The sequence below is a fragment of the Thalia democratica genome, chromosome 4 (assembly GCF_965202585.1).
Source record: "Thalia democratica chromosome 4, ktThaDemo2.hap1.1, whole genome shotgun sequence".
NCBI lineage: Eukaryota > Metazoa > Chordata > Thaliacea > Salpida > Salpidae > Thalia > Thalia democratica.
In genome coordinates, this window is record NC_139168.1 from 28,859,620 (window position 1) to 28,979,910 (window position 120,291).

At 27.1% G+C, this 120,291-nt stretch overlaps 5 protein-coding genes across 8 annotated transcripts; 3 read left to right on the forward strand and 2 right to left on the reverse strand.

Annotated features, from left to right (window-relative positions):
- Nucleotides 1-19,900: 19,900 nt before the first annotated feature.
- On the reverse strand, nt 19,901-35,097 carry LOC145834679 (uncharacterized). Its single transcript, XM_082942174.1, has 15 exons — nt 35,006-35,097; nt 33,462-33,610; nt 32,286-32,397; nt 31,854-32,048; nt 31,338-31,448; nt 30,761-30,967; nt 30,251-30,354; nt 29,878-30,043; nt 28,841-28,987; nt 27,422-27,552; nt 26,991-27,176; nt 25,984-26,146; nt 21,923-21,953; nt 21,556-21,607; nt 19,901-20,155 (listed from the first exon to the last, which is right to left on the reverse strand). Exons 1-14 carry the CDS (start codon nt 35,049-35,051, stop codon nt 21,571-21,573), a joined length of 1,785 nt encoding a protein of 594 aa, XP_082798300.1. The 5' UTR covers nt 35,052-35,097; the 3' UTR covers nt 19,901-20,155; nt 21,556-21,570.
- A 16,127-nt stretch (nt 35,098-51,224) lies between these two features.
- LOC145833209 (thymidine kinase, cytosolic-like) lies at nt 51,225-54,187 on the forward strand. The gene is made up of 4 exons (XM_082940404.1): nt 51,225-51,340; nt 52,462-52,696; nt 53,078-53,245; nt 53,521-54,187. Exons 1-4 carry the CDS (start codon nt 51,225-51,227, stop codon nt 53,629-53,631), a joined length of 630 nt encoding a protein of 209 aa, XP_082796530.1. The 3' UTR covers nt 53,632-54,187.
- A 489-nt stretch (nt 54,188-54,676) lies between these two features.
- LOC145833210 (DNA primase small subunit-like) lies at nt 54,677-64,547 on the forward strand. The gene is made up of 13 exons (XM_082940405.1): nt 54,677-54,830; nt 55,622-55,770; nt 56,815-56,921; nt 59,043-59,116; nt 59,602-59,678; nt 59,906-60,021; nt 60,512-60,654; nt 60,929-60,996; nt 61,923-62,061; nt 63,152-63,221; nt 63,377-63,435; nt 64,051-64,170; nt 64,411-64,547. Exons 1-13 carry the CDS (start codon nt 54,677-54,679, stop codon nt 64,428-64,430), a joined length of 1,296 nt encoding a protein of 431 aa, XP_082796531.1. The 3' UTR covers nt 64,431-64,547.
- Nucleotides 64,548-76,717: 12,170 nt separating this feature from the next.
- LOC145833787 (organic cation transporter protein-like) lies at nt 76,718-90,804 on the forward strand. Of its 2 annotated transcripts, none has more exons than XM_082940968.1 (12): nt 76,718-76,846; nt 77,864-78,060; nt 78,393-78,526; nt 79,607-79,813; nt 80,750-80,904; nt 85,524-85,692; nt 86,517-86,675; nt 87,446-87,547; nt 88,664-88,878; nt 89,201-89,309; nt 89,859-89,989; nt 90,326-90,804. In XM_082940968.1, exons 2-12 carry the CDS (start codon nt 77,881-77,883, stop codon nt 90,511-90,513), a joined length of 1,749 nt encoding a protein of 582 aa, XP_082797094.1. In that variant the 5' UTR covers nt 76,718-76,846; nt 77,864-77,880; the 3' UTR covers nt 90,514-90,804. The 2 variants fall into 2 exon arrangements, with proteins under 2 accessions (XP_082797094.1, XP_082797095.1); XM_082940969.1 differs by lacking the exon at nt 76,718-76,846 and adding an exon at nt 77,683-77,791.
- Nucleotides 90,805-94,669: 3,865 nt separating this feature from the next.
- On the reverse strand, nt 94,670-119,639 carry LOC145834007 (integrin alpha-6-like). Of its 3 annotated transcripts, XM_082941307.1 has the most exons (25): nt 119,377-119,639; nt 118,368-118,574; nt 117,328-117,432; nt 116,712-116,756; nt 115,001-115,117; nt 113,925-114,030; nt 113,383-113,522; nt 112,812-112,835; nt 112,115-112,135; nt 110,199-110,406; nt 109,813-109,964; nt 109,028-109,205; nt 107,833-107,967; nt 105,949-106,106; nt 105,115-105,198; nt 103,505-103,711; nt 103,022-103,171; nt 101,609-101,835; nt 100,152-100,251; nt 99,216-99,380; nt 98,115-98,260; nt 97,648-97,761; nt 96,809-96,934; nt 96,276-96,427; nt 94,670-95,946 (listed from the first exon to the last, which is right to left on the reverse strand). In XM_082941307.1, exons 1-25 carry the CDS (start codon nt 119,525-119,527, stop codon nt 95,859-95,861), a joined length of 3,306 nt encoding a protein of 1,101 aa, XP_082797433.1. In that variant the 5' UTR covers nt 119,528-119,639; the 3' UTR covers nt 94,670-95,858. The 3 variants fall into 3 exon arrangements, with proteins under 3 accessions (XP_082797433.1, XP_082797434.1, XP_082797436.1); XM_082941308.1 differs by lacking the exon at nt 112,115-112,135; XM_082941310.1 differs by lacking the exons at nt 112,115-112,135; nt 112,812-112,835.
- Between the last annotated feature and the right edge of the window lie 652 nt (nt 119,640-120,291).

The following is a 120,291-nucleotide window of genomic DNA, read 5'->3' on the forward strand; positions in this document are numbered from 1 at the left end:
CCGGCTCGTAGTGGTGTTTCTCCTCTTCGCATTTTTTCCTCTTCCTAAATTGCCTTCGTTTTTCCACGAGGCACTCTTCTTCCGAAAGATCGTTCACGTCTTCCAAGTCGCATTCTTTCGGTTCCTCTTCTTCTCGAACGCTTCCTCCTTCTAAGATTCTGTAAGCCTCTGACCTCTTGTAATCTTTGACGTAGTCGTTCAAATTTTCTTTGGTGAAGTTTTCTTCAAAGTTTTTACTGGAGTTTTCCGGCATTGTTCTTTCGCACTCACTTTAATATAACCAATTTTTTGCATTCTTTTAGACGCAAAAAATATATTTTTAAAAGTCAGCTGCTATCAACTATAGCGGTAAAAAAGACTAATTAATTTAGATATAAAACAATTTAGGGCATAAGAAACAAAATTTTTCCGCAAATCCTTGAAAAATTGTATTTTGTCAGTGTAGCTTTAAAAAAATCAAGAAATACCTATCCGATGATTCTTGGTCACTCAAGCAAGATGAACTTTCTCCCGCGCTTGAATCTTGGTCGCAGTCTGAAGCAATTTCTTCTTCTTCGCAGTTATCAAGGCTGAATATATTTTTTTCATTTCTTTTTTAATAGTTAATAATATATCTTTATAAACTTTGATTAAAATCAGTTAAAACGGTGATTTTTTTTTCTTTAATTAGAAATTTATTAGTACATAGTTTAATAAAATGATTAGTTAGTTAATTTCAACTAAATAATTATTTTCATTTTTACTTTATGAAATATTTTAGGGTGCAAGAAAAATAATTTTACAATAAACAAAACCTATCCGATGAGTCTTGGTCACTCAAGCAAGGTGAATTTTCTAAAGTTGTTCTTTCGCTATCCCTACAAAAATAAATAAGTTTTTGCTTTGGTGTAAGTTTTACGAGAAAAACAACTTTAAAAATTTTGCTTGAGTCAGCTGTTTAGTAAAAAGAAACTTTTTAGTTTGGATTAAAAAAATAAAGTACGTTTAAAATATTCAAACACTTTTGAATAAGTTAATATGACTCTGCTCAATTTGTAAAACTTTAAAGAGCTTCAGGTAACCGATTTAAAGATGATTATGTACAACAAAATGCTGCTGAAGAAAATAAGAGAAGAATGCAAAAAATGCTAAAAAGCTTAAGCTAGATGATAGAATAAGCATCCTCTCATTGAAACAATGTTACATCACCCTGAATGACCATAAGAAAGACTGCAACAGCAAAATGCAAGAAAGACTAATTAATCCAACAGGATCAAAAGTTGGAATTATTAGTAAAAAAATAATCGACAATACAACCAAACAAATACGAAGCAGAAATGAATTTAATCAACGGTTAAGCTCTAACGAGTTCCTAGCCTGGTTCAAAAATTTAGAAAAAGGGAAATATAAACTGCTTAAATTTATAGAATTGATGGGCTAATATCGCTTGACAAAAATACAAGTGGACCAAAGTTCACAAATCAAGAAGAATATACATGAATATGCAAACAAAAAAAGAAAAGTTCTCTATATAATTTGTATTGTCTGTTGTAATTGTTTTGATGTTTTTGTGCCAAATGTTTATTTTTGTTATTCTATAATGTCTTTTCCGTTAAAGTTTTCACACACTAAGTTTTTACAATGAAATTTTGTTTACGTAGTCTACTAACTTCTTTTTACTTATACCTAATTAACCAGCAAACTAATTAATTTTAATTAAAAACAATTAACACACCCAATTAGTTTGTTAACTTTCAATATAAATGTAGCTATATATAGTGATTTGCAAGTTTATTTGACTGAAGAGCAGTGGTAGTAATACCACTACAATACTCTAGTTTTTAAATAAACTTAGAATACAGGAAAGGATATTTGAGTTTTTAAATACCACTTTAAAGAGATACACATTGCAAATTTATAGTTTATTAGACGCCGTTTCGATTTTACATCAGTCATTATCAATAAAAAAACTATGCAAAATAACTAAAAGTTAGTGTTAAAGAGCTAAATGTATAAGAAATATTCATTATGAAACAGTTGTATATTAAAATTATAAACTACAGTAAAATTACAGGTTACATAAATATTTATACATAGTTAAAAAATGTATATATTAATAATCACAAATTCTTAATGTGTGGGTAATACCCGGTTTAGTTAATTGTTTGTTTAAAATTGGATTGTAAAGTTTAAAAATAGCTTCGCTGATCAGGGTCTCAAGTTTATTTTTACATTCTTTTAAAATACCAAAGTTGTTAACAGTTAATCTTTCATTTTTACAATTATTACAATTACTAATGCCGGCAGGTACAGCTGTTTTACCTAAAAGATGTTCTTTGACTCTTTTTATTAGTGGTCTAGATGTAAATCAAATTTTTGGATGCTCTTATCCTTAGAGCACTTATATTCGTAGACCCATTAGATTTCAATCGTGAGATGTCTTGTCTTTGTGAACTAATTACCTACTTTTCTTGAAGTAAAATAATTTTGAAGTTTTAATTATAATTGTTTAATAGTTTTTATAGTTTCTTTTTATATTCACTACTTGGTTTTCCAATGTAAGGTACTTTTAGGATGTTTTTAAAGTTTGAACTGTTTAGTTTTTCATTAGTGCACTTTTTATTGTTAATAATAGATCTTTCAATTACGTCATCAACAATTTTCTTTGGATAACGAATTTTTATGACCTTTTCTTTTAAGTTTGTGAATTCTTGTTTGTAAATCGTATCAGTTTAAGCTATAATTTTTACTCTATTTAAAAACCATTGTAAAACTCGAAACGGCGTCAAATAAACTATAAATTTGCAATGTGTATCTCTTTAAAATGGTAGCAATCACTGAACTGTTTATACGTTTAAAACAGAAAAAATGAAAAAAAACCTATTCACAGAGTCTTGGTCACTCAAGCAAGGTGAACTTTCTCCCGCGCTTGAATCTTGGTCGCACTCACTGTGAAAATAAATTTTACTTTATTGATTTGAGTTGTAAAAAAATATCTTTAAAAATTAAGCTGGAATCAGCTATAATGGTTAAAAAAACACTTTAGTAGTTTGAATTTTTTAGTCTGTTAGATTTAGTTTGGATAAAAATACCTATTAACGGAGTCGTAGTCACTCATGCATGGTGAACTTTCTACCGCGCTTGAATCTCGATCTGATATAACTTCTTCCTCTTCACACTTTTCGAGACAATCTTCGTAGTTTTCAAGACAATCCTCGTATTTTTCACGGCACTCTTCTTCGCATTCGTTTTTCTCGTTGCCGTTTTCATTTAAATCCCAATCTTCGTCTTCTGTGTCTTGGACATCTTTCGTGTCTTGAAAGTTCTCCTCAGTAGTATCTTTGTCCATGATGTACTCAATCACCCTCCTGATACAAAATTTTTTGTAAGAATTTCAAAATCAACTTAAGATGCTTGAAATCAATACTTTGATGATTTAAATATACTATTGTTACTCCCACTTCCGATATTTATACATTTTTTTATTATGTATTGCATCAACATACAAAATACTTAAACGAGATTTTACCAGTATTGAGAAAGTTACAGTTGAAAATAATGTGACTTATCACTTCAAAGAAATTTTACAAAAGCGACTCAAGACTTTTATATTTTATATAAAAATATTTATTACTTAATTAAAAATCATGCAATAAAAAACTGTACAGTTAATACGTTATTTGGTTTTTTTAGATATACAAGTAAAATTTTTACAGATTTTTTTATGACTTTTAGTTTTTTTTTCATGTTTTGTATAGAATTTTATTTTTCTGATGATTAAACTGTTTAAACATGAGACTAGTGTTTAAACTGTTTTTTCGTTTATAATGTTATAAGTAGTTTGTTCTATTGATTGAAGTTGGGTGTGCGACTCGATGACCGAGAAGTCTTTTCGTGGTTCTTAAACCAAAAATTTTTGAGCACTTTACCGTTTTTTCTACAAACGATTATTACTTAACCAAGCCACTATCAAAAAACCAAAGTATAACAAAAATTTGTACAAATTTGACTAGGGGTTGGCAAACTTTAGAGTCAGAGGGTCAGAAATAAATTGTCGCAGGCCGGACTTGGTAAGTTTCTAAGACCGCATAATTTTCAAAACAATGCTTAAAAATAAATAACAAGTAGAACTCATTTTTGACACAAAGCTATAAAAAAATATTCTGTTGAAAAGCACCACTGTTTACTGACAATCAAATTAAGAGCTCATTTGAATATATTTGTTGTAATATTTTTTATTTTGCCATAGCTGCTTAAAACCTAAAAAATATGTCGCGGACCAAAGGGTCAGAGATTTCTGTTGACCAACCTCAAGATTTGACTTTGGAGCTTGAAACAATTTAAGTTTGTTTTGTATGAACTTTTCGTGCTTAGTCCTGTTTTTTAACAGAGTAGAAATGTAAACATAATTGAATCAACAATTTATCAAAATCAATTATTTGTTTTTTAAGAATTATAGTTTGACAAAAAGTTTTAGTTTACTGTATAATAAAATTTTTCGTTCTCTTTTGAAAGACTAAAAAAAAGTTTAAAACGGTTTAGTTTTATAAAAGTTATGCCATGAAATCTATGATACAAAAAATATTTTATGGCTTTAGTTTTACAAATGTAATGTGTACAAAATTAGGATGTAAGTAACTACATAGAGCAGTTAATGATTTTGGATTTTAAACAGTCCTAGTGTTAAAAAGCGATATCAAAGGGAAAAAAGAACTAACTTTTGTACGTAAATATTATTTCCGAATTCCTTAAAACTATATTCCTTGTTTACTTTATCTTGATTGTTTTCTGTGTTTTCAAAATAACAGCTTTCTTCACTAATGTCATTTTCTTTGAAGTAAAATTCCTTTGCTGGTACTTTCAACAACGTACTATCTTTTTCTACATTGTTATATCCGTAACATACTCTGTTATCTTCAACTTTATTGTAATTTTCATCAATATCACCTTTATTTTCGTAATTGATTTTATTTGAACTATGTAACTGTGAATCTTTATTTTCAACTCTTTTGCAAGTATTATCTTCAACTTTATTGTAATTTTCATCAATATCACCTTTATTTTCGTAATTGATTTTATTTGAACTATGTAACTGTGAATCTTTATTTTTAATTGTTTTGCACTTATTATCTTCAACTTTATTATAATTTTCATCAATATCTCCTTTATTTTCGTAATTGCTTTTATTAGAATTGTGAAACTGTGGGTCTTTATTTTTAATTATTTTGCAAACATTATCTTCAACTCTATTATAATTTTCATCAATGTCCCCTTTATTTTCGTAACTACTTTTGCTTGAACTGTGATACTTTCTATTTTTATCTTTAACTCTTTTGCAAATATTATCTTCAATTTTATTATACTTTTCGTCTATATCTCCTTTATTTTCGTAATTACTTAGGTTAGAACTGTGGGACTTGGGTTTTTTATTTTCAACCTTTTTGCAAATACTTTCTTCGGCTTTGTTGTATTTTTCATCAATACCACCTTTATTTTCGTATATGATTTTGTTAGCACTGTGAAAATTAGGATGTTTAACTCTTTTGCAAATATTATCTTCAACTTCATTATATTTTTCATCAATATCTCCTTTGCTTTCGTAATTGCTTTTATTGGAACTGTGAAATTTAGACTTTTTGTTTTTAATTTTTTTGCCAATATTATCTTCGACTTTATTATATTTTTCATCAATATCCCCTTTATTTTCGTAATTGCTTTTGTTATAATTGTGAAATTTTCTATTTTTGTTTTTTACTCTTTTGCAAATATTATCTTCAACTTTATTATAATTTTCATCAATATCTCCTTTGTTTTCGTAATTGCTTTTGTTAGAACTTTGGAACTTAGATTCTTTATTTTTTCTTTTAGTGCAAATATTATCTTTAACTTTATTACAATTTTCATCAATATCTCCTTTGTTTTCGTAACTGCTTTTGTTAGAACTTTGGAACTTAGATCCTTTATTTTTTCTTTTAGTGCAAATATTATCTTTAACTTTATTATATTTCTCATCAATATCTCCTTTGTTTTCGTAGTTGCTTTTATTGGAACTATGGAAATTGGAATTTTTATCTTTTACTCTTTTGCAAATGTTATTTTTAACTTCATTATATTTTTCATCAATATCTCCTTTATTTTCGTAACTACTTTTTCTTGAACTGTGAAACTTTTTATTTTTATCTTTAACTCTTTTGCAAATATTATTTTCTACTTTGTTATACTTTTCATCAATATCACCCTTATTTTCATACACATCTCTGTCCAAAAGTTCAGAATGACATATTATGTTTTCGGAGTTGTTATTAGCTATCCCATGACTGCCAGTAGACTTTTGATTTTTGAACTTAGTTCTATCGAAATAACAACTCTCCTCAAAATCTTCGTTTTCCTTAAAAAAACTCTTTTTTATTTTTTCGATGCTACCAAAAATACCACTGCTTTTATTATTACAATTTTCTTTGAAATAGTTATTTTTAGTTGTTCCAATATTTTTTAGCTCGCTACTGTGTCTTTCAATGCTACTTTTTTGTTCAACTTTGTTAAATTTTTCGTCAATGTCCCCTTTATCTTCATAATCTTCTACGTTTAACATATTGTTTGATTCTTTGTGAGTTACTTTGTTACTTTTGAACATGCTTTGTTTCTCAAACAAATTTGCTTCTCCAGCCGAATCATCAGAACTTTTTGTGACGTCTGTTTCACCGTCAAAATTGCAATGATCCTCAAACAAGCTGTGCTCATTTTCGTCGACATACTCTCCTTCATAATCATTACCACTTTCATATGATCTCTCGCTTTGCTGATCGTTGAAGCTCGGACGTCTGAAAGTTTTCGTGACGTCATGATCATAATTATCATCAAACTGACTGCGTTCGTTTTCTTCGACGTACTCTCCTTCAAAAGAATCGTCACTTAATCTGCGCTGATCGTTGAAGCTCGGACGTAGAAAGTCTTGCTCGTTTTCCGCGCAAACTCTCTCGTCGTCAAAATCGTTTAGGTTTCCTTCGACAATGTTTTCTTTCGTGTCGTGGAACTCACCGTAAGAGTCGGAATCGTCGTAGTGCGCGTGGCAGTCGTCAGAAAGCTCATCAGAATAAAAGTTCGGATCAGAAGTAAGAGAGCTTTTGCTGCTTGAATGGTTTTTGCATTCGTGAGAATCTCTTTTTGAAATCCTGGAATCCCCGTGAACTTTTGACTCTGAATCGCAAACCTTCTGGCTGAAATCGCCACTTTTGAAGCTTTCATGGCAGTCTTGAAACTCATCTTTATATTCTGCAGAACTTTCATAGTCTTCAGTCGTACTTTCGCCTTCTTCTGAAATCTGAAGATTGTTGTTATTAAATTCATCGTTACCCTCGGTTTCATTTTTATCCAGTATCTCAATTTCATCTCTTATCTCGTTTTCATCGATTCTCTCGCATTCATCTCTTCTCTCGTATCCGTAGCATTCGTCTTCACCGTCATTAGTTCTCTCGTTTTCGTGTTCAACAACTTCTTCCTCCTCTTCACAATCTTCTTCTTCCTGGCCGGAATACTCGATCGTCTCCTGAGGATCGATGTTCAGTTTCGTGGCATTTTTGTTTGTGACGTCACGAGGGGTAACAAAAGTGCTCATGACGTCATCTTCCTTGTCGCAAGATGACGTCACGACTTCCGGTTCTTCGGTTGTGACGTCATTGTTTTCCATGAAGTCTTTGATCTCGCCGACTTCGTGCTCGTCGAAAAAGTTGTTTCTCCCCAAAAAGTTTCTCATCCTGTGTGAACGTTGTTTTCGTTTCATTAACTTTTTGTACTACAGCGGTGTATTATGGTAATCCAGATTGGAAATGTTATACAGACCCTTTAGAAGAGGTCAACTAAGCTTTAATATCTTATTATAAGCAGTCTTCCGCTTGACAAAATTTACTTTGAAGTCACTCATTTAAAAGTGCGTGCTCAATAGGTTTTAAATTTCGTACTTTAGGGATTACATCTAAAAACGTTGAAAATTCACTAATGTTATAAGGTGAATCGTATCCCATAAAACAAAACGTGCTGATCATAAAATTGTTTTTGTTGGCGGTAATAAAAGTGGTGAGAAATTTTATCGGTTATTTTGAATTTATAAATTGCTTTGTATCTACTAAATTGAGATTAGTTAATGATTTCTAGGAAATGAAGAGTTTTCTGATATTGGCTTTGTTTTTTTAAAAGTTTAGATATGAAAATTGGTACTGTAGAACAAGAAAATATTTTATTTACTTTAGAGATAAGTAAGTGTTTTCTAATTTTTTTTAAACAAACGTGTACAGTAGAAATTTTTTGTAATCAATTTACTTAAAGTTGTGATAAATAAAATAATCGAATAACCCTTTGAAAAAATCCACAACTTTGTATTTCCTATTTAAGTTTTAAGCTTTTAGTTTTGAAAACTTTTTATCCATAAACTCAATTTACCCAGTCTTAGCCTTCAAGGCCACTTTGCTTTTTATCTTATTAGCTTTATTAAATATTATAAAGTTAAAAAAAGTTTTATTCTTCGTCATTAACTCTTATTTTTAAGTTAAAGTAAAAAACTACAAGTTTGCATTTAAAAGAAAAAATTAGACTCAAAGGGGCTAACATATGAAATAAAAGTACAAAATGTTTATATTTTGAAACCTGTAAAAGAGGTCGCTTCTGCCCAGGCACTTGTCAGTTTCGTACTCCAGGTCGTTCTCTTCGTCCATGCTCAGCAGCGTCCGCATTTTCAGGTACGTGTCCACGTGACCCCTCAGTCTCATGGTTTCCGCGTGCCTTTTGAGAGTTTATACTTTGTTTAGTCTAATTTTGTATTTGGTTTAGATAGAACAATTGGATTTTTAAAAGTAAAGCTGCTATAAAAATTTTGCCGTTTTAGAGTTGTTTAATCAATAAAACAATAAGAAAACATTTTTCTTCAGGTTAATTAAGTATTTCTTCCATAAACTTGATTCGGCCAACAAGTGGCAAAAAGTGTTTAAGTTGGCAGGTAACAGCTAACAGTACATTTCTACGAAAGTTCTTGTAAATCTTTATATTAAATGTGTTATTTTTAACATCTAAATCAGATTTGCACGCAACAAAACCTTTAGTTGCAAAAATTAGAGTTGCAACATTATATGACAATTACTTTTAGACATAAACAGTTGAAATTACGATAATTAAAATGTTAAATAAACAAATTATTATTATTTATTTTGGAAAATTCAAAAAAAAATTCAAGTCACCTTTCGTTTCTCTCATTCTCTTTCGCTTCGTTAGTGAGCGGAGATTTGCAGTTTTCTCCCAGCTTCTGCAAAGGCACATTCTCCTCATCATCTTCATCTTTGGGATCGATGCAGTCGTGCGATTGGTTGGTGAAATTATCACGTTCCGCCTCGATGATTTCCCGGTCGTTCAGCTGAGCATCGTCTACCTCGCATTCCTATTTGGATGAAAACATATGAAATGTTTTTATAAATTTAATTAAAACAATGGTATTCAAAATCCACCCGCGTTCAAAATCCATCCGACCAAAATCCACCTGCGTTTCATAATCCACACGATTTTTTTTTTAAATTTCTTTATTTATTGATTTATTTTATAATTTGTTTGCAATTTTTTTGTTTATTTTTCACTATCACTGTTACCCCTAACCCTTACCCTCGATCGGTAAGCTGGGTGGATTTCGAACACGGGTAGATTTTGATCGCGGGTGGGTTATGAACGTGTCCCAAAATAATAAGTTGTTCTGTTGTTATTTTCTCGTGTTTTAGATTTCAATTTTAGAATAAACAACTTTTTTTATTTAAGAGAAGAACTTACGTTTGACATATTTTTAATATAAACTAACTGGTTTACATAGGTTGATGTTTTATTCTTAGATTCACTTAGTTATAAACAACTCTCTTAAAACTTGTACAATTTTTTTTTATCTTTTTATCAAACAAACATTAATGTCACTCGTAGCTGTAGTTTTATTTTATTTTGATTTATTATCATAGCAAGTTTTTTGAACGATATATTACAAGAGATATACTTGTATCCTTACAATTTTCACGTTTTGTTCTTGCTATAGTTATATTAAACTTTATGTGTTTTTGTTTCATTGAATAAGTTACTTACAAATTTCGATTTTTTGTCCAGTTGCTTGTAAAACTTTTTTTTTTTACTATTTTAATTCGATTTTATCATTCTAAATACATTGTCGACTTTCAAAGAAAATACATGAGACTTGTAGGTTAAAAGTTTTTGCTAAATGTTAAAGTGCTTTCGTTTTTGAATTACATATTTAGGCTTAATTTACTGGTTACTGGTTAATTTAAATATTATTTTTCTGGATTTTTCTATGCTTAAAATTTTATCTTGTGTTTTAAATTTCGCTTATTTGAATCTCTGTTTTTGAGCTTTTTACTTGTACTAAAGACCTTATACTGGACTAGCCTAAAATCAAAATCAATTTTTTTTTTAATATGATTTAATTTTAGACTATTTATAGTAGAATCTTTTTTTGTCGTATACCTAAAACCTAATCAAGAACACTTTAAGTTAGTCAATATTTTACAAAGTGTAAACAAACTTCATTTTCTTCCTGGTCTCTGAACTTCTGAAGACACAAGATGAAGGGCATCGATTCCTGGTCGTGGAAAATGTCATCCTCACCAACATTGGGCATCTTACAAACACAAAAAATTACAAACAAAAACACTAAATACGAAAACTACAAGTTCAATACAATATTTAAAAAAAAATTATGCAAATTTGCACATGCCGTCGCTATGGAAACTCCTTGCTTTTTTATTTGGAAAAATTTGGACACTGTTATACGATTTTGATGTTCATTTTTTTCTGATGATTTTAGTTTAATTAAAACGAACGAGTTTTCTGATATATTTGGTCAAATATGATGTTTCAAAGAGTTCTGTAATAAAACGGTGTTGCACCGTATTAGAGATCTTCGGATGTTTTTAAATTCACTGAAATAGAATAACTTATCTCCTTGAAGTAAAGTTGAGAACTCTAACTGTAGCACTTTGAAGCATAGTATACAATGTTTGGCAGGCTGACGACTTAGCAAAGAATTCTTTGTCGATGAGAAGCATTTTTTGTAAAATGTAAGAAAGAGTGTGATACATAATATCCAAAAGATATATTTTGATGCGTATTATTGTTTTATATCCAGTGTTTTTATTTAAACTTTTTATATGTCTTTTGCTGGAAAAGGGGTACAATGAAGATACATTGTTTGATTGAAATTCTGAAGTTTTTTCTGGTATATTAAATATAAATTGTGGGAAACTAAAATCTCGAGTTTAGAAATAGATAAGGTCTTTTTTTATTAAACATGCCATTTTTTTATTATTTAATTACAAATTTTGTTTAGCTTACTGCTATTCTTTGTTTGTATAAACTTGAAATATGTTTTAATGTTAATGTAAAGAATGTATACGTTATCTTTAAAACATATACATTCTTTTATGGAGAACTAAGGCTATTTAACATTCTATAAAGAAATAATTAAAGTAGTAACAAATTGTTAGTTTTTTATTAAAATATGTTAAAACAATTAACAACTTATTTTTCAGTAACTCTATTTTAAATACAGTTTATTAAGCATTTAAGTTTAACTAATCAAACTTAAATCTTGAACAAAAAACACTTTTATAAATTGAAACTTTTGTAATATGTTACCAAAGTATTTGAGGATAAACTTTAAAAGAATTCTTAAAATTTATTTTGTGATGTTCAATTTATACTAAATTTTAGTCAATAAGTTTTGTTTCACTAATCTTTTAGCTTAAAATGTTAGGAATATAAGTGAGTATGTAAATCAGTATAATTTATGTTTTGTTTATTCCCTAGTAGTTTCATTCACTTTTTCTTATTTGTTCATTGTAAGAAAATTTTTTCATTTATTAGTGTTTAAGTAAAACATTTTGTTTATAAACATTTTCAATGTTCTTAAAAATAAGTTTAAATATATTTAAAATACTAGTGCAGCTGTTAAATTAAAGAAAAACTACTTTTTTTGGCTTAAGTAGTTTAAGAAAATATTAGGACATATGATACAACTTAAAAAAAATCTTACAACCAGAATTAAACGAATGAATTTATTTTAAGCATAAGTTTTATGTCAATATTAAAAGGAGTAGATTTATACGATATATTATTTATAAAACTAATGATAGGTAGTTAAAAGCTTAGAAAACGAATATTATTAAACTGCTGCTATATTTTATCAGAAATTTTTTTTTAAAAAGTTTAACATTACTAGAACATGCGATTGAAATGTCAGCATTAGAATAATATTCATCTTTTTTCTAAATTAACGTATATTGCGTAGTTGGTAGTCAGTATATAATTGTATATGTTTAAACTTTACAGCGATTTTGTTTTATACACTTAATACTTTGTAATTAAGAAAATATTATTACAATTGTTTTGTATGTTCATTTCTAAAGTTTATTTTATGTATTTGCTTGTTTATACATATCAAACACTTTTTTTCATCTAAAAAACTATCTAAAAATGTAGTTAATCAACTGAAAACTAATCACATACTAAGAAAACTTACCAGTTAATAGACAGCTACTAAACAAATATAAAAGCTTTAAAGGAGCTAAAAACAAATCTTATTTAAATTTCACAACAGTTTGTAATTTCTTACATTTAATTATTTAATCATTTTAATGGATAATAACTGTTCATTATTTAGACATATTTTGATGAAAAGCAAATACTTAATTACTACTTTAATTATTTCTTTATAATATGTTAAACAGCCTTAGTTTTACCATAAAAGAATGTATATGTTTTAAAGACTAAATCTTAATAACACTTTAATTTTATTCAAACAAAGAATTGAAAAGTATCAGTCGAATTTCTCTGAATCTTAAATGAATCAATTGCGCAATCAACTTACTTGTGTTGATAGTAATAACAAGTTTGTTTCTATCTCCCTGGATTTAATTTTAGAAACTTTATTGTTGCTTCTAAAATAAGTCAAAAAGCACATAGGGTTGTTATAAAAGAAAATGCTTAACTTTATAACTATTTAAGTTTGCACAACTCAGATTTAAAAAAAAACTGATTTCAATAAATAATAAATATATGACAAAAATTTTAAATTCAATATGCCTTGGACAACTGTTAAACAATTAAGAAGTAAAAACAAAAATTTTTAAGGCCTTTAATACTAAAACAAAGTTTAAATTTGCGTGTTGTCCACAATTTTTTATAGCTTAAATTTGTTTAATATGATTTTCAGTCTTTATAAAAACACATTCAAAATGACAAAGCTCAAAGTTGAAACTTCAACATACCGTAGCATAAACGGTGACTAGACCCAAATCATAATTTTTTTGAAGGTACTTTCGAGTCCCACCATTGCGGGTCCAAGAACGAGGATGGAAACCTGTTTACTCGGGAATTGATGGAGGATTTGGAAAATGTTTACCCTCAACTGGCATTTTTAGATGGTAGGATTAGCGCTTCGTTGGTGAGCGAACGTTCGAAGTTTCTCGAAAGAAACGAGCAAACAGTAAACTGAATTTTTCGAGAAGCATATTTTCTGCTTGAAAGGAAATCAAGTTAAAAAAAGATCTGAACAAGACGCAAAACAAAACTTTCGAGTGGTGATGTTAAATTCTTACTGAAATGTTTACAAGGTAACAACCCTGTTAAATAACAAATGTCCAATATGCCTGGCAAGATTGTGGGCACCCGGTCTGTTGTAAGTGCTGCAATTATTTATTACGTCAAAACGGTAGTTGTCCGAGGTGCAGGGGTGGTTTGGATGTCGCGAATTGTGACGTAGTGAAGTTTGACGTCAATCTAAAGCAACTGCCCCATGATGGGAAACTTTTTTATTGAAAACGTCTTTTCTGTTTGTTCATTTAAAGACTTTTTGTTTTTTCATGTATGATAAAAAAGTAACTTACCGTTTAGCTCACAAATAAGACAGAGTATTTTAATGAGATCTCAAACTTTTAAATTAGGTTTTTCTTAACTAATTAGTTTACAAAGTTCAATATTTTTTTTTCTAAACTTGTTGTGTTTAAAGATATTTAAAGTTCATATTTATCTTCTCAGCATAAACCATTGTTTCACTTAATTCAGATTAAAAAAAATGTTTAAAACTTTTTCTCTAAATATAATTACACATGAAAATTTTATAACTACATTGACAAAAATGATTTGTATTTAGTCTTAAATTTTTTACATACTTAACTACATCTTTTAAATTATTTTTTTTATGAGAAAATTGTTTCATTTTTAAGCTATTGATTCAATAAAAAAATAAAATTTTATACTATCTAAAACAATTTATGGATTATTGACTTTAAAAACGAACATCTTATAACTAAAATCTACAATTTATGAACACCGTATTTTTTATATGTAGCTCATCTCCTAAAATTAGCGACAATAACTAGTAAAAGTTATATTTATTAAAGGGGCATTATTTATTTCCTCAACTTTATTATTACTTTTGAAATGAGTTTAAGAAAACCTGGCTTAAATAGAGGTAAACACTTAGGCAAAACTAAATGATAACATAATTTGAATGGATCTTTACGGTTTTAAAATTTACTTTATATAAGGTTTTTATTACTTACTTTGGTTAAAACGTCCTCAAAAATTAAAGAAAATTTGAAGCTGTTCAGCATTAACCAAATATCTAATAATATTCTTTAAGTTACTTGTATAAACAATGAGTTTTTAGCAATTTTTACAGTTTTAGCCAGTTTCTTTTATTTTAAGAAATTGTTTTAAAATTTCAACCAAGTTTTGTTCGCAAGTTTGTATCAAATTTTCTTACGAAAACTGTAGTTCTTTCAATGTTATACAATACTCATGTCTTTTTTGAAGTTTATTTTAGAAAAAAAATATCAATTAACATTATTTAAATGGTTTTTCTCACTAAAGTACTTACTTAGTCAATTTTATGTTTTTATAATTAGTAGCTCAGCTTTTTTTTAATGACGATTGTGGCCTTTTAGTTAAGTTGATTTGAAAAAAAAACAATTAGTTAAAATTAAAATATTACATTTAAAAATTTAATCAACTAAAATAATGCCAATACAATATTTGGAAATTTCAAATTATTTGCAAAACCGTTACGAAAAAGGCACTATTATTATCTAAACCAGGGTTTCCCAAAGTGGGCGATATCGCCCCCCTGGGGGCGATTTTAGAATTTTGGGGGGCGATAATTAGTAAGGGGGCGAAAGGGTGGGCGATAACTAGTAAGGGGGCGAAAAGGGGGCGATTTTAAAATTTTGGGTTGTCATAAGATTTTTACTTTTTTTCTTGCTATTTTACTATTTTTAGCTTGCTATTAATTATTTGACCCTGAGGTAAAATTTAAACAAAAAAGTTTATTTTATTTATGAAAAAAAAAGAAAAAAATCTAGTGCTTATGACTCCTAATTTCAAGTAAATACTATATTTTCATTTATATATTTCCATATTTAACAATTACATATATCATAGACGATTGGAATCCCTCTCACTATTTTATAACCTGACATATATGTTATTTGGGGTTATAAATGGTTTGTAAAAATTTATGTTATTTATTACTAACTATCACCTCATGATATTTCCAGTTGCTTTTTGAAAAGTCACTAAGTTAGACTAAGAAATAAAACTATACAGGATTGCCAATTTACCTAGAAACCTGGAAAAACCTAGAATTTGACAATTTAAGCAAAAAAAAACCTAAAAAAAATCTGGAATTTTTAACAATTTTAACATTCTAAGTAGTAAAATTTAGATTTGACACAAAAAAGCTATCATATAGATAAAAGTATGGATGCCTTCGAGGCAAATACTTTTGAAGTAAACGACTTACAGGAAACCTTCTCAGACTTACAAACTGACCTTGAACTTAAAGTAAATTCTTCTAAAGAACGATATGAAAGCTTTTGGACTCAACAAAAACTAAGGAAAAAGTATCCAATCATTTTAGAGGAATTTAGATTGTTGTTTATAGCTTTTCCTTCTAGCTATGTTGTTGAGAAAGCTTTAAGTTCAGTTATCAACATTTTGAGCAAAAGGTCTAATCTAGATATATAAAGGAGGTGACTTAAGGCTCTATTTTACTAATTAAGAATTAGATTAGAAAAACTTGCAAGCAGTCATATTCCTCATCCTTCACATTATATTAGACTTCAGTAGCAGACATTATTTTATGGAAGTTTTTTAATTTTATTTGATCTTTTGAAGTATTTCTTATTAAACCTAGTTTGTATTGTATTTAAGTAGTCTTTTTATAATAACAACTTTATTAAGCTATTTATTCTACAACAGGTTTGCATAATGCCTAATAAATATTATTTACGGTAGACTTCCTCTTGAGTTCGCACTTTTTACCCAAAAAAAAGTGCAAATTTATATTTTCTTAAATTTAACTTAGTAAAGTCTATTACTAACTAAATATTAATAAAACATAACATATATAATATTTAATAGCTTATATAGATCTATTTTTTTTAATGAAAGTTTGTTTGATGTTTTAGTGGATTTCATGTTTATTCATAACATCATTGCATATAACATATTGAAATTTGTCATTTTGTAAAAAAAAATATGGTAATAATTTTTTGAGTTTGCACTTTTTGATTTTTTTCAAAGTGCGAACTCAAGCGGAAGTCTACTATATTTATTAAATGGTTTATGTTTTAAAGATTTTAATAATTTTATTTTGACCTGGTTAATTTTGTAGTTGATATTCGTTGTTTTACATTACACTAAAAGTTTTTATAGCATAGTGATTAAAATATTTGTTTGGAAGACCTTTATTTGACAGGTTTTTGTTATTACTAGTTTAATCTGTATACAACTTATATCACTATAAAACTATTATCTGATTGTAATATTTTGACAACCATTAAAGTTTTTATTTTTAAAAAGATTTTTTTGGTTTTAAAAGAGTATAAATTTGAGGTCTCTATTTGAAATGACTTCTACTTTTTCATTTAAAAGTTTCTTAAACACAATTTTATTTTCTAACTTGATTTATTATTGTTCAAAAGTTTATTATAATATAAGGAGTTTTAAACTATTAATACAACTGTTTTTTGTTTCATCTGAATTCAATATATATTAGCAATTAGAATATACTTAGTTTATTTTAATACTTCAACACTAGCTTTTAGTTTTTCACTATTTTCCTCTGTTAAATTATTGTAGGCTAATAGCTAGAAAAAAAACTTTTTAAACATAATTAAATAAGCCATCAAAAAGACTGCTACAGTTACAAAACAAAATTTAAACCTGTTTAAAAGTTTTTTTAAATTGATTACTTTATGTTTACAGAATTAACTGTAAAACATTGGATTATTTTTTGAATTTAAATAAATAAAAAAAATTGTTAGAATTAAGGTTTAGTTCCCTAAAGATTATTCCAAGTCAAATGCTATTTCATGGTATTCTACTACAAAAAAAATAGTTTAAAAAGTTAAAAATTAAATTTTTAACTTTACAACTAACTTGCTTACAATATATCTTAGCATTAAAATTAGAAATTTACTGCATTAACTGAAGCTGTTGATGAAACCACTTTTCATGTGAGATAATCAACCAGTCGGTCAAACTTCCTTTAAATAGATCAGAAATAATGTTTTAACATTTATTTCATTATGTGTAAAATAAACTGTTAATTTTTTTATAGTTTTTTAATCTCTGGTATAGATATTTTTAAAAAGCCTATTTATAAAGTAATTTAAGTATTTTGTGCAGCTTAAATAAGTTACTTGGTATTAACTTCTAAATGTCCGAAATTTGTTATATGAGATATTATTAAAATGTCAGGTTTAAGTTAAGATTTCAGGTGGGTAACGTACGGCTTAGATCCAGTCGCAGATCCAGTCGAATTTTGATCCGCTAAGTAAATTGAAAACTACTTGTGCAAAATAAACAAAATTTATTTTTTTGATATTTAATATTTTGATATACGCTTTCATTTCGTTTTCAGTTCACAAAAATATTTCATAGATCACAATAATACTAAATCATTTTATTACAATTTTGCTCGAGTTTTTTAATTTTCTTATTTGTAATTTTTCTAAATCATGCAGCCCGCAATTACATTTTCTAACGAAAACATTCTTTTAAACACTGTTTTAGTTTGTGCCTCCCATTATGAACCTCTGTTGCCTTTGACTTTGACCGGCTATATCTTAAAACATGTACTGAATTTTTAAAATCTGTAAAAAGCATCTTGTAGCTTAGTAAAAACTACATAAAATAAGATCAAATTGTGAAAAAAGTGTTTTATCCCCCCTTTGCCCTTAAAAGCAAAGCTTATCTTCAGGTGTAGCAAAAGTTCAGTTGTTTTCAATCTTGACAGTAAAAATATATTTTTATTAAAATAATTGATTTTTTTTTTAATTTTTCACCACCTAAAAAAAATACCACGCGACGCCACTGTTTCGTACACAACTTTTTTTAGCTCAAAAGTTTGTACTTAAAAGAAAAACTACTTTGTAAAATCGTGGGGGGCGATTTTTTTTCAAGTTACCGAAAAGGGGGCGATTTAGTAAATGAGTTTGGGAAACCCTGATCTAAACCCTCTTAAACATACAAAAATACTTTATTATTGACTAACTTGTTTAAGACTTCTCAATGATGAAAGTTTGTAAGCTATATTAGCCTCTAATTGAAGTCTGATGTTTGATTTTTTAGATTCGCTTTTTTCAGCAAAGTAAAGTATACATTTTATTCTTGTAGCTAGATATAGAAATAATATAGAAATGTGTGGCAAAATTTAGTTTCTATTTATGCTTGAAAAAAAAAATCAAACGTTTTGTAAAAGTAAAGTTAAAACTTAATTAACAAATCTTAATAACTACAATGTAACCTATTTCTTTTATCTAAATAAAAACGTACTTAGTTGTATTATATATTCTAAAGCAAGGTTTTCTAAAGGTGGCCATATGACCCCCTCTGGACACATTTTACAATATTAGGGGTTCTTAAGCAGCAAAGGGTCTAACGCGGGGGTCGTAACTATTAAAAGGACCGTAATTTGAAACTTACAGTGGATATTTTATAGGTTTTAAATAAAAGCAAAAAAAGTCTTAGACGTATTTAAGGGTTGATAAATGTTATTGAAGGTGTCATTGCTATTCTAATTTCTTTAAAAGGGGTTTTATGAAAAAGTTTGAGACCACTGAGTTAAGTTTTAAATTTGATAGTTTCAAGTATAATTCAGCATAGTATTAACAACATTGTAACTTACAAAATTTGTGGTAACCTTGCTATACGTATACAGCACTAAAAACCTACCACAATTGTTAAAAAAAATATTGTAAATTCAATTTTATTGGACTTCTCACAATTGAAAAATTAACTTTAAATGGATTTAAAATAAACTTTAAAACTAGCTATAAAATATTTTATGATTTTTACATCAGTTAAAGACTATTTCATAAGACATCAGCTTAACCGAGTTTTGGTTTTCTAAAGCAACTTTTTGGAGGTAAAGTTTAAATTAATATTGTATGTATAAAATAAAAGTTTTATGTTAGTAGTGTAGAAACTTAAACATTTGTTTGATATAAGTTGCAAAAATATTAGATTAATAACTTTAAAAACAAAACAACTTGTTTTAACGAAATGATCTTTATTTTGAAACTTTAGTACATTTGAATAAAAAAATAAAATTTGATCGCAAAGACTCAAATATTAATGTATTAATGTTAGTGATTAAATTTGTTTGAACTTTATGTCAGATTTAAAATTCAATGAACTTTTTTTTGTGTATCTTGGTGATGTGTAATTTTTATAAAATGTCAGGATTTAAGTCAAACAAAAAAGTTATGAAAAAGTTAAAATGAAAACAAAAAGACATAATTGAACAAAAAAATAAAACAAAATTATTCAAGTTCAACATAATATTTTTAGCATTTTTTAAACTAAAACACGTGTAGGAAAACGTAAAGTTTTTTATATGAAAGAATTAATACTTTAACAAGTACTGTTTGAATTAAATCATTTTTTACTTGAAAGCGAAAGGCAGCTACACTGTGAACAAAATTATTTATTTCCTAATAAAAACTTCAACACAAAATTTTCTATGTGTAACGAAATATACAACCTAGCAATTTCAACCTAAATAAACTTTTCTATGACGTCACATAGAAACTATTACGTCACAACTCCATCAGTGGGCTCAGATGTCTAATTTAACCTGTAAATAAAATAAACTGTTAGGTATACAAAAAAAATTATACATTTAATTAAGTTTTAAAGTAAACTTTTATTTACAAAATGTTAACTTAAATTTAACTCTACAGTTTGTAAAGATTTTCAAACTATAAATTGAAATGACCTATTTTGTTTAGTAGCTCAAATACAAATTTAATTGATTTCTAACTAGATATTACGGAAGGATAATTAAAATTTAATTATTAAAGTCAAAGCTTAACACAAACAAGTTGCATAGAGAAAAAATTCAGAAGACATACTACAAGTATTTGAAGTGATAATCCTTACATAAACTGAGCCAAACTTTATTTTAACAGATTCAACAAACATATGGTTAATAACAATTTAAGAAAATATCAATGGTTTATATTGAAACATTTAAATAAAACTCTTTACTTATTTTCTTGTTCACCGTTAAAAAACATATTTGGATCAAACTATCAGACTACTTTTTGGATTTGATGATTTTGATAAATTGATTTATTGAATCATTTGTTTTTATTATATAATGGTAATTCTTATCTTTGTTAATAATTTTGTTAAGTATTTTTTCCACAGAATTAACTTTATATCTCAAATATAAAATCTCAATATATGATAACAATGATTTAAAGAGGTTTTTATTTGGATTTGTTTTAAATAGCTGCTCCGTTAACTATACAATTTTATTCATATAAATTATGCTGTAAAAAATAGTTTTAGTTATAAAACAAAGAAAAAACTAGTAAAATTTTAAGTAAACATCTCTATATTTAATCGAAATCAGACAAAAATCTTTACTTTAAGTTAACTTTATATAAGTCTTTATAGTTTTTAACTGACTTTGTTCTTAATTTTCGTTATCATTAGAAGTAGGTTAGACCACAAAATATTGTCAAAATTCTGCTATATCTTTCAAGAAAAATAACCTAAAAGAAGTAGCCAAAATAATGTTAATGTTTATATACAGCCCATGCATTCAAAACAACCCATTTATCAACTTTTTCATTACTTTGAATATATAGTTTTCAATTGAGTGACTGTATCTATAAACATTTGTTTATGCATCAATTTAAATAACCGACTAATTTACACGACTTTAATAAGTTAAACCTTATATAGAATTGAAACTGTATTTATCAATAAAAATTGATGTTTGGAGTAGTACTATTGTATTTGTTTTTTCACTAGTATTGACTTAAAAATAAAAATAGCTTCATAACATTTTATAACTGTGTTTATATTGAAGAAAACTAAACTTAATGTATTTTTAACGTAAAATATATTTACCTTTTTATACACAAGTTTTATTACTTGAATTTCAGCAACGCCATTCATAAAACTTGCAATAAATTTGTTTAATTATTACATGTACGTACGTTTATATTAATTATTTAAACTAACACCAAGATCTCCAGCTTATAACTTTTCAACTTCAGCCGTATCCAATTGTTTTCTGAAATAAACAATTAAAAACTTTTTACCAAATTTACTAATTATGTAAATAAAAATTAAAACAAATACTCCATTTTCTTGAATAAATTATAAAAGTTTATCAAGTAATGTTAGTTTCATTGCTTCTATACTCACAAAAGTATAACTTTAACATATTGTTAAAATATATAAATGAAACGAGATTAATATTCAGATACTAATTAACGAGATTAAACTAAATGCAATTAATCAAAGATATTGTTTGAATTTCTAATCGCAATCATAAGCATTTTAACTTTAATATATTTGATTATAAAAAACATTTTATAATACTCACCCTTTAATGTGGCTTTCATTGGCTGGTTTTTCTGAAAAAAAAAATTGTAATAAAGTAATATTATAAGTTTAAGTAAATATCTATCTTTATCATAAATGTCAATAAAAAATTAAGCTTATAATATTATTAGAAAAAAAGTTTTGAATAAAGTGTTAGTTATATTATTTAGTAATAAATAAGAGTACAATTAGAGTATCAATGGTTTATTTAAGTACATTACTAATTTTTAAAGCATAATATTATTTATTTCTTTTGTTTACTTTAATTAAAAATCATGGTTTTGTAATTCTATATGTAGACATACATATAGTTTATACAACACATTAAATTGTTTGTTACATTACTTATTTTTTTTTACTCACGGATAACTATATACCTATGTAATATTGCAAACTTGCTATTTAGCGTCCTTATTAAAAACATCAAATTAAAACAACCAACACTTAAAACAAATTTACTGGTTTCTTGTCTTTTTGTATGAACTTATTAGTGCTCAACAAAAATATAAATAAACAGAGGTATAAATATACATATAAAATGCATTAATACGTGTTAGGTGCGTATATTATGCTTTAAACTCAAACCTTCTACAAACTCAAAATTTGCCTCCATGGGCTTCCTCGCAACTTTGCTGGTTTTTTTCCTGCCAAAAATACCGCCAAGCTTCCTTGAAGTATTTCTACTCTGGTGCGGTTTCGGGGAAGGTGTGAACATGTGTTTGAAAGTGCGATATTTCGGTTTCTCAGTGGAAGATGTAATGCTATGAGATGTTGAAACTTTATAGTCGTTCAAAGCGGGACCTGTACCTTTATCAGGCGTGAAATTACAAACACTCAAACTTTTATTGCTCATTATTTTTTCTGTCATAATTTCATTTGACTTGTGGCTACTTTGGTTGGAATCAATACTCGGTTCATCTAACTTACTGTTTGTTTGGGTGGTAAGTTCTTCCACATGTTGATCTGGAGCTTGTAAACGAATCACAGGTATACTTTTAAAATTTACTAATTTATCAGGATTTTCGTTCGATACTTTTGCTTCTAACGGTTTGTTTTTTCTAACATCAGGAAAAAGAGCTTCATAGTGCCTATCAATATTGCTCAGTTTATTTACATTTGAAAGTTTCGTATCAGTTTGTTTATGAGACTTTACTTTTGATATTGAATTTGTGTCACACTTTCTTCTCATAAGATTATCATAACCCGCCTCCTCACTAGTTCCCAAATTATTCATTGGGCTCTTTTTAAAACTACTGTCATTCATAGCAGCAAATTTAATCTTAAGATCATTGACTATTTCGACTTTGTTGTTAGCAGAGGTTTTGTCACTAACTATCGAAAAAGAAGGCATAAGATTTGAAGAAGCTTTCGGAGTTTCAACCTTGCTAGTCACTTTATCAGTATGAGTTATTATAGGAGATTTAACTTGATGATTATAACAAACTTTGTCTTGGTTTTGCTCTCGGTCTTTCAGATTTAGAGTTTCATCTTTGATTATTTGTAAGGAGCGAATTAGGACTGACTCGTCAAAGTTATCAGTTTCATTTACAGTTACCAGCCCGGTTGTGTCGGAAGTGAGCGAAATGTTATCAAGACTTTTTTTGAACTTCTCAATAGACCCTTTGGATCTTGGTGAACAGTCTAAAATGCTTTCTTCATAAAAAAATTCTTTAATACTGCTGGAAGGGTTTGGATTGTTGGTTGCTGCGCTAATGTCATTTTTGTTGCCGGTAGAGTCTATATCTTCGGACAAACGACCTTTATCTTTAACCTTAACGGAAAACTTTTTTGTATTTATAAAATCAGGCTCTTCGAAATAGGTACTGTTATCCTTTTCTAATTCTAGAAAGTAACCTACCTTATTTTCAAAAGATTTAATAACGTTTTTAGTTTCAAAAAAATGAGCCCTGTTACAGTCAAGTTGTTCAACTTTTTGAGTTACGTCGACATTATTATTATTAGAAATTACTAAATTTTGCTCAGAACATTCAACTTTTTTAGCCTGTGTTTTAAGAGATTCATCACTTATAACAGTTAGGCCATTGTTCTGTACGCACTTATCATTTTCATTCTTATCAGAACTAGTTGCTTTTTCTCCACATTTTTCGAAATTGTCAGTCTCTGCACCCATTGATTTATCATCAACAATAATACGTTTTTTGTTTGTAATTCTCAAATAACCTTCATCACAACTTTCTACAAAACTTTTTTCAACTTGTTGGCAAACCTTTTTATTGTGTTTAGACATCATTTTCTTCACTTTTCGATTCACTCCACCTTTATGTCCGTCAGAACAGCTCAGCACATTTCCTTTTGAGCCTTTGACCGCATTGGAAGAAACAACTCCATCCAGTTTCGAAGGACTCTTATCAACTTCGCCACTCATTCTGCTACTTTCATCCGGCCACATTCGTCTGAACTTTTCGTTCAGGCGATCGATCATGCCCTGGGTGACCTCGCCGTCGTCGTAAGTACTCGTGTCCTCATCGTAGGAGGGGTAGCTGTTCGGGGGAGTCACCACCCTCCTCCCACTCATGTAGCACTCGAGCCGCTCCCGCATGGTTATCCTGGGCGGCGGGTAGGGAGCGTCGGGGTCCTCGGGAGACGGGTAATACCCTCTTTGGAAATTCATGTTCGAAGTGTCTTCCGTGTTTCTTCTTCCTTTGCGGGGAGAAAAAAGGAAAAAAAAGTTTGGGTTTTAATGCTATTTTTTCAGCCTTTGTTTGTTTTAAACATTTAAAAGTTTAGTTTCTAGGGTCTTATTATTATAAAAACTTCAAAAATGATAATTATATCAATTGTTTAATTTGAAACAGTCATTTATTAACTTCAGGTTAAGACAAGTTTTAAAACATCTTCACATGAAACCGGGTTAAAAAAGAACATTTTAACAAAACAAAACAGAGATGTTCTTCTTTTAAACAACTTATTGAGTCCAATATCACTACTAAAGATTTCCAATGAAGACCTAAACATTTAAACCTGTTTGCCAGCAGCAAATGATGTTTCCGTAATCGTCTTTGCAGGGACAAATTACATGACGATCCTTGTTTCTGCACATGCAATGCAAATATATTCTCAGCCAGCAGGTCAGTCTGTAACGTTGTCTGTATGTGCCTGGGTAGGGGAAACAAGATGGGACTTGATTAGTTGTGTGGATGCTGCTATCTATTATACTATGTCTGCATTAAGATTTCTCAAGAAGAGCGTTTTTATATAATAGGGGTTAATAACTAGTACGGCGGCAAAAAAGTAAATTGATGATTAACAGTAAAGCGGCAATATTTAATAAAAGAGGCCGTTGTAAAAACTATTTTTGGAAGCTCTAATCTAACTTGAGACTTTAGTTGAATTTTAAACAAAGTTATTTACATGGCTTTATTTATGTGGTAGATTAATTAATATTTCCAAAAAACTATACAATATATTTTTGCATGTAAGAATTTGTATTTCAAGATCATCACCAAATATTAGTATAAGAAGAATACATTTACATTGATATATATACCTAATTATATTTAATTTACAGTTATACATGATTGCTTTGTATTCTTATTATGACTTTATATAACAATGAGGAAATAATAAAGCAAACTATCAGGCTAACGCAAGACAATCAGTCCTAGTAGTTTCATTAGCGCCAAAACTAAAGTACTGTTCTCTTTGAAACAAACTTGATAATATCACTCTCAACAATACACTATTAATATTAGAGATAATACACATTTTAGTCTAAGTTAGTAGGTATATGAAAGGTTCTACAACTAAATTGCAAAGATGTCTTTTCAATGTACACTTAATAGTTAAGTTAATTATTTAGGTTATTAAGCAATTATAGCTTTATATTACGTATAGAATTATTAGGAGAAACTAAGTTATCTTAAATAGTTCATTACTTATTTCTTCAAAGTTTCACAATGTAAATAAAACAAATTATTCATGTAGCTTAAAGATAAAGTTTAAAAAACAAGAATTGAAGCTGTTTATGAAAATTAATTCGTATGAAGCACTAGTCATATGAAGCAGGTTATAAAGTTTAATTAACATCAAGTATTGACTAACTGCAGCATTTGTAGTAGGCGAGCGGAAGTCCGACGAGTAGAGATGTCACCACCGATATGATGACAAAGATCATCAGAGTTGACGATCCTCCCTCCGTTGGTAAATTTGGCCCGCTGATCTCCGTTACGTTTCGTCCCAACATATTGGAAGCGTGGCATGAAAACTGAAAACGTGATTGTTTTCGGTTATTTATTACCAAGAATTTCAAGAAAGTTTAAGTTTCTTGAAAATTTGAATATACATTTAAACTTAAAATTAGTATGAATTATTTTTCTTAATTTTAGATTAAACAGAAACCTATTGTTATTAACTTTTAAATAAAATTTAGAAATACCACACATTAAGACTAAAGGCATATGGGGCTAAATTATTATTTATTTTTTTCATATTTTACATTGCTAACTGAGCAACCTGTTATTTTACTATTTTTATTTAAACTAACATAAAATCAAAAATGAGTTTCACAAGCTTCTTAAATAAGGCATTAATGTTCTTAACTGCTTTCTTAACTTGAAATTTAATCTTTAAGTGACTTTTTTATATACATTAATATATTTCATTTAAAAAACTTTTGCTAATATCAAAACAAATACCATTGTACGTGTTAAAACTTTTATATAAACAACTAAACAGTTTATGTAGAAAGTTTGAGCAAACAGTGTTAGACACTCGATTTTACTCGGTAGGTTTGTTGACTTTAATTCTATGTGTTGAGGTGAATACCTTTTAATAAATTCAGAACTATTAAACAAAGTACATCAAGATAATATGAAGTAAGTTTAGATGATTTCCAGTTAAGTTAACTTGAAACAAATGTCAATAAACCGAAAATACTTAGTCACAATGATGAGAAATAGATAAATTTATATAGATAAAATCATTATTCAACTCTAAGTAGTGTAATAACAACTGTTGCGTATATATTAAAAAAATATAGTATGAAGAAAACTTCAAAAAAATTACACGGTTATAAAATTCTTAGTTTTAAGTTACAATTAACAACTAACAGTGGGTATGGTGGACATTCCGTTAGAACCAACAACAAACTGCTTGGTGAGCGAGTTTTGTCGTTGCAAGTGATCGTTGACTCGCAAGCCGTCGTTCGATCCGATCTGAATGTCGCAAGGCGGATTCGCGTGTTCCGTCGTGCAGCTGACCGACACCACAAAGTTGCCTTCGCTCGATTTGGTCAGCTGTAGCAAAAAATATTACTTTTTATGAAAATAAATCAGATAAATTTTATCTATAACTAACAAAAAACTTAATAGGAACATCAAGCTACGAAACCATCAAGTATATTATTTATTTGACAGATTTAAATCAATTCTAGTTTACTTAATTTATACAGAGTTAAGCTGATATTCTATTAATAAAACTAACTTGAGAAGATGTTTTGTTTAAAAATAAATAATAGAAGTAGAAATGTAATAAAACTCACATTGGTTTGCATTTGAGGCCTGCACGAATCTGTGAACTGAACGTCGTAGGTCGACATCTGAACTTTTCTCGAACTCGTTTTGCATTGGTACTTGCCACTGTCTTTTGCCTGACCGTATAGTACTACCAATTCTGTTGCAAATATTAGTAGGGTAACCAACTTTTTGTATTTTATGTTTACCAGTTCGACAAAGACAATTATCTCATTAAAGATTGAAATATATATATGAAAAATAAATATATATAATATATCATAGTTTAAAAATATACATTTAATAAAATATATGAAGGTTAATAATAAGCAATTTAAAGTGGTGTAAAACTTAGTGTACTTTTTAATGGTTAAGACCTATACAATGGTTGCTTCGTAGTAAAATAAAACTTAACTTAAGTAATTAGTCAATAGTAGCTTTATTAACAACTTATGATCAATAAAGTTTATTCAAGTTTTTTCAAGTCATAGAAAAAAACAAGTCCAAGACCACTTTTGATTTTTTTTATATTACATATAATATTTAACTTGTTTTACATTAAACAATTTAAAGTTCACGACTTAAATGTCTTAAAGAAGATTTTTATCCAATATTTATTTTAACAGTTTATTACTAACAAAACAACTATGAATAAGACCTGTTTACAACAACTGAGGATCTCCTATATGCAAGTATAGGAATGAAACATTGTTTTGTTAGTTTTAAACTGTTAAAATAAATATTGGTTATATTATATATTTCAAATAAAAGTTAAAAGTTTATGTAGTTCAGGGGTTGACAAAGTGCGGCCCGCGGGCCAAATGCGGCCCTCAAACTTAAAGGCTGCGGCCCGCAAGCTCCTTTTCAGCCAGAAACATACATTTTAAAAACAGTAAAAATTAAAGAATTTTTAATAAAAACTTGCAGTTAGGCTCTTAATTCAATAAATACTCTTCATTAGTGCTCTAATATTGTTCAATTAATCAGATTTTTGATCTTAAATAATAATTTTATACTGATTACTACAACATTTTTTAAATAAATGTGGCCCTCTAAGGTTTTTTTTCTAATTTAGTGCGGCCCGCCAGCAATTTTTCTTCGGAAAATTGGCCCGCGAGTTACAAATGGCTGCCAACCCCTGATGTTGTTCATGTAAAAATAATTGACCAGTTAATAAACACTAGTTTTAATAAATGCTGTTTGGGTATTATAACAAAAATAGATTATTGATAAATAATTTTACTACAGACTGAAACTTCAGACGTATACTAAATATGCAAATATTTAAAAAAAATTAAGAAAGAGTTTAAAGAATTTCATAACAAAACAATAACACTAAAAAAAGCACATTGTTTGCTTTCATACAACTATCTTTAAAACTAACTCAAAACATTTTTCAACCTAAATTTTAAAAAAAACCAACATAAACACTACATAAGTAAACATACTTTCAGTAGCCAGCCATTCGCCACCGGGCCTCTTCATCATGACGGTTAGTCGGGGGTGGGAGTTGTGAGTGCAGAATACTTCGATGCTGTCGCCAACCGTCAGCTCGTCCGTCGTGGAAGGCTTCATCACCACTTGATCGTCGTAATCTGAGTAACATTAAGCATTTTAAAGTACAAGTTTGTTGACTCGTGAACTTATTCTTAAATAATAAACTACTACATAATGTTAATGAGATTATCAGCTATAATAAACATGACATTCAAATAGAATAGATGCAAGTTGAGACGTTTATTGTTGCTCCTGAACTATCAAACTAAAAGCACACAAGTTTGCATAAGCTAGAACAATTTTTGGTTATGCTAGCTAATGTCTAGAACTGAAAATATACATTTTCATATTGTGACATAATAATATGCGGTTTCCTCTTAATTATTAATTTTTTAATGTGTCTTTTGTTTATCCACAATTTATTTTTTTTTAAAAAGTTACATTGCTAGCATTAAAATCTTCATTTGCTAGCGAAGTATCCTTTAATTAATGTAAAATTTTGTTTTAACTGACTTGAGTAATCGGAAAAAAAAAGATAGTAAAATAAAGTTTCTATATTAACAGTATGTTTCTAATATAAGTTAAAATAGTTATAACTAACTCAAAAGTTACAACTTTACCACAGAAGAACTTTACACCAAACCAGGCTGGTATCCGAGCAAGCTTTTACTTGTGTGTTTAGATATAACGCGTTTATTCTTCCTTTTTTACAGTCACCTAATTAAGCATTTATTTTTACAAATACTGACTGATTTTGAATTTAATAACCAAATCTTTATTTAGAAATAAATTAACACCTCAATTTTTCTCAAGATTTCTGAATTTTTTTAATCAACAATTTTCAAGCATTCGAACTGAGAAAAACTGAGATTCTCAAGTTTTTAAATAAAAAAACTGATTTAGCCTGACGTTTTCCAATTTTTTTTCAAAAAAACTGACTTAGCCTGACGCGCACGAACACTGCACCTTGTACGAAACTTCAACTAACACTGTACGTCGACGCGCGCCACTTTTTCAATGCCGCCCACCCTGCACACGTATGTTCCGCTGTCGCTCCTGTGGGCTTTCTTCTCGAAAACAACGGCTTGCTCGTACTCCGTCTCGGTCGCGCTGATCAGCACTTCCTCACCGTTGTCAATTTTGTACAAGTTTATCTGAAACAAAATTAGCAAAACTACTTTTTCGTTTCGCACGTCTACCTACTTTTTTTGATTAAATACGCCTATAAGTGTTTACAACATCTGAAACAACAATTTTTGAATTATCAGTTTGAACAACTTTAGTTTACATATTTAAAGAAATCAATTGAAAATGAATCACTGAACGCAGTTTTTTTTTTATAAATTTTGTACCCAACTTACATGATCAATCAATGGATATCCATCGGTTTTACATGAAACCTGCAATAATTTCCCTTCTTTTACGTTTTTTCTTGATACTGACAATTTCACGTCAGTTGTCGGGTCTGCAGGTTAGCATATTAGTTTGTTTTAGTAACACGTTAGTTGAAAAAAAAATAAATATAGTAACATTAGTTGTTTTAATTTTTGGAAGTTAAACTTTGTTTCGGACAATTCTTCGATTAAAACTTAATTTTTTGAAACAACAAAAAAAATTTAAAAAATTAAAAAAATAAATTTAAAAAATGCTAGTTGTATTTGGCTTGTATAAAAGACATGCATTTTGACTGCAGTTAAAATAACTAAACTAAAATTAGTTGTGAAATTTTAATTTTTTAAGCTATTATATATCAATATTTAACAAAGTTGAATAGTATACATTTCAAATAAGTAATTTACCTGATAAAAACAGTTTTGTGTAAATATCAAAACTTATACTTGTGTATACATTATGCATTGTTAATCACTAACGATTGACAAGAAGACTGCCGCTCTCCACGCTCTTGTACCCGTACCCCAAATCAACGCGACACTGCAGCCTCTTGAGATGGAGGCCCAGGTCGGGTGCGAGGGAAACGTCACTTGCGGTGTTCCACGACTTGTCTGCGTTCTGCACGAACTTCGCCTCATCCATGAAATCTCCTTCTATCGCTGATTCAACACCGCCTCTCGTCGTGTCTTGAAGTTGGCGGAAAGTTTAAACAGCGCTCAGAAAATGTGTTTAAAAACTGTAGTCGCACTTTACATGATATTAATGCTAATCACAATGAAAAATAAAAGATAATATTATTAAAATTTTGTGTGCACAAAAGAAAAGTTTTATTTTACATTTTTAACCATTTCTCTCCAAATTCTTAGGAATTATTGTATATTATCTAATTTTAGCAAACTCAAATTAAGTTTGTGTAAGCGTAGCTTTGATTACAAGGATTTTCAAAAAAACTAAAGAAACTGTTAGATGATAGTCAATTTTTATAACACTTCAATATAATTATTTTTGTAATTAGTCAAAACATTTTTAAAAAATAATAATTTAACAAGAACATACCATCAATTGAGAACCACGAAATAGCCATGGGTTTCGGGTAGGCGTTGGTGATGGTGCAAGTTGCTACCAATACTTCATTTGTGGCTGGCTCCATCACAACTGTGCCGTTATCTGAAGCAATATAACTTATTTGTTATAATTATAAGCTTAACTTGAATCATTTGTTATTAATCCATTTTTATAACTAGTTATGATTTAGAAAAAAAAATTGTTTATTAAAATATTTAATATATTACTTGTTAAAGTATAAACATTTATACAATACAAACTAGAAAAAGCTTTAAATTAAACAAAAAACCAGCTCTACAATTTTAAAGACTTCAGTATATAAGTTCATAAAAGAAAAAATAATTTTTTTTTTATTAAATTCATTAACAACAAAAAACATTATTAAGAGCCCTTTTAAACTAAATATAAGAAAAACTAGTTTCTTAGTTAATTTTTCTAGTTAAATTAATGTCAGACAAAAAACAATATTAAGGACTCTTTTAAATTGTTAATTTTCAAACAGCTAACCCAATTCAACAGAAGTTTCAAGGTCGAGCGGATTGTTGACGTTGTTGACCGCAACTTCAGGCTGGTGGAACGCTCTGAAGGAGCCCTGTCCGGTGTAACTGAACATTTCAGAGCCCTTACCAATTTCAAACTCGCACTTGTACAAGATCTCGTCGCTCGCAGTAATGTTTGCGAGTGTAGCTACCATTTCAACACCTTTTATAATTGAAAATATTTATTTGCTTATTTCCAGGTTTTTTAGCAGCTCTCTACAACTACAATGTAAAGTTTTACTCCTATTTTAAAAAGTGCACTAAAATTTTTGATACGTATTTCTTTAAAAAAAAAGTGGAATACAAACAAAGGTATGGACAAACTTGATTAAAAACAAAACTGCTTTCAAATCACTATGCATTTAATAAAGTAAAACTGAGAACAAATATTAACACTCACCATCTCCAGTTATAATAGTTTTGCTTTCAAATCTGCCCTTGAACTGATCAGGTGAATTTTTGTACTCCTCAGTTGCCGCATCGTTTTTCTCAAAATTAATTAATGATGTGTCCTGTTTAAAAGTATTCAGTTTACAAAAAAAATGTCCAAAAAATTGTTAATAATAATATTGTATGAATAGATGTTGAATAACATGTACAAGTGTGTATTACATTATAATATTCTAAAAGTCAACAATTTTAAATTTTAATTATAAATTACTAACAATAACTAAAAACTTACCATACATAAGAAATAATACTATCTAACATTAAGTTTGTTTGTTTTTTTTTCAAAAGTTGGAGAAACTTAATTTTTATGATAGTTTATTTTTTCTATGTACAATAAATTACAATAAAAACAAATGTTTCAACTTTGTAATCAATTAATTACTTATCAAAATATCTTAATTGAGTTCTTAATGGTTGATTATAATTCAATTTATAACTTTGGTTGTGATTTCCAAAGATTTTAATAACTAAACTGAGGTTATTAACACAGACAATAAATTTAAAAATTAGTATTTTTTGAAAATTTATAATTTACTTTAAGCCATAAGTTATGATAAAACAAGAATCTTGTAGTCCAAAAACTAACACATTTTTACAGCTCAAAAAACTAAGCAATAACATTGTATGACTTGTAGTTGTAAAAACTTTCAGTCAGTAGCTAAATTCTTATGAATAATCATTAAACATATGTTTTTCAAAATGTTTTGAAAGTACACATGGTCCAATTTAAGTACTGTTTTATTTGTTACTCTGGTTTCAGTGGGTTAGACTGACATTTTAAAGCTCATAAAACAGTTTAGTTTCAGTTCTTTTTTTTATTAGTTATAAATTTTGTCATTTCAGTAAGGAAAGTTCAGTATACCAAAGACTAGTAAAAAATTTGCACTCTCTGTTCCTAATATTACTTATTTACATATTTAGGGCTTATAAATTTAGTTATTTTTTTGTAAGAAGAAAAATTTGTAAAATTATGCATTAAAAAAACTCATACCACTAACAAAAATCTAAAAGTGAATATCCATTTTTTATCACTAAAAAACACAGGTCTTAACTTTTTTAATCTTTTTTCAAGTGAATAAAAAGAAGTGAAAACTTACTTTAAATATTTTTATTTTGAAACACTTACATTTCCATCAGTGACTTTCCATTTCGCGGTCCAACCAGCATTCAACAGGTCAGAGACTGCTGACAAGTTATTAACGCATTTCAACAAGGCAGTTTCTCCAAACTTTACAAGTTTTGGTGACTGAAACTCCAGCTTTTCAGCCTTGCAACCTGATTTGTAAATATAAGCTTGTATGTCAAATTTTTCAATTTAGATAACTTAAAATCAGAGTTTAGACAGTTTTGACTGTTAACTTTTTTTTGGCGTATTATAGTTTTAACTTAAGCAGGTGGTGTACGACTTGATGACCAAAGGGTATTTTTTATACTAATTTTTTTTAGTGTTTTGATTTTTTTTTTGTGTTCAACGTGTGGAAACATTGCCAAAACTTTTAAGTATAAAATTAAAACTACTTTTTATATAAAAGTTCTAAACAAATTATTGTACCTTAAAAAACTTAAATAAGAGTACAAATTTGTTTAAAAGTTTAAATGATTAAAACTTTTCTTATGTTTTATGAAAATATTTTGAGTGTAAAATGGCTATAAGTAATTTGATTGTTTTTTATCATAAGTTTGTTGATTACTTTAATTAGTGTTTATTAACTAAATAAATTATTATTAAAAAAAATAAATTTCTTACAAAAACTTTAACTTATATTAAGCTAAACTTATTTTTAAGTTTCCCCATATAAACAGATTTTTACAACCAAATTAACTATAATTACTAAAAGTTTTTCTACAACATTTTTTTTTCTTTTGTTTTGACAACAAGACTTAGACTTGATGAAAGTAAAAATTTTTACACTTGTAGTGGTTTTATGCTTGAAAAAACTGGAAACTAATTTAATAATGTAAATGAAATACTATATTAGGTCATCGAATTTAGATGTCAACCAAAATCATTGAAGATCAAATACAAAGTAGTCTATATAAAATAACATATTTTTAAGATTTGCTTAAATAATGAACTTTAAACAATTTTTAACCACATATTTATACTTTACTAAATATAATGATATGAAATTACATTTGGTTTAGTGTTGCTAAGTTTTCCAGTAAATGCTAGATATTAGGAATTAAGCTAAGAATTGCAGACTTTTTAAAAAATACTTAGTTTTTGAGTTTATAAATTAAATTTTAGTTAAAATAGACTGGGATTAATACAAGTTTTGATAATCTATTTTCTCAAATTACTTACACTTTTTTAATATTTTGTCCTTTTTTTGAAAATAATAATAATGGATTTTTTTCCAAAAAAAACATAACTCAACAACTACCAAAAAACAAAGATGAACTCATTAATAAAGTTAAAACTTGCCTTTTAATCCATTTCAAAAGAAAGTTTTAAAACATAGAAACACTAACAACTTGTAGGTTAACTTGTATTTATGGAAAGTATTTCCGACAAACAGCTAAAACAAAGTCATCACTTTAATAATATAATGTAATGGTAGTTATTAAATTTTTTCAAAACATATGTTTGTAGTAAACAAATCATTTAAATATTTATTAAATATATATGATTTTAATAATGAATAAATTTAAACAGAAAAATTAACTTACCATAGATGATAAGAAGTGATACCGTCAGAATTAAGAGAAACCTCATTTTGTTGTGTTCAACTTAAAACTAACTATTCTCAATTAAATAATTCTGGTAAATTATTAAGATTGTACATATAAAGTTCAATTTATTTACTTTAGTAGAACAAAAATTATAATTTTTTCTTATCTTACTATAGTGAATAAAGCAAAATAATTCATATTTTTTAACTTACATTAAATTATACATAACAATTATTTTCAAAAGTGTTTATGCTGCAAAATCTGAAATAAAAAAATATATTTTTGCTGTAAATTAAGACTCTAAATTTTTCTTAAACCTGTTTTTAGATTTTGCAATATAAAAAAAAAGTTGAAAAATAAAACATTGCAGCAAACCTAACCTATTTTACATGTAGTTAAATAAACATCAAATTAATGCATATAAATACTTTTTTCAGGAAACTTGGCCCAGTAACTGTTTATTCAGTTAGGCTTAATGAAAAAATCTAAAATATAACAGTTTTAATATATTTAATAAAATGTATTTTTTACCAATTCTTTGAAAAAGAAATAAGGTTATACCAGTTTTAGTATAAAAAAGTATGAATTCAAAAACTTTTTTTTTTAATAATGTTTTTTAAGTTGATCAAAATAAAACTTTGAGTGCAGGCTAAAATACACCTCTTATTAAAAGACAGTTTAAATTTACAGGTTGCAAAAACTTTTGTTCCTTGTTAGCAATAAATTAAATCTTATGTAAAGGAATGCTTTTAAATGTTGATAAAATAATACTTTAAGTTAAAAATTATGAATAAAAAGAGATTTTTTTTTGCATTTAATAGTAATTTTTATGTAAAATATCAAAGTTTTCATTGTCTTAAATTCAAAAATTCCAGGTTTTTCACAATAAGGACAATTTCTAGATTTTTTCAGTTTTTTTATAGACTTCTCAACGGAGGAAAGTTAGAGTGCAGTACAGATTAAGGACCTAACTTTTAGCAAAGTTACTGTATATATAGTTATTAATATTCTTAATATAGTTATTAATTATGATATGTATATATACCATAATTAATAACTATATATAATAAATATAGATATATATATATATATATATATAAGTTTATTTCAAGATGTAAAACTCAAAGGACTCGAGTTTTGTGCCTATGCACTCATCAGCTTCAAAACAAGTTTAAAATAAAGCACAAAACAAAACACAAATGAAAGTTAAAAAATTCAGCATAAATAGATTATGACTTAATTTTGAAACTATCAAAAATCATGCAAAACGGCTTGTGCAAAAATTAATTTACCAATCGACAATAAACTGGCGAAAATTCATAAAACTTCAGTGAGTAAATATATATTACGACAGATAATTGAAAGAGATAAAGATGAAATTAAGGTACAAATTGAAATTTAGATTATTTTAAGATGAAATTAAAACTTGTTAAACTTTAAAAGCGTTTTTTTTATATGTCTACAAGACGATACAAACTCGCTTCTTTTATTTAGGCATCTCTTGTCTTTTAGTGCATATACAACGGCTGTTGCTTCTTTGAGACACAGCCTACATATTGGGCTAATGCGAAAACTTTTTTATTAATAAAGCCCTTAAGGTGGGCTCAGTGTGAAATATTTAATTTATCAAGTTAAATAACTTAATTTTATACAAATATATATAATTAAAATATTTTTATACATACTATAACTTCTAGTAAATCAATTAAACAAAGCATAGATTTTGAAAATATTTTTTTGTTTTTTGACATTATAACTTCTGTATTAATCAACTTAAAATTTTAATACTATACCACATATATACAAAACCAATAGTATGTATACCATTTTGATACATAAATTTGCAGTAACTTTGCAAACAATAAGGTTTTTGTTTTCAACTAGAACTTTAATATTTTTTTTTAATTCCATACTTTGTTTTTTTTTTCTAAATTTAAAACCAGAACTTTATTTTTGCAAAGTTACTGCCCATTTATATCTATGTAATTATGTATACTTACTTTTAAAGGCCAGCATAAGTTGTTTCTTAATTTCAAATTGACCCATTTCATTACTATTACTTTCGACCAGTAGATCAAAACTGTTTAAAACTATATATTTAAATTTAGGTAATAGAACTTACAAGCAGCTAATAATTAATGATCTTCAAAAATAGATAAACAAATTTTTTTAACAGTATGCACAGTAACTTAGCAAAAATAGGTTCTGGCTTAAAACTGCACTCTACTTGATTCAAATAAAAGTTGTATACAGTCTAGAGACCAAATACCTAACAAAAAAAATTATAGACTTAATTGATATTGTTCTTAATATACAAAACTTACTGCTGATCAAACAGATTGAAAACCAAAATGTTGCAGAAAGCTGAAGCTTGCTATTTTAATTGAACTATATAAAAACAGTTATTTTACTTTAGGGCAGGGTTTCCCAAAAGTAGTTGCATGAGCAGTAAAGAGGCCACAGGGTAACCATGAAATTACAATTTGAAACTTACACTAAATATTTTGGGGTTGATAATGAAGAGGTAAAAAAAAGTTTTGGGTGTTTTTATGGTAGTTTTGAAACTTATACTAAATATTATGGAAAATTAGGGGGCCACAAGCTGTAAAAGAGGGAGCCACAAGGTCATAATTAGAAACTTACATAATATATTCTGGAGTTGGTTGATTAATAGAAAAAAAGGTTTTAGGCGTATTTTATGCTAGTTTTATGAGTATCATGTTGTTGGAGGGGGCCATAGCATTTTTAGTTTATTTTAAGCCTTTTGAAAAAAATTTGAGAAACCTGCCTTAGGGAGATACATTGTGTTCAATGTAATTTCCACACAAATCCAAATAGTATAAAATTAATAATTTAAGTCAATAAATTCTAATTTATTTTATTAATTAAATACTACTTAATACTTTTAAAAACTGATGAGATTCTACAACATGGTTACTATGGGAGGCCACTATTTTTTTAGAAATTTCTTCCAGGTTTTCTTAATTTCTTCCAGGTTTTTGAAAGTACACGTTTTTTGGCTATTTTTAGTTTATAATTAACCATAAAGTAACAAAAATGTATTAAATAGCATAACAGCATTTAAAAGATACTGTAAGTTACTTTAATGTAGTTTTTAATAAAAAAAAAAATTTTAATGACAAAAATTTTGTTTAAATATATGATAGATTTTTGGGTTAAATCGAAAGTTCATTAATTAATATAAAAAAATTTTTGAAACTCTAGGTTTTTCCTTTTTTTTAGTTATTTTTGCTTAAAATTGCAGATTTTCTCTTCCTTTTTTTTTTCAAAATTTCTCGAATTCCTTGTTTTTTTTCAGGATCCTAGGTTAAGTGGACACCTTTGGTACAGAAGCTTTTGCAAGCAAGGAGACCGTTTTTATATAAATACATTTATACACAAATGTTTTCAGGATCATTAGTTTTTTTTAATTTTCATATGTTTGCTTTTCAATAGTGTCAAAAAATTTTTGAATTTAATATGATTGCAGTGTTGCGATTTAAAATCTGAAACAATTTTATTGGGCGAAAATGGCTATAAAATTAATGTTAGCATAAATCTGTGAAAAGGAAAACAATTTTTATTAACACTACTATGCACAAGTGCATACGGTAGAAACCACTTATTTAGTGTTTTAACTATACAATGAACAACTTTTTTGGAAATACATTTGAAATTATCGTTTTCAAGATAATTATATAAAAGAAAAAGCTTCATTACTATTATATAGCTTTCTATTAGACTGGTATTATCAAATATTTCAGAATTGCTTATTGATATGCATAGGTCAAAACTACAATTAATTTTAAAAGTAATCTTCGAATGATCATCTCATATTTGCCCGGATTCATTAAATTTTTTATGCATTTTTTGTAACTTAATTTCGAAATTAGAGCCATATATATACTTAAAGTTTAAGAAAATTTATTATTAACTTCTAATTTTTATTGTTCTTCATCCAATATTGTAAACATTACATTTAAAAGAGGATAGTTTACTTATATCTTATTTGAAGTTATATCTACTAAAAATGGAAATGCAGTTGTCATTTAGATTAAATGACTAAAAATATTTTATAGTGAACACTTTATTGCCATCGATAAAGTATCGAAACGAGAATGAAACAAAACTTTTTATGTTTACACAAAATAGTTAATGTAACTTGGTCAGTAGAAGCTAAAAACAAAAATGAGAAATCAAATGTAAAATACACATTCATCAAAGCAAGAGCATATTTGTTTATAAAAATACAAATATTATCACAAAAAATATTTAAGTAAATATTGTATATGTTAAATAAAGTAAACTTATTACTAAGGCTTTTATATTAGATAAAAATTCAAATAAGAAAGCATGAACACGTAACAGAGCTTTTACACCAAAAAATCGTTCGAGCTTTTCTTCTCAGTAGTACAAGTAAGCAACAAATTCTCGCATGCACCAGAGTACCACAAGCAACATGAGCATTGTAACAAGTAATGCTGGAGCATCGTCGACTATTCCTTTCACATCCATATTGCTATTTGAACGTAATTATGTCTACCAAAGATAAAAAAAGAGTAATTTCTTATTAACTAAAAGAAAAATAAGTCATATTTGCAGAGTGTTCAAACATGCTATGTTTAGCTGTTCAATATTTATTTGGTGAAATAAAATTAATTCTAGTCAATAATTTTTTTTTTTTTAATTTATAATAGGTTTATCAAAAAATAAAAAGTTTAACAGTTTACAACCTATTTAAAATATGATCAAACTACACACATATGACATACGAGTTTAGGTTGATTTTAAGATTTTGTTAAAACTTATAGCTAACAAAATTAAAGTAACTTGTCATAAAAGGCTACAAGTAAATGTCTATGTTCAAGTATGGCTAATGCCGTCGTAATTGTGATTGTAACTATTTGCACTGAATTGATAAGATACTACATCTATTTATTTTTTAAACTTCATAAATCAATATTCAGAAAAATATTTAATACTCAATATTTTACTAGATATACTTAAATTTAAATTTTTTAATACAACTTTATATACAAAGCTAATTTATTTTATTATTTATTGACAATAAAACTATTATAAAGCAATCTTAGGTTCAACTATCATTTATCAAGTATCTTTTTAATTAGTGTTTTAGTTCTGTATAACTTATGAGTGCTAAAGTTTCGAATAGTTAGTTTTAAACAAATTATAGTTTTTGTGTTTAAATATTATATTGATTATTTTACTTTTTGCAGTTTAAAGATACTGGTTTTATGAAAACACATTAACTGTTTTAAATTTTATCTTTTAAAAACAGTTATTAAAAGTAATTAAGCTTTAACAGTTCCTACTTAAATTAAAAATTTTATTACATAATTTTTATTTCTTAAAGTTTCCTTTAAATTATATTAATAAATTTTTCAACATTTATTTGAATCTAAACCAGCAATTCTTAATCTTTTTTTCGTTTTTTAACCCTTTCTGGAAGATTATTACCAAATTTATCCTAAATGACAAAATAGTATCGAATTTTGGGAAAAATAATAATTTTTTGAACTTTAAGCTTATTAAATCTAAAAAATACTAAAACTTAAAGAGTTCATTTAACTCTAAAAAATTACAGTTGAATATTAATTTATATATAAAAATAAAAATTAAAATATTGATTTACATAGCTTTTAATAAAGAATATTTACCCCCTAAAACAAGTTAATTTACCCTAGTTTAAGAACCGCTGGTCTAAACATTAGAAAAATAATTATTCATTCATAATACCTTTAAGACCAGTACAATGTACAAATTATTTTAGCAAAATATTTTTGTATATATGTACTACTTACACAATATATAAGTATAATTGAGAATATTTCTACTTCGACAATTTTAGAACCAGCTATATTTCAAATTAAACTTGTTAACTGTTTAGTTTTGCTTTAGTCACTTGAATTTCTTACAAAACATACAATTTGTTATTGTTAGTACTTGTTAAAAATTGTTTCAATATTATAAACGTTCAATAGTAATAATTAAAAAATAAATAAATTGTTCAAAAAATTGAATTAATGTTTTTCTTCTTTATATTAAACTAATTAATAGTTAAAGAATTCTTTTATTTTGACTATAACCGACATCTTACAATTATAATAATTGTATTTAAACATTTTATTTAATTGTTGAACAAACAATATTTAGCAAAAAAAAATTTAAGCATTTCATAAGTATAAATTTATTCTTAAAAAAAATAATTAAAAATAACAAATAGAAATTCTATTTGAATAAGATTTATTTAAGCACTGACGAGGTATTTGACCGAAACTTAGTTTGTAAAATAAATTTTTGAAAGAAAAAATTCTTTACTTTTCCTCCAGTAGTTGAGATCTCTCTATTTGTTTTCTTAAAACCAAAACATATAATATTTCATAAGTATATAAGACAGCTAAAGTATTTCGTAATAATAATTTAGGTTTAATATATTACATTTTTAAACCTTAATTAGGCTTTATAGAAACTTAAAACTTTTAATTTGTTTTGGTTTATCGTCAAATATATTATAGCTATATATATATATTTAATAAGCAATTCATAGATTTAAAGTGTTTATCATCGATTCTTATCATTTTTTTATTGACGCTGAAATGAGTAAAATAAGTTTAAATACAAATATAAAATAATTATTAATCTAATGTACTTTTTACCTAAGATATCATATTTCTTAAATCGCTTTGTAAACTAATCGCTTCGATATAAATTGAATGCTACTTTTGTAATTTATTAACAAAATATAGTCATACTTATTTTTTTTTATCAACTTAATTTAGTTCTAGAAATCCTAATTTACAAATCAAAGTTAAGTTAGTACAATCATCTACAACTTAGATAAAATAGCAGTTTTACGAACACTAACAAGATTTTTGCGGCGACAGAGTGCTTTTTTTTTTCTTACCAGAAACTAATTAGATAGAAATAATCAAAACATACATGTCTGAAATCCCAAATTTTAAGTCAAAAACCTTCAACTTTTTGCTTTAAGCAGAAGTTCAAATAGTCGTGAAGTGGAATTGAGTATTGGTTTCATAAAAAAAAAAGAAAAGTTTGGATGTCTTCACCACAACTGATTAAACTAATACCAGTTTAATCAGTAAAAGTATTTTGACCGAGAGATAATATTAAACTCGTGCTTGTGGTAATGTAAATATTAGACGCAAATATGTTGTAGTTTTTCTTTTTTATTTGTAAATAACTTAGCTCAATACTTCTTCTTTTTAATCAGAATTGAAATAATTTTTTAAATAAAAAAGCTTTTAAAACTGTTCGAAAACAGTTTAAATTGAAATATGTTTCGTTATGTTTTTTTTTGTGTGTTTTATTTTTTACAAACAGCAATTAAAAAGAAACATCTTGAACATTGTTCATACTTTGATGATTTTTAGAAGGCATAATAAATTTCTGTTTACTACTAATTTTTCTTTGCACCAATTATTATTTAATTTATGTTTATAAAATGGTCTCTAATTCAATGACTTACTATAAGACTTGTTTTTAATTTTTTTTAATTGAAGCAATTTGTACAATGTTAAAGTAGTACTAGAGGTTATAAAAAAGAGGTTATAAAAACAGTAATTTTGTTTTATTCTATAATTAAGTAAGGATTTCTTTTGACAGTTTTAAGATAATATAAAACATTAGTTTGCACGAACTTTTTTCAATCGTTACAAAATATTTATCTCTATCTAATTTAAGCCACTTAAAGTTCATTCGTAGGAAATAATATAAAGCAATATGTAAGTTATTCAGTTTGTGGAACACAATAAAAAAATTAAAACTCAAAAATTTAGTTAAAAGACCTGGTGTATAGAAGGAATTTTCACTCATCAGGCTACATACCACAAAACGATATCATATCTACATCATTATATAAAAACTTTATCAAATTCTATTGTAAATCAGTATGTCTTTTTGACATAAAATTGTTTAAATTTATATACGGTATTTGTTTATTGAATGACAAAAGAAAGCGCTCAAAAAATAAGTTTCTAGGTCCTAATGCACGAAAAAAATTCAGTTGTCGAGTCGCACACCACTTGAATGTTTTTTAACGGCTTGACTAGGACAGTTTATAAACAGCATAGTTATTTTAACACTTTGTTTTCCTATACACATAACTGAACTTTACTTTACAACTATAAAAAAAACTATTGGATAAGTATTAAATTGGTGGCCAAAAGAACAGAATGCGGATACTATCCTAAAAGTTGACTTTCTTGGAACATACAGGCAGTGTTTCTATGACTGAAGCTTTGTATTGTTGCGATTGCAATTTATTTTCTTTATCACACTCAGACTGCCATTTACCTATTTTTAACATGTTAAGTGCAAAAAATAAAAGTTTCAGAGCTGTAATATTTTAGATAATTTAATTTATAAGCAGGGCTCTGCTTTGAAAACAAACTAAATAGTGGCACTTAACAAAAACTGGAAAGATTATTGTATGTTTACTTGCTTTCTACTGAAATGATCAGATGGGAAAATTTTAGAACGAGTTAAGTTAAAATAACTTGTCGACTCGTTATGACGATTTATAGACTTAGCTTTTATCTAAAGTATATTTGAAATATATTTCGATTAAAAAAATCACATAAAAAAAAACAATATTTGTAGTATATATTCAATATTTGAATGTTTTATTCTGTACGTTCTTTTACACTTCTGACTTTAAAAACAAAAAGAGCCAAAATCAAAACAGCGCGAATTTGGTGCCAAGTTGAGGCGGGATGTTAATTTTTCAAAACAACAAAAGTTTTCCACATGAATTGTTTCATTTGAATTGGCAACATTTTTGAATTTGAAAATCACTTCCTACAGCCACAACTGGAGTGTGCAACTTGGGTTTGTAAAGAAAATCTGTCAAGTACTTAATTAAATTGTTTTAATGTAGTTACATAGTTAAATTAGTGCACATAGTTAGCTCTAATTAATTTACCTAGAATATATACTCTTACTGTTATGAGTATAATAATTAAAATTAATTAAAAATCTTCCAGGATTAAGTTTTTAAAGTTACACTTAATTATAGTGTAATATAATTGAAATGATTTTTTGTAAATGAAACATTTTTGTTTTTCTTAAATTTAAGTGATTTTTACAAGTTGATCTTGTTTTGTACAGTAAATGTGAATTATCAGACGGTTTTAATCGCTTAACAAAACTTAAAGTAACTTTCAAGATTTAAAATCCCTGTCAAGGAAGCAGTAGTCTTGAGGAGCAACAACTACCAGCCCACAGTGCAGGAAGCCATTTAAACCGCCGTGTTTTTTGTAAGCAAATTAGAATGAATTAACATTAGTTCGTCAATCAGAGTTGGTGAGCTTAATAGAACCCAAAACCTCAATAGGTTTCTAATGGAAGGCGAAACTAAACTAAAAACAAATCTTAAAAACAAATCTTATCAAATTTTCACAGTAAGTCCATTACTAATATTCAAATTGATTTAATGCAAGAGTTATTTTTTATTTTGAAACATGTAAATTTTTCGAAATAAAACACCTATCTTTTTTGTTTATATTGTCTAAAAGTTGATATTTTTATATTTATAAAAACCCAACATTAAAAGTTTTTTTAAATTTTAAAGGGAAAGTTTCCCAAAAGTTTAAGGTCTCTAGCTCAGAAATGAAGGAGGAGATAGATTTTTAATGAATTTTTAAACTTCTGAGAAAGTTGACCCTTAAAAATTTGTGGTTCATATGTTTGTATTGGAAACTTTAAACAAAAATGTCTATATCTCAAAAACTGATAAAAATTAATATATTTTGTAAAAACTGACTTGTAGTTTATACTTTAAACTTTCATATAAAAGTCAATGTTAATTTTTGTAAAAGTTGACACCTCTATGCCTTTAATAATTCAGGTAGTAAAGAAAGGGATATAAAGCTTTTTTAAGGAATTAATTTTTACAATTTTAACTATGCTTTTAGTTCCTTTATTCCATATTTTAAAGTTCAAAGAAGATTTCTGGATAAAATTTTTTAAATTTTAAGAATTTTATAGGTTTTTAAAGAAAGCAATAAAAGACAATTTTCTTTAGTTTTAATTAATTTCTTTAGATTTTGAACATTTTTTTCTAACTTATTATCTAATCTTTATAACATTTAAAAGAATTTGTTGAAAATAATTAAAAAAATACCAAACTAAAAATATATTTTGTTACAAAAACAAACAAAAAGTTGACTTTTATTCTGTTATTAGTCACAATGAGTTTTATTTAAAATTATAAAACCTTTATTCAAAAGATTTTTTTAAAATATTGCAAGAAACACCTTCAGAAAATTTGAGTTGTTTATCTTCAAAGCAGAAGAGAAAGTAGCTCTTTAATGATTTGTATTTGTTCACTGTTTCATCTTATAAGAAACCTATTGTGGTATCGAATCTTAACTGTTTTTATTATCAAAAAATGATTTCCATTTAAGAAAGCTGTAAAAATCAACTTGTAGCTTAGTAAACCTACACAAAATAAGATTTACTTTAAAAAAGTTAAAGTTTTAGAAAAGGGCATAGGGGGGAGAGTCTAACATTTTTTTTTACTAAAAATAACATTAAATTTTATATGAAAGCTTGAAGTACAAACTACAAGCCAGTTTTTAAAGAATTAATAAATCATATTCAACGTTTAAGATATTGTAATTTTTTTAAAAGGTTTCCGATACAAACATATAAACTGCAAATTTTTCTGTGTCAATTTTCTCAGAAATTAAAAAAATTGAGCTAGAGACCTTAAACTTTCAGGAAAAGTTCCTATTATAGTTTAAAAGACTTTGAATATTGGAATTTTAAAAATATTAAAATAAAAATTAAAAAAAAAAAAACAAAAAAAAAAGGTGGTTTTAATAAATAAAAGGAAAAAAAATATTTATTAAAACTACAAAAATTCCTGCATTCAATCCTTTTAAAATTTAATAATACACTTTCTGTGAAAATTTGAAGGTTGCTTAAAAAATGAAGGAGGAGATAGATTTTTAGTGAACTGGACTTTTTTTGCATTTTTATTTTGCGCCTTCCATTAGGAACCTATTGAGGTCACCGACTTTGATCTCTCATATCTCAAAAACTAATTTGAATTTTAGAAATGGTAAAAAGCAACTTGAAGCTTGTAAAAACTATAAAATAAGATCAACTTGTAAAAAACATGGCTTACCCCTCCCCTCTATGCCCTTATTCCTTTATGCAGGAGTCATCAAAAAATTTAGAAACGTGAAAGTTCATAATTTAAACAAAAAACCTGGAACTTAAGCAAAAATCACTAAAAAGTATAAAGTTTTAAACAATTTTTACATGTAAGTAGTAAAATTTTGACTTGGCACAAAAAATATACCAGAAAGATAAAAATTTTTGTCATCATCAACATTTTTTTTATTAAAATCACATTAAAGTAGGTTCACAGTATCTTTTCAATGTAGTTATACTATTTAACACGGTTTTTTAACTTAAAATTGATTTTAAACTAAAAATAGACACAAAAAACATGTACATTCAAAAACTTGGAAGAAATGGAGAAAACCTGGAGAAAAATTACAAAAAAAGTGGCAACCCTGCCCATGACCTAAGTGCCATTAACTAGTGCATTATGTTGTGATCATTAAAAAAAAAGAATTGTTTTCAACTATTACAATATTTTAATTTTGTAATTACATTCTCATTTGGTTGTATAAAATCATATTTTATATCCATTTATAAAGTGATTTTCACAATGTTATCATAATTTCAAGCTTTTTAAAGTACAAGACCATAGCATATATTTGAAGTTGTGTACATATTTTTTTTGTTCTGAGCATGATAGTTATAAAATATAGCAGTTTTTAACATGTTTTGAAGCCCCTTCAACTTGTTATTTTACTTTTTCTACAAAACTAAGAAAAAGCAACAAAATGGGTTTTTCAGAACTTATTGGATTTTATTCTCCTTTGAAAATGAAGTTTTATATAATTAAAAAATAGTGAACTAATTAATTAAAAGTAAAGAACACTAGGGTGTGATTAATAAGAATTTTAGAATATGTGTTTCTTTAAAAATGAGCAGGATTTTTTTTTTGTAACCATTAATAATAAAAATAGTGTTTTATGAGTAATTTGATTATCAACAAAATCTAAAGAATTTTATTAATTATTAAGCACAATTATCTTTAAAACTATTAAATATCTAAAAACAAATAATTATTAATTACTTCTAATGAACCAATTGTAAGTAGTCTAATTAAAATTAATTAAACCATTACTTTAAGTCTAGTTTACAAAGTTTTAAATTCAATTTGATCCTAATTTAGTAATAAATTGTTCTTTATAGTTGTTCTAATTAATAATTAATATCTACAAATTTTTTCACTTATCAAAATTGTGAAGCAATTTTTTATTTAAGCTGTATGATGTCAAGACACATATATTTCTTGATTAAATAAAGTATTATGCTGGTATTTTAGACATTTGATATTGATAACTAGTTTATTACTGTAAATTTTTTTTTAGTTTAATTAATTAATTAAAAATAAATAAAAATTATTTAGTGTTGTTGAAAATAAATCAATTAGGGAAATATGGTATTTTAGTAGAAAATTGCTTATTGATTTGCCTTCATTTATATTTTATTATTTAAAGAAATATGATACTTTTTAGTTTTTAGTTTAACTAAGTAAAATTAATTTTTACTTAATTACATGGAAGGTGTGTAAATATTTTTTTTATTGTTTAAGTTACATACTAAAAATGCTGGTTGTTGCCTAACTTATTGGATGAGTTTTTTAAGGTTGTTTAATACTTATTGTGAAATTAATTAATTATAATTGTTATTGATATACTAACTTAGCAAAATTGAAATTTTTTTTAATTTAGAATTTCAGACTGAAATTAAATTATTATTATTTACTGGGTTGCCACATACTCAGGATGAAGTTTTGAAAATCTTAGGATGTCCCAAGACAGCTAATGATATTTTGAATTAAAAAAAATTAGCCTGACAGGGTTGCCACTTTACCTGGAAACCTTGAAATACCTGGAATTTGACAATTTAGGCAAAAATAACTGGAAAAACCTGGAATTTCAGAAACTTTGAAGAAAACCTGGAAAAACCTGGAATTTTTAATAATTTCAACATTTTCAGTAGTAAAATTTCGATTTAACACAAAAAATCTATCTTTTAATTTTAAACAAGACTTTTTTGTATTCATTAGATTATTTTTAATCAAAAAATACATTTAAAGTAACTTTACAGTATCTTTTCAATGTTTTTATTCTATTTAACACAGTTTCTTAAATAGAAATTACCTAAAAGCTAAAAAATGACTCAAAAATATGTACTTTTTAAAACCTGGAAAAAATTAAAAAAAAAAGGAGTGGCAACCCTGGCCTGACTCAGAATTTTTTTTTAAGTCTCAGGACAAATGGGATTTAGCTGCAATTATTTTATTACCAATTTTCTCAAAATAATTGATCTTAGTTTACTTTAAAAAGTTAAAAAAAACTTTTTTTTTAATGATTTGAAACTCAGGATGACACAGGACAGTTTAAGGTCACTCAGGACAATTTTTTTTTGTTTCAAAGAGTGGCAGCCCTGTAATTAAGATTGATTTTGGAATTGCTAAAATCAACCACTACAGTTATATTTGATTTTTTTTTGTAAACAATTTTATAGTTTTATGCATTCTGTTACATGTATTTATTTTAATTTTTCAAAAAAAAAACTTCATAATCCCAATTACAGGTCACTGTAAATTTTTGTCTACTCCGCATTTTTGTCTTAATTAGCAAAAAACTAAAGAGAAAAACTTTCTAGTTCTTAGCAATTTATTTTTTATTTTTAATAAAAACTGATAAATCAGCTTGTTTTATACCATATATGAATTCTTTTCACTTCCTAAATATTTTAAAGTTTTGTGGTTATAACAGTATTTATTTATGCAACATGTTAAAAAAGTATAAGAATAACATATATTTGTTGTGCATAACTAGTTTTTAAAACGCAATAAGTGTATTTTTATACTTATTCAAAAGAAGTAACTTAAGCTTTTATTGACAGTAAAATTGATTTACAAATTCAAATGTAAACTTTTATTTGATAAATTTAAACATCAATATGTTAAAAAAAATGTTTATACTTAAGGTTTTTATTTGATTAATTTTATGTTCATAAACTGGTTATGCTTACCAAATATTACCTTTGAATAATCATTAAGTTTAGTATTTAAATTACAGATCTTTGTTTATTTTTGTTTTAGACTCAAATTTTTTTTATCCAGTTAGCAAAATAATGGAAAACTAATGAGAAAAAAAAACTTGCTAGTTATTTCTTTGTTATAAACAAAAGTATTTTTGATTATGTACTATGATTAATTACTTGTTTTTTATTGAAATAAATAAACTATATTTAAAAAATACTTTTAAATTTTTTTTTGTGTTTAATATTTGCCCTAACAGCTGTGTTAGGATCTGTTGAAGTTGTTTTTCAAAAAAAAATTCGAAAGCAATTTTCTTTCTCTGTATCAAAAAATGTATATAAACTGGATATTTTTTTTATAACTGTTAAAAAGTATAAATTTAAGTGTTTGTAAACAAAGATCCGAGCAAAACAAGTTGATTGGAATATATAATAGTAACAAATTAAACACCTGAATTACATTTAACACACAAACATGTGGTAGTGTAATAAAGAATAATGTTTAATTTGTTAATATTATATTTTATTATACCGATTTAAATATTATTTTATAAAATTTGTTTTGTTTTTTCTCTATGGATAGATTCTTCATTTTTTTCCACAAAACTAGAAGGAAAAGTTTATAACTTACAAAACATCAATAACGTTACTTGAAATTATACAAATAAAAAACACTTATTACCTTAGCTTTTTATGTAATAAATGATTTTAATTTTAAAATAGTAATTAACCCCTTGTTTAATGCCCTTAAGATTAATTTGAAAAAAACATAAAAATTGTTTAGCAATATATAACAAGTTTTTTAGTGAGATAGTTCTTAAGTTTGATTAATTCATTGTATCAAAAAGCAAATCATGTATACAATAAAAAATTATTGTTAAAACATTTTGTTAATGCTATTTTTATATTATTTTTCTTATCATTAAACTTAGAGTTATAGTACTGCAACTGTCAGACCTATAAGTTTTTTTTTCCCATAAAAATTGTACTTATCAAAGATTTATTTGAAATTTTCAAACATATTTCCAATTTTATAATTGTGTTAGTAGATTAAGTTTATTAATTATGTTAAACTTGTTGTTTTAACATGGTAATTTACTAGTTTAGTTTTAGATATTATGATTTGTGAAATTTTCTTAGTAATATACAGGTTTTTATTACCCTTTAAAATTATATAATTAATCTTTTGTATGTAAACTTAACATAAACAGAACTTTTCTAATTAAGCAAGTGTTTTTAAGTTAACATGCTTGTTAACATCCTATTAGAAACTTTATAATGAGAAAAATTACTTGGAAACCAATCTAACCTATGTTTTAATCACTTTTTGTACTAAATATAAGCATTAAATTGTTTTTGATTTTTCAAGTATTTATATAGGTTTATGTATATGAAGAAATGTTTTTACATGTAAAAGTTTTTTGTACTAGTTTTTTTTTCTTATTTCACAGCAAAGTTAAGTTAACAATACCAATTTTGTTTTTTGTTTATGTACTATTTATACTAAGGAATGAGTTAATATTTTTTTTGAGAAGACTGTGTTATACCTTAAATTTTAACAGTTTTTTTTTTATCTTATTTATTTATACATGTTAATTTAACAGTTTAATAAATAGTTTGAATGTTTATTTAGTTTGCTAATCAATAATTTAAAAATATAAAAAATATTTTTTAATAGTTTCTAGTAGCAATTTTTTCAAAGTTTCATAGTTTTATTTGTGTTGAACTTAATTTACAACATTAAAGTAGAATTGTTTTTCTTCAACTCTTATAATAAACAAAAAGCAAACTCTACTTGAACAAATCATATATTTTAAGCTAACCATTCAGCTAAACAAAAATATAATTAAAATATTTTCAGCTGAATTATTTATAATAGTATTTTTTATAATACACTATAGCTACACAGTTTAAGCCTTTGAAAAATTTTTCTTAAAAAGTTATAACTAAAACAAACTCGACAATTTTAACCATTACAAAACGACAATAAAACATTTTTCAAACAGTTTTATTTAAATAAAAGCAATAATAAACAAACATGAACCGAAGCTGGCCACGCATACCCAGACAGCCTCTGATGAGCGGCGAAATTCAGATCATTTTCGGACCAATGTTCAGCGGAAAGTCCACGGAGTTGATCAGGAGAGTCAGAAGGTTGAAAAATTTGTATGATTATAGCTCTGTATTGTGATCTAAAATAAACAGTTAGAAAAATAAAAAGCTTATGTTAAATATTTATTGTACAAAAAGCAATGTTTAAAATAAAGTTTTATATATATACTTAAGCTATTATTTTTATATATTAATACATTTTCAACTGTAACAAACTTCATTTAGAAAATAAAAACTCAACGGTTATCAAAACAAATATAATATTCTTGTTTGATTTATTTTACTATATTTGTTATATTTTTCTTTTCTTTTCAACATTTTTGCACAATGAATACTTCCATTTACAATATCAATATACAAACATACATTACTAATAAAAAACATAACAAAATTATTTTTAAGTTTTTTTATAAAAAAATAAATTGTTCTAACAAATATATATCCTCAAATTATTATTTTTAACATACAATAAGATAATATTTTAAATGTACTCAAGTATATTAGAAATAAACACCCAGCAGTTGTTAAATATAACACTTTTTATGAAAAAGATTAAACTTGTTATTTTGTTTATTTAAAAATATTTTTAACTTTTCTACTTTTTACAAGGTTTCCGCCGAATTAAAACTTTCAGCCGTAACAAACTACATTTAATAAACAAAATCTCAAACAAGTAAAACATCCTTGATCTATTTACTTTACAACCTTTATAACAATTTTTTCAAACCTCAGTTGTTGTCAACATATAATACAGGGTTACCAAAAAACCTTGAAACCTGGAAAAACCTGGAAGTTAAAAATTTTGAAAAAAAACGAAAAACCTGAGATTTTTAACAATTTCAACATGTCAAGTAGTAAAATTTCAACTTGACTCAAAATATCTATCATATAGATGAATAAAGTTTGTCATCATCTAAAAATTTTTTATTAAAAAACACATTTAAAGTAGGAGTATCTTTTCAATGTTTTTATACCATTTAACACAGTTTCTTACCTTGACCTTAACTTCAAACTAAAAATATACCCAAAAATGTGTACTATTAAAAGCAATTTCGAAAACCTGGAGAAAATTTTCCAAAACATTTGGCAACCCCAATATTAAGATGTTAAAAATAAAAACCCAACGGTAGTAAAAACATGATATTTTTAATCACAACTCCCAGGTACGACATCGCCGGTCACGACTGCCTGATGGTGAAGTACGCCCGCGACAACCGCTACTCCCAAGCGGAAGAAGTGGTCACCCACGACAGGAACTGCTGGAAGGCGGTGAGCACGGAGAAGCTCGGCAACATCAGCGAGGAGAAAGTTCAGAACTGCTCGGTTATTGGTATCGACGAGGGGCAGTTCTTCAGCGATGTGGTGGAGTTCAGTGAAAAAATGGCTAACCAGGGCAAAGTTGGTTGTTTTGTTGTAAATATGTGTTATTTTATCATGTTAATCATTGTAAACCTTAAATACTTGAGTTTTTGTTTTAATTACTTAACTTAATATTAAATGTTTGTTTAAACAACTTTAAATTGATTATTTAAATAACCAGGGCAAAGTTGGTTTTTTGCTGTTAGATTCAATATTATCACAATAATCATTATGCTTCCAGAGACTTCAAATATTTTTGTGGTTACATGAAATTGTAAATTTTATAAAGTTATAAAACTAACAAGTTTAGTATTGAAACTCTACTAAGGTAAGATTTCTTTTTTAGCACATACAACAATTGAAATAATTTTTAGCAATTTTAACTTATTGATATTTGACATTAATTATGAATACCATCAGGTGGTGATAGTAGCTGCCTTGGACGGCACTTTCGAACGCAAGGGCTTCAACAACATACTGAACTTGGTTCCGTACGCGGAAAGTGTGGTCAAGTTGTCTGCCGTGTGCAACTACTGTAAGTGCGAGGCCCATTTCACCAAGAGAACGTCCGATGACACCGAAGTTGAGGTCAGTAGTTTTATTTCACTTTAGTTGAGTTTTATACTTATAGACGTCAATGATTTCACAATTCTTTATTTCATATAGAATAGTAGACAGTATATTCTTCTGTAATATTATATGTTGATTAATTTGAATATAATGTTATTTTATAAATAATTAAATTAATTTGCATTACACATGTATCAAACAAATAAAAAATCTTCAATCTAACTTAACTAATTTACCAAACTTTTAACCAGCTAGCATCTTACTAAGCAATTATTTTAGTTTAACTTTTTCAGGTAATTGGCAGTCAGGACAAGTACATGGCAACGTGCAGGGCGTGCTACATGAAACCGGGGACCCCCTCTAGTGGGCGCTGCTCCCTCGAGGGCTCTGACAAGGAGAACTAAGGGGAGGAATGTTAAAGGGTCCGTTAGCGCCTCTCAATCTTTGGGGTTTTTATTTGTTGTTTTTTGAGGCAATGCTAGTGCCTTCTGAACCCACGTTTTGATCCAAGTTTTTTTTACAATTCACACGATTTTACTTGAATCTTTTTGTTCTCCTCGCGAGCATCTGATAGGAGTCCTGGCTCTTTGATATTTTAAAGAACTGACGTCTTTGGTCATCTTTGAGTGAGTGGATTCATAATTTGGGTTCTCAATGCAGCTTGGAAAAAATACTTGAAACTTTTTAGCGTTCGTCTGTGACATTTAGTTTTCCAAAATATATATATAGTGTTTTGCAATAAACTTGTGTGTTTTGTGTCGTTTACGAATAATTATCTTTGTACAAATATATGTGTGTGTGTGTGAAGTTTTATAACAAATCCTTTTTATTGATGAGTTTAATTTTGTGTCTTGTAAACAGTATTTTGTCAAAAGACACACGCTTTTAATTACATGAACACTTTATGACACACTTTTTAATGCTCTATAAGTATAATAATACGTTTTTGATAAATTTTATGTCTTTTAGAAAACTATACTTCAATAAACAACGATATATTCGAACTTCAGTTTTTTAAAATTATTTTGTACAGCTGCTTAGATTTTTTTATATTTACACGTAAATGTACAATAAGGGGTCTTTTTTTATTGCTACTAACTGTATTAGATCGATATATAGTTTGTGTGTTCGACTTATTTTAGATTTTTTTTTGTTTTTATTCATTCCTTTTCATTATGAGTTAGTATAAAATGATTTTGATTAATTGATTTAATAATATTGAAAACAATAAAGATAGAAATCAAGTAAATAGTTGTTCATTAATAATAAAACTTAAATACGTTTAATAACGATATTTATACTTTAAATTGAATAGTTTAGCATTCCTATAAAAACTTAATAATTTTTAAATGAAACTTCTAATATTTGGAATATAGTTCACATATCAAAGCACTTGTTTATTATTTTTTTGTTTTTACTAACGGCTTTTTAGATAATTTTTCTTTAAAAATGGCGCCAACCAGCCTGCAATCCCCAGTCGAGGGAAAAACCCCAAACCAAAAGTATGACCCTGCATCGCTGGAGGGACTGCTTCCCGTTTACTACAAGCATCTGTTCCCCATTGGGCCCTATTACAAGTGGCTCAATTACAAAAACAAAAACGGTTAATAAATAGAAAATTATGTTAAATTGAACTTAGTATTTTTCTGTACTGTTTTAAACTTTTTGTGTACAAATTTTTTGTTTAAGACTAATGTAATGTTAAACAGCATTGGATAAAATTTAATTAAAATAAAAACAAAATAATTTGTAAACAAATTTATTCTTCAACACCAGATAAAGTATCATATTCATAGTTAAAAGAGCTAGTTTTAAATTTAATTGAAAAAAGACTGAAGACATTGCTAAAACTGAAGTAACTCACTTAAGTTTCAAAAATTTAGTAACTAGCCAAACTTAAAAACATTTGTATTCAATTTCATCTTTCTAATCATTAACATTTGAAAAACGAACTGCTGTCTTAGCAGTTTTTACAATATATTTTTTCAGCAGCAGATAATTTTTTTTATTTTAGGATTGATAAACATTTTCTTATTTTAACATTGTAAATGTATGTAGCATGTTATGCTTGTTTGTTAATACTGAGTTACTTGTAACAACCACAATAATTTTAATGAGATCTTTGTTATAATAAATGTGTTAATAAAATAGATGTGCTGAAACCAAAGTGATTCACTGTAATATCTATAATTTGGCCATCATTCAAACCTGGAATAGTACTTTTTTGATTTAAACTTCTCACGTTCTACAGGTGTCAGAAAACAGAAAAAAATCCTGTTGAAAAAAACATGTTTTTTTGAACAGTTGTCAATTTTTTATTTGAATTTTTTGTTCTTAAAATGTTACGAAATTTCATGTTTTACTCGTAAACTTTCACATTTGTAATCACAACAGACTCGCTCGGCAAGCGGGAGTTCTCGTTCACCATCAGGAACGACATCTACCTCAGGTACAAGTCGTTCAGCAGCGAGAAGGAACTGAAGGGTGAACTCATCAGCATGCAGCCCCACAAGATCGACATCGGCGCCATCTACAACCTGCCTGTTGGTTTGTTGGTATTATGAAGTAGTGTCATTTTTACCGCGACTGGATAAAATATACTTCGCTGCTTATTTTTAAAATTAAAAAGTGTTATACTGTCAAGTTTTTTTGATAGTCAACGAGTGTTTTACTTGAGCATAACTGTTCATAATTTTTATGAAATTTGTAAATTCAAACTAATAAAGATTTTTAAGCCCTTTATTTTTTAGGATTGTTAATACATATGTTGGATTTTTTGTATGTTAGTAATACTATACTATTACAAAAAGTTGTTTTCAAGTATGCACATATTCTTAAGCTATCTATAACCTTCTTGCTTGTTTATATAATATAATTTAAATTGATTGTCTAAACTTCTGTTTTATACTTTGCAGTATGCTTCTTTGTTGAGTATTTTATAAAAAAGTTTTTACATCAAATACACAAATAAATTAATATTTAATTAATTGCATATCAGCATATGTTTTATATTCATGTTTTATTATACTAAAAGCGAAATACAGTTTGAACCTACACTGGTATTACAAAATGTTTTTATATGATTGTCATAATAACTGTTGTTGAATAAAAAATATACTTTCCAAAATTTTTATTTATTGGCTTACAAAATTTAGTAATATTTTCACATACTAATAACATTTAAAACAAAAAAAATTTTTTTCACATTTCTCAACAATTAGTTTTTAATTATAACTGAATTCGTTTTCTTTTGTTAAACTTTTGAGGCTCATTAAAAACGTGATGATTTTACTATAAACTCGCTAAAAATACATTTTGTTGTTTAATGACGACTTAAAATAACACTACATTTTTAGTTAGTTGAAAGCTAAAACATAATTAAAAATTTATAACTAAAAGTTTCTTGAAAAATAAAATATATATTTATAAAATAAATAAATATAGCGTACAATTAACATAAAATAAATGAATTTTCACCTTCAAAACATAAATCTACTTAATTACCACGAGTACTAAGAAAAATGAAAGCCTAAAAAAAATCATTAAAGTTTAAGTGTATCAATATATATAAAACAATTTTTTAACAGCCCAAGGATCACAAGAGGTACGCTGCAGGTAAATTCAAACCAGTGAGCAAAGAACTTGTGTTCGATATTGACATGACGGATTATGATGATGTTAGAAATTGTTGCCAGTTAGTTGATTAATTGTCATAAATATGTTTAGTTATTTATTATATTATTAATTTATTTATTTTTCATGATAATGTTAGAAATTGCTGCCAGTTAATTAATTATTAATAGTATTCATTTATAGATTATTATTAATAATTTTTGATGTTGATCTAACTGATTATGATCATGTTTTAACTGTTGCCAGTCATTTATTTATAATTAATTACTAATATATTTATTAATAAATTATTATTAATAATTTTTGATATTGATCTAACTGATTATGATCATGTTTTAAAACCCTGGAAACCTGGAAACCTGAAAAACTTGAAATTTTGTACAAAATTCATTGAAAAGCCTGGAAAAACCTGAAATCTTAAGCAATTTTTTTAGTAAGTAAAAAAAAAATTTAAAACATATGAACATATATTATTTTTTTTTTTTGTTATTATAAACAACATTTAAAAGAACATTACGATACTTTTTAAATTTTTTTGTACCATTAATTATACTTGAAATTTAATTTATACTAATGATGGACTAAAAACCTTGTATTTTTAAAACCTGGAAGAAATTAAGAAGGCGTGGAAAATAAATCAAAAAACCCATTTGGCAACCTTGTACTTAATAAGTTAATTGGCTTTAATTTTTGCTGTAGCTAGTATTAATTAGTTGTAATCCATCTCTATAAATTATAAAAATAAAGTGTAATTTTGTAATTTAATAACTACTTCATATTTAAACACATGAAAGCATAGAGTGTTTAAAATACTTAACGGGTCTTATTTTTATAAAATTTTCAAATGTTAATTGAAAAGATAGTTTTATATGCAAACAATTATAGTTTTGATCAAAACTTATTTTTTATTATAGTAAAACGTATAAAAATGATTGTTGCAAAAATGAATAAGTCATATAAGTACATTTATTTGTTACTTTTAAATATTGTTTTAATTTTTGCCTAACTTATTTAGATATTTTCAGAATAAATAAGTTTAACAATGTCAAATGAGTAATTTGTTAAGCTTAGAATCAAAAAAATAAACAACCAAACTAAAAAAAACTCAGTTATTTTTTTATACACTAAAAATAATAAATAAGCTTAATATCTATTAAGAAAAAAATATTCATGAAAAAGAATTGTTTATCATTTTTATTGTTTAGTGCACTTTAAGTTTTTGATTTGGTATTCAATTGTTTTTCAACTGATACGCTTTTTTTCTTGAAAAACAAACTAATAAACATGCTTTTTCCAGGCCAAATATGAAACATAATTGATATTTTGGCCGTAAGTAGGTTATTAAGTTTTATATTATTGTCAAAATAACATGTGTTTTAGTTGCCTATAATATAAAATTTCATGTATTTTCTCACTCTTCGTGAAAAACATATTTGTTTGCTAATTTTTTTTTGTTATATACAGGGTTGCCACCTTACCTGGAAAAACCTGGAATTTAACAATTTAGGCAAAAAAAAAACCTGGAATTTTAACAATTTTCACATGTTCAGTAGTAAAATTTCGATTTGACACAAAAAATCTATCATATAGATAATCTTTTTTTGTCGTCATCAAAAAAAAACACACATTTAAAGTAGCTTTACAGTATCTTTTCAATGTTTTTATACTATTTAACACAGTTTCTTACTTTAAACTAAGAATAGACCCAGAAATGTGTACTTTTGAAAACCTCGAAGAAATTTGTAAAACCTGGAAAATTTTTTGAAAAAACGAGTGGTAAGCCTGTATTTATAAAATTGACAGAATTAATGAACTTGAATCATCGCTTATACTTTGTAAATATTGTATAATTTGAACGGGAACCGCTCAGTTTCAACCCGCGCACTATTCCCACCCGATCAAGTCTGGGAACCGCTTACCGACCAAGGGTCAGGGGAAACCCTTACAATAAAAAAATCATTAGCAAATAAATAAGCAAAATATTTTTTGGTGAAAAGTGTGAGTATATCAATTCGAATGCCCTGTTGTGTTATTTTGTTTTTGTTGTTTTGTTTTTATAATTTATTGAGGACTTTTAAGGGAATCAGAAATCCGCACGAAATTCGAAGTTAAAAATTACAAACTTTAATGACCTGCTTTTATTTAGCATTTCTTGCATAAATTAATGATTTTATTTTTTAAGGGAAGCTGCAATCTGCATGAAATGCTGGACTCTGATGAAAATTGCAATCAAAATACTCGACGGGGCTTTGAGAGGTTTGGATAAATAGTTTTGCTTAAAAATATATAAAATAAAGTTCACCGACAATACATGGTTGGCAATTTTAAGAAGTAAAACTGTAAATGTATGAAATTTATATTGGTTTGGCAATAAGCTATCTTGACCCACTGGCTTTGATAAGTAAATCTTATTAATCAGTTTAATGTCAGTTATCTGTATTCGTTTTAAATGCATGTTGTTAAAAATAAAAACGGTTATTTTATCTTGCAACTTACTGATTAGTGAAAAAGTCCTTGTTTAAATAAACGAGCATGTAATAACTAAAGTAAAGTTTTTGTACTATAAAGTACAACAGTAAATAAAAACTCTAGTTAGTTTCATTAAAACTGTTATAAAAGAGTATTCCCTTATACCTTACCATTTAAAAAAATATCAACTTTAATTTTGTAATATCTTGGGGATTATTTTAGTAGAATTTACTAAAACGTGAATTTAATTAAGTTGATATCTTAATTTTCAGAGGACTTCGGGTTCAAAAATATATTGTGGATTTACTCTGGCAGAAGAGGTGTCCATTGTTGGGTGTCCGACCACTTAGTTAGTTTCGATCGTTTTATAACTTTTTCTGCAGTTGTTTTACACTGTATCTATTAACATTAAATTAACCGTTTGACTCTCTGTTAAAACTTCTCAAGTACAAGTCCATTCAACTTCACGTGCTAATCTCGAGTATCATCAAACTTATTTGGCTTGTACTGTATTTTTTTTATAAATTGATTAATTTTGTTTAGTTTTTATCAACTAGTATCAATCTCAAACTTCAGGCTCGCCAACTGTCGCAAGCGGCCCGAACGGCCATAGTTGATTACTTGACCGTGTTGAAAGGCGGCATGATGGAAAAAAAAGTCAAGTTGAAATCCCCCATTCATCCTTTCATCGAGTGAGTTTTGATGAAAATAAAATGATTTAATTCAGAATCTTGAGTTTGTTTCTTGGGTTTTAAACAGTAAGATGATTTAAGTACTCTGCAAGTTTTTCAATTTAGTGGAAAGTTTGAATGTATTATTTTACAAGTTTAAAGAGTTGGTTAACTTAGTTAAACTTAGCGCCAAATATGAATTTTTGATTCGAATATTTTAATTTTTTAGTTATTAGTATCCTTTTTTTTCCATCTTATTATAAACTCAGGCTAGCTTTTATATTTAGAGAGTGGCAACCCTTTATATTTAAATACAAAAAGCAGTTTAAAATAAACCTAAATTTCAAAATGAACCTAGACATTAAACACTTGTTTGTAAACAATTTTAAACAATTCTTGTTTGTATAGAGCAATTTAAACAGCAGGTGTCTAGCAGTATCTTAAATTGTATCATTCATAGATAAAACTATAAAATTAAATTATATATAATCAAATAAAAAATATAAAACAGTCGGTGTGTAAGAGAGTCAAAGAGTTACTGGCAGAATTACTTGGAAGACCAAGATTTATTTTGCAATGATAAGTCAATGAAAGCAACAATTAAAATGATTCCTAATGCGGAGTTTAGAAGAATATGTGAATCTGTTTTTAAAGGTTTGTTTTTGTTTTGATGAGTTTAATTTAAAATGATTCCTTTCAAAGCTTTTGGATTTTACTTGTTTGATTTCGATTAACAAAATAACTAATGTTGACTAGTGTATTTCTGCTTTAAATTAAAAAAATACTAAAACTACAATTTAATATTTTATTTTAGCTAGCCATTAAGCTATTTGAATTTTTTTTTACTGTTAGTTATCTGTTAGTTTTACTAACAGATAACTTTATCGTTTAAAATTAAAAAAAAACTAACTGTATTTTTTTTACACAGACTTGAATTTGAACTCTGTAGAAAGGTTCGAAAAAATTGTTAAAGAGTTTAGAAATTTCCTGAGAACAGTCAGTTTTATTTTTTTAGTTAATGTTCTGTACTTAAAAAATGACAGGTTTATGAACTAATAATAAAATATACTTAAAATTTATGTGTCTAAACAGAAAAAAGTTGGTACATAAAGTGATTAACATTAAAAACGAAACAATTTAAATTTGTATCTCAGAAATTTTGTTTAGTTAAAAATGTAACTTAACAATCTATTTTACTTAAACAAAAATTTAATTATATTTTATTAAAAATGAATAATGTTAACAGTAAATAGTAACTTAAAATGTTTCAATATTTTAATTCATAGTCACTCAATAAAAGAGATTATCAGTTACCAATATAGTTTTATTTAAATAGAATAGTTTATTAACGTAATAAGATTATTAGTAATACTACTGATTATTATTATGAATTATATTATACTTTATTATTAACTAATAATATATTTTTTGAGTGAAACATTATTTAAATAAGATCTTCAAATTTTTAAGTTATTCTACTTATCAATATGTTAAGATCTTTAATTTTTATCTTCAAAGATAAAAGTTTTACAATAGTAAATATCTAATAGAACACTTGAATAAATTTGAACAGCTTTATTCCGGTGAATAACTTATTTGTAAAAATAACAAAACACATTTAGTTTTCTTATCTTAAATTTATTTGAGCACTTTCGTAGTAAGTCTTGTCAAAAATTGTATCTTACTAAAATATATATTGAATTAAAATTGAAATAGTATTGTACTGTATTTTAAAGGATTGAAATATAAAATGACGTAATAATCGAAATGTATAAATTAACTAAATGCTTGTTCTTTAGAACTTTGCTGTACTAATAAAACTTGTAAAATTAAATCTAAATAAAATAAAATAAGTAGAATGTTTTGCTTGAAACAAAAATTGAAACGTAGTTGATTAAAATTGACAAATGACAATTTAACAGAACAGTGAGTCGACGAAGTTCGACAAGTTCATCATCAGGGAAATATTGCTGGAATTTTGTCTTCCGAGACTTGACGCCAACGTGTCCAAGGGGGTCAACCATCTCCTCAAAAGCCCCTTTTCCATACACCCCAAAACAGGTGAGAAAAATATTTGATGTGATTTTTTTGATATATACTTCTTTGTACAAAAATTTTAACAAGTAGAAGTTAAAGGATTGTTAATGGATCGTTTTAATAGCTTGGTTGTTTTCTCTTCACCATTCTATGCATCCTAAAACAAGTAAAAGATGTCTGATACACTGTTTTTCATCAATTTTTAATATAAAAACTTTAACAAGTAAAAATAAATAATAAAAAGTAATAGTTTGTTTTAATAGCTTCTCTGTTTTCTTTTCCGGTTCTAAACGTTTCTTTTTTGGACATTTGTAGCTCAATTAACGAAAAAAATAGTAAAAACTAATTTATCTTAACATTTGGAAAATTTGTTCTCTATATTTAAGACACTTGGTTTCAGCTCTAATTAGCAATAGTTAATTATAAGCAAACTTTAATTATGTTATTAGTCATATAACATTGTTTACTTCTTTTTCTCTATATAGATGCCTCTACAAACAGTTTTTTTTGTTGAATTTATTATTTTTTAAGTTTTACTTTTAGTTTTTGATAGTTTTACAATAATGTTTTTTGATATACGTTTTTATTTCGTGAACTTTTATTGTTAGTTTTTGCATATTTAACTTTCAATAAAAATATTAGCATTTTTTACTTAAGTATTTTAATTAATAAACTGTTGCATTAACAAACAAAACCATGAAGACTCCTTTTAACAATTTTTAAAACACACGTTTATAATTTGTGCAAAGTGACATATTTTTATACACACTCCTAAGTTGTTTTGATTTTGTTTAATTTTAGAATTGCTAAAAAAATAAAAATAAGATGTATAAAGGAAATTTTAAATTCTATTTTATAGGGTTTTTATGATGAAAATATTTTTATTAAATAGTGCAAGTAAGGCGTGTTACCCTAATTGGGTTTTAGATTGTTTAATTAGTTTATTGTACTTTTAGTTTGTACCACAAATTGTTAAGCATATGCATTTAAGGTAATTAATGTCTTACAAAGGTTTTTGATGTATTATCTGTTATTGTACTCAGCCAATTTTCTTTGTTATAAACAATGACAGTGTATTTATCGAAAGGTATTATAAGAAGTATTTAATTTTCAGGCAGAGTTTGCGTGCCGATAGACGCAAAAAAAGTTGACGAGTTCGACCCTTTTAAAGTGCCAACAATTAAGTTTGTTTTTTGTTAAATACATAAGTATTACGTTAATATTTAAACTAATTATAAAATTAATAAGTTTGTTCTAAAAAATAAAATAAAACGTATCAGTCTAATGAGCTTTTCATTTTTTTTCAAATTACTTGTTTTTCAAAACTTTTTGTTCACAGTCAAATCTGCGAAGAGTTGGAAAAAGTGAATCCAGAGGAAATTGAAGCGGACGACCAAGGTAGAAAAGTTAAAAAAAGTTTTAAATAATTATTTCTCTAAAACCAAATGTGCGATTAATAAACAAAGCAGGGTAGCCTTTCATTCAAGTCAATTCAAGCTATCTTTAAACTCTAGGTCTTAAAAAAACTTGGACGATATTTTTATTCTTTTAAACTTACGCTTGTTTATATTTTAACTTCAAGTTATTAAAACTCTAACTTAAATTCCTTTTTCATAAATTAAAAAATAACTGCCTCCCCTTTTTAGATATCGCCCTCAAATTTTTAATCTCTTACTAGTTTGGCTACTGATAGCCGAAATCACCCCAAGAGGAGTACTTTTTATTGCCCACTCAAGGTAGTTCTCATTAAGCTTTTCCACATTGTATGCCCATTAAGGTTTTGAGATTGATCAAATTATTGATATTAGCACACTTGAAGCTGCACAATAAAATGTAACCATTAAGGTAAAATTATGAAAAATTCAGAGGTTTAAAAGCGTTACTTTTAAAGGCTCGCCTTTTGCATTGCTGACCGGAAATACTTTAACTCTGATAATTTATGTTGAGTTTAATATAAATTCTCACTGTCAATGATTTACTCGCAACATGCTGATTACCCAACAAATTGCACAGGTAACAAAAACCTTTACATGCACACTTCCATGGGAAGATACATGGAGACATTCGATAAGTTCCTGGCGCAATTGCTTGTAGACGAAAAGAAAGCTCTGTTGAACGACCAAATCAAATCTGGTCAGTTTTGAAATGATTCAATTAAATTTATAAAGTGGTTTATGTTTTACATAAAATTGATTTAGTAGTTTACAAATGGTAGTAATTATGCTGTTATTTATTTTTGTGTAAATGTAAACAAATCAGTTTAAGTATTAAGCATAAAATATTTAAAAAAATATATTGAAAATTCACAATAAGTAATATAAATAAATAAACTTTTTATTTATTATATATATATAAATATATAAATTTTCACAGAATCTCCCTTTGACTTTTGAGCTACAACCTCTACATAATTAAAGACGAGAAATTAAATTAAGAATCAGAAAACATTGTTGAAACTCTGTTAATTAACTTTTCAACTTGATTAACATGCTGTTTTTTTACTTATTATTAGTTTAAAGTAACACGTTTAAGCAGTTTTAGTTAATATTGCCTGTAACCTTAATTTGCTTGTTTTTTTTGATTGTTGTTAAGTTTTAATATTATTAATAATTTTTCAAGTACTTTTTTTATTGAAAATTAAGTAGATAATTAGTTCGCCAGGGTTGCCACTTTACCTGGAAAAACCTCGAATTTGAGAAATTTTGAAAAAAACCTGGAATTTTCAACAAATTTTACTAAAAAAAACCTGGAATTTTAACAATTTTCACATCTTCAATAGTAAAATTTCGATTTGACTCGAAAAATCTATCATATAAATTAAAAATATTTGTCATCATCAAAATTTTTTTTTATGAAAAGTATATTTAAAGTAGCTTTACATTATCTTTTCAATGTTTTTATACTATTTAACACAGTTTCTTACCTTAGACTTAACTTTAAACTAAAAATAGACCCAAAAATGTCTACTTTTAAAAACCTGAAAGAAATTTGGAAAAAACAAGTGGCAACCCTGGTTCGCACTTTGAACAAAGAAGTTTGTTAAAGGATAATTATTTATGCACAAAACTATTTTTTGTATTTTACTCTAAAATATGATATAGCTAATTTAGTCTATTATTAGTATAAAATAATTTCTCTAGTTTAGAAAGAGTTAGTTTTAAAGAAATTATAAAATCCTTCCAATTAAGTATTTATTCGAATATCTTTAAGAACTTAAAATTATTAAATAATGGAATCGTTTTACTTGTGTGAACTTGCTGGAGGTTAAAATAAACTCGACTTGTTTTGAAAAAAAAAATTGTCAACTAATCACTAAAGCACACACGTTTTTACTATATAATTTAATATATAACGCTTTAATTTATCAAGGACTTTTATTTTAACCTAAATGTATTTAAAATAGTTTCTAAAAGTATATTACTAAAACTTAACTTTAAAATCGATTTTCAATGAGACTTTGTAGTTATGAAAAACTATTTTTACCTAAAATTATATAACTAAACAAACATCATAAAGTAAGATATACCAATTTGTTCATAAATGTATTTTACAATCATTTATTACATATAAAATTTAAATTAATTTTAGATTAAGTTTCACTATAAATCTCTCAAGCTGACAAAATTTAGTATTTTAAAAGTTGTATATTGTTTAAGTGTTATTATCAAGTTAACTCACCATGAAGTTAAACTGTAAAATGTGCATATATACGTACTATTGCTGCAGATTAGGCTTTCCTGAAGTGTGTCATTTTAGCCGCAAAAGAGGGAGGTCAGCATAAGGCCATAGTTTTAAACTTATATTAGATACTCTTGGATTAAATAATTAAAACCAGAGAAAGATCTTGATTTTTAAAGATAGAGATAGTTATTTGATTTCATCAAAGGAGGTTATGAAAAATTTTGAGAAACCATGCTGTAGACCTTCCTTTGATTAAAATGGTGTCACTAAAATGGCTTCTCTTAATTTCTAGTACGAAATTAAGATATTAATTTATTTGAAATACTGTTAGTTTTAAATGTAGGTGACAACTGATAGTAACTAAAAATTAAAAGTTTTAAATTTATAATATTAAATTTCCAAAACTAGTTACCGAAAATATTTATTGATTAGAACGGTGTCACTAAGATAGCTTCTCTTAATTTGTAAGATAAAAATATTTTGATTTTCAAGTTATTGTTATTTTAATTGTAGGTAGTTAAAAGGTAAAAATGATAAGTTTAAATGTATAACAAATTTGGATTACATTACAGCGAAAAATATTAAAAAAATAATCTCAAAATTTTTTTTATAAGTGTAATAAAGATCATGGTAAGATATTGAATATATATTTATTAGATGATTCGTAATTGTCTAAAGTGGTAATATTTTATCAACGTTTTTTTTTTGTGAAATTTTATGGTCGTAGTAGGTCCAACTAAAAAAGGTTATGGAATAAATAATAAAAACAGTTCACCAATTAAGATTTTAAATCGCCGTGCACTGGTCAAACTCCTTCATATTTACCTGTTTTTAGTGTGCGACTTAATTTAACAAAAAAAACTAGTTGGTGTTTTTATATCTACTGGTCTGAGATGCTAGACTTTTGAAAGAGCTTTTGTAGTGAATAAGAATATTTCTCTGATTTTTAATAAAGTAATTAATCTTTATGCTTAAATGAAGCTTCATGTTTACAGTTCTTTTCAATAAGAAAGGTTAATGCACTTTATAAAATGAGATGTTTTATTTTTTTAGAAAGAGGTTTTTAAATTTTCCAAAAGTAAATTAATTCAAGCTTACTACAGTAGAAATTTAAGATAATGTGACGCATTAAATCATGCTAACTGTATATAGTTATGTTAAGATTAACATGTTTGCTGTATTGTATATAAACATGCTTTATACGGAGGCTTGGGATGGACCATTGGAACACATGATCCAAATAATTAATTAAAGAACTATAATAGAGTTATAGAACTGTTCAACTATAATTTTTTAATAAATTTATTTTTACTAACGATTAGTGGTAATTGTAAGTTCTGTATCATTATTTTACGCGGCACCCTTTTTCTCTTGTAAAAACTTAATTTTAATTTATAATTCATCGTTAATTATTTTTTACTAGTTTTAAAAGATACAACAAAAAGACAAAACTATAAAACTGTTATATTAGACATAATTTCAAACAACGCACTGTAGCTAAAATAAATACTGAAAAACGTGTTAATAAAAACTGTTTGGTATTTTAATTTAAAACAACTTTGGATTGAAAGTTTACTGTATCGGAGTATTAAAATTACTAATGTTTTTAACTTTATATATAAAAATTAGTTTAATTAACTCCTATTACAGCTTGCACTGGGGTCCGTAAAAATTAATTAAAATAAACATTAAAAATAGATAAACACGAACGATTGCGCAAAAAGCTTGATCTTAAACAGAGATTAAGAGGTAGTTAGTTACATTAAATTTTACAGGTAGGTTTGTTCTAAACTGCTCAATCAACTAAATAAAGTACGTAATTAACGTAAAGTACAAGATATTTGGAAACCTTAACTGAAGCGTAAAATTCAGTAGTTCAAGGAAATGATGAAACACACTATCAAGAAAAAAACACAAACAACACTCTCCTAACACAATCGTTATTGCGGAGTTTCTTCATCAGTTACAAAAACTGTTTCTATGGACACATCTAAGTCATAAGGACTTAGGCTATCATAAAAATGGGCATATGAATCTAATAGGAAAGTTTTGTCTCGAAAAGTTTTAACATCAGAGTTGTGGTACTTTTTAACTTCACCTGATAAATGGTGACCATCGGCAGCAACAGTGTCCACCTTTTTAATTCATTTTTGCATCCAAGTGTTATCTAGGTCATTTGAACACACTACCTAGGTTTTATAGGTTTTAGTCCTACATTTTTTACTTAGAACTTCCTTCTTTTCAACAAATTGTTTTCTTAAAACCCCATCTCGAATGGTCCTTCCAAAATTTGGTTACGATTCACTGGCTTCTGTCTTTTTACTGCCTGGAAACTATTACATAAATACTTTGAATGGCTCCCAGAAAAATTTGAGAGCATTACTAGCTCTACTTGACTTAAAACAGCATTTGAAGCTTCATAGAATAGGAAAATCAAGCTGAATCCGCCAACAATAAGTAACTCATTCTTTACCATTTTCATACTACCTAAAAAATAAAAAGACAATTAGATGTTGAAATTAAGTTAAGAATTTTAAACATAAGACAAACTTTTTAGCTTTCGTTTCAAAAACGTCAAATTTAATATACTTTATGTAAGTAACTGATGACAAAATTTTGAATAACGTTCAGCAGTAAAATTATAACTGTTTATCAGATGTTATAAATAAGTTGTGTGGAGCTAAAAAAATTTAAGATTTTACTGTGTAACATTTACTTGGACTATTATTACTAACAATTTATTTAAATATTGTCTTGAATAGTTAAATCAATCTTCATAGTTTAAAAAATTTTTAATCTAAAATATGTTGATTGTTTTTAATTATTTATTAGATCAAACTAATACCAAATATACAGCATATAAAACTTTAGTAGCATTTTCAGTTAGAAATCCTGCTACATCGATTTATTAATTCGTATTTGTTAAAATGAACTTGTCAATTACATATGTACTAAAACTTTGATAAATTTTTTTAAACTTTTCTATATCATCGTTTTTAATAGTTGTAAATTCTTTTAAAATACTACAAAGGCATGTTGATTGCTACAAATTATAAGAGTAATAGGAGTATTTCAAAAATGCATTGTAAAAATCAAAAACAAATAAAATTTAAGTAGTACTTTTATTACGACTCCTGCTACATTTATTAGCAAACTCTTACTTATTGAGACAGACTAGCCAAGTTTTTATATACAAACTTTAACAGAATTATAAACAGGTTTGTAAATCACTACATTTAACCAGTTTTTCAATTTAGTTATGCATTACCTTTTATTAAAAATCTATTGTTTGTGTATATCAAAGCTGCTAACAAAACATAATTTGATTATTTGCTGAGACTTTTAATTAAAGCAGAGCCGTTATAAGTAGTGATGAACTTTTGAGCTTAGAGACTCTAAAACATTTTTTTTAAATTGAAAGTTTATTCTTGCAGCATAACAATTTAAGGTTGCAGTATTTATGCACATTGTAAAACTTCGTATTGAAATATAAAAAACATAAATTTTTACATAAAAATATATAGCTAAATATTTTGCCTTATGTGAATATGAACCTAGATTTTTTTTTCAATTTTAAGTGTACAAATAACATATTTAGAACAAATATTTTTTATTGTTTAAATATGAATATGTTCTAAACCTTTAGACTCTTAAAATGCTACTTTTACTAAAGAAAAAAAAAACATTTGAAGTTTTTTAATAACTAAACGTCTTAAAAAAAGCTTTTTGATCTACATTGTTGAAATTAATGTTTCTTAAACATTATACGACTACCTTTGTTATTACAATTGGTAACAGGTATAATAATAATAAAAAGCAAATATATTTGTAAACACAATTAATTAAAGACTGTATATATAAGGGTACATTTCTAACTTTTAAACAGGTTAAATGTTACTTATTAACACATTTTTTTGTACATTTTTAAAGCTTCAAATGTAACTTTAACAAAACGAAATATTGAATTCTAACTACAAATATTAGCTCCTTTTAAGTGCTAATTGTAGTTTAAAAAGTTTAAATTCAATTAAAAGGTCTTTATTACAGTACCAACTTTATTTATACTTAGACAGTAAAAGAGTTTAGTAAAAACAGTTAAATTACGTATAAATTTATTTTGTAAATACTTAAAAACTGTTATTTCTGAATTATGAATACAAAAGTTCTAAAAAACATTTAATTTTTAGCAGTTTGGGATTTTTACCAACACACTCTGTAAGATCGAGTACAACAAAAAGTAAAGATCTTATAACAACAATGATTAATCTTAAAGTTTAACCGCTTTGTAGAGTGTAGAGTAGCACATAAAAGTGCTAATTAAAACTGTGCTTTCATAAAAAGTACGAATACTTTTGTACATTGTACGATGCTAATTAAACATTTTTAGACATATTTTATTAATTTATGTCTAATTGTTAGTGTTTTTTGATATTTAACAAATCAAAGCAATAAATAGTAATAGCAGATTCAAACATCTTTGTCTATTATTTCGTGTAGACAAGATGAAAAAAAAAAAAGAATAAATTTTATAGCTAAAAGAACTAGGACAGTTAAAAACTATTTGTTTTTTAATAGTAGAAAAACATTAGTCAAACTCCACCCTTTGCAACAACAAACGTCTTTCGGGCAAAAGCAAGTGTGGTACATCATACGTAACTTTACCTGCTCCATTGATATTTGATTATTTTCAATTATCGAAAGTAAGTTAAAAATATAAAACTTTATTATAAAGCAAATTAAAAAAACTGGGTGACACGCTATTTAGAGAACACTCACAAAGCTAAAGCCTGAATGATAGTGATATTGTTTACTGAACGGCAAATAGAGAGCGCTAAAAATATTTGGTCATAGGACCTGGTGCACGAAAAAACCTTTCGGTTATCGAGTCGTACACCACTTGGATACCTTTTAACGTCGTGTCCAGGAGATAATAAACACATAATAAATACCACAAAGTATCGTAAAACTATAAAATTCAAATCCCCATGCAAGTTTTCAGCGGTGCTACAACAAAAATGATCAGAGCAACGACCAGGTGATAACTGCCAAAAATTTTAGTAAAAAAAAATAGAGTAATAAAAAGCACTTATAAATGCCTAAAAATGACAGCTATTTTTATTTGCTTGTAAACTATGCTGCTTTTTTTATGAGTATTGAAATTTTTACGTTTAGTTTTTCTATTTATAGTAATACTTTTTAAATACTGCTGCCCACAAAAAACATTTTCTACAAACCAGTTTTTTTTTATAAAAGACTGCCGACATATGACAAGAATTTAGGTATTTGAACAGAAGCCTCGGTCTAGTGTACCAGATAAACAATCATCTAAAGGTTTTTTTAATTTAGTTAGTACTTATAAAATAGCACTAATAATTTATTTTAAATGCATCTTTATCAAGCTCTGTTTCCTTAATATTCTTTACAAAACGAGCCTTTCTAAGTATTATGCAGAAAAAGTTATTCCTACTCCTTTTTTTTAGATTTTTACAACTTTTTGGTTAGAGTTGCTAGTTTAATATATATAAAACTTAAAAGCTTTTACAAGTGTCGCTCCATTTAATTCAATTTAAACTGTTTTATAAGGCACTGTAACTTATGTATGTTTTAGGAAAAAAGAATTAAGTTTAAGCTTAAGTATAAGTATGTATATTTACAGGTACATACAAATAAAAAAGCAACATAACATGAAAACTTAAAACAGAACTAATATGTAAATACTAATTTAACTATGAAAAATTAAACTTATAGAGAGTATTTAATTTTTAGTTATGAAGTTATTTATTTTTATAATTAAATAAAAGAGTACTTATAATATATTTTATAACTTATATTTGTAACAAACATGTTTGTAAGATTCTTTTTTATACAATAGTTAGGAATGTTTGCAATATTGTTTAACTTAATTTAATGATGTATATGTCAAAATTTTCTAAAAAAAAGAATGAGAAGTTTGAATAAATTGTCGTTTTTTTTTGGTATTATAATGAACTCTTTAAACGAATAGCCCGAACAATATACCAACATACTTGGCTTTATTTATTTTAACGCTATTAACAACAACATTTTAAGAGGTTAGAAAGCCTGTAATCTAACAGAACACGATTTAAGTTTAGCATAAGTACTATTTTAAAATAAATGATAATGCTGACTTTGTTAAATTCTTAATTTGTGCAGTTGGAGCTAAAAAATTACTGAAAAATTTACGGTTTATTGTTTAGTTTATTACTTAAAGATTATCTTAAATTTTTTTTCAAATTAAAAACGTATTTAAATTTGTTTAATATAACCAAAGAGGTAAACTGCTTTATAATAAAACAATATTAACAAAAATATAAGAGTTGAAATAAATCTTAGTTAATAAAAACTAAACAAATAATTATTCAACGAAAAATATTTCTACTAGGAAATTACAATAAGGTTAAGCAAAACATATAACAAATTAGACAAATTGCTTTATTGAATTTATTGATAGATCAACCAAAGTGTAGGAAATCAACATAAAATTTATATTTTCAACAAAATACGCAAAACCCACCAACTGAAAGGCACAAAAAAACCAAACAAAACACGGTCGCTGTTGATTTTTCACAACTTTCCGCAGGCTACTACTGTTACTTTTCACAAATTTTTTCCATTGTTACTAGTACTTTCTTTGTTCACACCAGAATTTCGGTTAGTAGAAACTTGGACAAAAGAAGTTTTGAAACCACCCCCCGCAACTGTGTAGTTATCAAACTTTTTACCCATACTTTGGGTCCATTGTTTCATCCACGTTTTATCCAGGTGATTCGGACTCACTGTCTTGGTATTAATTCCCATTTTTTTTCTTGGACGTTTACTTCTTCTAAAAAACATCTCTGTTAACAGCCTTTTTCCTTGGAAGAACACGCACTTTGTCAGAAATTCTTCTGACATCTAGATTCGCTTCAGTGGCTTTTTTAATTTCACTGCCCAACAACAGCTGCACAAATCCTTTAAATTGCTTCAGGAAAAACTTGAGAACTTTACAGGAGTTATGCCAGCATGAAGCCAAAAATACAAATAAAAACAAGCCAAACCCGCCAACAATAACTAACTCATTTACTTCAACAATTCTGGTAATTTTTACCATGTTTACACTAATACAACGATACCTAAAAACTATAGCTAATATCAGATGTTTTAATTATATTAAGATAAATTAAATTTTAAAAATGATCATTTTTGCTTTAAAATGTAAACTTTTATACTTTTAGCTTAGTACTATAAAGTTTTAGTAGATCAATGTCTAGTACTTTCATTAAATGTTGCATTCAATCTGTTGTATAAAGAATGCTATTGCTTATAAAATTATTCTACAGCGTGATTACTGTTTTAAACTACCAGCTGGGAAAAAGTCTAAAATGCTTTTAGTTAAATAAAAACGCATTGTTTTATAATAACCCTTCTACAACTAATGGCCATTGCATTGTATTCTCGTGAACTGATAAACTGACTATATACGAACATTTTGATAGATATTTTTACCATTTTGTTGATTACCTTTTAAACGGTATTATAAGTTAAACAATACTGCTATGAACGTTGTGTACCAAAGTCGTTAACAAATCTTCATTTTATCATACTGTTAGACTTTATTAATGTATACTGTTACAAAAAATATATCTCGTAATCTAGTGGCTCAAAGATTTTAAAGTTAAAACTAAGAAAAAAAACAAGTTAATCTAATTATAAAAAAAGTTAAAAATTAAAACTGGTACTTTAAAAAATGACGTACTTAATGTAATATTATAAAAAATTCAACACTTTCAACATGTGTTTGTCAATTCGTTTATAACGTTTTTAAAAGTTTTCAAATTGTCAGGAAGTACCGCGAAAAGCTATAGAAAATGTAGAAAATATCGTATTTTCTATAACAATTTATTTTATTTTTTAACTGATAGAGAACAACGGTTTATATACTCGTTAGATGTTTCTATTGAAAATTTATTTTTAAAACATATACTAATAAAACTCATTTTCAAAATCAGATAGTTTATTATTAAGTTAGAAATTTTAAAATTAGTTTAGTTTTGACAAAATTTCGATACTCCCAAAAAAGTTAGAACAATTTTAAACGAACCAAAGTTTAAAGTTTTAATACCAAAAAGTTTAATAGCAATTCATACTTCTTTAAATTGTCCTATAAATAAGTCCAATTAGTTATTTAAGTATTCAAAATGTTTTATGCATAATGAAAGTTCTAAAATGCTGTATTTTTTTGTTGTTATACGCTAATTGAATTATTAGTTTATTTTTAAAAACTTAGATATATGCAAATTATTTCTCCTTTGTAATAAATATTATTTTCTGCAATATTGTTTGAGTTTATTTGACCAAAACTTTTTTTGCATTGCTATACTTTATCCATGAACTTTTTTTAATGACTTTAAAACTTTAAGAGTTTATTTAAAAGAAGTTCTACGAACTATAAAATCAGTGTTTACGTTTAGTTTTAAACAATTTAAACTAGATATGTGACAGAATTTTTTTTTTCAATTACTGTAAATTGGAAACTTTTGCTAGCATGCTTTATTAAATAAGTATTTTTAAAAAGCAGGTTAATAAAGGGTAAAATCAAAAATTTGATAACAGTTAGAAGAGTTTAAAAACAAAAGCCAAATGGCATCTGTTAAAATAAAAAGTTAATTTTCAAATTAAATATTCAGCAGACTTATAATTTATCAATTGGATTTAAATTTTAAGTTTTTTCGCAGCGACTCACCATGAAATATGAAATTATAATTTTATTGGAAAATTTGTTTTATTTGAAACTCAATCAAAACTATTGCGGAAAAAACTTATTGTATAAATTCCGATAAATATTTTATGCAGACAGTTTGAAATAAGCTCCATTTAGTGTTATAAAGTATATAGACTGTCAAAAACAGTTTGAGTTGTTTAAAATTCGTATAGATAACAGTTTTGTTTGCTTTATGCTATAACTTAAATCAAAAAACTTGCTGCTAATATAAAGGTGGCTGTAAGTTCATGTTTCAGCTTAAAAAAAGTGCAAATATTTGCCAAGCAAACAGATACTTTGCTAGCTTATGCAGCAAATACACGTTTTGGTTGTTACTAAATTCTTTATTACAAGCAAAATTTGGTTGTACTTAGTAAAGATTCGTTTTTAACAATTTAAAATAGAAATAAGTAGATATATACATACTAGTACAGCTGAAAATCAAAATAAAACAAAATATTTTTATTTTTAGCGAGACAGAAAAAAAGTACATTTGAAAAGCATAATACACTTTAGAGGTATAAAAAAGTGTTAGTGTGAAGTTAACAAGGTTAAACTTTATAAAACTAAATGTGTTCATTAACTTTTACTTTTTTCTCGAACTAACAACATACCAAACTTATTTACAATAAAAAGTTGTAATATTTACTTTATAAAGTGTAGTTTATGTAGAGTTTTAGTTTTGTTGAGCTGTTAATTTGTAAACAAATACTTATGACAACAAGTTTTATGCTTAAACTGAAAAAAAAAAGACTAAAGCAAAAACATCATAAAAACTTAGAAAAAGGAAGTAGTTAATTTTAATTATATATGATGAGAACTTCAATTAAAAATTGCTGTTTTAAAATTATTGTATAAACCACTTACTTAAAAGGTCTAACAAAATCAAGTAAAATAATGGGTATATGATAAAGTAATCGCCTGAAAGCTTTATTTAACTGCTGCATTGTGTAAAACAAAAGCGAAGAAAAAAGAAAAAAAGCTAAATGTTTATTGAGAACTTAAGAACCGTTTTATCGAGTTTATGGCTTTAAAGTTTTTCAACTAAGGACAGCATTAGACTTATATTCCTACTTATTAAACATTTAGCAAGTTTTTTTATGTTATTTTTTTCTTTTTTAAGTTTTTTAATCAGTGTATAATTTTTAAAGCAACTGTTTTTTATGAGCTTAGCTGTAAGTAGTATTTTTAAAAGGTACGTTCCTTAATTATTTAATTTAAGTATAACATATATTTATTTGCTTAGTGGTGATTATATTTTACATACTTATAAGGTTATTTAACCACCTAGTAGATATTATAAATATTTGGAAAAAAAAAATTTGCCGTTGTCACATCATAGCCTCTTAATACACTTATTTTGAGTATAAAACAAAATTACCATTAGATCTAATAAATCATTAAAGTTACTTGGACTAACATTGTAAACTTTCACAGAAATTATTTTGAATTGTTCACAAAAATATTATATTTAATAAAATAAACTCTTGTTGTTTGTACCGATACGTATATAAAAAAATTACTTGAACTTAAAAAAAAAAACAGTATTTTTCAATTGTGTGCATTTGTACATTTGTAACTTATCACAACAGTAGCAGTTTTTTAAAATTTACAAAAACATTAACATTCTTTAAACATCTTAAATATAGTTATTTATTAGAGATAAAAACACGTAGTTTCTACAACAACGAAATATTCTTGGCTTAAGTATAAAAAATAACTATACATAATTAAGAAACTTTTAATTACACAAGCTAGTACTTTTCAAGTTAATGTTATTTTAACACTCCAACAAACTTATTTTATTCGGATCTTTATTAACAAAAGTTTTGAGCACTTAGTAATTTTATACATAGTTTATTCATCTGATTATTGTATATATTAAAACATCTTTTTAAAACATATAGACGTATGTAGGGAAGTTGTAGTGTTAACTACAATAGCTTTTAACATTTTAAGCAATAAAATTCTTAATAAATAAAAAACATTAGTTTACAGTTACTGAATTAAAAAATCATGAAGTAATGTTTTAACAAGAAAAAAAAAAGTTATAATTAGAACAGTTTCTTGCTGTAACAGATAACATTTTGTAACAATTTAAATGTTATTACATTACAAATTACAAATTACAAATGTGTTTTGCTTGTTAAATGGTATTAGAACGGCTTGTTATGCGGCCTTTGAAGTACTCTTGAGACTAAAATAACTTATTACAGAGACAACACTTCAATTTTAGCGGGTTTGTTTCGCAACTTTTGCTGACCCAGAGATAGAAGTGTTTATAATTAGAACACAAACTCCAAAATTGTAACGTGTTTAAGTGCACAAACGTGTTTAAGTGCTGATTTGCTAAAGCATAGTCAAAATGTTAGTACTGATCTAGTTTTGCAAATAACTTAGTTTAATTATAAGTGCTCAGAAATTGTAACAAAAAAAACTTTTTTGTTTTCCAGCTCAAGAAAATAGATTCTAGTGGTTTAGTTTTTTGTTATCGTTTAAAGTATACTTAAACGATATAAAGTATATGTAACTTGAAAATAATAAGCAGCAGTACACTAAAAGTTTTGTTTTTAGCAGAACTTTGTTTTACTGAGAATGTGCAGTTAAAACTTTAGTTTTTTACTTTGTCTTAATAAATTGTTATATTTTGGAACACATTGTTATAATCTTCAAAATAAAAAAACAAAACAAATACTGCTTATAATCTTTAAAAGTTTGCTAAATAATTTTATATAAAATAACAAAAGAATTTCAAAAACTTTTGACAACACTAAAACTTAAAAAAAAAGGTAAAACTATCACCTAAAAATGTTATGTTTTTTGAAACGACTTCATTTATATACACAAACCTAGTTTGTATTTCCGAGTCTGAAAAACATTTATATATTAACCTGTTTACGTTTCAACACAGAACAATAGAGTCTATGTTGTAGCTACAGTTATTAAGTGTTAGTTTAATTACTCGATAACGACTTTTGAACTTTTTTAAAATGTATTTTCGGCTATATTTTATTTTTCTTTGCAAGTACTAGAAGCTAATAAAAATGAGAAATAATCTTAAAATGTATTTTCAAAACATATTGTAACAAAATAATAATAAATAAAATTACAACCTGGTACAATAAAAAGTCCCGAAAAAACACACTACAACAAGTTGAAGAAAATAAACCAAAATCACTTACAGCCTTATATAACAATAGAGCTCAACAAAGTACATTTTCCACATTTAAACAAAAAAAAAACTAAACACGCTTTCAGCCTTGCGTAACGATAGAGTTCGACAAACACACCACGACACCTCACAACAAAACAGTAACAGATCAATTTAAAACCCCACACACCGATTGAATTCTATTTTGAAATTGTAACAAACTAAACGAACAGATCTACAGCTTTGTACAATGATAGAGTTCGACAAGCTGCTGAAGGAAGTCGACCGGGTGGGGTCGTTCCAGCTGATGCAGATCTGCCTGCTGATGGTCCCCGGCTTCCTGGCCGCCATGCACATGGGGAGCAACGTGTTCATCGCGGCCGAGATGGAGTACGAGTGCGTGTACGATGGCAGGGAACAGCTTGAAAGTGTCAGTGGAATGAAGTGTTGTTGTTTGTTTGTGTTGCTGGGTCACCTGTTGTTAGGGTGCTGTTGTTTAGCTTGTGTTTTAGTTTGAGTTTGTTTGTTAAAGGCAAAAAAAAATTGAAAGTAGTTTTAAAAAATCAACAAAAAAAAAACCAAAAAAAACAAACACTTTTCATACTTACTTAAAAGCGGTTACATGAAAACTATAACCAAAGGACAAAATATTCAATTAGAATTAAAAGCAAAGCTTTTATCAAAAAAAATGTACAAACACAAAATATGAATATTCTTTTTTGTAATTTCTGCAAGTTTGATGTTTTTATTAAATGCTGGCAGATGTGCAACGAAACGTGGGGTGATGCGCAGGACAAAAAGTTTCTTGCAGAGGAGGAGAAAAGCGGTCAGATTACGCAATGCGAGGTTTATGACGTGGCGAAATTAAATATGACATCACAACAAGAACAGTGCAGGTATGTGACTGAATAACAAAATGTTAAACTTATTTTACGTTTTTAAAGCTGCTTAGTTTTTTTTTTTCTAAATTTAGCTTGTTGTTAACGTTTCAAGTACTGTTTTTTCAAGCATTCAAGACGAAAGTAGTAAAACCTTTAGTAATTATTGTTTGCTCATACTAATTTCAGTTTAACCCTTTTAAAGATTTAAAACATTCACTTTGTTTACTGAATTTAAAAAGCTCATTAAAACATCTTTAAAATTACTTTTCCATTAGTCAAACTTATTGAAACATTAGTAAAAGCTTAAACAAACCTGTTTGTTTTACTAATGCTGTTTGCATCTTTGATTCAGATTAAAAAAACTACATATTTGTTACTGATTTATATAGAACTCGAGAAGTTATAAAAATAAATAAATTACTTATTTTACATTTATATATAATCTTTTTAAAAGAAATAAAAAACTTTATTTTTCTAATTTGCTTTAAATATACTTGAAATTTTTAAAAATAAGTAGAACATAGTATGAAAAAAAAAAATCATAAAAAAAAAACTCGTTTAATGTTTCATATCAATTGTGAATACCTAGTTAGGATATAAATTTTTAAACTAAATATAATTGTATGTAATAACAGGTAGCCAAATAAAATATATTTCACACAATTTAGTCAAAAAGAAATGCTTTCAATTTCTCATTTTGTTTTTACCTTTTGTTTTGAAAATATTAGTTCAAGGAATCTTCACGTATTAAAAAATGTAGAAAAAATAATTTTAAAAAGTAAACACTCAATTTTTCGTTGGGTTTTTTATTATTTGATGTGCGTTAAACGAACTGTTGAGAAAAGTTATAACTTAAATATGTATAAAAATAAATAGAAATAAAAAACTAAAGTAACACAAGTAGTCGTTGGGTTTGTCACTTGGTATGAGTTAAACAAAAAAATAATAATCTAAGAAACTTTTAAAACGATTTTTTTAAATTTAACGCATATCAAACGATAAAAAACGCAACAGAAAATTTGAAATAGTTTGTAATATTTAACATTTAGTTTATAATTTTATTATATACTGTTTTCAAACAAACCCAAACAACAGCTACTGGTGGTCGAACTCGACGCAACCCCTCTCCCCGCCAACGACGAAATGCGGCCACCTGGTGTTCGACGACCCCACCTACTCTTCCACGATCGCCTCCGACTTCTTGCTGGTGTGCGGAGGGGAGTACAAGAGGAAGTTCAGCCAAGCGTTCTTCATGGGAGGAGTGGCGATGGGCGCCAGCTTCTGGGGCGCCGTGTCGGACGGGTATGACGTCACAATTGTTTGTAACGATACAAGCTCTCAGCCAATAAATGTACTTGTTTTTTTTAAGGTATCTCACATCAAGGAGATAAGTTCATCTTTTTGTAGAAGGCTCAGAATTATTATTTTTTCTATTTTTATTGGTATTTAAATATAACCTTTTTGAAAAATTTTCAAATGTACTTATAAAAGTATCGTCATTTTTTTCTAATTTACAACTTTAATAGAAGCTTGCATTTAGAGAGCGTATGTTTTGCTTTAAACAAGATTTTTGTGTTTTGTTTATAAACAAAATGCCTTATCGATATTGAAAACCACGGACTTAAGTTGCGCAAACTTAAAAAGTTATCAGCATGAAAATGGGAACAGACGCTTAAAATGTAAAAATAAAACAAAGATAAAATGTTTTAGTAAGATTCAGATTTGAAAAACTTTAAACGATTTTCGTACAAAGTTTATGTAAAACAAATATTCTGGAACTTTAATAAGCAATTGTTTTTTAAGTAGTTGTATCGATTATATGTGTAACATAAAACAATATATGAAACATCCCATTATAGGGAAGAGTTAAATTTTTTAGAACATTTTCTTGCAGTTAACTTTTGATAAAAGTTTTTAATTAAAAACAACATAAAGTTTAAAAAAAATTAAGGTTTTAGCTTTTAATAAATATGAAGCTTTTAGAATTCGAGAAATGTTTTTAAGTTTCTCCTTTTTATTGTAGAAAAAATTAATTAGTAAACAGAGATCTAATGCCTGAATAACGGATGTACTTTAAACTAAACACAAACAATATTTGCTTAATCATCTCGTGAGCTATAAAAGTTGCAATGGCACCACAGCAACTAAAGTAAAATGTTCTTTTAAGACAAATCAAAAGGCATTTATTTAAACAAATAACAAAACATGAAAAAACACAAAGCAAAATTTTTGTCAAAGCCACGGAAGGAAGTTCGCGATAATCCTGTCGACCGTGATAGCAGCAGTGGTGTCCGTCATCAACAAGTTCATCACCAACTTCTACCTGTTCCTCTGCGCCAGAACCATCATCGGTTTCACCGTGTTCCCGCCCTTTTCCTCCGCCTACGTCCTCGGTTCGTTGCTTTGTTTCTTGTGTTGGGGAAGTAACCCAATGTTTACAGCTTCAGACGGCTTTCCTCAACTTTATTTTTTTAGAATCACATATCACCTTGTATTTGCCAAATTAAGAACATCGACCTAAATGAAGGTGTTTAGCTTTTTAATAATAAGATTTTTGGTTAAAATAAAAGTATTTTGCTAGTACTTTCAACAAAGCAAAAGCTTTAGTCAAGAACATGCGGACTGCAGTGAATGCTAGGTTTTGTTAGTTTATACTTTAGTTACTGTGTACAGTGCTAATTAAAATTAATCAAACTTAACATGTTCAATAATTTTAAAACAGTTAAACAAAACTAACCTAAGTGTTTTGTTTTTAATAAAAGTTTATTTATTTATTCGTTTACAAAAGGTTGCTTATAAATTGGTGCTGGTTGTTGATTGTTCTCTTATTTAAGACTGTAAAATGACTCGAATCGTCACTAAAAGAATTCTGAAAAATAATGTACTTAATGAAGCAAAGTTGATTAAAACGTTTAAGACACTACACCAAAAATTAAATAATTAAGCGTAAATAAAGACACATATCAAGTAATTTTTGTTAACCTTTTTGGGAAAATTAACTACAGTTATGTTTGTAAACCGTAAAATAATCAGCGTTTAAGCTTCATTTGAAAAAAATAAGTACAGTAACCTCTCGCATCTTTACGCACTCGTGACGTTACGCACTCTCGTTTAGTTACGCGTTTTGAAATTCTAAAAAATTCAAACAATTAAATTTTAGTTTTCTTTATAATTGCAAGAATTAGGTTTATTGTATATTTTTAATGTAAAATATGTTTTTAAGTACTAACTCACCTCTCTATATTTTTATACTTTGTAAATTTATGTTCTTTGACTAATTGATAAACATTTAGTTATACCTCAGTATATCAGAAATTTTGTTAGCAATAAGAGATTAAATTAAAATTCTGAAATACATATGACTATCTTAAATAATGAAACAATGAGAGTTTGTTTTACAAATAAATAATACAGTACTCTTGCCCTATATATAAATAAACATCTAAAAAATAAATTTAATGAAACTTCTTAGCAAAAAGTAGCAGTGATACTTAATAATTTAGAGGTTACACTTCGAAGAAATCTCAATTATTTTTTTTAGGCAACATATCACTAATTTTCATTTGACGTTTTTTTAGTTTAAGTACTTCTTCTGTAACACTTTCTTTGCACAGCAATTTGCTAAGTAAAATAGAATATAAATGTTAAGTATCCAATAAGTAAAGATCCAGACAAAATCTACTTATTATTAAAATTAGTCAAATTTTTCTACAAGTATTATTTTATATAAAATTAAATCCTTTTTAATTTAAATGTATAGTTTTATCTTTTGTTTTCATATTTATAAATTAAGTAAACAAATTGTTAAAAGTAGGAAAGACCTCAGTCTGCTTTTAACTAGAAACAATATCAAAAACAGCCATTATATTAAGTATATTTAATACCTCTCATATCTTTACGATTTCTCATATCTTTACGCACTTTTTCTGTGGACACAATGTGCGTAAATAAGCGAGAGGTTACTGTAATTTTCAAACTGTTAATCCGTTTTTCTTTAGTTGTTTAATTGTACAAGTATTGTGAAGAACAGCTGTTTTGAGATAAGTTTTGATGTGTTTTCAATCGATTAATGTTTGTGTAACATTTAAGTAGGGTCAGTAAAAATGCTCGAATTAAACGTATTATTCGTTAATATATTATATATATTTTTAAATTATCAAAGTTATCTCTAAAACTGTCATCTGTAAGTAAACTTTAAAAATGAGTACATACAACTTTGCTAAATTATCTTTTGAAAAAAAAAGTTTAAGTATGAGCTAAAATAACAATTAGGTGTTACAAACTTTATATTTTTCATGGTACAAAGCATGGAAAAATAGCGAGAAAAACAGCTTAAGAAGTTTAATGCTGTAACAAATATGCTTTGGCGCCGTTTCCGATGTATTAATACATAAAAAAATCTACAGTTAAAGGTGTTTAATGGATAACATCCTAACTTTTTAACAGACTCTTTAATGAAAACTTGTAATATTCAAAATGTGTATTTTTGAATAGCGTCAACTTTTTTTTATTTAAACATCATTTCCCACAAGATGATGCAAAACTTAAACAACTCCAAAGCTACTACTTTATTCACAAAACTCGTTCTTCTTCTTATACTTTTTCGGAAGTTCCCCTGTTTGTAAAAACGACGCCAAATCCAATTTGTTCAGAGTTGTTGCAATATTTTTTTATGCTTTTTGCTAAGCTCTGCATATCGATTATAAGCATATTGAGTTTCGGGAAAGATTTAAATGCGCCGTTTAAGTTTTAAAGCTCAGAAGTTTAAAGCAAGCAGCTCGTATTGATTTACATTTGGAACCGCAACTTTACATACTGAGTTACATTGAGATTCTTTCAATTTGCTCTTTTTCTCTTGTTTTGGATATAAAAATCATTATGTTATTGTTTTTGGATACCGAATGTTGTTTTATTTGAAAGTAAAACCATTTTTTTTTGTTGAAATGTACACCTTAAGTATTTTTGCGCTAAATTAAGTAGAAAGTTTGGTAAAAGTATAAATATTCTACTTTTGTTTTTCTTTATATAAAAAAAGTTTAATTTTAATTTTCTAGAACGAAACTACAAAATATTAAATATGTTTGTATAAATTATATAAAATTTGGATTAAATTTGAACCTAAACTATAAAAACATTTCATAAAGCAGCATATTTCATAAAAATATAAAGTTTCTAACACTCAAAGGTATATTTGTATATTTTGTTGCGAAAAAAATTAAACTATTTAACATAATTTATTTTCAGCAGCAACATATAGCTACAGTCCAAAGTTTTATTTTGCACCACTAGTTTCAGTGACCTGCAATCGACTTGGTTGTTTATTAATGATTTCTTTTTTCTGATTGACTTTAAGTTCTACGCGAAAATAACTTTTCTTCTAACATTGCACAACAAAGTGTTCACTGCCATTGCTTTACTTATACTTATTGTTGTGCTTTTTACCAAAACTTTGATTTTTTAGACAATTTTAGTTTCAACGTTAAAAACTGTAAAACCGGAGATTTATATATTTAGTTATTCATCTGTAAAAAATTGCTCTTGTTGAAAGTAGTTACTAAACATTGGAATAAAACTATACACTGTACAGCTTTAAAGTCACGTAGTAGAATAACTTTATTGCCAAGAAATTCTTGACTTTGTCTGTATGACTGCTTATAGTTATACAACGTATTTAAATAAAATCTTATACTTTTATAGCTTTTTTAAAAACTATGTTCTACAGTTCAGTTATTTCAAGTCTTTACAAATTTCTTTTGATGACAATTAACTAAAACTAGCACTTTATCTCTTACTAAAAACGTTGTGTATAATAAAGGTTTTACTTTTTATTTATAAACAATTAAGAGTTTTCTATCGTTTTACACGTATACAAAGAAGCGTATTGTAAAATTGTTTCATTTTGTTTAAGTATATACCACAACTAAAGCTATATTGTATTAATATGCATTTTGTATTTTATTAAGCATTAGTAATAAAAAGTTTAGTTTTTAAAGCGTTTTAAGTAAAAGTACCACATTTTTACTTTTTGTATTTATCAATTACAAAGGGCTTTAAACAACTATAAATATGCAATATGCATATTGAAAATGTAAATAAAGCAAAACGATAAAAATCCAAAGGCAAACAAGTGTTTTACTGCTAGACATATTTACACAGCAATGTATTTCAAACCTTATGAAGCTGTATGAAACATTGGCCAAAGTTTATACAAGTTTAAAACTAAGCTACTGAAATTAAAAAGCTTAGGTTTTTTTTTGATCTACATACTTGTTTGAAAAAATGCTTACACAAATAAAATGTTTTTATAAAAACTAAAATTAGCGTAGAAAATAATCTTTCAAGTACTTTTTTTTTAAATCAAAGAACAGTAATACTTAGTATATGATTTATAACTAACAACTTAGTTATTTAAAAAACTTACATAAAACGTTAACATTTTTTTAAAAATGTTCCTTAACAACTCGCAATCAAATTAGCCTAAGAAAAATTCGTGCTATTGTGAACAAAAGTTGTAACCAGAATCAAAAGTTTTTACTTTAAACTGTAGAATTCAAGCACGCTTACCTACGTTTGTTGATGTGAAAATATAACTTTTTTATGTTAAAACCATACAGTACTCAAATACAATACATAGTCAGTAACAATACTTTTATACAGTAAAATTTTTTTTAAACAACAAGTTTAACTTGAAAAAAACTTTAAAAAAGTATCTAATGTTTATTCAGCAATAAAAATATAAACAACCATAATTTAATCAATATATAAATAAGATACTTGAAATATTTTTATAAACCTTTAAGTATTTTATTAATCAAATTAAACAAGTCAAAACTTTTGTTTATTTTAGTTGAAAAACTTGCTTTTGTTTTTAGTAGTTTGTAGTACGTTTCAGGTTAAAAACAGTGAAAATATGTTTTAACGTTTGTGAAAAACAATAACGCATACTAATAGTATATTCATATTTTAATACTTTTCAACAATATACGTAACAACCTACAAACCGTTCCCATAGCAACGGAGCTGGTTCCGCCCCAGTACCGAGTCATCGTGGGTCAGGCGGCCCAGTCCACGTTCGCCCTGGGCTTCTGCATGCTGTCTCTGTTCGGGTACTTTTTGAGGGACTGGAGGGACCTGCAACTTGCCATCGCCTTACCCCTGTTCACCTGTGTGTCCTATCACTGGTTTGTTTTAATTTTAAAAAATTGTTAAGTATTTGCTGGTTGTTTTAATTTAGTCTATTTTTGTTTTAGTTAATAATTAAGTTTTTAGCGCCGACTAATAAGCAGCAATATTATTTTGTGTGTCCTATTACTGGTTTGTTTTTTTTAACTACTTTATCAGATAAAAAGTTGTTTTTTTTTCAAGTTACTATTGAATTTTTGTTAACAATACATTAAGTAATTTTAATAAATATTTTTTTTACTATTAAAATTGATCAAAAATTGTTGGTTATTATTAGCTAAATCTATTGTTGTTGTAATTGATTGTAAAGTTTTATTGCTGACTAACAGTTAGAAATGTTAAATAGTGTGTTTTACCACTGGTTTTTTTCAAGTACTTACTGATATTTACAAAAATATTTATTTTGTGACAAATTTTATGCTTAAAATATGCAACAGCTGTCTACTTATGGCTTCTTTACAAGTTAGTTTTTTTGCAGTAGCTTAGTCGTAAAGCAATGCTAACAATTAAAAAAAAACGTTAACAATAATAATAGTTTTGTGTTGTATTAGTAAAGTACGGGGTTTCACGTACGATTCGCACTTTTGTTTTAGTTCAAGGGGTGTAGCTTATCGATGTCCTCACTCTACTTAATAACTTGTATTCGAATTTTAACGAATAGGTATTTTATCGTCTATCAATTTTGTAGATAAAGCCTGGGGGGAGATGTATAAATGTGCTTAATATAACTGCATTAAATTTTTTCTTATTACTTATTCTTTATTAAAACACTCACACAAGAAATACATTTATTACTACTTAAAATAACAAACATTTTTTAAAGGTTAATGCTGGAGTCGCCTAGGTGGTTGCTGTCGATGAAGAAGTACAAGCAAGCCAACGAGGTCGTGATGAAGATCACGGAGGGAATAAGCGACAGGAAGAATCTTCATGAGGCGAACAAATTGCAGGAAATTGTTGAGGACGACCTCAAAACCGTCGTGTTTGTTTATTTTATTTACCTATTTTAACAAATTTTATTTATTTATTTTTGTTTACTCCAAAACTGTTGTGTTTGTTTATTTTATTTATATTTAATATTATGTTTTGTATTTTTGGGTACCTAAAATCTTTCGTGTTAATTTGAACTGACTGTGACGAGGCATTTTGAAAACAATTAGTTAAAACTCAGATTCATAAAATAAATTAAAGGTTTTGCACAACAATTGATATGCTTTAAATATGATTTGATTCGTACCAGTTTTACTGAACTTGTAAATTAAACCTGTATTTTTTTATTAAAGTTGTTTTCAGACCAGAAATTTCTTTAACTTGAATAAATCAGTAACGTTTTTCAAACATTTAAGTGAATATTTTTACTAAATAAAAATTTTTTTTTTACTTTAAAACTTTTTAATGGTATCTACAGCATCAAGTTTGTTTGCACTTATGAAAAATGTTTTTCGAGTTAGTAATTGAATTTGATTAATTGTTTAATAAAGTTTTAAATGTTTTGTGCTGATAATTACCTGAGCTTAGTCTAATGTGGAAATAAAGTGTATAAAAAGGTATCATAATTTTTAATGTTTTGCGGAAACAATTACAAAATATCTTTATGTTTAAAAGTTTTAAGCTATAAACTTAAATGAATAAACTAGCTTAAGACGAGTATTTAATGATTCAACTATTTTTTTAAAAATATTACAGTTATAGTAAATTAAAGTAGTTTTGATAATAATTTTAATATTCAATTAAAAATAGACAATAAAACAGAAAAGATTCAGTTGAGAAAGCTTCGAAAAACGAATATGGGATGAGGGATTTATTGAAGACAAAAAGTATCAGAAGAAAATCTCTGATACTCTTCTATTGTTGGTGAGTATCATTGAAGTAGATTAAAGCATTAATACTGGCTTAGTTTTTGTTTGAGTTATGTTTAAGATTTTAAAGTCTTAAAACTATTGCGTTAAAAACATTTCGGTAGCTTACAGTTATAGAATCTCCTATTAACATTAAATAAGTTCATTTAGGAAAAAAAAAACTGTTGTGTTTTTTGTAAAGCTTATTAGATTAGCTTAACTAAAAGATTATTTTTTGTTTGGATTCTAGTAACTTTAAAATTAGTTTTTAAGCAGTATTTCTGAACTAATTCAAAAACTGTAGTAAAGACGGGATGAAACAGAATAGTTAAAGTAGTAAGGAATTTTATATTTCCACTACTACGTTTTAAGACTTTAGCATTTAATTCATAACTAACGGTGACCAACAGTCTCACAGGCTAACTATAAATATATATGATAATGTAACGATAAGTAGTAACACTAAAGTACTTTCTCGTTATGTTAATGAGTTGTAAAGAAATAATTTTATAAAAAATTTAGTTTTACTCACACAGATGAAGCTTATAAATCATTAGAACTAATGAAACCTAGTCTTAATAAAAACTCACAATGAGTGTGCAAATGTAGAAATAGTTTTTTTTAAGTAATCTTTCGAAAACATATTAAAACACCTAATTAAATATTTGTGTATTAAATGTTTCAAAGCAAAATATTTCACGTAACATTATGGTTGTTCGGCCTCATAAATACTTAAACTATAAACAAGAACAAGCGGAACACATTATAGCAAACACAAGACTTATCAACACGCTATTTCAAAGAGCTAATGTGGTCTTTTTAAATCAACAAACTTCATTGATTAACGAATTTTAAACAACTTTAGTTTTTTTATTCATTGCAACCAGCCTGATACTATTATTCATATTTTAATCATACACTTTCAACGTTAACTCTCCACCCAAGCTGACGGCCTGCATCGTGTCCTATAAAACAGTAACTATTTATATATTTTTTCATAGAGCCAACGATGCAATTTTCAATCGACGAACCCCATTAGTTATCATTCTTACAGATGTTTATAACGTTTGTGGGAAACGATAATACGAAAAAATAAATATATTTAAATTTTTTCGACGATATTTCCCCGCAGGCTGACGGCTTCCATCGTGTACTACGGACTGACGATGAACGCCTCGGACCTGGGCGGCGACCCGTACATAAACCTGATGCTGTCCGGCTTCATCGAGGTTCCGGCCTGCGTGGGCTCCATACTCCTGATGGACCGGTGGGGCAGGAGGCCCACGCTGTCGCTGGCTTACTGGATCGCCGGCGTGTCGTGCATCTGCATGCAGGCCGTCAAGAAAGGTGAGCGGGGAATAAAGTGTGATAAAATCAATATTGTTTGAACAATTGATTTAAAAAAAAGTTCAAAAAGTTTTCGTAAAGACGTACACAAAACGAGAAAATTCTTTATTGCTTTTTTTGCTGTTTTATTTAGGGCTTTATTGAAATTTTATCTTCGTTTTATGTACGTTTCTGAAGAAAATTTGTTAAAATATACCATTTTTATTCATACATTTAAAAATTTTGTTCGTAAAATTAAAAAGTCTTACTAATAGTTAACTTGCAGTGATTTGTATGTTACTCATTGTTATCAAACGTAATTTAACCTCATAAACAATTGTAGATCAGAAAGCGTTGAACATATGTTTGTCGCTCATCGGAAAGTTTGGAGGTTCTTCGGCGTTCGCCTCAGCTTACATATACGCGTCTGAATTGTACGCGACACCCATCAGGTAACAATGTGTACAAACACATTTGTGTTTTTTTTTGTCTATCAAGAAAGGATATGTAAAACGTCAAATTTTGATGCTTATAATGTAGTTTAGTATAAGGTAAACAAAAAGCATCACTCTCACTTTGTTCTGGAGTTTGTTGCGTTCAATAAGGTTACTGTGTTTAAACTGTTTAAATGCGCATACACAGACTGTTAAGTATAGCATAAGTAGCTGGTGTTGTTATAGGTTATTATTTGTAAGAAAAAGCGTACGAGTAACTGTATATAAATATTCATTTATTAAGTTGAAATACATATGCATATGTCTTGTAGGCAAAAAAAGATAGTTGTAACAATATCAAATGGTTATATAGGACTTGAAATATTTCAAAATATTTTAGCCAGCTTAAAGCTTAAAACTACTATCATACGTGATGCATAAAAAACAAGTATACACAAGCGTTCTTTTGTTTACAAAACATTGGCAAAACTTAAAACGGCCTAGTCAAACAAAACTTTAGTTTCCAAACATTAGCAAAAAAGAAAGAAAATGCCATGATTTTCACAGGAACGTGGGCATAGGAACTTGCAGCAGCATGGCTCGTATTGGGGGAATTTTGGCCCCGTTTATCGCGATGTTGGGAGATTTGAGCGCCCCACTTCCCTACGTCGTGTTTGGCGGGATATCAATGGTGGCAGGTAATATTTATTTTTAAATAAAGCACTTTTAAAGTTTAGTAAAGTGTTTATACGGTTTTATGCAGGTTGTACAATGTTAAACAAACAGTTTTTCATGAACTTTCAAGCTTAATGTAGAAAACTATAGATTTGCAACATGTTTGTTTAAAAAATATTTTTATCATTAATTACCATTTTGTTTAGAAAATTTCAAAAATATCGACAAAGAGAAAACCGGACTGAGTTTGTAAACGAATAATCTTAAAAAAAAACAGTTTTTTGCATTAAAAAATACATGCTCTAAAATTATACCAAAGCTCTTTGATTCATCAACCATTATTTTCTCTTTTTTTTCAGGAGTCCTGAGCCTCCTTCTACCAGAGACAGTCGGCACCAAGATGCCGGAGACGATCGAAGAGTGCGAGAAGTTTGGATCAGGACAGGTGAACCCCCTCAAAAGGGTGTTTTGTTGCGAGAAGCAGGGCGAAAGTGTTCTGAGCTACCAGCAGTGCGATTTGGACGAGAGAGGGGATGAAAAAATATGAGTTGGAATTGATATAATGAATATTTTTTTTATTACGGCGGTTTGTTTGACAGTTAGTAATGTTACAATATTTTTAAATTCCTTTAAAACATTTATGTATCTTTAACAATTTTAAAAACAAAAATAAAAGCTACTGATGTTTCATTTATGTATTTACTAATAAAGAAAAATTATTTACTTAATTTTTGGTTCTCTTGAAATCTTTACATCTACTAAATTTTTTTTATTTTGTTTCTTAAGTCTGAGTTTACCATTTCGTTTTTAACAAAATTAAATTACTTATTAAGCCATGGTACTAAGTTCATCTTGTTTTAAATAAATTACATACATTATTAAGTTCACTAGCTCATTGTTAAAACAAATATTTGCAAATTTTTCATCAAGAACAGAAAAAAGATTTAAGCAAACAAGTTATTTTTTTAATGTTAAATAACCACTACTTTTCTTGTAATTTGTAACAATTTATACCTAGTTTGAGACTATTATAATTTCAGTTAAAACTTTCAACATTTATGATTAGTTGTGTAAACTTGTTTTATTTTAAATGTAATTTTTGACTTGAAACTTTTTAAATTGTAACTTGTAAAAACATCTAGTCATGGTTTTTTGTCAAATACATACACTGTTTGTTTAAAAAAAATTCTAAAAAGTTCTAAAATAAAGAAAAAATATTAAAGTATTTTGTTCAACGTTGATTTATATACAAATTTTCGTTTTTATATTTCACTTTAAATACATTGACGCTACTGTTGTTGTTTAATAATTATATTTAAAAAACTATGAAAGACTTTGATTCCTTTTGTACACTTGTGTAAAAAATTTTTTGTTATGTTGTTTTTTAATTTTGTTAAATTTTTGTTACAGATTTTCGTTCTTAAAAAGCTGAATACTTGTTTTGAATTAACATTATTAATAGTAATTTTTAGTCATAAGCTGCTTAGTTGTACAACTAATTTTTTATTTTAAAATCACTTCAAATCTTTAAATAAACAAACAGTCAAATTGTAAACTTCAGTAAACCATTTACATTGTTAAAAAATTGATTTGAAATTCAGAAGAAAGCTTCTTGTAAGTTTTATTTTAGTAACAAAAAAACTAAACCTCCTTTTCAAATCTAAAATTGATTGGACTATTTTTGAAATTAAATTGGTAATTTATTTTTCAAAGGTATGACAAAAGTTTATAATGAAGCCATTTTTAAGAAGAGCATGTATATTTATATAAAAACTTATAACTTTTAATATGTGGTGAAAACAAATTCAACGGAGGAAGTTAATCAACTCAAAATGAAGATATAAATATAAAATAACATCTGTTGAAAAATTCATACAGTTATTGGTTATTTTGTCCAAAAATATTTTTAAAGGCTTCATCTAATAGTTTAACCTGAAACACATAGACAAGATAAAAAATCTGCGTAATGATATAAGATTTAGTAAGATTAGTACAAAACAGTACAACTAGTCTTACATCGAGTAAGTTTAATGAAAAACTAACTTTACTAAATTAAGTTTCGGTGTTTTTTAATAAGTTTAATAGATAAATAAGATTTCTTTAACTCTAAAAACAGTATATAAAAACTTAAACAAGCACTCTCAATTAAACTATATAAACTGTTGAAAGTTTTTGTTTTGATTCAGTTTATCAACTTAAGCTGTTTCAAGTAGACTTTTTGGCATTTTGATTAAAGATATGTGAAACAAAAAATTTAAACTAGGTTTATATATAAGTTATTATAACAACTAATTAAGAATTTATTTTAAATCGCAAACCGCTGATAAAAAGATTTTTAAGTATCTTGAATACAAATTACAATTTATTGTTACCTGAATTAAGCTTTCAGATTAAGAAAATATAGGTTTTTACTTTTTTTTGAAACAGAACTTAAACAAAAATATTTATTTATTTTTGTTTTAAGTTACAAAGTATTAAATGTATATGTCTTAGACTTGCTGTGCTTATTTTCAACAAAAGTTTAGGATCTTATTTATACTCTATAAATAATAGTGTTTATAAAGCTTTCACCTGCTTTAATAGTTTACATTTTCAACTAAAGAGAGTATTTATACAGAAAGCTTGTCAAATTTTAGTTTTGATCAGTTTAACACGGCGATACTAAAACATTAACTTTATTTTTAAAGATTTTGCTTTAAGGTAGTACATTTTTAAAATCTGTAATTATCATTGTGTTAAATTACTTATTTATACCTTAGAAAAACACTTAACAGCAAACAAGGACTAGAACAGATATTTAGTTTTGTGTTTGTTCAGTTTTGATTGTCAAGTTTGGGAAGGATTTAAGTCGATTCGACTTCACACAAAATACTTAAACAGCTTTCTTAAAAAGCTAAAATAGAAGTTTATTGGGCTTTAAAATAATTTACTTTCTTCATTAAGTTTTTAACTAATTACGTATAATATGCATTATAAAATAAAGCTAGCTAATTCAACTTGGTTTACTAAACTAAAGTTTAAATAAGCCTGTGCTTGATAGTGCTGTTAATCAAAATATAGTAAAATAATGTTCTATCCACATGGTTTACTCTATACAACTTTTTAAGTTTTGAAAACTCTGATTAATTGTATTCTTCCTTTTCAATTTATTTCAATGGTATGCCTGAGAGATAATTTAGTAAATAAAACATTAAAGTTGTTACCAAATTACACATGGCACCCAAAATAAGTAGTATTAAAGGCCAAATTAAAATACTTTGCTTGAAATATCTCTTAGAAAAGTGTAGTCGCTGCTCGCTGAAGTTTCAAACAGTTATGCTATGAGTTGTAACAAAACGGTCATTTGCTAAAAATACTGCAGGGGTCGGCAAACTGCGGTCCGCGAGCCAAATGCGACCTTCAAAGTGAGTATCTTCGGCCTGCGAGGTACTTTTCAGCTCTAAACATACTTTATAAAAAACAGCAATAAGAATATCTTTTATGGTAAAAGCATACAATTAGGCGCTTAATTTAATAATTACTCATTAAAAGTGCTTTGATATTGCTTAATTTATCACATTGTTGTTTATAAAAGTATAGTTTGTTTAAATAACTGCGGCCCGCGACCAACTTCTTCTTGAAAAGTTGTACAAGGATTCCGTCCTCTGCATTATTATTTACTGAAAATCAAATTAAGACCGTGTTTCTGTAGATTTTTATATAACATTTCAGATTTGTTTTGCACGAACTGTTGTAAAGCTAAAAAGTTCGTCGCGGGGGGGGGGGGGAAATTATGCTTTGCAGACCGTAGTTACATGATCTTAAATTGAAAGTACATTATTTTCGTAGGACGCATAAAAGCTTGTTTTGCCTGAACCAGCCTTCGTGTATGTTAAAATTCAAAGTATGTACTATAGCTTTTCGCATGAAAAATTTTAAAAGTACGCATAAGTATTAACGAGTGGTTGATATATAGAAACAGTAATATGATATTTTCATCGTTTTTTTTTTGAAAAATATAATTTGGTTTCTATTAAAAACTACCTTTATATGTATTGTGTACTAACACGTACAAGTAAATAAAAAATAAAAGTTATTAAAAAACAAAGACATTGAACTTAATGGTTAGTAACCTCCTAAACTTTTATGATTAATATAAACTCACAAACTACAAAATTTCAAAGCAACTTTTTAATTGTTCTAGACCTATTTAGAGATCTACCGCATTCACTTAGATTATTATAAAAGTTTAAAAATAATTAATGGTCAGTAAACTTACTTTTTAAGTTTATATTTTCTAATGTTACTACCAAAAGATTAGTGTTTAGTACTAGGAAAAAAACTGGTATGCTAACAATTCCCACCCGCGATTATTTCCCACCAAAAAGTTTTTTTAATTTTTTAAATATTTTATTTTCAACAAACTTCTTATTTTTAACATGTTTTTATTATTATATTATATTTTCTACTTTTACTGTTACCCGTAATTCTTGGTCGGTAACTGGTTCTCGGGTTTGGTCGGGTGGGAATTGTGCGCAGACGGGAAATGATCGCGGGTTGGAACTAAGCGGTTCCCATAAAACTACAACTTTACATGTTACAACAGTTTTAAATATAGTTTGTAATTATAATGTTTAAAATCAAAAACGTTTTACTAAAATATTATAAACTGAAGGCTCTCATTTCATTTTTTAAATTCAAACTCACAAAGTTCAATTTTTCGTTTAGTTTATTATCATAATTATACAGTTAGTAATTAAATTAATCTTTTATACTTGATACGATATAGTGCAAAAATGTATATACAAAAAATATTAACAAATATTTAAAGTAACGCAGGCTTTAAGACTAAAGTATGACTTTACGTAAAATAAAAAAAACAAAAATAAAGTAACGAAAAATTTACAAAAACAATATTGGCAATCAACATGTATAAATGAACAAATTGACGTTTTAAAAGGGGAAAATAAAAAATTAATTATTAAAAATAATGGGGCAATTTGCAAGGCTATAATTAGTTTTTACAAGGTAAGATATAACAAGAGATACGATTAAAACAAAAGTTACATACATAAAAAAATAAAAAATAGATAAGAATTCTATGTACAGTATAACCATGGTACTTTCTGATACCTAATGGCATTACAGAAAAATTGTGTGCTCGAAAACAAGGTACAATAAAAATAACAAAATAAATGTTTCAATACTACGTTTTAAAGATTTCTAGTATAGATATTTTCGAAATAAAAATTGAGTTCCAAAAAGCTACATTGTGTTGTATAAAGATAATGTTTTTAACCGAAAACATAAACCATTAGTATTTGTGACTCAACAAAATTTTTATTGATTATTACAGTAAATTAGTCACTGTCAAAAAGATAAAGTGCAATAAAAATCTTTTCCAATTCTAGTTGCTTCTAAGTATTATAATGATCAAGTTAACACAAAATCCCTACAGTATGCAGTACAAATAAAATTTAAATTCCATTTGATGCAATAAATCTTACTGTGAAAACAAGTTGGTAAACGGTTTCAGAAATACATTTTTCTTTTAAAGTAGTAAAAAATTAAATATTTACAACAAAATTAGCTGCACTGTTTGCAGTTTGGATGAAAAGACAATGGTAAGAGTCAAGTAGCTCCCTTTAAGTACAAAAATAATTTTACACAAAAATAAAAATATTAAATTGCATAATGAACTCGATATGTACAATAAAAGTTTTAGTTTACGTAAATACACAACAAAAAATAAACGCATTCTTTTTGGAGAGACACGTTCAAACAGAGGCTTAGTGCGAAATAGTTTACAAAATTTACGATGGATTGGTATATTGAAAAAATCTGCTTAAAAAAGCTTTCTTTATATTACATACATCAGGGTTTTCTTGTCGCAGAAATGCAAGTTTCGCCCAATTACACGTTCGAACTCGCGGGGTTCAGGGGCTTGTTGTCGCTAACCTCTATGACGTCATCATCGTCTTCGTCCAACAAGTCCGGGAAACTTTTTAAAATGTTTAACCGGTTAAGCTTTTTATAGTTTAAAAATAAGACAGAAGCACTACTGTATGTTACGTGAATCTAACAGCGCGTCCAGTCGATAAAGCATGTTAAATATTATACAAAAAATAAAATACAACAAAATATTTGTTTAATTAAAAACTACCTTTTTAAAGATATTTTACATAAGATATAAAAATCCACATTTATATGTAGTTAGACTATTTTTTGTAAAAAATATAAATGCTAAATTAAAAAATTCGCAAAACAATTACAGCAAAACAACAAAAACAAACAAAAATTAATTAAAGAAACGCTAATTTCTAAACTGACTGTTTTCTCTTGAAGAATCCGCATTTGAAGAGGCAGAATATGATGAGCACGTAAACGATGAGGGCGATCAGTATCGCTATCAGGATGTACCACCACGGGAAGACTTGCGCCTCCGAGTCTATTTCGATCGCCTGGTCTATCTCCGTTATCACCTGTATGAAGGATATTGTTTGATGCATTTTTTACAAAATTCGAGTCAATCTATTTTTACTTTAAAAGTTGTTGTGTATGTTGTGAGGCAGTTGTTTTGCTGGTTTCATAATCACTAAACATTTTTTATTTACTGTTGTCCTGCGGCTATTATACTATCATTGTTACTCGTCAGTATGAAAGAAAAACTAATACATGCTTATCACATTGCTAATGTTTTTTTTTTCATGTCATATTCTACTAACATGTAAGTTGTAAAACTAACAGAAGCCTTGAAACCTCATTTAACTTTTTACTTTTTTTCAAACTGATTACCAGTTCAAAAGTTAGTGTGTTGCACTTTGCAAACTTAAAAGTCACAATAAATTAAACATTCAACTTACGGAAGCCTTGAAATCTCCGACGATCCTGACATTTTCCTTGACGCTCTTGACTTCCGCATCCGATCTCACCGATACGTCCTTGACGTCGATGAACTCCTCCAAGAACGTGTAGTTCCACACTCGGGACTGTTTTAATTACAACAAGTAAAAATGCAAGTGCACTGGTTTATTAAGTCCACACACTTGAGTTCCAACACTCGCGACAGTTGGAAGTGTAACAAGTAAAATGTGACATATACAAGTTTACTAGTTGTACACTTGAGACTTAAAAATGCAAATGTATTTGTTAACGCCAATATAAAAAGACATATACTGGTTTACGTTACAACCCTAAGAAAATAAATAAAAATATGACATGTACTAGTTTATGATAAAATATGAGAGCATAATACTTTACATCAAATACAGCGGTTTACGCAACACTCATAAAAATAACTAGTTCAACACCTTAGACTGAAAAGTATGTAAAATATAAAAGGTATACTTGCTTACGTCACACTGCTGAAAAAAAAAAACGTAACAAGTTATCCGCTGTACGTCGCTGACGAGTAGCGACCAAAACTATGTTTTACAGATTGCAGCCAGAACATTTAGATAAAGTATTTTAAAAATAGAATAGATTATATTTAGTATAATTTCATATACTCTTTGACTAAAACTATTAAAAAGGTTTGTATTAGTTTAAAAAAACAATTTTTAATACATTTTCAAATTAACACATCTTTCCTTTTTACCTTACTTTTAGATTTAGCTAGTCATTGCACTCAGATGAAACATACCTCAAAATTAATATTTCAAGTAATCTAGGTAAGTGTACAAACAATGTGTAAACTACTCACCGTGAGCTCAACGGTGGCGGTCTTTTTAGAGAAGAGTTCTTCCAAGTAACACTTGACCTCTACGCACCTCGCGCCCAGTTCGCACGTGATCGCACTCTCGAATCCAGAACTCGACTGTTAATTGTGTTTAATGTACTATTTATTTTTATTATTTTTTTATTGATTCTCAGTTTTAGGTTCTGTCGTGCAATTGTAGTTTTTTTGTTTTTAATTAATAGCTTTTTGTTTTATACTAACTTTAATATCGTCGAAAAAAAATTAGGATTATTAAATATTAAAAACGCATGATTTAAAGCTTCGCTTTGAAAAGATTAAAGCTAAAAATTTCAGTTAAATAATAGTCATCTGTTTATGGATGCACTTTTTTACCATGCATTGCTTTAGACATAGCATTTGTTATAAAAAGTTTTCGTACAATTATTCGCTTAAATTTTACAACACGTGCTAGTTTTGAATTTTTTCAATACCTTGGACTTGTACTTTATGGGCTCCTTGCCCAGCAGCTTGGCGTAGGATACTTTTATATCGTCCTCGGACAAGCTTCTCGGTCTTCTGGACTCAGCAACACCGATCGACTTGTTGAAGTTTCTATCCGCATTCTCTTTGTCCGCGCCTGTGTAAAAATACTTAAATAAAAAAAAAAGGTTTAAAAAGAAACTGAAATACAATCTACTAGTATACTGAAAAATTGTTTGCAATACTTTGTTTCGTTGTTAGTATAAAATGAATAAATCCATAATTAAAAGACAAACATCTAATACATGTAAAATTTGTAACGAAAAAATCTACTGGTTTGTTATTTGATTTAACTGTTTTTTAAAAATGAGTTCTTAAACGACAAACAATCAATAAAAATTAAAAACTTGATAATTAATAATAAACAATGATGCATGTTATTTTTAAATTAGTTATTGAATTCATACTACGTATTTACTTATACACTAATTATTTTATCTGCATAGTAAAACTTCTACAGACTTTTGTAGTTAAAATGAAAACTTGTATGCTTTGATAAAAATAAGTAAGTAACCATTTACTTAGTCAATACTTAACTAAAATTAAATAATGCAGGAAAATAACGACTTTAGTATGAGTGAAAACAATAAAATTTTAACGTTTGTTTAATTTTGCACAAGTAATCTTATAGAGATGACACAAAATACATTAAGGTTTCAAACTATAAACAAAAAATTATTTGTCCATTTTAATTTACCATAATTTGAATTTAATCAACGATATAAAAGGTTTTTCAAAGACATTATGAAAGTAAAAAAAGTACTTAAAATTATTAAGACATCAAATAATTTATTGAGGCAGTATTAGTTTACAAATTACAAATAGCTTCACATACACACGATTATCACAAAAAAATAACCTCCTTATATAGTCCAGCTCTCCATCAACTCGGCTGTAGCTTTTTATTGATATAATTTTGGTTTTTACAAAATATTATACTAACTCAGTGCTTGAAGGTTAGACATTTATGAAAAAAAATGATTACACCATATAACCCGTATGATAAATTTTTTTCTTTTAGTGTATATATATATATCAAACAAAACACTGACCCAGTCCGTACTGGTTCACGTTCACGTACGTCTCGTCGCACCTTCCCTTGATCGACTTGTCGAACCCCAGCACCCTCGTGTCGGAGAGGTACATCAAGTACTTGCCGTTGTACAGCTCGAGCGGGAACTGCACCGACAGCTCCAACCCGGTCGCCACTTCGGTGCCTGTAAAATATTTTTTTTAATTTAATATAGTTTTAACCAATTAAAAAAAAAAACAAATATTTCTACATCCACTCCAGTACTTGGTGTTTGTAGTTTTTGTTAACTACTAAAACAATATGATGGCGGTTGGCATGTTTATATAAATGAAGTTTAAACAAAATAAGTTAAATCGTTTTTCGTTTATAGTAAGAGAAAACATCAGTTTCAGGTGGTAAAAACATTTTTTAAAATTATTAAGAGTAAATATATTGTATCAAATCAATTTAAGTATATCTTTAATACGACCCGCAGTTTACCGACCTATTTATTAGCCAATGGGTGGCTTTACAAGCTGTTGTGTCTAAAACTCACTTGACAACTATTATTACAATTCACAAATTTTATGTGCAACAAAATTATATTTTGTAGTTTTTAGAAAAATTAGTAACTTTTTAGCAAAAAAACTTAATGTTATTAAAAAAAGAGCTGTCATATATTTTTCTCAAAACGAAACATTAAATATCAAAACTAAATTGCTGAAACCTATATGTGAATTTGTACTAACTTAAGAAGTTACATTTAAGTTAAAATTTTCTGATAATGCTTTAACGTAAAAATTATCGTATAGTTTTTAATCTATTTAAGCCAGTAGTAAAAGAGTTTAAAACAATAACAATATATCAAAATTTATACGCCCCTTAGCTTGTAAACCTACTTGAAAAGCTTCTATAACTGAAACAAAAAAAAAGTGATTCACAGATTTTTTTGAACAAAATGTAAACAAAAACAAACCGTTGTTTTGAACGAAGAAGGAATAGGAAACTTGTGGTCCAATTCTTTCCAGGGTTCCCATTGCAGATTCACCAACGATAGGGTTGTTGTAGTAACGGACCTGCAAGAATTAAAAAAATATAATTCTTTGTTTAATTTACTTTATATTCAACAAACTTAAATATAGATTAAATACCGTTTATTCTTAGGTTCGATTTTTTGCTATTTAAATAATTATGGTCGAAGCTTAGTTTAACACATTATTAGCAGTTTAAATTAGTCATTTACACTTAGGTTGTTATAGTAACGGACCAGTGTACAAACATAAAGGTTAACAGCAAACCTTAAAAGTTATTGCTGTTCTAATAATGTTAATAGATATTTTGATAAGATTATAACTTAAAAAGATGTTCATAATGTTCAGTAATGTAAGGCAGTGCCATTTAGTTTTAAATAACTGTATATAATGATTTTTTTTCCGTATCTAATAAAAGATATTTAAAAACATTAAGTAAGTAAACTATTTGAATTGTTTATTAAAAATGCAAAAAAAAAGTTTTGTAAATTTTATACTTAAGTATATTTTCAAAACTTTTTGCATCTGGCATAACATACATTAGGCATACAACAAAAGCTAAAATAAAAACTATAAAGATAAACGTTTGCGACCGTACTTTGCGTTGGTAATTAAAACTAAAGCTTCAAAGTAAAAGATAAACCCTCATATAACTTTAAAGCAATTAAGTTGACTGTAATACATTGCACTGCGCTCTATGCAACTGAATGTTTTGTGTTACCCTTTAATAATGAACAATGGTTTTAAATAAGTACTGCACTGTACATGTTTTGAGAATTTTTTAAATATTACTAGAACTTTAACTAGGTTTATATATTTAAAGCTAAGCAGTAAAAATGCTTTTATACTTAAGACAAAATTAAACTATAAGCAAATTGTACTATCCAGTTAAATAACTTGTACTTATCAAAAACTCATTGCAACCTTTTTTGGATTAGTGCTAAACTTATTTATTCTATTTTTTACAAATCGTTTTCAAATTTTCTGTGTACAAGTACTAGAAAAAAATATATATAGCTAAAATTTAAGCTGTAATTATACTTTTAGTAAATTAGTAAAAACTTTACAGAAAAAATAAAAAATTAATTTAAAGTAAGGATTACAAATTAAACAAAAAACATCAATATACGATTTTTATAGTATTTATTTATTTCACTTCTTAATTTATCAGCTGTATCACCTCTCAACTTGTTTGGGACTTTCACTACACTTAATTATCTTATTTTAAAATTATTTAAATACCAGTTGACTATATGTGACCAACTGATTAATATTTAGGACTTTTACTAGATTCATTTATTCTACACTTTATCTATTTAAACATCAACTGATTTTATTCAACTAATCGTTATTCTGGCTTTAGACTTATTTAATCAATATTCGATTATTCAGCCTGCCGAACCTGTTTAGGGCTGGCGCTGGACGTGACGATTATGTCGTGCTCCACGACGACCCTGGTGGTCATCTTCTTCACCATCGTCCTGTTGTTCATGCTGGTGGTCGAGGTCCTGTACTCGAACACCAGCTCTTTCGTCTCAATCGAGAGCGATCTCTCCACGAACTCAATGTCTATGGACGAGACTTGGTTGCGGTAGAAAGGGTTGCCCAGGTCGCATATTACCTCGAACGCTGCAAATTAGGTGATAAGTATATAAATATCTTATTATATAAAGTTCATTTAGTTTGCTTTTTTGGGAGTTTAATCTTAATTCTTGGTTATCTAGTTTACATCATACTTGCTCGTATTATCTCGGAAGTATGGTAAAATGTAAGCACGATAGTTTTTTCTTCTTATGTAATTAAGTAAATCATAATAAATTCATTATTAAGTTATTTTCGATTATCTATTATTAAAACATACGAAAGGTTATAATAAAAAATATGTATAAAAAATATCTTTAACATCTCATACGCTGGAAGTGCAGTCAAGTTTTGATAAAGTTATTAATGTTTACAAATTTTAAAAGCAACAAATGCTCCTGTATTATTTAAAAAAACCTAACAACCTAATAATTTGCAACAACTCTAATAAATAAGTATTTTCATAAATTAAGTTCAAATAGTTTGTCTTTCTTGCTGTTTAGCTTTATTTTATTCATTAAAAATCTACATGAAGTAGTTGAAAGTCAGTCGTATAAAGTAACATGGTTGTTAACACACAACTTGTTATTTTTCTATAGCTACACAAATTATTAAATCATGCAAAAGTTTATGAAAAACAATGAATTTACTGATTTTACTTTAAAAAACTTATTTGTTGACCATAGGTTATTCTAGTTTAAGTATATTATTCTGGATTTTTTGTCATAGTTTTGTAATAAAGAAGGGCTTAACTAAACAGTAGTATTATGTATTTATTCATTCATACAAAACAATTATTGCTGAGTAGTGATAACTAAGCTTTTATTTAAACTTAGCTGATTTACAATATCAACCTGTTTAACTTAAGATGATATCTTATATGATTGATCCTTTTTGTCAATCTGTAATTAATTATTTGGATTAAAAATGCATGAAAAACTCAAAGAGATGGCAAGTTTGATCAAAACTCGGATTAACAAACTTACCATAACTTAAAACAACTTGATAAAAAAACTATATATACAAAACAAGCGCCGTTATTCAACAAAATATTTCTAAACACCAAAAAAGAAAATTTAAAAGGCAATGTTTAAACCTTTTTTGAATTTAAATCAACCTAACTTACTTGTAATCGACCATTAAAATTACCACAAACCTAAAACGACTTAATAAAAATTCTACATCCAAACAAATAAAAAAAAGCTTGATAAAAACTATCTGAACGCCAACGCACCTGTAGAGGGCCTGCACGACACGGTTGAGTTCACACCGGCATCGAAGTTCTTGTACAGCAGGTGTTCAGAGTGGTCGATGTACAGTTTGGCCTGGTGTGCCTCTTCGCCCGGGTTCGTAACTTTTATGTTGATCGGCAAAGAGGGAGCATCTAAAACACAATATTTTGTTTGTATATTTTTAAATTATTGAGATTGTAATTTTTCTCTTCAACTTTTGAAGGTCGATTTAAACTGATAGCTTTTGTGACCAGTTAGAATCATTAATTTTTGTTTCACGTGAAATACAATTGTATTGTTTGATTTTTTATAGGTTTTATAGTTTCTAACAGTTTAAATAAAAAGTACTATCTATTTAAAAGATAATGTGAAGTAAACACTGAAATGTGTTAGCATATTTGTATTACAATCAACACAGTCAACTCACGGTAGATGTATATATATTGATAGAACTAGCAGTATATTTATACCATACATCAACTCACGGTACAAATGTTCCTCGGGCGCCGTTCCTTCCGCGCTCAGCCTGCTCTGGCACACGTCGTCGTCCCCGCAGTCGTGCAAGATCCTCACCTCCTTCTCGTGCCTCGACTGGTAGTCCTCGTCCAGTATGGGGTACCTGACCATGTCCACCATCTCGGCGCCGATTGGTTCCGGCTCGGGGACTTGGTCGTCCGACGCCAGGCTGTACTCTGTGTGACGTCATAGCGAGTAAAAGTGACGTCACATTGTGTAAAAGTGACTTGGTAATTGAGTTTAGATAATTGGTAATCACCAAGTTAGTTTGGTTGAATGTTCATTTGTTCGTCAAAAATACACAAGGAGTGCTATGTATTGTGATTATTAAGTCAGTTTGTTGAGTTTTAATAAAGCAACTTTAAAAGTTAAAACATACTGAACAGGTAAAAATAAAGTTTCAAAATGTTGATCTTAACTGCTATCCTCTTTTTAACACAAACTGTACTCTGTGTTTAAATTTTTTGAGTTGTTTGTTTTGTATCAGTTTTAGCGAAGCAGATTTTGGAAAAGAAATAAAAATAAAAGGATAATGATAGAGTATTGAAGTTTATATTTAATTTATAAAAAATGCTATGAATCATCATAAATCGTTGATTTTTGTCAGGGATAGACGTTTTGTGATATTACTAAAACTAAATTCATTATGACGTCACATGTAAAAACTATTACTCTTATTTTTACAACTTGAAACTACCGTTTCACGTTAGTTATAAACTTTGTATGTGACGTCATAATGTGCCGTCTTGCTGACATATGAATTAAATTCTCTTAAAGTTCAACAATTTTTTAATTTTTAATTTTATAGTCACTAGATTGAGGTTTTGTAGTTTTAAGTTCAAAATTTCGAATGAAGTTAGATTTTTGCACTAATACGCTTTAAACAGAATTTGAAATTACGTTAAAATACTTTTCTTTTTTCCTCTAACTTGTTTACTCCTATACAGTAATATTTGAGCTTTTATTTTTGTCCAAATAGCTGAAGATTGTAGCAATAAGCTACATGAAATAATTATACTTTTTTTTTGAAGTATTTTGTTATATATAAAGTATATATATATAAATATATATAATTAAGAAAGAGAAAGCACTTTCAAAGATTAGAACTTTAGTACTAGAACTTTACCAAGCTAGTTATTTGATTATAGTGTTTTGTTTTTTTTAAAACATTTGTTGCAATTGTTTTAACTTGTAGCCAGAAAATTAAAATTCATTTTAATTAAAAAAATTAAGAGTGTAATAAGCTCTTACTTTATTAAAGTTCAAAGACTTTATTACTTTTGACTTGATAATTTAACTTTCTCTTTTTAGTGTCTAGAAAAATTAAGATTTTACTGTAAGTCCTTCGTAAAAGTAATCGTAGACTAACATTAACTTCTAACGATATAAATAAAAAACCTTAAAAAATATAAACTTGTTGTACCTCTGTTGGTTTAATATGGTTTAAATTCAAAAACAAAGACATAATTTTTTTTTTTGCCAATATAAAAAACAAAATTTTATCAAAACCTTATATACTTGGAAAAAAAAAACTAAATAAATGACAAAAAATAGAATATAGTGAATATTTGAAACATACCTAGAACTATTGCAATTGGATCAAGTCTGTTTTTTGTTTTCTTCAAAAACTCGATTCTGATTCTGTCTTCGCATTTAAATTCACCTGAAATAAAAACAATAGGTTTAGTTTGGGGTTAGAAACGTAAAGCATTGAAAAAACTTTAGTTTCATATGTTGTTTACATAAATTTTCTAAAATATGAAACTCTACAAACTTTTTGATCATGTGATAGCTATTTAGTTTTTTAGGACATTTGATAAAAAATTAAACCATAAAATATTTAAAGTTTTTAAAGTTATTTCATTTGTTATGATGGAAATTTTAAGAAATAATGAGTAGTAGTTGTAAAAGTTATAGAGTTAATAAAAGTTTGAAAATAATAGTTTAAATTTTTAATATTATTTGAAAAAGCTGGAAATCATTAAAGATAAGTATACTTTACTTAAGTAGCCAGGCTAAAACATATGCCAGTTTATTTCAGTTTTAGTTTGAGTGAATAAATATCAAGTCTTTATATTAAAATTTTTTTTATGTTTGATAAAATTTTGTTTTTTTACCACAAAGTTCTAATAAATAAAATTTAACAACTTTAGTACTGATTTATGAGCTTTTTTACTGAAGTTACTTTCCAATAAACCGCAGAAAAGTTTTACAAAGCAGTTCAAGCATTCAAACGATAAATGTTAATAATTTTCTATACTTAATTTATAAAAAACTTTTAATAAGTTTACATTTTACCAGGTCTTGGTAATTTGATAATTAAAAAAAAAATTAAAATACTTTACAAAAACAAACATTACTAGTTCTTTGTGATTAAAAAACGTAACAAATAAGCAACATTAAAAAATCTAACCAGATCTTGGCAGCTTGGTGCTGCTCTGGAGTACGTTGCGATCACCCAGTCCATCGATGAGTATTCTCTTCTGGTCCGCTTCAGTGAACTGCTCGTCAAACACCACGCTGTAGTTGATGTCCAGCTCCTCCGTGAACTCGTCGTGCCTCGATTCGTATCTGCAATGTTTTGTTTTTCAAATTTCAAAATATTTACGTGCTATTGTAGTGAGTAAGTTTAAAGTAAAAATAAACTGTGCTCAAAATTGTTGACTCTGTACAAATAGATAAAAAAACTTATATCAAATATGTTAAACACTTTATTCGTTTCTGTAAAAGTTTTTGTTATTATAATTTTTTGATTACTTTATTAATAATGAACGTACTGTTTTTTATTATTATGACTTGTTTCAGTTTGACAGTCAGGTTGTTTCAGTTATTTATTATTTGATAAGATGTAGTTTGACTTCCCCGAAACCGGTCATAAATAAAATAGTTGATAAGCACATTTATTATAATTTAGATAAACTATTTACTCAGTAAGTTGAGCAATTTTTACAGTTAGCACAAGTAATTTCATTGTATTTTTATGCAAAATATTTTGTGTTGTAACATTTATTAGTAGCAAGGGCGTAATTTGACCGAACACGCAGCGCTTTAGTTTTCTTGAGACAGCACTTTTGATTTATACTTTTAAAAATAAAGTTAGTTTCAGCAATTTAAAACTACTAGCAATGTGTTTAAACCTAAAAATAAAAACCATTAGTGTTTTTTTTATTGAAAATTTTAAGTTGTGTAGATAGGTAGTAGTAAAACATAAATGTGCTTAAGCTTGCTGTTTCGGTAAAAACACATTAAGATTCAGAATTTATTTTGCAATTTTTTAAAATATATTGTCTAAAAGTTTTTACTGGTACAATAAATTTAAATCACTTTATAAGTAACTTTTGTTCAAGGTGTTTACAGTTTCAACAAATAACTTTTGATTATTTTATGTATTCTATCATTGTATAAATGTATAGCGAAAATTTACTGATTATATTAATGCTAAAAATAAATTCAAAAAGTTAATTTTTCTTTAGCGTGTCAGAAAACTGTTCTATTTTTTAATTACTTACAGCCCATTTTAAATGAGCCTTTTAAACATACAACATAAAAAAGTATGGTTACAAACAAATAATTATTCTTAGATATTTGATTACACTACATTATTAACAACATAAACAAACATGTAAAATTTTATGACTGACTACAATTTATGGCCTTTATAGTTAAAAAAAAAGTTTTTCACCAATGCGATAAGCCACTCTCACGCAAAACTGAATTAACTTTTATTACTAAAAATTTTACAATTTAGACATGTTCAATGTTTTGTTCATAGGTATAAAAAAGTTTTGTTTTTACTACATAATCTATAATTTTTACAGTATGTTACTTTTAATAACTTTAAAAACTGTGCAATTCATTTGTTATTTATAACTTTTAACTTTAAAACAAACGTATGTAGCAATTTCATTTACGTAGTTGAAACAATCTAATTAGTTACATACTTAACAGTCTAATATACAAAAATACCCCGTACACTTTTTTTTATACATATTTTATTTCGCTTAAAACAATTTCTTTCACCGGTGATATGAATGATGCGTTAAAGGTTAAACAACCATAACTAATTGAAAAGAGTTGGTCAAAAACATAAAGATCCCCCTTACTTTTGACTATTGTAATCTAAATTCTTTTATTTGCACTCAAGGATCAATACATTTAAAGTAATTTTTTAAATTTTTTTACGACAACAATGTTTTGCCTAAAAAGATCTTAAACTAAAGTTCTTATTGAAACAGTATAGAAGTACTTTTGTTCCTCTTGTAAAAGTATCTCTTGTTGTTTGTTCAACACAACTCACTTGAGGCACAGTTGGAAGTAGAAGCAGATGGATCCGTCTACGGTGTCGTTGCTCTCGCAGGGAACGGGATCCTTCAGATCCAGCAGTTCCGTCGTCAGGTTGAAGTAGGACTCCACCGCTATGATCGGTCTGGACCTGAAATGAAATCGAACAGTAAAGATAACTGAAAGCTGCTAAAGAAGTCATGTGTCAGAACGTCAATAAAAATTAGAATCAAAATTAAATTTCAATTGCAACTGACTGTTCAATATGAGTGTTGTAAATTTATTAGCATTTGTTGAGTTGATGCATTGAAAACATACAAAAAAAATTACTTGTTAAAATGTATTTATTTAAAGTTTTTTTTAGTACAACATTAATTAATCAAAACTTTATTTGTAAAACTTAGTTTCACCCTTTAAGGGATTTTTAGTTACAGCCTTTTTTGTTTATTTTAAAAGTACTTCTTACATGAAAGTTAGTTATAACAAACTTTGTTTCAAGCTTTGCAATATTTTCGTCGCTTTAAGCAAATTTTTTTTAGTATGCAATTAATTGAGTCTAGTGATTGGTTTTTATTAAACTGATAATTAAGCTGTTTTTCTCATAATAATTTTCTCTAAATAAAACTTTAATTAAGGTTTTAATTGATAATTTTTCAAAAAAGCTTATATAAAAGTATGCTTATTTAAAAAAAAGAAACAATTTGCATACTTTAGAAAACACTTGAGTAGCTTATTTTACATACAAAGCTTTACAATAGACAATTTTAAATAAATACTTTTATAATTACGATAAACCTTAAGTTCAAAACTAAAATTAAAATTTTTCGAAAAAAAACTTAATACATAGAAAAAATTGTTATAGTAGCAATTACAGCTTTGTTATGTTTTTCAAAAGATGACAGTTTAGTAGATTAAAACATTTAAATTTGACTTGGTACGTTATTTGCAAAGTAGCAAACTAAAACGAAAACATTTTGTACACAGGAGAAAATTGTCAACAAATATTTACTTAAAGCTTAAAAATAGAAAAATTATTGCTTTGCATATAGTTTTTACAAAACGTTACTAAAAAAAAGTACCTTTCAAATAAGATTAAATTAACTGACAACATTAGTTCAATTTGATTTCCAGAAATCTCATTGTAAAACACAAGACTTAACTAGAACAGGTTCAGCAGTAATATTCAATTTTAAAAATAAAAATCCCCCAACCTGAGATGAAGGGCGAAGTTGGACCTGGAGCCGATGAGGACATCCGGGTACTTGTTGTCGTCCATGTCCATGTTCCCCGAAATCGAAACTCCGAAACCCCTGACTTCCCGGTCCGCCGCTCCCCCGAACTTGCCTCCGTCCAAAACCTGAGACAACTTCAACGTTCCCTCACTCGTTCCTGCGATGATTCATTCATTTTATATTTTAAACAAGTTTTTATGCAAGTACTTTAAGTTTAGCTTTTCTTTTTACGGCCTACACCTTATTTTTATATATTCATGTTGCGCAGAACAAAAACAAAAAGGTCAAGGCAAAATTTTAGCTGAAAAAAAAACGGCTTAAATGTAGCGACCTTAAGTCTGAATTAAAACTTTGTTAATTTTTATTTAAATAAACTGATAAAACATTTCTCAAGCAACCAATTAACACAGCTAAAGTAATAAAAAACTTATTTAGTGACTTTTGAGTAGCTTAACTTTGTAGTAGATGTAAAATAATCAGTTTGTTAGTTAAGTAATTTAAAAACACAAATTCCATACTATCTTCAACTTTCTAATTTTTATAAGCAGATAAAACTAAACATAAAAAAATATAACCGTTTGTATCTGTGAGTCTACTTGTGTTGTGCAATAAATCAATTTTCACCAAAATATATAATGAACTTTTTTAAACTCAAAAACTTCCGTTTTTATTCATTCAAATTTTTGTTTAGTATTTTATCATTTTAAAACTTAATCAATACTCTACCAACCTACATCTCTATCACTTAAAATTTTTCAACAAACCTCTATAAATGTAAACTTTTCCGGTCTTGTTGTCCTTGGGCGCTCCAATTGCCACGTCATTGTACCCGTCCTGGTCGAAATCCCCCAATGTGGCCAATGTCTGACCAAAGAACGAGTCCACCGGACCATACAAAACTTGCGGATCCACTTCACTGAGTTTCAAAAAGTCTCGTTTTATTTTATACTTCGAAAAGTTTACACACTAAAACCTTAACGAAACAACCGACGACTCACGCTATGGAAACCCCAGGCTGAGTAAGGTGGGTTAGGGGTATAGTTTCAAAAAAAAGAAAAAAAATTTGGTATATGAAGTTAGTTGCAGGTTTTTAAATGCACCGTATGCATCACGACCAAACAATTAATTTATGACGTAACCAACGACTCACGCTATGGACATGCCAGGCTGACTGACATACACGTACGCGGCCCCTCCGTACTTGTTGTACTCGTAATACTGGGGCGCGCCAACTATGAGGTCATCAACTCCGTCGTTGTTGATGTCGACGACCAGCAAGGAGTAGCCGAAGGAGGACCCGACCTGGTACCCGTCCATGAGCAAGAAGTCCTCCAGCTTGGGCTCGATTTTCTCCACGCCTGTTTTTGTTGCGTGATTTTTGTTATTTTACGTCATTGACGTGTTTTTTTTGTTAATTAAATTACGTGTTTAAGTTCGTGTTTGGGTTGAAAAATAAAAACTAAATATGTATCAACTTAAACTGTGAGGTACAAAGTAAACTGTAATTGTTTGTTGTAATTAAACTGTATTTTGTTTTTTAAAAAGTCTTATGAGCTTTTATTTGAGAGCCTGTGTTTGTTGTATTTACATTTAATATTATAACCTTTAGCTTTTAAGTAAACTTTTAATTGATATTTCTAAGTTTTAAAAGTTTTCTTAAACCTAGTTATAATTAAAACTTTTAAGACAAAAAAATATATGTAATGTTGTTAAACCAACCTTTAGCGCAAATGATAAGTTTAAATCTCTTTAATATGTTTTGTAAATATCTACAAATTTTTTGTCTAAGTTTGTATTGAATTTAATAAAGTACCTAAAATATTAATAAAGTACTTTGAAACTTGTTTATAAACACTCTGTTCAAATTATTAAAAAGAAATCAGTTTAACTATAAAAAAATAGGTTTTAACAACAAATATTTTTTTGTACTACATAAGTTTAAGTAATAATAGATAAAAAATAAAGCTTTAAGTAGGTCAATTATTTTTCAAAAGTAATTTTTTTTGTCGTATTACTTTATTAATACTTCTTGTAGCTACAAGCAAGCTATTCAGTTAAAATCAAATATAACATGCAAAAATATATAAATGTTGATTTGCTTTTATCAGAATCGTCATTAAAATGTTAGTAAGAAATAAACTAAATTTTAGGCATTGATTGTAATTACCGAAAGTAATTGTCTTTACTGTTACACTAATCAATAATATAAGCAACTTTTACTTAAATTTAAGGCTTTTTAATTATCATTAAGATAAAAGTATAATTTCGTTTTAAAAATTGTATAAAAGTTTAGTAATTAAACTAGTTTAAACGTTCTCCGTGCAATTTTACTTTTATTTTTCATTTAACTTAATACTAAGCATGATTCAAAAGCATTTTGTTTAAAAATAAATTAACAAAACTAAAGTCCGATTGCTGTTTAACCTTTTTAGTTACTTAACTAAAAAATAGTTGAAAACAACATCGCATAATTAAAACTATCTTTTCGTTTCTCAAGTTGTTCACAGCCGAAAACTAGACTATACTTAAACAAAATTGCAACTCGTAAAAATACAACCCATTAGATTTAACAGACAACTCAAAAACTTAAAGGGGTAATACTTTTACGTTGAAAGGCGCACTTGTAATAATTTTTACAGTAAGCAAAACAAAGTCCAGTCTTTTTCACATAAAAACCAAATTTCCAATTAATTAGTTCAAGTAACATATTTACATGAGATTTTTAGCTTAAAATAGAAATTAGTAACAGTTTAACCAATTTAAGTCGCAATGCTCTGCCCAACGCGTCACTACTACTTAACATACTCTATATTTTTAATCGCTCAATTGAACTAGCTGTTGTTTTCTTATTAGCAATACTCATTTAAACTTTTCATTTAGTCATTAACTCATTTAGTTCTCCAGACATACATCGTGTTTCTGCAAATTACAAACAAATTCGAGCGTCTACAATTTATTGATAGGAACATTTCAAATTGCATATTTTCAGTCACAAATTAACACAACAGCCACAAGTTATTCACAAGCGCAGAGTAAATCAAAACACTTTTGATTTTTTAAATTTACCTTCATCTGTAGTCAGTCCACCTTAAATACACAACTTTAAATCAGTCCTCTTTCAAATATTTTTATACTTTAAGGTCAGATGTAATTTTTTTTTCAGTTTTAAGGCCGCTTCGTGTTCATATTTAAACTTTTTGGCGTGTATTTTTTTTAGTGGTTGTAATGTAACCATATTTCGAGCAACAGTTATTTATAAAAAACATAATTGAAAACATTCTTACTTTATTAAACTTAATACACCATGTAAGTTTTCATCGCCAATCAAATTCGTCAGAGTTCATATTTATCACTAACTACTTTGCATTTAATCTACCACCAGTTTTTTAATTGAAAAGTATAGAAAAAGTACTTTTGTCATGCTTAAGAAGAAAAAAGATCAACTGTGATAAATTAAAATGTCTTTTTAAGTAACACCCCGTATAATATTAAAATTATGATAGTAAGGAAAAAGTTTTGTATAGTCTATTTCATCATTTTATTGTGAAAAGGTTAGTATATTTTAAACAAAGTTAGAAATGTTTATTAAAGAAGAAGCTTTTAGTTTGAAATCTTAAAAACATATCCATCTTGAAAAAAAAAAAAATAGATCATGTACTTGTCTTTTTTAAAGTTGATCATTCTACTCTAATATTTTTTATTTATATACCTAATATTTAATTAAATCAATTGTCAGCTACCATGCAAATTATTGTTTTCTTACCTCCTCGTGTCTTATAGTAGAGTTCTGTTGAATTAATTATTACGTCACATATACTACACTGCATAACAATACAAAACAGTGAAATTACAAAAATTATTATTTTTTAGATAAAAATAATTTTGAATTATTTACTCTTAGCTAAGATGATAAATTATAAATAAGTAAACAAAATGAATTATGAGATAAAAAACAACATTTAATTGCTTATACTACTTATTAAGTTTGTTTAATATACTTTTTATTAATATATGTTTTTAAGCAACTTACTTTCTGAATATTATCTCTTATAGTCAAATAATAAAAACTTTGAGTTTGTACGAAATTAAAACTGTTTATAGCAAAATCTAAACTTTAATTTTGTTCTATTTTATTAAACATTTATACATAAACTTATAAACACAAAAACAACTTGGTGTTGAACTTTTTTTATAAATAAATAGATATTACAAAAAATACAGTAATCAAGGTATATACTTAAGCCTGAACAAAAACAAAACTTGTGTGTACAAACGACAAAAAAAAAGTGACACAAAAACGTTTCGACAAAACAATTAGCACACGTCAAACCAACTTTTAACGAAGAACACCACCCCGCCCGTGAAGTTGTACCTGGGAGCGCCACTTATCACCACTTCGCCCAATTCGGCGTCGAACATGTTGCGGGTGATCGCCACCGAGAAACCGTTGTACGAGTCCTTCTTCATGGGAAACCTGTTTGTTTTAATGATAATAAGTTGTAAAAATATAAATAGCTGCATATATCAAGCTAAAGGTTTGTTAATAGGGATCGTAGCGAGGCAAGTTCGTTTGTATATATAATGAAAAGAATTTGATTAGCCATTTTAAATAATGTTAAACAAACATTAAAATATTTGTCAGTTTAATAAAAAAGTACTGTGCAAATTGTTTTTGCTATTAAGAAAAAAAAATTAACAAAAACCAATTTGAATTTTCCAAGCTTTGGTTCTTTTTGTTGTGATGTAATTTTTTTTGAAATTGTTAGTGCAGCATAGCTCTAAGGTACGAAAGAAAGAGAGACAAGATTAACATGCACAAGTTATTTAAAAAAAATACACAAAATTGATGATGGTGATTTAAAACAAATTAACGTACTTTGCATTGACGATGGACTGCCACAGTTTCTGTTCCTCACCGAAGAACTGCTTCTTCAGCTCCTGGTAGAACACGCTTCCACGCCACTCGAGCGCACCAGGTCCCCCTGTGACGTAACAAAAACATTTAACATGTTCAAACCGACACTCAATTCTGATATATAGTACAAGAAAGAAATTTTTATATTTATATGCATAGTATGTTGAGGTTTTTTGATCTTATTGTTAGTTTTTGCAAACAAATCATAGAGCTTAACCGTTATCATCATAATCAAATCAAAAAGAAAGGGCGAGAAAAAAATTTAAAAAGGAAAGCAACTAAATTCTACTTCATTGACTGTATAAACACAGCAAAGTTGCCATAAGGGCACCCGCATGGAGCCAAGTAGTACTTGTAGTGGTTATTATAAAATTGATTATTAAAAATTAAGTCAACTCTAGTTTATAGTACAAGTAAAAAGTAATTGATTTATATTTAAAATATGTTGAGAAACTGCAACCTAAGTTTTGTAGAAAACAAAACCTACAAGTTGGTAATGGAAATTAAAAAGTACATAAATAGTAAATTATTTTTAAAGTAATACTTCTTGGTTGAGAGGATCTTCTTCATTCTTAATCTTTTTTATGTAATAAACAGTCAACACTCTTGAAATAAATATATTGGCAGCAAAAAAAGTATAACTAAATGCTAAAAATTCAATTACATAACAAAATGTATAAACAGAATGCCTTAGACCACTTTATTAATGAAACTTGAGTTTAAATGTTATTTTCTATTAGTTTGCAACCAATTTGCATAAATAAAAACCAACCGACTATGTAGGAACCTCTATAAACAGCTGAATTTATTATATATATTTTAATTTTAAAAGACGAGCAAAAACCTTCACTGAAAAAATAAAATGACTCAATTTCTTTCTTTTCAAATATATTTCACCAACTTATTCATTCAGTAAAGTTAGTGATGAGTCTGATGTTTAATCTGTTAAAACAAAAAATCAACTGTTTACGTAGGAACCTCTACGAACAGCAATGTTCATTCCTGTTTGTGTTAATTTAAAATTTCAAACTACCGACCGACTGCGTAGGATCCGTTCCCATTAACCGCCAGGCTGACCCCAGGTTGCCCGTACGCGTACCCGTACTTCTTCCACGTGGCGCCCACTAGCGTCTCGCCCAGTTCGCAGAAGTTCTCTGTAAAATAAATAACAATTAGCATTTTTACAACGACAGCTCATCAGACAAAAATGCTGAAAAAAAAACAGAGCGAATAAATAAAAATTAAACATTGAATGTTTTGTTAAAACAGTTGTAAGATAAGAAGAAGTTTTCTGTAAAGATAAATGAAACCAATCAATTAATAGCACTTTCACGCATGAATGGTTTTGTGTAATATACATAAAGTAAGCAATAAGTTGCTAATATCTATATTTTATTGAAATTTTTATATCTGTAAAATAAGATAAGTAAGACCATTCTTTTAAAAATAGTTTCTTTCATGTACGGATAGTTTTTTTCTTTATGTATAGTATTCCATAAGGTGCTAACTTTACTGTTTTAGTGAAACTTGAGGAAATTGACATTTTTGTCTGTCGAAACAAGTTTTTTAAATAGAACAAATATTTTAAATTTCGTGTATTTTATGATGAATAAGATAAAAAAGAATTGCGATTAGATTTATTTTCTAAAGAGTTAAAGCAAGCTGCATAGTAAAATATTTCTCAGTGTTTCAACTCACATAAGTCCTCTATATAACATTAGCAACAACTTTTCTGTGTATAAGTTGTGATACCATTATGCTGCTTTTACTCAAACTTAGCGCGTTTGAAAGTTATATTCAAAATACTAATCATGTGTTAAGTATTAATATTTAACTTACGAAATTAAGCTAGTTTTTATGAAATGTGTTTACTATCTATGAATAGTTTACGATAACATAAATTTATGTTATCATATATAAGAGCAGTAAATCAGTTCTTATTCAAATCCAGTAAATTTAAATCTGTATGTATAAATTTATTAACTTTTTTGAATTTGTAATATGGTATTGACATTAAGTTCTTTCTTGTTATAATGGTTTGTAAAAAAGTGCAGTTTTTAACAAACTTGTTAAAAAAAAAGGATTAATTACTTTTATAACACCATCAGAAAAAAAAACAGTTACAGTTTTATTCAACATATTTATTTTTATCACACTTTTACAAAATTTACAATAATTAAGTTTGAGATTAAGTTAATTTATACACGAGATTTCATTTTTGGACATGATAAAATTATACAAAAAAGTATTTCTAGTTACTGGTAAACGACAAGCAGCAAAAACACTACAGTTTTTCTATAAACAATTGTTAATAGTTACACAAGTTCAAACGAGCTTACAAAATATTAAACGTTTCAAAATACAATCTACTGACATTCATAACAACAAAACTCATCTTTTTAAGTGCTTTGAGCTTATGTCTGTTGATTATGATTTTGTTTTATTTATAAGATAAAGGAGGAGATACTTTGAAAACAGAATAAATTGAAGCTTGACTATTTTAAAAGCATTTGTAAAAGTAGTTATTATACAAAATACATTTTTAATGCTGCACTTCATTTATTTAGTTACAATAACATCGTGTTTATTTATGATAAACATATAATTGAAGCGAAAACTTGCAAACTATTTAAGTATGTGCACTATAGAGAAATAAAAGTTTGTGTTTATATACTTTTAATTTATAAATTAAATAATAATAAAATAAATACAATAAAACAAACAATAAAAATAAATGTTTCTACTAACTTGTAGCAAGGTTTTCCTCATCTTCTTTTAAACTATAATCAGTTCCTGTGAAAAAAGTATACTTATTAAAAAAATTAGAAAGTTCTGGGAAATAGTATACTTGATAAAAAAAATGCAAGGGAATAATTTTTAATCAAATAATTGCTTGCTTAAGATTTTATATTTAGTTTTATATTTCAGTTTAGTTGAACTTAAAAAAACATTTATTAAAAGAATTTTGTTGTGAACAATTATTAAGTTGTTTTTAACAAAGAATAAAATATAGAAAACTTTAAGTGTTTGTTATTAGTACTTCTTGTTATCTACTAGATACATAGTAATTAAAAAACAACTTAGTTTGTTTTTAGTATAAAAAAGTGCTTTTTGCACCGTGTCAGTTAGAAAACAATTTCAAACTTTTTATAATATTTTGCATTATAAATAGCTATACAATGCAACTATAACAAAGAGGTAGCTCATTATCTAGTGTTACGGTTTAAAAAAGTAGATAGAGTGTAAACAAAAAGTTTTGAATGGAATCAATTTATTGTCAAGTTTCAAAACAGTTATTTTTTTTGCAAAGACTCTTTAGTAAAATAATATTTACAAAACGTTATTTTTACCCCAATTCACTAACCATCAAGGGCAAAACACTTTCCACAAATTCTCATAGTTTCTTTTTCTTCCTTATCTTTAACCCCGTGGATTCTGTGAGCGCAAACCATCACACGCTTACCAATACCTAACAATTAATATTCTTATTAGAACTAATTCTATTTGTTTAAGAATAAAACTTAATTGTTTTTGTAAGTCAGCGTGATTTAAAAGGCTTGTAAGGTATTTATTTTTTATATACCTACAAAATATTTCCCATATAATAGTTCATAAAATAAAATTCTAGTAATTTTTCAATAACCAAATTTTATAAAACATCTTAAATAAATAATTTAATAAACTTAAATACCTTAAAACCGATTCCCATATATTTTTTTATGAAAATATTTCCTAGTGGTTTTTCAATAACTTAAAATTTTTGATTGTTTTGTTTTTGTATAAAAACACGACTGGTATACTATTTTTAAGTTTTAAAATAAAAATTGAAGTACTAATAGGTGTTTTATGTAATGTAGGGACACACTTTCTTTTAAAGAACTTGTAATACTACTTATTGTTTGAATTAACAATTACTGTTTATAAACTGAAGTTTTTGACAGATAGTGTTATCGATGACTACAGATAGTTTTTAATTGTTATCTTGGACATGAAAAACCTTATTTATGAAACATAGTTTTAGTTAGCTTCATCATAGTACAACAAAAAAATTTTAAATTTCAAAATTATAGTTAGCTAACTAATATGTTATATTAGATTAATTGAGATTAAAACGTCAAAAATATCTCTTTGTTATAAAGTTCTTTCTCCTTTGGGAGTTATACTCTCAAAAAGGTAATAACGTTGTATCGACGAAATAAGCATTGTAACACAATATAAACTATAAGTAAGTTGTATAAATAATATAAAAACTACAATTCTTTGATGAAACATGTTTAATACAAAGCTCAAAGACTTTAAAAGCCGTTAGTTTTCAATAGCTGAAAAAAATTATTTATAGTTCAGAAGTACATACAATAAAATAGATAAATTTATCAAAAAAAGCCGAGTGAAACTAAAACCAACCCTGGCTCTTCATTGAAACTCCCAGCCACTCGTCCGTTTTGTTCCACGTCACGGTGCTTCCCCCTTGGTCCACCTGAACCCTCGCGCAGTCCTGCCGCTGGGTGGTGTAGGGGCAAGAGTACACGCCACCAGGGGCGGTCGAGAGCGGTTGGCTTGGCAACGCGGTGGCGGTGGGCGCCCCAATCGCGAACATGCTCGAACCCGGTTCTGTATTGATGGGGTTATTATATTTATTATATTATTTTATTTATTTATATTTTATTTATTACCAGCTATTATAATTGCAAATATCTATTATATTTAAGTTTATAGGTTCTTAAAAAATCAACAAGGTTATAATAAAGTAAATTTGTATAAAAACACCTGTTTCTTTTATGAAAGATTTAAAAGTATCAAAAACTGCCTGTGTTCTGAAAATATTTAAAAAATAGTTTAGAAATAAAATGCTTCTTCTTTTGTAACTTAAGAATGAAGGAGGAAAACTGAGAGCACAAGTGTGAATTTAAATTTGACTAGTTGTTGAATGAACTAAGGGTTTAATTTATAGTTATGGAAAGTTAGATAAATTTTTGTAATTTTTAAAAGTAAAATGTTTGATATTTTCTCAAAAAAAAGTTTTAAGAAACCAAAAGTGTATTGAATTATGTTTATAAAAAAAGTTATAAAAATTGTAGTGCTAGTTGTAGGTAACGATTTAGAAAATTTCTGCTCATTTTAAAAAAACTTCTGAAGAAAGCCAAAAGTTTAATAGAAAAACTTAAAAATACTTTTTAGGGTATAAAAATTATTTACACTTTGCAGTTACTCAGTAGCAACACGCAGAATATTTAAGTAGATAGTCAGCTAAGTAGTCAGCTTTATTAAACAAACATAAAAAAAATTAGAACTAGCTTGAAAACTGTGTTGTAGACAGCTTTTAAAGTTTAATCAAAATTTTAAAATCAAACAACTTTGTATTTCTAAAGGCAAAAAAAAAACGCTTTCTTTCAAGAACAGATACTTAACAAACCATTTGATATTTTGTGCATGACCGTCGAATAACCGAACAGCGATCCGTCGACTCCCTTCTTGTAGTAGGGTAGCCTCTCCTCGAAGCTGTACCCGTGTGTCGTCATGACGACGCATGACGTAATCACCAGCACCAGGCACAGTGACGTCATAATCGATTTGCTGTTGTCGTTTGTTTTCTATTTGAACTCGTCTGTTGTGTGTCGGTTAGTGTTTGTGCTTAAGTCATTACGTTAGCTGGAATGGATACTTTGCGTTTGTTTTCGTTTCTACGCTTTAAAAAATGCTACATAAATACTTTATCTTATTTTTGATTTTTCATTTTACTTAACAAAGTTAAATATTTTTTTAGTTTTATTTAGGTTTACTAAAAACTCGGAACACATTATAATGTATTAACATAATATTAATTTTAAACAGCAGTGTAGGTAAAATCTTAAGCTTTATATTTTTGAAGGATATTTATAGTTGAAAGTCTAGTTTTTTCAAAATAAATATTACATTTTAAAACAATGTTTAAGTCAAAAGTCTAAGGTCAACACAAGTGCGTAGTTGTACATATTGTAACATATAAGTTAATACCAAAACATAACATTTTAAAACTTTTGAGACTTTTGTAGCTTCTAAAATATAAAAAAAGACGTATTTATAACATATACATAAACTTTTGCAAAACTTTTAAGACTGTTTCTTTTTTATGAAAAATAACTGCTTAATATTAAAAAAAAGTAAAAATAATTCTGACCTTTTTCACTTGCAATGTATTAAACACACGTTAAACTAAATATACTAAAAAATTAAGTAAACCAAGTAAAACCTATCTAAAAAACAAATATTTCAAAGCCGCTGTAATAGAGCCTTAAGATAGTTTTAAATATATAAAAGAATTTAAAAATTTAAAACAGTTTAGAAGTAT

Coding starts and splice junctions, on each gene's coding strand:
- LOC145834007 (XM_082941307.1), bottom strand. CDS start 119,527: ATGACGTCACTGTGCCTGGTGCTGGTGATTACGTCATGCGTCGTCATG. Junction 103,712..105,114: donor TCCAATTGCAATAGTTCTAG/GTATGTTTCAAA, acceptor GACGTCACACAG/AGTACAGCCTGGCGTCGGAC. Junction 98,261..99,215: donor CGTGAACCAGTACGGACTGG/GTCAGTGTTTTG, acceptor ATTTTTACACAG/GCGCGGACAAAGAGAATGCG.
- LOC145833209 (XM_082940404.1), top strand. CDS start 51,225: ATGAACCGAAGCTGGCCACGCATACCCAGACAGCCTCTGATGAGCGGC. Junction 51,341..52,461: donor TTGATCAGGAGAGTCAGAAG/GTTGAAAAATTT, acceptor CACAACTCCCAG/GTACGACATCGCCGGTCACG. Junction 53,246..53,520: donor CCGATGACACCGAAGTTGAG/GTCAGTAGTTTT, acceptor TAACTTTTTCAG/GTAATTGGCAGTCAGGACAA.
- LOC145834679 (XM_082942174.1), bottom strand. CDS start 35,051: ATGAGGTTTCTCTTAATTCTGACGGTATCACTTCTTATCATCTATG. Junction 31,449..31,853: donor TGAAACTTCTGTTGAATTGG/GTTAGCTGTTTG, acceptor ATATTGCTTCAG/ATAACGGCACAGTTGTGATG. Junction 30,044..30,250: donor GATATCCATTGATTGATCAT/GTAAGTTGGGTA, acceptor ATTTTGTTTCAG/ATAAACTTGTACAAAATTGA.
- LOC145833787 (XM_082940968.1), top strand. CDS start 77,881: ATGATAGAGTTCGACAAGCTGCTGAAGGAAGTCGACCGGGTGGGGTCG. Junction 79,814..80,749: donor TGGGGCGCCGTGTCGGACGG/GTATGACGTCAC, acceptor TTTTTGTCAAAG/CCACGGAAGGAAGTTCGCGA. Junction 89,310..89,858: donor TTGTACGCGACACCCATCAG/GTAACAATGTGT, acceptor TGATTTTCACAG/GAACGTGGGCATAGGAACTT.
- LOC145833210 (XM_082940405.1), top strand. CDS start 54,677: ATGGCGCCAACCAGCCTGCAATCCCCAGTCGAGGGAAAAACCCCAAAC. Junction 59,679..59,905: donor GTTGGGTGTCCGACCACTTA/GTTAGTTTCGAT, acceptor CTCAAACTTCAG/GCTCGCCAACTGTCGCAAGC. Junction 62,062..63,151: donor TTCCATACACCCCAAAACAG/GTGAGAAAAATA, acceptor TTTAATTTTCAG/GCAGAGTTTGCGTGCCGATA.